We start from the raw sequence: 120,930 nt of genomic DNA on the forward strand, positions 1-120,930 counted from the left end.
AGAGTTACCTAACCCTAAATCAAATTATAATAAAACATGCAAACCATCGCTTCTTTTGTAGTGCAATTCATCATTTAAAAAAATACACAGTATTTGTTTTACTGCCGAGAGCGGTCGCTACAGTCCTGGGAGAATAGTGATGTGGAGCGGGTCGGCGGGTTTATATTACCTGCTTCACGTAGTTTTGAATCAGCTGAAATAAAATAAACACTCGATTTGCTGTTCCGCGTGGATTTTCCGATATAGTTGACTATTTTTTAAAAAAAGGCATATTTGTAATATTGGAAAACCTAAGTGAAGGGTCAAAGCTCACAATGCAATGCAATACACCAGAAATCAAGATGCAAATTGTTAGGCAACACAAAACGTGGGATTTAAAAGCCTGTGGAACATTTGAACAGTACAGATCCAAAACAATATTTGTAGACATCCTCAAAATAGTGTCAGTCTCAAACAATTTGACATCTTGGGTTTGTGGCCAGTGAAATGAAGCAAAGCCAGAAAATAATTAAAAAGGTGCTCAAGATCACTTTTATTACATAGTAAGAATGTACAGCAAGGGCATTTTGAAATGAATTTACAGAACCTCATTTCTTTCATTTTCTTCCTTACAAACATGACAGCCAACAGAATGAAATAGATCTATTTGAAATTTCAAACAATAAGTAAAGATAAATCAGACAGCTATACACTACGTTTCCTTCTGGGAGTGCAGAGAAGGATCCAATCTGAAACAATCAGAATAAAACCACCATCATTATTCATCAATAACCGTTTCAACCAGATTGAAAACCATATCAAAAGGAAAGGAGGGAAATGACTAAAGCAGATCAAAAGTAATGCCTTATTACTTGCGATTGCCTCAGACTGGTGCTTGAAGCAAGTTTACATTTCTGCAGAGAAAAAATACAAATTCAAAAAAGCAACCCTGAGTAAAAGCTTGAAAAAAAATCTACATGCACTATATTTGTAACATGAAGAAAGACAATGTTTCAGATCGTTTCACAGTGCGATGAGACACAAAGTTATCTTAAATATAAAAGCAGATAGAAGACACGAATGACCTGAAACGTTTCTCTTTCAGGTATATGAAGTGTGGGTAAGGCAAAAATCAAAAAACAACCAACTTGTATGCAAGATTGGAGGATCATGCTTTAAAAATGTGCTATGGCTAATTTACAAAGTAATTTCACAGTCAATCCATTCATTGCACAACGTTAGAATACAGTGCTACCCTAATTTTAAAAAAGTTGCAATACATTGTGTTAATATTTTTGTGAAAGGTGTGATTGCTAAAGCGGTCAACTAATTTCCTCATTATTGTTGACACAGCCCAGCAATTCTGAACTTATATAGAACAGTTACATTTTCATTTTCAAACATATTATTGGCTTTGATGAACATCAGTGGTGTATGGTAAAGGCATTGCACATATTCACAAAATCTCAGAACATCAAATAAGTCATGGTTTGAAAATTACATAGAAAACATTTCCCTCTTATTTTCATTACCCCACTCTTCTATACATTCATAATTTGTTTGTTCTGCACTTGATTCAGTTCTTCTTCTTTGAGATTTCATTGTTATTCTGTTGTACTGTATACAATTGCTGGCTGAAGAACGACCAGGGTAGGGAAAGAAAAATCAGGAAACAAATCTATGAGTGCTGGGACATACCATTCACCAAACTGCGCAGTTGCTTCACTACAGTCTCAATCAGTTTCTGCTTATCACGGTCATTTTTTCTGAACTGAGAAAATATATTGTTCTTTTTGCTGGTATCTTTCATTCTGGGAAGAGAAAATTAAAACATATTTAATTGTATACATATTGTACATGAACATTCCCAATTTACATGAAAGCTTATTTGAACAATACTTTATACAACAATAAAGAAAATAGTACATCATCAACCACAACAGAAGGAAACATCTGACATAAGGATATTCAATAGTATGACTTGGAGTGGCAAATCACATTAAAGCATTAAAGGGATGAGCTTTGAGGAACAACCGGATAAGCTGGAGCTTTTTAGCTTTGAAAAGAGACCTTTCAGAAGGGACCTTACACAGATACAAGGTGCTTAACAGAATAGAGAATGTAAACCCACAACAATACTTTCAAACACCTAGGGACAAGAGAGCACATGTTTTGGGGTTGAGCAGAGCAAGTTTGGGGCAGATACAGGAAGTATTTATTTACACAGAGGGCAATCAGCAGCTGGTATGAATTACCATCACAGTAAGGGTGGTGGAGGACTAAAGCCTGGACTCATTTAAGAAGTAGCTAGATTCTGAAACGGAAAGATGATAGGGTGGTTTTCTGGGAGGATAAAACCAAACGAGTCAAAGGGCTTTCTTCATCCAAATCTTGTTTGTGACAACTTAGTTGTGACAGATTGGTTTCTAGAGTTTTTAGTTACACGCAAGCTGCTGTGCAAAGGTAAAGAGTAAAACTGAAGAACATTTCCACAGGTTCCAGCAGCTCTCTCCCCATATCTCAGCATTTTTAATATACAACTGAGGGAACTGACTGCCAGCAAGTCATTCCACAGTGGGGACAGGAAAGCTGAGCCCAAACCTGTCCCAACCACACTTCTTAAATCAGGAGTAGGAATAAAGCTGATTTTTTCTCCTTCCCTAATCCAGGGCCCCTTGCGACCAATGCAGCATCACTGCTACTTCTACCTTGACTAAGATAAGCTAACTCAGCAAAATCGAGCATTTGAACCTTTGACCCTTTCCTCTGTAGGACTTAATGCTATACAAGGCAGTGCCTTTCTCCAATCAGCCATTGGTGGATCAAACAGGCACATCATGAAATCAACCATCAAAATTGAAAGTGCAATTCCCAATAGAACCACAAAAATGTAATTTACAACACTGAATGAGTGCCAGTACCTCGAATATGCAAACTACTTACCCTCTGTTGACTCTGTATTGCAACAATTCAGCAAAAAGAATGATAATGATGAGAAAAAGGCAAAGGCGTTCAAAACAATTAGAAAGGACAATTACAAGTAGTATGAAAAGATGATGATCTACATGTATTAACAATGTACAGAAATGCTTTATAAGAAGATGTCCTCCCAATGTCAAAGGCACTATATAGATGCAACTTCTTGTTGTTAAATGAACATTAGAAATTCTGGTTTAAATGAGCAGTTTTTAAAAAAATTTGAGTTTCTAATTATGATATTCAAGTTCAAGAATTTGTAAGCTACAGCTTCAAAATGTGTATACATATTTGAATTATATTAGTTTTTGATCTAAAGCAGAAAATAAACAACTGAACAAGAATAGATACAAAAAAAAATAAACTGGAAAGCAAGAAGCACAATAGACTAAACCAAAAGTGTTTTTTTCTTCCAGAATGCAACTCACTTCAAAATATTGAAGCTGAAACCTTGTACAGTCACATATTAAGTTTTAAGGTTCTAAAATGTGCACATAAAAAACAATGAAGAACTGCTTACTTCTCAAGAAGTGTCAGAGCTGTGCTGGGATTCACTCTCAGATACTTTGACGTAGCTTGCCCATAATCAGCTAGATATGTAGACCAGTCCCATACCATAAACAGGTCAAGCAGCTGAAAAATAAAAATATGTAATTATATATCTTCTCTCTTTAGGAAGAATGATCTAGTGAAATTTTGTCATTTCTTTTGAATGCTATCTGGAGGAAGAAGACGGCAGAAGAATGGATTATGTTTAATGCAATATACTTAATTTTAAAAGGGCAGATTTTGAATAAGACAGTATTTAAATTTATATTTTGAAACAAAATCCGATGGAAACTGTTAAATTATGTACTTTAATACCCGACGCTACTTTGAAAGTGAAAAATAGATTTGGACTAGACAGGTGTAAACAGTCAGATTCAAATGCTGACTGCTTTCCTGTTTAGCCCAAGTATGTTGGATAGGAATCTGACAGTTCAGTGGAAAATAATGATATGGAAAGAAATTCAATTCAGATCAGTGGTTGGAAATAAAATTTTGTCTCCTTCTACAACAGAGTTATATATGAAATTCATCAAATTAAAATGGTCTTGAAATTCAGTTTCCATTTGAAAGAACTAGTTGGAACATGTGTGTACGTGTGTGTGTGAACACATGTGCACAAACATCCAATTGCCAGCGAAATAGACCACAAATAATTTCATTCAGCTACAAATTTAAAAGTCTAGAGGCCTAGCTGGCTATCCACGTTAACTTTCTTGATATTCTTACTGGGCCAGTAAATGTTCAGACGATGTAAATAGAAAAACAAAATCAATATTTTTCTGAAAATTTATTTTTATGATTCATGAATATGCACTTTGAGCGTTTAAAAGAAAACAATTGGTACTGTGCAAGTCTAATAGCAAGTTGCTCATCTTACTTACCCTGACACAGAGGACGATACTAAACGACAACATTGGTCCCTGAAAATTAGTTTAATCTCTCCGTTTTCAATAAACGTCAGCATCAATCACATCAATGATCCAGATGAGACAACCAGATAGAAAATAATCTACCTTGCTACAGACACAAAAAGAGCAGGCTGCACTATTTTGCTCAAAACAAGATTAAATTTACAGAACTCTATGTTGATTTTGACATCAACTCAATGGGAAAAAGCCATGTGCAACAAAGAGCAGAAACCCCGATTAGCCCAGTCAGCAGCACAAAGGAATCTTTAAAGCTGAAGCGCACATACAGATTCCATCAAGAGGAGAAAACAATCCTCCTGCTCTATGATAAATAAAGATACGGGGAAACCTAATAACCATGCCTCAATCTAGAGAAACTTTGCTATCCAAAAAAGATGTAGGAATGGTTCCTCACCCTTTCAAACTTTGGGAAGCTACAAGCATTAAAGTATATTCCGTCTTAAAGCCACTTACGCAGATTCTAGTCAGAGGAATTTGAGATGATAATAATAATTCTTGCATTTGGTATAGCATTTTTTATGTCAGGATGTTCCAAAGCACTCTAAAATAATTACAGTGGTGTGACTGTGTGTTTTGAGAGTGAACACAGCAGCCAATTGCACACAACACTGGCACAAATACGCCATGAAGTGAATGAACAATTTTATTTTGGGGGATTGTTTGCAAGGACAGTGGTAAAAATTCTTGTTTTGAATAGTGTCATGAGATCTTTAACAACCACCTAAACAGGCAGATGGGACCTCGGTTTAACGTCTCATCCAAAGGACGATTTGACATCAAAGTCCACAAAAGTTCAAAGAAAACTTCCTGCCCTGGAGACGGATTGCATCAGCTATAAGTCTAGTGATAAAATGTCAGTTTATAATTGTTAGTCAGGGTGCAAGAGAAAATTGTCTTAACTTCTGGATATCTTTGCCACAATTGTCATGTCATGCATTTATTTTATGGATGACTCCTGGAAACTCAATGACAGCAATGCATCCAAATCGACACATCTCATCAAAACAGCAAATTGCATTTATATAGCTCTTTTCACATTGGGATGACATCCCAAGGTACTGGATAGTGAAGAGTTTGCATCAGAGTTGGGGGTTGGAATCAAGAAGAGTGGGGCCAAGGAGAATGGTGGTGGGAGAGGGATCTTGAAGATGCTTGTCTCAGTGGAGACATAGAGATACATAAGAGTTTAAATGGGACTGAGAACTTAAATTCAGAACACTTTTGGATACACTGACAGTAGAAGAGGACACTGGTTTGGAGTTGCAAGGTGCAATTTCAGGACAGACAGCAGGAAGTATTTCTTTATACAGAGGGTAATTAACTGGAACAGGTGATCAGGAAAAGTGGGTGAGGCCAGGAGACTGGACTAAAAAAACACCTGATGATGTGAGGGCGGTAGAGTTGGCTTTTTTGGAAGAATGAGATGAAATGGACCGTAGGATCTCCTTCATCCAAACCATTCTTCTTGTGAAAGGAGACAAATTCTGGGAGACAGGGGACATTTTGACAAATCAAAAGATGCAATTCTAAACATTATATGACCTGTGAGGATGCATTTGGAGTAATGAGTGAAGTTCGGGCCTAATTCTGAAAATGCTGATGCATTGGACAGGCTTTAGAAAGAGGAAAATTTGGGTAATTCTGGGGCCTTGTGATCTAAATTATGAGTTACAAGTTTAATTGAGAAAATCTAAACCTTTCTTATGGTATGATGATACTCACAAGCAGCTTTTCTTTTTATTGAACTGGGTTCAGAACAAGATGTCACAGATTCCTTTCAATAAACAACTGCATCATAAGCCAATTAAATGTAACCAAGTTACTAAATCAAGAATCCAAACTAATCTGAAATGCGATCAACCATTGGAGCAAGAACCAAAGTAAGAAGCTATTTCAATTCCTAATTTAACATCTGTGTTCTCTTTCTTACCCCATCTCCATCATCACATATTAAATGATGCTATCCTCTCCATAGTTAACATTATGTTTAATGGGCTATGGCAATCCTGTAATCACAACTAGCAGCTGTTTGATCATATCTTGTCAAAGAAATACTTTTTGCAATGTATTGTGATGCTTTCTGTTCAGTGCCATGCCAAAAATCAGATTGAAATTCCAAAACTAGCTTGCAAAACAATTTCAGTTGCAACATCAGTGGCTCATTCAAAACAATCATCTTTTAAACATTCTGTTATTAACATTTCATCATATTCCCAAAATTTACAATTTATTGAGTCACTTAAGGTAAAATAATTTATAAATATAAATACTGTTCAGTTGCTGATAACTGCAGCAACTGAACAAACTGTACTGTAGTAATTGACGTGAACTCTAATATGTGAGAAATTCCTATTCTTGAATTGATGACAATTTAAATTAAGGTGATCTGGATAAACTAATGCACATCTCTTAAAACAGTCTGGGGGGTAAATCAGCAAAATAGTATTTTAATGACTAGCGATTTTAACATAATGGATTATGGGCAATAAAAATAATTGTGTTAGAAATAGTTGTCTATCAATTTGGCAAAGGTTCCAGGAACTTTGTGTTCAGTGTGGTGAAGACACCAACATTTGTTTCATGCTTCCTCTACCAAACTTGTTTTGAGGACTAAATAACAAATAAAATTTGCGTAAAAATGACTAGATTTCATTGGGGAGGCTGGGCATTTTCTAAATTTCCATTCACCATTAAAAATTATTTTCAGATGTTATGTAAAATGTGCTGATTTTGAAAACTTGTTATTTAGTCCTCAAAACAAGTTGACAAAAACAAAAAGTCAAACAACTTCACGTTTTTCAAAATAATGCACAATTCATTTTAGACAGACAGACAGACAGATCGTTTAAAGTTCAAGTTACAAGGTGGAAATTGTAAACAATTCAGGTAAAAATCCTCAACACAAAAGTAGGAAACACAACATTCAAAATGCTGGCAATGATACTTTCAATACTTGTTTTCTTCATTAGACCACTGGGTGGAGCACTTTATAGATTACTGTATGGAGGAGCAAAACCATTCGCTCATTTGGCTTTCAACAAGGAACATTACCCTGAGCACTGATGCCATAATTTGCAGAGAACTCTATTGGTTATAGTCCTCCTGCACAACTACAAGAATCTTATAGAGCCAAGTATTCTTGAGAATTGGAATGGCCTAACAAATGTTAATGTTGAACACTTGAATCGGAATGAAAAATGTAGCCACAACACTTTACTTTCTTTCCCCCTCCAATCCAAGGGTTACATTTTTCAAACTTAAACGTGTCTTGGCTGCTTATGGAATACTGTGGTGCATATTGTTGGGGAATTAGCTAAATGGTACATTAGTCCTATTTCACTAGAACCAGTAAGTAGTTAAGAAACACAGATAGAGAGAGGCACTTGTTCAAAGAGCAAACCCCAATAGTCAGCACTCCCACTTGGGTGGTATTCTGTGTATTGCCACAAACAAACAAAACCTATATTAATGAAAACTACCAGTTAAGATGGACAGAACAAAAATTACAATGCGAGAATAAACTGACAGACTGGCCTCATGTGATCGACCTCAAATGTCTAATTAATCTGATTATTGCCAAATATATGGAGGAATCCCATAAGACTCTGAAGAGAAAACCAAAAACGGAAGAAAAATTATTGTCTGTAGCTCTTATTCCTGATGATTTGTTTAGGATGTAACCAGTCTTCAGGATGGTTTTCTGACTTGTTAAGAATAACTGCAAACTGGGGAAGTAATAGTTCATCATCCCTCAGAAAGAAATGTAATGGGGGCTTTATATGGTGAAGACTTTCAAAGCCAGAAAACTGTTAGTCAAAATCTTTCATGAAAAATGCCTGCAAAGAATTATGTTTGCCTGAATGATCATGGTCAAAGACCCACTCTTACAGTCTTATTAACAGAACAAACTCAGTTTACTGCATCTACTAAAGAATGTCTTTCTTCCCATGCAAAATGGGTTAAATGCGTCATTTTGGAAACATCATGAACTTTTCAGACAGGTCACAATTTATCGTTTATCTCCTAGTTTAGCGTTCACACTGCAGTCTCCAAAAATTTAATAAGATCTATAATTACCCTCACTTTTCAAGCATCCCACAAGAAATCCATTTTCATTCAATTCATTTGCACTGCAATACTCAGTGAATCATTTATCTTAAGTGATTTTTTTGCAATATCTAACATCTATGCATTGAAGAATGGACTCACATTCATTTCTACATTGTTTTAAAGGAGAGATTTAAACCTTACTGTATGAGCCACGAAAGCTGTACTTGTTGATTAAATGTACACTATATTTTAAAATACTGTACATGAGTATAATTACTCAGATAGTGAGACTTGCATATCGATCAACAAAATAATTGAAAAGGAGATGGAACATGCATTTGCAACACAATTCTATTTTCTGGATTTCTTTCCTAGTATATGTTTGTATCTTCTACAGGACAAAGCACTTTTTCTATAATTCTGACATGACGGTCATTATATTAGATTTTATTAGATGAATGAAAGTATTGCTAAGCTCTAGCCCCATTGAAACTAATACTCCAGCAGACATTACATTTAGCCACTCAAATCAAACTTTATTCTGGGATTTCTAGGTGAGTTATGCTACAGTTTGACAATTGCCATTTCAAACTGACCAACTCTGTAAGCATGTTTGCAGCTTCAGAAGCAATTAAGCCCGAGATCACCTCAGGAATGCAAATTTGCAAATTTAATTTGGTTTCCATTCACTTAAATATAACTGGAGCACGTATGAAACAACGAGAAGCAGTTGCATTTTTATAGTGGACCCTGCCTTAAACCACTTCACAGGGAATTACTGTCAAGTGTGGTGACATGTTTTGTAGGCAAACATGGCAGCCATTTGAGTCAGCTTCACCTCACAAACAGCCTTAAGGTGAAAGATCAATTAATCTCAAGAATTGTTTGCCAGGACAATGGGAGAAACTCCTTTCTCTTTTTAAACAGTATCACTGGATTTTGATCATCCACTTTAAACAGGACCTTCGTTTAATATTTCATTCAAAATATGGCACCTTTGACTCTCCAACACTGTCCCTGTATTGCACTAGAATATTAAACTGTGAGCTGAAGTCCCAATAAACTGAACCTTCTGAGCCAGAGGTGAGAGAGTGATTTCCAAAACTCCAAGGCCACTCAAAGGGTCATCTTTACAGGTTAAAAGTTATTGAATAGATGGCTAAGATACTAGCTTTTTCTGTAAAATAAATGAATCAAAATTGCCTGCCATTTCCCCACCACGAGAAGATATTATTCTATCCAAAGTATACATCAAGCTATCCATCATAATAAATGAATAATAGACCCACATCATTTCCATTATTGCTAGAATTGCTTTGTGGTGCCAGCCTGGCTCCATTGACATTATTCTCGTCAGAAACTTGTTGGTTCATGCCCCATGTCAGGACTTTGTGCTCAGTCTCGGCTGACACTCCGTGCAATGCTGGAAGAGTTCTGTATTGTCAGATGTCCCCTTCTTCAGATGTAATGTTAACCAAGGTTCTATCTGCCTTTTCAATTCAAAAAGAGAACAGAGTTTCCCCTGGTGTCCTGACCAACAAAATCCAAAATAAAATTGGTCAGACTTCATGGCTGTTTGTATGACATTACAATACATAAATTGTCTGCTGTGTTTGCCTACAAATATTTACTATATATCAGACCAATTCAAATTTGCTTTCTAGTTCAGGCCAACTCTGAGGGCCATAGGTGGAAGTTTTATATCTCAACCATGAAAAAATAAATGTTTGCCTGATGAACACATTAGGTACTTGACAATTCAAGTCTGCAGCAGTTTAAATTTTGTAACAAACACGAATATGCAAATACGCATCGAAGTGGCAACACAAATTCTGAGACCATAAAACAGTCATCATGGTGGCCATATATAAAGGTGTGAAGATAACAATTGAATTATTAGCCCATTTCAAACTATTTTGGATTTCTAACAGTCAAGGCTAAACTACTGGATTGAAACAGTGGAGATGTCTACCAGGCACAGTTGATTAACCCCTAATCATCCAGCTGCTCTTGGACCCAATTGTAAGTGTAATTACTTTTTGTCAGGTACAATTTGCCTGATAAACATGTCAGAACACTTGCTGCTTAGTCTATTTCAACAGATAACTGCTGTCCATCCACAGCCTGCAGGCACAATTAACAAAGAAGAGGGCTGTTATAAAACACATAGAAGCTAATGCACTAAAGGAGACCTAAAAAGAAATCTCTACCTGACCTCTGGATAACCTAAGCAGGAGATTAGCCCATTTCCAAACAAGCAGCCTGTCACACACAGCTTGGCCAATTGCTCCCATTGCCACCGTGCATAAAGTTCTTACACAGGCTAATGAGGGCAGACTGTTGCGCTATTACTGCATTGCTATTATTTCTACACCCTGGCTTAAGCCAAGTATTGCAAATGCTATTCATCAATACAAGCAATGTCAATAGAAAGGGCTTAAAAGTTGAGGGAATACAAAGGTTAAAAGTTCAAAACAGATTTTAATTAGAGAACTGTAATACCAACATTTCACATTTAAGAAATTGGATGCATGCTTTACTAATATTTATACTTTGAACATCAGACGGTTGGTATAATTATTTGCAATTTCCTCCTGTTTTGATGTAGAACATTTTCAAATTGTTTCTGTGAATCACCCGAGGGCTACTCTTATTTTCCATATAAAAATGCAAATAGCATCATTTTCACACTTGGCCTTCCAATTAAGGCGAATTAAGCTCCTTCTTTTATCAGGTGCTGACTGGTTCTCAGACATATTTACTCATCCCCGTTAGTACCCAGCCCCTCTCATTCCCTACTGAGAGTGGCTATCAAGGAAATGAATGTATACAAACTCTTAAGACTGTTAAGACACACACAACAAAGCTAACACTTCCTGAAAAGACAGCAATTTATTAGCAGCTCAATAGCCAAACTACAAAAATTACCTATACTTCACAGGTTTGCGTCACATACCAAAAATCCAACAAAATCCTTGACTTTTTGTTAAACCTGAATTCGCTTTGATCAGAGGTGCAAACAGCCTCTCTGAGGGATATGAAAGCCACCTGCTGTGGCTGGCAGGGCAGTTGCTAATTGGTAAATTCTTCAGAACTTGTCTAACAGATCCCAGGTTTTTACAGGAAAGTAAAAACAAAAGCATTGACGGTAGCACAATGAAAGCCAGCTTATGGGCACTATGCATCAAAGGCAAAAAAAACTGGTTGAGACCTGTAAAACCAAACAATCATGCATTTAAAAATTATTTCCTTCTTCTCAGAATTAACATTTGACGACCAAAAGTTAGACTTGTCCAATTTTATTTCCAAACTAAAATTATCATTGCTAAATACGAAGGGAATGTTGCCTTTGTTTCTGAAGAATGACCTCTCACACACAAGGTGAGTAAAATGAAACTCCTCGAAGTTGACAGCTGGAACTGAAGCATTGGTTATTTTCCTGGGGAAGAAGCGAGTGATTTGGGTTCACACTAATCCTGCTGAACCCTTATCCCCCCCCCCTCCGCCCACAGGGCAAGTACCTTCCCAAAACTAGACCCTCAGGCTAAAACATTGTGGGAAGCTTAGTCTCGTTATATGCATAACTAAGCCCAACGACACGTATGCCATTACAATTCTCAGACACAGCCACTTAACCTGAGTTTAAGTATAAAAAAAATGAACATTGTAGGAGCTGAATCTCCAAGTAAATCATCGGCTGGTAAATTTGAACCAATATTCTTTTAACTGTTAAATCTCCTTATAACACATGTAATTCTGGGTTTACACTAATGCCACCTGCTGTACAATGAGAGATGCTTAAGTGGCAGAACTTAAACTTCATCGCTTATTGTGCAACCCAGCTTCTTAAACTGAAAATTAATGTTTTGTGGTTTTGTTTAAGTGCATACAAGATCAGCGTCATAATTTGTTTCAGCACATGGAAAAATTTACACTTTTTTTACCCAATAATGTCAGCAGAGGTTAGCTGCTGTACCTGAACATCAGCGTATTTGCCCCAATTTATTTCAGTTGTTTCAGGTCAGGAAAACAAGCATCAACGTTTCTGCACATGCAAAGAACATAGTGTATCTAACAGGATGAAGTAATTTCCATAAATATGTAAATAAAAAGCTGTTTATGTTTGTTCAATAATTGGGAGCAGAACAGCCTCTGGTGTTGGCAGAACTTGTTCAGTGTCTGATACTTCAATTCAGGTAACCTATTCTGTTTTAGATCCATTCATTTTGAATTAGCCAAAGGACCCATAGTGAAGATCCAGTAGAGACAAAACAAGCAAACCATATAAGCACCTGAGAGCACCCTTCTATGTAAACAGCAGCCAAATGTGCAAGAGTACAGTTTTAACATTACCTTTATATTATGAGTTTACCTTCAGAGGTAAGCTGTCTCTACAGGCAACTCATAAAGAAAGACAACCGATTTCTCAGCATTGAATGCAGAACCTGTTTTGTTACCTTTGCAAAGAGGAGATCTTGCTGCATAATGAAAAGGGCTGGCACAACAGTGATCAGACCTAATAATGATCTACACATGCACAAACGTTTGATGTCATTGTGGAAGCAACATGACAATGTCAAATGTTCACAAACATGAGCAAAACCATTAAGAAATTTATTTTCAGAATTTCTACTACCCATTGTCCTACAAGTCTCCTCCAAAACTGTGGAGGTGATGTAAAAGTGGTGGAGATTGAAAACGCAGCAGTTCCTTCAGTTTGGCACCACAATTTGAGCCTCTTTAAATCACAATATAAAAGTGACATATAATGCCTTCACAATATGGTAACATGTTTAAATAGGGCCTTACATTTACATTAAGTTCCTCACAATCAGAATCCACAGTATCAAAAGGACATAAAACGTGACATTTAACTAAATTTGTTCATAAAATTACTGAGCAAATTTTCCATTGAATGTTTCTCAACAACTTGCCAGTAAATCAACCCATCTGCAAAGGACAATCTTGAGAAAGGCAACATAATCTGCACACAAGGGTATTAATTAACTTGGCTCCTTAGTGGCTGTGGATTTTGCATGAAGTAGCATAAACCCTCTATAGGGAGAAGTTGAATGGATTTGATGCAATTCTTCCCAGCTGGGTAAGTGAATTTCTATCAAATCTGTTCCCTTTTGCTGACAAGAGTGTTAGTGTTTTGACTGGATAATGAGCAAACGATCAAAGAAAACAACCTAAAAATGCAAAACATTATGCATATATGGTTTTATAAACCACATTAGCATTGAAGCACACAGATAGCTGCTTGGTTCCTTTCTTTTTATGGTAGAAGAGAAGAATTCTGAGTAGTTAATAAATTTCCTTTGTTATAACCTTTTTAAATAGGTCGACCTGGGGGACAGGGCAGCACCCCTCAATTGCATTCATCCTCGATTTAAAATCCTTTAACGCCATCATTGGAGCAACCTAATCTAAAGGTCTGAACAAAAACACCATCTAGAGTTCAGAATGTTGATAGACCATATCCAAGCTCAGAGAGATAAATCCTCTTTTTAATGCTAATCTTGTTATTTATCAGTATAGTACATAAACATGAATTGTATTTGAAACAGATGAAAATACTGGTGAAACTTTGCTGCACTTCACATAACAAATTTGATTTAAAAATTATACAAGACCACAATAAAACTGTTATAACTTAAGATAGTTCTGCAGCAGCCCAATATTCTGATTCAGCACGAATGATATGGCCAATTTCAGCACATGTATTCACAATTTGAGTTTTTAATACTTTGATTGATGTTTTCACTTCAATTTTATAGCACAGTAAAAAGTGGAAGTAGAACACAATATACTTAATCTACATAGAAATATAGACATAGTCAACTATATGCAGAGTGATATTATCAAAATGTGGGTGAGAAAAGCAACCCAACATTCACAGGAGAATTTAAATCACAAGAAATTTCTTCCCCCAGTCCCCTTACCCCAGATTGATGATTAAATAACAGTAATACATGGATTTGATAATTACACCTCATCACATCAAGACATCTAAAAACTTTTCACTGTAAACTGATTTGATTGTGTACTTTGTGGGTGAACGAGCAGCCAATTTGCGCACAGCCATGGAGTGCATGACATTTTATTTGGGGATTGTTGTCAATGTCACAGGGAGAAACGTATTCTTTTTTTTGAATAGTGCCATTGGATCTTTAACAGGGAACTCAGTTTAATTAATGGCACCTAAGACAATGCTGCACACACACACACCACTGCAATACAGTGTAGGCATAAAATATACAACATAAACACGACATGGGGCTTGAACCCCCAAACTTCTGACTCAGAGCCAAGAATGCTACCAACTGAGCCAGGCTGACAAATTATGGTTTTCTACATGTCCAATTTTATAGACTACTTCCACCCCACCCCTTAAAATACAATGCAAAATAATTTATAACCAATTATTTAAATATGTTCCATCTTATTCTATTCCCCCACCCCAGAAAACCTAGTCAGGCATTCTGCAGTTACAAGCTACAAAACTCAGTAATTAACAAAACAAGTAGCTTGATGGTATTAAAAACAACAAGCATGCCATTTCTACTGACTGGTCTTTGAAATCCAACCTCTTCCCTGTCCAACCCCGTTAAGAAAGGCAATTTGGCTAATCCAGAACAAAGCAGAAAGTGTTGAAAGAGTCACGCCAAAGGACATTGTTAAGTAAAGTTTTAAAATGCATCACTCCACAGACTCTTGTTCCAGTTCCTTACTCTTTTCTTCCTTCCTAAATAAATCTTGCCTACTGTTTCAGTCCTCAAGTGCTATGATCCACTCTTCAAGTACCAGTTGTAGCACAATACTTCATTTACAGCCAGAAACTGAAACTGAAATACCCCTTCCCCCTAAAACAACCATAAGAGATACAGGGATTGTTGAGGTACCATAATTTGGGAGCGATGTTAATCCAGGTTCCATTTGCCTGTTCAGGTGCATGTTAAATATCCTATGACAAGATTCAAAAACAGAGTTTCTTGCAGTGTCCTGACCAACAATTCTCAACTTAAAATTGCTCACTCACTTCATGGCTATCTGTGGTACTTTGCTGTGCACAAATTGTTAGTCAAATAAAAGCCTGTGAAAAACACTTTGAGATGATTCACATTCTACACATTATTTCAAATGCAAGGACTACTACAACTCTGTGGAAATTATCAAATACATCTCCTTGTCAATATTCCAGCTACACTGAAATAGTTTGAGATTTTTGTATTATTGGCAAGTTTCTCAAATCCCATGTTGGATCTGACCACCTAGATCAATGCTGAACACGGAGTTGGAGGTGCTGTCCTTCGTAGGAGATGCTGAACTGAGATCCCATCAGCCTGTTCAGGTGGACATTCAAAGACACACGGCACCATTCAAAAAGAGAGTTTCTCCCAATATTCTAGCCATTAATCTCCCAGATAAAATTGGACATTAACCTCATGGTTCTGTGTAGTATATTGCTGCGTGCAAATTGACTGCCACGTTTGACTACAGACACACAGTCAATCCTGTGAAATACTGTGAGGCAAGTTTACAGAAATAAAAAAATAAGTTACTCAGATATCAGTATTTACTTATTCGTATGAATTTTGTTTCCAGTAAGTTCATTTCCAAAAATGTGCTCCAAGGTTTGGGCCCTTTGATAGAATTTGAACCCTCAGATATAATAACCACCAGGAAATTTATTCCATGTATCAATTATTTTTCATAATAAATACAGTAAAATGGAACACAAAAAAATATTTTTATTTCATTTAGGTTTTTTTGCTAGCACTGGGTAAACAGATAAGAGGCTCTAGTCATTTTCATGCAGTTGGTACACCATGCACACTGAAGGTTTGCAATAATTGTGATCAAATGCAAGGACTACACGATAATGTAAGTTCACTGGATACAAAATTAGTACATACTGGGTAGATTTAATTGAATAGAGTTTTCCCTCAGTTTAAAAGTTATTTTGTTTCTCTTATGTTTTAGTTCCCTTGAGCCACAAGTTTCTCTGAATGAGGAATGTTGTCAATAAACAAGCTGCTGGGAGGATTATAAGCACAGCTCAAGTTGACTCCCATTCCCATTTTGTTCCCTCACTGCGGATGTTGATTATCTCAGTGCAAGTGCAATCTTTTAACAGTTCAGATAATACACAAAATTATTTAAAGGAAAACATTGTCAAACATTTTTACAAGAGCTTCTAGATCACAATCGATCCTGAATTTCCCTCTACCTCTTTTATGGACACAAGTGAGAATCTGAAGGCAACTGAAGGTAAAGTAGCTAATCTAAGACTTGCTCATTTACTACTCTTGCCTGCAAATACTTCACATCCTCTTTCAAATGGAGTGTCTGTTGCAAGGAACCGTTCAAAACCATCTTCCAGTGAAATTAGGATCAGCCCCTCTCACCACCACTAAAAACATTATGCAGTCAGGTCTTCATTTCTAATGCCCCTCACTCCAATTGTTTTTAAAACGTGTCTTAAGTCAATTTTGTTGCTCATTTCCCCATTCTTTCACTTGAAAACTAAAATCAGAATGAAGATTTAAAAACTGTTACTAAGACTGACACTTTGCATTTTGTTTCCATGACATTATACATTGCAAAATGTTTACACAACAAATAAAGCTCTGTAGGAGGAACTGATTAGTATCACTTGAAAGATTTGCCTACACTCTCTGAAACAAATACTATAGCTACCTGCAAAAGTTTCAGTGTGTTGGCAAAATTAGAAATTTTCTCATGTATATGATATATATATATACACACATACAGACATTTTAATTTTAACAGTAGGCAATTTTGCATGAAAGATGCTTCTCTGTTTAAAATGCCAACAGTACAATTTTGAATGCAGTCTAAATCTTTACACAACATCTAAATATTCTTTAGTTACAATTTGAATTGAAATAATATTTCTTCAAGATGCAGATTTCAATAGTTTGGCTTCTTAGGATGTTATGTTATTTCATTAGTTTTTTTTCAAGCATTAACAGCATACATGTTCCCATAACCTATCTTAAATAATTCTGCCCATCCACAGCCTTGAAGTAAGGAAAAAGGGAACTGTTAGAGACAACTAACTTCCATTAGTGATCAAGTGATTGGCAGTGGGATCATGACCTCTCGAGCTCGGGTCATCTACTTTTCTCAAAAGGGCAATCCTGCTGATCTATCTTTTAGCCCCAGTCTCTCATCCAATCCCAAGCCTTTTGCCTTTTAGCTTTGATTTGGTTCAGGCTTTCCTTGGTATCAGTCTCTACCTGTCATCAACTCTTCTTTAAAGCGGTGCTAGTATCAGGAGTCTAACCCTAGGGCACAGTCAGGGTGGGCAGGTAAAACCTGACCACTGGATCCACTTCCTTATCTTTCATAACCTCGAAGGCATGGAAAAGTATCAAATTCGAACTGGAGAACAGTACATGAAACAGCCAGATGACCCAACAGAGAAGTTCCTGATAAAAGGCACCGTTTCCTGCACAGTCTGTTTGAAAAGAAATGTCATCTATCACATTAAAAAATAAATGCATCATAGGATTGCATGACAGGGAAATTGGCACATGGTACTTCTAGTGCAGGTGGGTGCTGATTTACACAAGTGCCTGTGTCCTTCTGCATTCCCAACATTTTGTCACTCACAAGGCAGTGAAGTTGAAAGATGTTTCAAGCTGCCTGATTAATGGAAAAATCCACGATCCCCTTTGAGAACACTGCTCCAAAGCTGTTGCACAACAAACAAAAGAGCAAGGTTTAATCTAAAGCATCCCATGTTCACATATTGATGGATGGAGAATTGGGGAAAGGACTGAAAATAAAAGTAAGATCTTGGTTATCTGATCAAACCTGAAGCTATTAGCATGGTATTTGTTTCCTTTCTCAGATTTTATTCTGATTCAAGATAGCGATCGTTACCCAGCAGTCACAGTAATGTATTCACTTTCATTTCACTAGAATACAGTACTTCAACTGAAAATATGCCCACTGTGAAAATTATAAATCACAAATAAAATACCAGGTGTACTGATATGCCAGTTCAGTTTAACTAAGCTTTATGGTTAGCATATAAGTTTCTTAAATACACAGGTCAACATTTAATAAAATTATCAAGTAGTTTTATTTAAGTTTAATTGGTGAATACTTAGTGTTAGTTTTCTCGAATAAGCTAACTTATTTACAAGAAAAATGGTAATACAAAATTAAATCTGTCAGTCTTTTCAGGGGAAGTTCAGCTGCGAAATTCCAACTTTTAGATTTAAATTTTATGGAGATATTTGAACTCTCCTGAAGGAAGATCAAGGAAATATTAAAATATTAAGAAAAACATCTAGATTTAAAATTTTCAACTGAGTTGTAAGAGCATACTGTTCCGTCCTAACAATCTTACCCATTCAAGTAACACTAACAGCCATTTAAAAAGATTAGCTAGAAGGAACACTTTAAACAGGAAGCATTTTCTCCTGTCTTCCCTGCCAGAGTTAACATCAAAATGGACATCACTGGCTTATTCTTGGAAAATGTATAAGCTTAATGTCAATTAGCATCTCTATACTTCACACTTCAATCAAAATGATTTTTAAATTAACATTTAAAAAATCTTAACACGCTCACCTATTTACTTTTCAAATTCAGCAAAGTTACACAACCCTCTTCAACTGCTAATTTTTTTTTTGCATTTTTTCCTCTTTCATGTTCTTCTGTAGAAAGTGTTGACTGTTGCTGGAGTAAAGTTCCACAGGCACTGGCAGCCATCAGGTACCTCACCCAGAGGCTATTCCTCATTTTTGTGAGCCACGAAAGCAAGTGTCAACAGGCTATTTGACCATGGGCTGTATCAATGCTGATGCCCAAACCTGTCTTCACATGTACACTTTCCAAGAGTTGTCACTGGATAGCGATCAACAGTAGGATCTCTTGCTGAATGTCTACTACCAAATTCAGGTGCACTGAGGCCAGTTATTCTACCCCATTGCTACCCTGCCTGAGAACATCTAACTCAGCTCAAACTTGAAATGAAACCTAAACTATTCAGGTCTGTATAGCTCAGTGCCACATGTGATAGCCCCTTTTCCAACTGCAAATGATAAAAAGGTAAGAACCACTTCAAACTCGGTTTTCCAAAATGACGATGGTACATGAATAAGAATGTCTTTGTATGTCCCCATCCAATCAAAATTAGATTCACATATTATCTACTCTAAAAATATATATCTAGTTACTAATAAGTAGATCACTAATAATTACTAATAATTACAGCTACTAATAATCAATAATCAAATACCAGTTAATTGAGAATGCACTTGATTGGTGTTCAAAACGAACAGACATAATTTGATACAATGAGTATCAAAATACACATTAAACATCAGAAGAAGAAAATGGAGCTGCACATCAGAATTCACTGAAGAATCTTGTGGGCAATACACAAATAGTAGGTCCCACTTTTGTCATGGCGCAGAGTATTATAATCCAGCAAAGATGATTAGGACATAGCAGTTTCTTGAAAATAAAATAACGTAAGCCAATTAGCACGCAGTTTCAAGGGCTGGCCTTTTACCACTGACTTCATTCAGCATCACTCATCAAGAGAAAATAATCTTAAAGCCTTACTTGTCTGAGATCGATGAATGCTAACTGCAAGGTGTCCCCTTGAAATCCTGGCACGGGTTCAGAGCTTGCAAACACTGAGGGCAAGATGATGAGCAAAAATAATTAGTGAGTCAGAAGCTTAAAGTATTTTATTTAACATTTTTAGGCAAATAAATCTGAACGTTAAATTATTATAAAGAAAGGTCACATATATTCAGTTTGTTTGTATACATTTAACCTCAATTCAATTGCAATTGTAATACACCAATGTTACCCAATGGTAGTCAGTTTACACCACAGGATAATAATAATCCTTGCATTTGATATAGCACTTTTCACCTCTTTTAGAAGTCTCAAAGTGCTTCACAGAATATACTGTAAAGTGTATTGACTGTATATTTGCAGGCGAAACACAGCAGCCACTTGCTCACAGCAATGTCCCACAAACAGTCATGGATTGAGTTACCAAATTATCATTGGGTTTTTTTCTTGAGAGACTATTAACAACCGGGTTCCTACCTACTGCTAGGTAAACACAGGCATGTGGAGTAAGGAAACATGCCCAACATTTCGCCCTGCCGGGAATCGAACCCAGGTCTCTCGCTTGTGAGGTGAGTGCTCTAACCACTGAACTACATGTTAGTGTTCATGTGTGAAAAGTTATGTGCTGCAAACAAGGCTAGACAATTTTTTCACTTTAATTTCTTGGCCCTAAGGGTGAATGATTACAAAAGTATTTTGAGAAAATACTGATTCCATGGCTGTCAACATATTTTCAAACATCTGCTTTGTTACAGCATCTGTTCAATAAAAATCCTACCTCTAGCCAAACAGCAATTAAAGACAGACAGTAGGGTGGGAACTAGCTTAACATGCAGACAACAGGTGGAATGCTCCAAGCATCACAATCTGTACTTAACTGGAATGTCTGTACTTGCAATGCAAGACGTTTCTAATAATGGAATTTATAAATATGAGTGTTCAAGAGGGTTTTAAAATAATGAAAAGGAAATGGACAGTTTGGAAGTATTAGAATCAGACATTGTATGGCAAGCTTTTCTGTTAGAATTGCAAATCAGTTCATCTCGTTGGTAAAGTTTTTGATTCTCACATAAAAACACTATGGCATTGATAAAAATCATTTTAATTTGAGTAATTAATGCCCATCTGGCAAATACACATCCAATACTCAAGACAATTAAAGAGTTGATAGTAGGTACATTTGCAATGATAATTGGAAATTAAATTGCTTAAATCAGTCACCCTCTTAAGTTGAAAAATGCAAGTAAGCAAAAGAATATTATTTAAGAACTATATTTATGAAACTATGTCAGCAATCAAAACAGAATAAATCAATGTAGATGAAGACGGTTGGTATTTGGGAGGGAACAAATTTGGCTGAAGTCCCCAGTCCTTTCCTCTCCAGTAGCGGATTGGTGTTTTTCTGATAATTGGAGTTGACACATCACAATCAGGAAATTATTGGGTAGTCTCATAAGGGCGGTGAGACTTACCTTGTATTCTGCTAATTTGCTAATTACCACTCCCACCCCCCTCCCACACACGAGCAGTAATGTATTATCCTAACCCTACTCTTGACTGATTTAGGCAATATAATTTCTGCCCTGAAACAACGATCAACAAGGGCAACGCACACAAAGGCTGGTATATTCCAAAGCATTTAATATTGTGTGTTATTAAATTATATTTAATATTGTGTGTTATTATTAATATTAAGGATCGATTTCAAGATCCTCACCCTTGTATTTAAGTCCCTGCACTCCTCTGCACCTCCTTAGCTCTCTGACCTCCTCTCTCCTCAAAACAGTACCCGTTGCCTTCGTTCCTCCGGGTCTGGCCTCCTCCTCATCCCGAGTCCTTCACTCCACCCTTGGCTGCCGTGCCTTCAGCCACTATGCCCCGAGGCTTTGGAACAGCCTTCCTCACTCCCTTCGTCTCGCTCCCTCTCTTCCCATTTTCAGGTCTCTGCTGAAGACCTTTCTTTTCGACCGCGCCTTTGGTCACCTTCCCTCCCCTCCCCCTGGCTTGGTCCCGGGATCCGTTACTGTGAAGCGCTCTGAGACACCGTTCGGCATGGAGGGCGTTATATAAATCCAAGTTATTTTTGTGTTGGACTTATTGAGCTAAAGCAAGCTTAGACAAAACAATGGAATAGATGCCACAAAGGTGGCGGAAAAAATTAGACAAGTGCACCAAGCCAGAGCACACATCTTATTTGTTTGTTAATTTCTTCACTTCAGAGAAAAGGAAGATCTGAATTTCAGAAAATCTCTGCAGCAATCATGCTCAATTTTTAATTCACTATCCAGAGGTGTTTACAATGCCTAGATTCTCTTTCTTAGATCTTCATTGAAAGAACTGGTAAATTTTACACAATTACAAATATTGAAGTGTGACTATTTATAGCAAAGACAGTTGTTACAGTTGAAACTAACACATATACATGCCACCTAGGATGGAATGGAATGTGCATTATTTCCCTGCAGGGATGCAGCCTGCTTACCTATTTCTGGAAAATATTGGGATGGCAAATAAGATTTTGGGGGTCCACTGGAGTTTAACCAACTACAACCTCATAGCTTGCTATTGTGAATGCTGTCTGGTGTGCTTCCGCTGCTCATATAGCTAGGACCATGCTACCTGTTAGGGCTTTGGCTTGCAGCCCCCAGGGACTATCTGCCCCAGAAGTCTTGCTGACAAGCCAGGCTGGCGGGTCTGTCATCAGCAGTGCCTTGGAATACTGCAGACCTGCCTGACTCACAAACAAGACTACTGAGTGTAACACAGAGGGTTGACATAATTCTGACATTCTGTTGCCAAACAGGTCACCTTGGAGCCAGTCAGACTGCAATAGAGGGATAATAAAGAAGGAAAAAAGGAAAGCAATGACCCAAAGTGATTTTTTGAGTTGATCTTTACCAGTCTCACCTTTCTGAATAGAATGAACATAAATCATACTTGAGCAGATTTGCATTTTAGGGAGGGAATAAAATAATTTTGTTGAAATCTCTACACTGATAAAGCAACACTATTCACAAAACAGCACAATTAAATTTAGTTTATATATAAACAATGGAACTTTTAAAAGATACCATTGGTGTAAATTAAACTCTTAGCACATTTATCAATTACAGTAGGAAGCTACCTGCCATTTGTGAGTTATTTGCACACAAAAGTGCTAATGGAAATGTCACTGATATGACCATTAATCCTGAAAATGTCATATATAATGTTGGAGAAGAGCGATACACTCAAAACATTAAATCACAGGCAATACAGTGATGTCTGGAATGTGCATCTTACAGAAACAATGAAGGAACCATAAAGCATACAGGCAACTAGTAGAACACTTTTTTTTCAATTTAAGTAAATTTATATAAAAGTATTACAAATTAATTTGAAAGAAATGACATCGGATGTTAAAACAGTACATTCTCAAATATCTACATTTGCTTCAAGTCATTCCTAAATGTATAAAATGTTACAGTACTTTTTTAAAGAAATAATGTGGAAAATTTCCATTTATTCTAAGTACTTCAATGCAGCTTTTGCTAACATCTAGGCAAAGTACAATTATGCTTTTTCACTGAAAAAAATCATATGGAGGTATTACTTTAGTCAAAAAGCTTATTTGCATTGTGCATACAGTAAAATCCACACTGTTAGCCATGTACAATCCTTTTCACAAATCTACAGCAATTAATTTAAACACAAATTTGTCCCATATTGAGACATCTCAAAGACGGGATAAAGCGCTATATCAAATGCAAGGATTATTACATACAGCTGAAAATTTTCAAACTCTGAGGACCAGTCCGCTCATTGGTCACTTAAATACTTTCACAGCACAACACTTTGACTCACGTCAAATTATATTCAAACTTTACTTTTTTTTAAAATGCATTTACAAACGAACACTGATAAATCAATGACGAAATAACACCTTTTCCCCCCTATATAACACCAAAGCACAAAGGTGAAGTTTTGTTGATTGCACAAAAGAAAGTAGCAGTGCAAACTAAGTACAGGTTAATGCCATCCTTGGGGCATATTGCTAAAACTTAAATATAGGTTTATGCAGGTGAAGGGTTAGAAATGGCATGTCCGATTTTGAGGGAATTTTACTTTTAGCTACTCCTGTTGATTTAGCACGAGAATTATACTGTATGCATAATAAATGTTTTTTCCTGAAAAATAAACACAATAAAATATTAGGAAAAGATAAACTAAAAGGGTTTTTACTCTTTACCAGCTATTTCTATAATGGGAATGAATATATACCATTTCTTAAGTAAATATTTTTTCTATCCAGATCATACATTTGTATAATGTTAATGAAACTGTAACAAAGGCTCCTCAAACCATGCTTGAACTTTCTATACAAAGACTGTAGTTCAAAATGCTAATTGTGCTAAAAAGATATTTTTATTCTCAATTCTCCCACCTTTTAATAAAATCTAAATCTATTAAAGAATCAATAATATACTCCAAATCTTGAAAAACTTCAAAGCTGTTGTACAGAAGAGAGGAAAAAGCTCACTGTCTGACAGGTAATCCTTCACTCATCTCCATTTCCTTCATTTTGTCTTTCTCTGTTATATGAAAAAGACTATGATCATTGCTTTACTTTCTTTCTCCTACCTAAGCACTGATATAACATTCAACACGTTCTTTCTTCCGTAGTTTTTGAATGACGATTGACCACACTATCTCTTATCAACTCTCAATTAATTCTGTACCAGGACCGCAAATTTTGTAAATTGTTACTTCCCTCAGCCTTCTCTTCCTCTTACAACCTACATGTTTCAAAAATAATAAACTTAGGGAATCACTTTGTTTACATTTATTTGATAATCTCTCCAACTCTTGCTGATGTTCCTGCACCATAAGCTAACTTCTGGCCTATGTGGTTTTGTATCAATTAGGCTACCAATGCACTGATAATCAAAGAAAGATTGTAGTTAATTTTATTTTATGGCTGGATCAAGGATAGAAGCAAAGGTTATACTTTTTTATAAGAACCAAACTGACACAATCCTGACTTGGGTCCTGGTACGACACCTTGTGGTCCCAGAAGGAATCCCATCTAGTATTAATACAAACCTTAAGAATCTAATTCTAATGGTAGGTCTTTGATTAGTTTCAGGGATGATTTTCTGACTGGCAATTTAAGGAATTGAGTTTGTACATCCTTGTACAAATGGTTTCCAGCAAGTATAACCGTCATCTCAAGGAGGTTATTTTACTCCAAGATCTTTCTGATTTTGATGGCTCTCCCATCCAATATAAAGAAAGGAGGCATACAACCTGCTTACGGTCATCTGACAATGGGATTTTAACCTTACAACGAGGATATGCATGAGTGACTGGGAGGGGTAGAATGACTCTCCCTCCAATTTTCTCTAGTCTCATTATACCCATCTCTCCCATGAACTGTGGCACTGTCTTGTGACAAGAGGGCAAATCAGATTGGCATCCTCTACTACTACCCTTATAGGAACATAGTATGTCAGAGAACATGAAATATTGATAAACATCGAAACAATAATTTTTTTTAATGAATTTTCAAAATAACCATACAGATATTCTAGTTATGAATTGAAATACTGAAGCATCCATTCTCATAAATGATTTTGTAATTTGGGTATTTCATTTTAATATATCTGTCAATGATTTTATCCTCACTCAGAATTTCAAATCCTTCAAATACAGGAAACACCAGCTGTTGTCTGCGAATGCAGCAATCATATTTACTTTCAGTAAAACTATGGAAAAAAATCCCATTAGCTAGGTCACTACCCTGCCCCATCGTAGTAAAGCTCTATCATTACATGTGCTCACCCCTGCTATTGAGATCACTTAAGCCTGCAAGCATTTGACTCTCGTAACTGAGATTTACCACATCTGGCATTAGCATGAACTCTGTATGACCAATTTAATGAGGTTAAAATCTGTAATTGAACTCCATTAGGCTAAATAAGTTCTGCTTACATTCACACTGAATGACATCCAGGTTGAACTGCTGAATGGCTCCCATGCTTATCTGCTTCACCTCTGCATCCAAAAGCATTTGCATCAGGGATGTAGATAGGTGCTTGCAGGCTGACATGCAGGCTGTCTGGGCTACCTTTCCCTGGAAAAAAGAGCAGCACTGTATTACATCTGCCAGAGATCAGAGAGCAGCGACACACATTACATATAAAATAATTGGTTTAAAATAACAAGTTTATTTAACCCTTTCAGGACTGAATATTTTTCAACCAAAGCATGCTGATTCTTTTCAACAAATGGTATTAAGAAATGGTGTTCTGAACAAATGTCAACATTTAACGTATCAAAAGATTTGTTATGATGCAACTTGTCCTCAAAGGGTTTAAAAACTTAAAACAAGCACTGAAATGCGACTTTCTATTGATGGGATACATTTAGGAAAAACACAACATACTGATCATACAAATAATTTATTTTGATGTAAATGTGAAAATGCATGGATAAAACAAAAATGTGCATGAAAAAAACATTTTCCAGCAAATGCATTGCCTTTTTAAGGGCATCCCAACATTTGAGATACACTAAATCATAAGCAGAATATAACTTTTACCACTGGATAATGTAATGATAAAATTACAGTATAGACTTATTGGACACATTTTAACTAGCTTGCTCCTGCTCTGTACAATCTGCTCAATTCAGCAGCTGTTGCTGGGATGTGCATTATGTGCTGGATTCTAAAGTTTGCAAAAAAGTTTGTAGTTTTAAAATTGAATATCTATTTTGCTTCATGACCAAAATTCCATGTTCAAATTTAACAATACTTTCAAAGTAACAATTGTGTAAATTATAAAATTCAAAATAAATTAAGGGTTATAATCATGCAATACATTGTCACACCACAATACTATGTCATCATTAGATGATAGGGAGATAAAACAAGATATAATCCAGATAAAGCAGGGCTGGAAGAATCCATTGTCCCAAGCCATGTAAGATGCAACTATCTAATTTATATACCCAGATATTCATGCTAGACTGACATTCCATTAATCCAGTAACAACTTCCATTTATGCATTAGAAGATTAAGTATAGATAATGCCAGAATTGAGATATTAAGAAAAAATGGTTCAAATTAGATTGAATCAGTCTCAGTTTCAATGAATTAATTTGTACAACTTTTTTGTAAAAAAAAGGCCGATACGCCACCACATTTTAATCTCAACCAGTCCAAAAATTTATCGACAAATTCTTCCAGCCTCTTAAAGGCATGAATTATGCCTTTGTTTCATGAAAACGTAGCCCTGAACAATGCATTTTGAATGAAACTCCCGATATCCTGCAACATGCATCATTTCACTTCAAATACACTTCCATTCACTATCCCAACCAGTTGAAAATGAAGGTGATTAGTGCTTTCAAAGCATCTTTGTTTCTATATTAACTATTATGACAGCTACCTTGATGAGTACAAGACTAACGCATATTTTAATATTGTCAAACCATGCTGGTCAAACAAATACCCTAAGCAATCAGTCAAAGTTAAATACGCACAGCAACTACATTAGAGTTATATTTTGTATGACTCTTTCAGGCAAGCATTTCACCTTGGGTGCTGTCTGATCTTCACACACATTTTCTGTTTAAATTATGTCCAGCACTAACATATATAGAATTAGTAAAAATGAGGTGACTTCAAAACCCCAGATAGAGCAACTGTAAAACAATTTGCAGTTTGCAAAATGTATTTTTTTCCACATCGTTACATGCCAGCTAAAGGTGTGGGACCTGTAACCTGTTCAATTCTTTGTCAGTAGCACCAAATGCAAACATGCAACGCATTTTGGCGATCTTAAGTTTCACTCCATTAATTTAAAGTCTCAGCAGTCCGAGAAGTTTCAGCAAAACATTTTGGAAGATAGCCCCCATATATTCTTAAGTTACTTAAACTTTCAAATATTTGGCTCTTAAATTTTCAGACCCGACAATTTGAATTAATGCACAACTGGGAAATTAACAAATTACAATCCTCTGTATTAAGTTTGTTTTATATAGTCAAGGGTCAATCCAGGCGATTGGATTTAATTTTGAGTTTTGTTTCTCCTCCCATCTATTCAGCATTTTTTTAAAAAAAACATGCTTTAGAATTCTATTCTAGAAAACATATCAGTTTGTTAACACTCACACAAATGGACGCACAGAAGACAACAGCCAGGAAAATGGCAGAAATGACAGAAGCAATAAATCATTATCACACATTCCAGTTTATCAAAACAACCAGGCTTGTTGCCCAGTCCTGAATAAAACATTCAGAATACGCTTTTTTAAAAAAAATGAACAGCTCCCAACAGCCGTAATCAAGTCACTTACGTTGTTTCTGACATGAAACAACTACACAGACTTGGAAAGTCCCAGGTTTAAACAATAGTTTGTACTGAGCTTGTGGGGCACATTAATTGGCACATAAAAGAAGGTTCCTGCTCACAATAGCTATTTGGTAATCACATAAACAATAAAAGATTATTTACTGATTAAAATAATTTGATTAACAAAAAGTGCAATCAGGGCCACAAAAATAATATTGCTATCCTAGGCGAGTTATTTATTTCTCAACCTTAAGTTCATATTAATTTTACTAAGTACAATGCTTAACTACATATCAGTTTTAATTTGTAAAGCAAGGCTGACTGCAGAATGTACATGGAAATGAAACCAAATTTTACATTCAATATCCATTATATTTTAATACACTGGATTAGTACAGTGGCTATGTTCAATATTTCAGATATTAATTCTGACAATTACTGGTGTAGTAGAGGCTGGTTGATTTTTTTAAATCCAGTCACGTTCTCAACAAGAAAATATTTAACTAGGAACTGCAGGCTCTTCCAAAACATTCCTTCTTATCTCTGCATTTCCCCATGGCATCATTTCACCCATCACTACTTTCTCTAAATGCAGATCTCAAGAGCCAACTGCTAATTGAACTTCTCTAATTATTTAAGCTATTCATGGTTAAAACAATGATAAAAGCTTTGCATTCTTGTCCATAAATATGAAACTGAAAAAGTGCATCCTGCAACATGACTCCCCCCCCCACCCCCATCTAAACCAAATGTTCGTTTGTGCATTTGTTAGATTCAGCACTACTGTGTGGCAAGGAAGCAATGAAAACATTTAACATTCATTATTGATTTCAAAAATATTCATATTCATTAGTTATAAATGACACCATCATTCTCATGACACATCTTAGATTTTTATCAGCACACCAACAACTATTATTTCACAATTACTGTGATTCTTTTCAATGTGTATACAAACTTCATGCTTAGCTATTTTATGCTGATCACACAGTCAATGTTCAGTCGAAATGCAACCTAACTTTTAAAAAAACATTAAAACCTATAACCTAGTTTACAAAGTATTCTGTGATATGATTGTGTATTTTTTAAAGTACTCTGACATGTTTTGATGTAAAAAGGAGTTATACCAAATACCAAGGATTATTATTAATTTATTATTATTTTTATTATTGTAGGGATTAATTAAAATAGATGAAACCATGTTGAAAGGATGATTTCTATCACACTCTCGGAACCTTAAGTTTAAGACAGCCACATAAACCATACTTCTTGGAATCATTTGTTCACAGATTGTCATTTCATCTAACTGTACAGTGCGTTTCGCCCACAAAATACAATCAATTCACTTTACAGTATAACCTGTGAAGCACTTTGAGAAGTCTTGAAGACGTGATAAAGCGCTATAATACGAGGATTATTATCATTACAAAGAAAAAAACTGTCATTTTTAATTCAATCCGGAGACCAGATGCATACCAATAATTTATATTTGGCATCTAACTATTGAAATTCAGAAAATATATGCATGGCTATAAATTACTACTAGCTGAAATTGTAATATTCACTTGGACAAATATATTCCACTTGTTATGCTGTAGTATATAAAGGAATAAAAAGCTGCTAGCCAATTGTTCCTTCTTAGATTTAAACCTCATTCATCAAACCACCCCTAGTACAGTAATAATCCTTCAAACCAAACAATGTGCTGGGTGTGAATGCACACACACACACTTTCTTTCTATAAGGGAGGTAAAAAAAGCCTAAATATTTTACAATAAATATTTTAACTTGTAATCTTTTGACAATTGAAACCAAAAGAAACCAGAAACCCAATGATATGCTTTAATTGAAGACATTACAAAACTGAAACAGCAGCAGAAAACTCAATTTAAAAGATGAACAAACAATGAACACAAGACAATGAAAGTAAGGATGCCTAGGAGACACTGAACACAATATTAATCAAATTGAAAGACATTCAGTTCTACTCCCTAAGCAATATCAATATGAATGGGAAAAGGAAGCTAAAAATCAATAGCCACAATTCATTTAATTACAGAGTAATAGGTTTGAGATACTTAATGGAAATGTCATTTTAATTTAATGGAACACGTACAGCATTTTAGTGCAACATACTGCTCCATCAAATCAGCTCCATGTCCTATTTATTCTGCCTATATAATGTAATAACTGTATAAGCAGATTAATAGGCTGTCAACCAAAATTCTAACATTCAATTTATAAAATGCAAGCATATTCAAAATTATTATAATGAATACCAAATATGAGCAACATTTCGGTCTTCAAATATGAATAGGAATTTCTTTATCCAGAAACTATCATGCTGTAGTGTTTAAGATCTTCATTATTAAAGTGTTTTTGACAGAATACACTGAACAGTCAAGAGGATGGGAAGGAGCTATACAAACATAATTTGTTGTTGTTGATTTTAAATGACTGTAACATCATCTCAAAAAGAAACCAAGTCCTCAGTTACATTTGTTTTTAAATACACCTGAAATATGTTGATAAATAATGAAACTACATTTCCTTTTAAAATCAAGGCCTTAACAATGTGAACCAGTACATTGGTCCATTTAGCCCACAGCTTGATCAATCCTGTTATGAATGATTTGAGAGCAAAGTAAATTGGAGATTTAAGATAGTGGAGCACAAGGAACATAGTACAGGATGCCAGATTAGTTGGGATGTGGCTGGGAGAAGAAAGAGAGATTAGAAAAAATAATTGATTGTATCTACAAAATAAATCTTGTGTTACATTGAATTTCGTACAATTATATTTACAGATCAACGTAACCACTGCTTGACGTATTGATTTCTATACTGAAAACCTGGTGCATGAATATTTCTCAAGATGGGAAACAAAAACAAAACTGAAAATTTGCGCACATCTCCAATGATCTCTCTACACTGAACAGGTCATGATTCATAACACACCCACATATCAAGACCAGAAGGGATCTATGAAGAGACAGCATAAACAGGAAAGGAGACACTGCAAAGGGACTTGAAGGCAAGGACAAAGTGTTAGTATCAATCTGCTGGGGTACTGGTAACCAATGAAGCTCAACAAGGTTAAGAATGTGTTGAGGTCCCAAGTGTGGGAGAGAACATGGGAAGAGAGCTTTGGATAAGTTGGGGCTCAGCAAATAGACTGGTGAGGAGAGCATTGGATATGATAAAGCATGAATGAGGATTTCAGTAGCAGAGGAGTGAGGTGAGTGTTTAAATAGAAAATGTCACAAGTTAGAAAAAGGAAGTCTTAGCAATGGACTAGATGTGGAGAGTTTGAATTGCACCCGGGGATCAAGCAGAACCACATGATTGTGCATTGACTTATGGATCAAACAGCTCAGCATCTTAGCAAACAGTCCAGGAGGATGATGGGCGTCAAAACCAGGGATACAAAGGCATTCGCAAGAACCAAACAGACAGCTTCAGTCTTACATTTCACTGAAAGAAGTTAAAACTCATCCAGGACTTGATTTTTTTTTTTGACTGGCTATCAGTCAGAACAACAACTGATCTGGAATTTAATAGTAAGATTTTTATTTACTTATTATTGTAATGCAGATTATTCCCTAAAAAAGTCGAGGTCACCAATATATCTAAAGCAGTATCTTAAATGAGGTTAATTTTCAGTCTTGGTCCAACAATAGAAAATATTACACCACAGAACAGTATCTCGGTTATGTGGGCATAATGGACTCTTTATTTCGTGTCAATATGGTCAGTTGCTAAGCAGAGGGCAAGTATTTTCCCAATAAAAAAGAGAACAGATAATAGAACCCAAAGATTTTAGATGAAAATCATCAGTCCTATTTGGTTCAAAGAATCATTTCACTTACTTTACAAATACTAGGAAGTTCCTTCCTCCCCTAATATGCTCTTGCCTTCTCTCACTGAAGAACATGAACAGGAAAGAAACAGCACTGAATTGCAGTCAAGCTGTGAAAGGAGTCCCTGAGACACAAGGGACCGCAGTCTGTTGAGGGCCACAGGTGAAGGGGAGATGTAATGCAAATGACCCATAGGCCATATGGTGAATATCAGTGTTTTAATATCTATTATAAAACAGCCAAGCTAGCATCTGTTCATTAAAAAAAAACTGTCTGCAAGAAGATTGTACTTGCAACTACACATTTCCAACAATATCAGTTGCATTTCCTAAATCATAAAATTTTAATTCAAATCCATTCATGTTTTAAATCATGATAAGCTGACATTTCAATCATTATAAACAGACAGTCAACATCTACTTTTATTGTGTTTGTAAAACTGAGTGTCAGTCACAGGCAACGAAAAATTGGAATGATGCAATTGATCAAATTGATTTAACTACAGCATGTCATCTATGATCGATAACCATCCTAAGATTCAACATAACCAAGGGCAAGGAACTTTGTTGATTAAGACATAATTCAACTAGTTTTTAATACTCAAACAGATCTAAATTTTAATTTCTTCAAAGATCTCAATTTAAGAGCAAGATTTTAACTTTGAAGTAATTACAGTAGCGGTGCATGAAGCTTTAAAGACAGATACAAATGAGACCAGTCGGTTAGTTAATTCCCAAATAATGTGCATTACAAATGACTGGTATTTCAGATACAGTAAGCTGAATGAAATGTCCACCTCATCACTGAAGCTTTTAACCAGTCTTTTTATCCAAGCATACACTGCTACTCCCTGCTTTTTTTAAATAAACATTTATCAAATCAAACAGAATCTTTTCCAAGGGATGCATTAAATCACTGAGAATATAAATGACTGTGCTATACTAACATATACAATGATTGATACCTGGCAATGATTTATAAAGCATTAATCCAATCAAAGCATTCAGCTGAGGTCATACAAAGCTAGAGCAAAGCACACACATCTTATAATCATCATCTGAAGCCCCAAAGATTAGATTTACTGCCCTTAAGTCACTCCAAGATAAAATACAATATATATGGGAAAGCTGTAAGGGCTGATCCTTCAAAATGATCAGTTGACAGTCAGAACCTGTGTGTGTAGAATGGTCGGGTAACTGCTAATAATCATAATAACCATTAATATGGTTGCTCCCAAGTCTGTAGTGAAAAATACATCCTAATCTTACTGAAAGAGGACTGAAGAATAATTAAATGCTCCATCTTATGCCACAAAGGCATCATTACAAGCAAGTAAAGTTGGTTTTATCTGAAAATACATAGACAAGAGATCTGTTTGAAATTGTACTGATCAAATTTGAAATCTGTAGATAATCAAGAATTTCCATTAGCCATCATTGATTTTCCTGTCAATGAGGTGATGTTTATCACATTTCTATTAAATACTTGTTTTGCTCAGTCTGTGTCAGAAGCAACAAAGACAACTGTGGTCATTTTTGACTTGTAATGATGTTCAAGCTAAGGCGGATTGTAATTTTACTGAAAAAGTTTACTGGGAAATGACTTTAAGTCAATTACTGTGAATGTCTATGGACACACCATACATTATTAAGGTATAAAACCTACAGAGGTACTATAATCTAGTTTAAATAGACATTAATATTCAATGAAACAAACCATCGTCCCGTCAGCCATTATAAACCTTATCTTGCAAATCCCCTTTTCTCATTACATGCTGCTCTTCTCCAAAGAAACCAGTTCAGTTTGTCACCCCCACAACTCCAAGACCAAGTCTGGGAATGACTGTTAACATTTTCTCAAACACACATGGTTCATATTTGCCATGAGCAGAGATCTATACAAATTGGAATAACTTTTTCAACTTAATTAAATGTTCTTGAGTTGTAACCTTGCTTTGGGCAACATAATGGGAGTTGGTCCTTGGACGCCTCCTAATCCCAGTGTACATCAACTCATCCTGGATTTGCAAAGTAAGTAGTTACATTTGCAGTTGAAGAGTTTGGATGGAAAGAATTATGAACTCTTTCTCTTTGTATAGGATACAATTTTCCAAAGACAATGCAGAAAGAGACAGATTTCAATTGAATCTACTGTATTATCATCTCCTTATACTGTATATTTAATGGGTTATGCACAACACAACAATGTTTAATGTACCCTAATGCAAGATAATGCATGCAGGACACACAATTAAGACGTAGATATATGGGATACAATTTGCAAAGACAAAGCAGAAAGCAACAGAGATATCAACTGAATCTACTCTACTATCATTTCCTTATACTGTATATTCAATGGCTTTCTGTTCAAAACCCATTATGATCATCTTCCCATAACTAGCCGTAACTTCCTCACTATAACTTTTCAAAAGTGAACAAAATGAACATCCTTGCCTTTCATCAACAAATTTATATTTGAATTATGTTGGTTGATTGCCTCTGCAATCACTGAAAGGCAAGCTGTTTCAGTCTGAAACAGCATCTTTGTGACAAAACACAACTGCAAAAATTAAATTGAAAGCATTTAACTCCTTAAATTCCTAACATTTTTTCAAGAGGTGACTAAAAAGAATAAAACACTAATTCAATAAAATAGTTTTTTTTAAAAAAAACAGTTGCCACAAAGGTGCTTTCAGCTCCAAGAAATTCCAAAGGCTTTGACGTATGAGACTTTCTATGGCATATCCCCAGTGTTGGATACTTCATCTGCACTGGCTGTCTAAAAAGTGGCTTTCATCATTCGTTTTCGTGCCAGTCAACATGATTTATGAGCTGCATTCAGTCACAGAACACAGAATGAGAAATACGACTGCAGTCTACTAATTTGTTTTGCATTGAGCCACTTAAGAGTCAAAGACCTGCTGTCAGACTGAGACCGGCAACACAATTAACCAGCCAGTGACAGATTCATCCATCCTCCCCTACCAAGCTGTGCCAATCAAAGACAGCATGAGGCGACATTTGGTGGAATCTATAACAAAGCCTATTCTCTGGCCAACCTATGTGAGTTTTTGAGTGACAGTTGTTGGACCTAACTTGTGGTTAAGAGTCACCCTCTACCCTCTAGTGTCTTGCTACCAACTGTGCATTGAGAGTTTCCCTGTCACTCACACAAACAAAGAAGCTCCAGTAATGTCCATCCCCCCAAGACAGAGCACCAGCTTGTCAAACGCGACAAATAAATCTTCAATTGCATTACTCTGCAATTAGAACACGAGACTCAGGTTAAATAGTCTTCAATTTAAAGTTTTCACCAGCATTTTAGTTAGGATTGGACTGATCGTAAAATGGCTGCTTTTCAATTCATTACCTACACAAGTTGAGATCAATGAACATGATATCATTATACTTAACATATACAAAAGGCAATTCCAGCTGTGACAGAACAGATCTCAAACCAAATCTCAATTACATACATTAATATAGCCCAAGAATAAGTGTTTCTTTTTTAAAGTTCATCTTAGTGGCATTTTCATATTGAGACTGTCAAATCACCTGTGAAAAACAATTAAACTGTTTCTAAGTTACTTATGTTTACTTCAGCTACAAATACACTGATCTGAAGACAAAAGCTGCAAAAGTATATTAACTTCAGTCCTGGGACATTTCTTATCGGGGGTGGGGGGGGGGGGGGGGTGGGGGCGGAATTGAAGATGGAAATGAGATCCTATAAAAAACATTATTTTATATACGTAATATTACACACGTCAATAAAATATATACCCCCTCATTAACACAGAAAAATCTCATGACTTTCAGCTGAGAATTGTATTGTTTTCTGCACTACATAGAGTGGAGTCAATACAGAGCCAAGCTTCTTCTGTAAACATGCCCAAAGAACATAAACGTAAAAGACATAAAACTAAGGACAAAAGAAAACAAACTTAAAAACTGAAATAATACTAGAAAGACAGAGCAAATCTATCAGCCTCTGTATGGTAATTCAATGCTCAACTTGCTGCACATTTTCAGTATTTTGTTTTCTGACACAAAACTACCTACTTTGACAATCCACAGTATTATTAGTTGGACACAAACTGCAGTATCGTTTAATAGCCATCAAAGAACTCTTATAGATTGTGTCAATTTGACTCAATTTAAAAGGGCATTGATTCAGAGTCCCACTCCTAAAAGCTATCTTAGGGGTTGAATCAATACAACAACTGCAGAATATTAGGGATTTAAGGTAACTAATTTTCAAAGAATCTTTAAACTTATAAAATTAAGTTTTAAAAAAGTTCTTGGGTGGTCCAAGCTTTTTAATCTCAAGCATTTTGTCTATTCCAAAAACACATAGGATGTGGTTTTAAAGTTGGTGCATGCTGCAACTGTTGTCTTGAATGAAGTATCCCAATTTTACATTTTTTTAAAAATGAAACAAACCATACTGTGTAATAATTGTATACATTGTTTTAAAAAATGAAAATTGATGGTACTCATTTGTTCTTTGATGCAATATTACTAAAGAACAATATGCAGAAGGATCTTTTTAGATGCTTATTCCAACTTGAGTGCCGAGCTAATACTGTTATACATAAACAGTGATAATGTCAAGAGATTTATTCTACAGAGTCCTAACATTGAATGACACTGTACGGCAAACTTTTCCCTGCTCTAGTCTATCAAAGTCATTTACAGCTAGCTGTTCAATGACCAAGGGGAAAAAAAACAGGGATGGGGCTGTTTTTAGAGCCGTTAATCTTTTAAATTTATTTGAAGGCTACTTGACTTGAGCAATAAGCCTGCAGCCAGTTCTTAGCCTGTGCATGCTTTCTTCTGCTACTCACCGACATTGCTGCGTGGTGATTGACGTTATTCTGAGAAGGAACCCGGCAAGGAAATCAAAACAAAAAATCAAATGTAAACAGGTGTGGAAAGAAGTGTGAACACCAATAATTAAAGGAAATAAAGTATTCTGTAAAAGCAAAGCATGCCATTATTTAAGTTCAGTTGCTAAATGGACATCTTCACAGTACATAGGTCACAGTGTGCAATATAAATCCATTTTATTAACAAACGTTTTGTACTACTCAAACCCAGTCTTCTTTAGGATTGTGTGCACAATCTGGTCAGTTAAAAAGTAAAAAGAAGCAAAACTGGTCAAAAGTACTGGCCTCCAACTTAGCCAAAGACTCAACTGCCAGAAATCTGAGGAAATAAGTTTAAAGGATTATTATTACACAATCAAGATTGAATACACACGAGGTATTATAGATTTCTGTGATTGGGAAAGAACTTAAAATCTCAAAGCCAGATCAAATATGTCTTACCCTAATATTTCTGTTTTTTCTGGGCATTTTTAAAGTTTGATTAAATGCCACCTTTGTAGTTATTCAAAATACTCTGCTAGCAAAGTCAGTTTGCTTGTTTAAACTATTTTACCAAGAAATACCATTCAAGCAAATCAGTCACAAAGGAACTGATGTTTAAAATGTTACTTAAACTAACAGCAGTTAAAATTATGATAGACCACCGTAAGACTTTGAAGACAATTTAACAGGGTAGCAGAGGTAAATGCAAATGGTTTGGGGCTTTATGACCAAGATACTTATCACAATTGAAAGAAGCTTACAAATTACATTCACAGCATTATTTAAGATTACCAATTCTCATATACAAATACTCACAGGTAAATGTGTAAAAACTTGAAAGGTACTTCTGAGAAAATTTATAAGATCCATTAAATAGCCACTGGCACGACCGTTGGGTTCAGTCATAGTCCATTCATAGTCAGCTAGCTGTATGAATTCGTCAATCTTATGGTTAAGCTTCGTGTATATTTCTCCTTCTGCTGCATGTCTAGCATCCTGCACAAAAATCATTTAAATTAGTTACACCACGATTTATACACATTTCAAAATGAACAATTTCAAGAGAAGGATTTAATTTTTTTCAGTTCATTTTTAAATTGGATGAGAAGAACATGGGACATTTCAAAACTTATTGAGGAATCTTGTTTTCATAGCATCTTATAAAGGCTAGATTACATTTCGGGTATACTTTAGCAATATCAAAAGCTTTGAGGCATAACATTTACTGTGTATAAGGTGTTAGAACTTGAGTGTTTACAAAACCCTGGTAAACAAGGAAGTAGAAAATGGCACCAGTCAATTCAAGATAAATTTGAATCTTCTGATATTCAAATAGCTTTGCATTTGTTCGGAACATAAATTAGATTGTTGAACATTCCATGCATTTATAAATTAAACAATCAATTCTCATCAAAGGAGGACTACTAAGCTTGGTGAGCACCAAAAATATATGAAATATTAAAACATTTTTAGAATAGAATATTTTATTGCCAAACTTGAAATCCATAAGCCTGAGACCCAAGTACATATCTTAAAATCAAAACAGTAGCAACTAAGTAGCAAATTTCCAACACATACTTTGAATGTGGACAGCCCATAAAGCCGTGTGGTGTGCACAGTCTCTGGGGAAACATTGGTGATGTTTGTTATAAAATCCTCAAGGTATTTACAGGCTTGCTCCAGGTGTGTTGTGTTTATGATGATCTGCACAAGCTGCAAAACACAAAATGCAACTGTTGAGACCCTGCTTACACTTTTCACATTTTATTTTCTAACTTACCGCCTCTGTAATTCAATGCTGTTCATGGCAAGTAACTTCCATTGAACTAGAGAATTCATCATAACATGGCTCCTAAGAGTCATACTGTTGTCAGTATCAATAACTGTACTGTCCCCAGTTATTGTGCAAAGACTAAATCCCGCAGGATACATGCAACAGTAAAAGTTCATAATCATTTAGCCTACAAAATACAGTCACTACACTTTACAATAAATCCTCTTTAGCAATTTGAGATGTCCTTCACTGTGAAAGTTTTTTTCCCCCCATGGTTAAGAGTATCCAAACCAAACCGAGAGTTCCATGTGAAGGGTACTATAAATGTAAGGATTATAGATTTTAACAATGTGCATTACCCAGAAATGGGAAGTATTTTATAAGTTCATTTCATTCCTTCATTTTATGCAGCAAGTATTTTGTTATGCATGGAGAATGTAGAAATCAAATTTTCCAAATTTGGTATGAAGTAATTTCATGTTTACAACCATCCTTTATCCAGGCAGAAGGTGCATACAGATGTCAGGTACTGCTTACAGCAATAACTTTTGAACATTATTCTGGTGGAATGTCCATTTGCTAATTTACAGTGAAGTTAGACAGATATTAAAATCGCACTCAGCCAAGTATGAAAGCTCTGCTTTTATGCTGAATTTGTAGTTTTGTTCAGACTGCGTATATTCAGGACCTGCCAGATTAGATTAGTTTTGTATTCATATTCAGTTCCTAGTGTAAAAGGTTCTTTAAAAACATTTTTTGTAGCATTATTTCTGAAAATGTCACTTATGTAGAAAGGATAATCAATATCATCTGGTAGCTTGCTGAAACATAAGTGGTTTATGTTGGATGGTGAGGTTATGGGTTACATAATCTTGACAAGCTGATTTTATGTCAAGAAAAACGAAAAAGCTTTTTTCATTTAAACTATAAACTAATTATGTATTTTTCAGAAAACATTTTATTTTCTGCCACTTTTACCAAATCAGTTTCAGATGGAAGGAAAACAAATTCATAACACAGGTCTGGTGTGTGCGTGTGTGTGGGGGGGCAGGAGTAAAGAACAGACCAACTAGGTAACACTAGTTCAGCAGCACGTGAAAGCAGTTTGAATGATTAGTCAAAGGAAATGATATGCTGAGGAAAGTAGCAAATTGATAGTCAAACTTCGATCATCACAGAATCCATTAATTGGACTGTTTATTAAAAAAAGGAGTTGGATTGGACAGAGTAAAAGAGCAGCATGCTAAATACCAGGGCATTGTAAAAGTGGTTTCTCTTTAAGAAACTGAAATTTTCTGAGAAATTAGTTTGAGATCCCTGCAGTTTTTGAAATTCTTGTTTTCTGTTTCAAATTCCACAATAAGTTCTAAATATAAACCCATTATTAGACTTGTTAAACTCACTTTGTTGTGAAACTGCCTCCAACGTGATCGGATCACCACTAGCTTTGTTATTACAAAACCTCCTAGTTAATGGCAACAGACGTGTAAATATTTGCTCAAGCATTACCATACATTTTGAAAGAAAACAAGTTGGCTTGTAGAAACACTTTAGGGGTGAGAATTTGTAGAAACACTTTAGGGATGTATTCAAAAATTCTTAGCCAGTGCTGGAACGGATCCATGACTAGACTAGCAGAAGTATGCATCATAAACAATAGCAAAGAATTTGATTTGAATGGAGTAAACCAAAGACTAACCTCTTAGAGATAGCTTGATTGTTTAACTAGATTTTGTATAACTTCTTGGTATTTCAACATGATATAGATTCAGCCATGGAGTATGGAACTGAATGAGGCCATTATAAACCATTTAGCACCTAACCTACTATTAGAATGAGTAAAGACTTCAGATCTTTGACATTTTACAGATTACACTTCTGTCCATCAGGGTCAACACAGAGCTTCCTTGTAGGTTATTTGTCTTCTCTTCCTATATGGTCTGGATAATCTGGGATAAAATTGCTCCCAATGCATAGCAAAATTTTTCACTTTTTCAGTTCAACTCTTGCGGCAAACAGCATTTTATGAAATAAAATCCAATGTTAAAATATACCTCTGTCAAACCTATGTGTGGCTTCTTGATGAGGTTTTGTAAACACCCACTCAGAGTTCGAGTCAACAGTAGGTTAGTAGATTTTCTGAGCATATCGTCTATTTCTGTTGAGCTGTAAATGAGAAATATTTAACAACGCCATACATAGGGTGTACTCAAACTTCTTTGATCCTTTCAGATCATGCCCTTTCCAATAGCATGCACAGTGTTAAAATTATGCAGACAAGAAAGCAAATGGGTCTTTTAAACAGTTAATTGAGTGAGGGATTTTTTTTTAAAATGGAGAAAAGGGAATTATTTTAAGGGATTTTAAAAAAAAATTCAAAAGTTACATCAGTAAGGATCATAAAGTGCAGTAGCTGATGCAGTAAATAAATAAGTTACAATTAGTTTGTGAGCCCGATGGAGTTCGCTTTATTGTACTTTTATGATAGTTATATTAAAATACATTAACCACGTTTTGGACTACCTGCTTAATTAGTCCACATCTGTGAATGCTATTTATTCTCCTATTATTTTTACAATTTAAAAAATAACCTACAAAGTGATATGGATACATTGGAATGCGTGGCAAATAAGTTAAATATCAAATGTGAAGTTTTTGTTTGAAATATTGAGCAACCTATAGCTGGTTTCCTTGTTTCATTTTTTTTTAGTAGCAAATAGCTAATTAAGGTAATGGAATCGAAGCGCCCCAAAATCCCAAATAATTTAGCATAATTTGGAAGTGTGGAGCTGAAACAAGAAGATTACCATGATCTGCAAGAATTGTGGAACAGATCCACCTCCTCAACCCAGTTAATTTGGTTTACACTCAGGTTGCAGCTGTACAGAATTAAGTGCACCTTGTAGATTATCCAAATTTGTTTAATCCACTGTACTGTGCAGAAAGAAGCCCATCTCCTGAGATTTAAATGTATCAATGGCCCCAAAATCATTTGAATCAAATTTAGGTTAAAACCATGATTTGAATCTCTGGTGGATTGGCTTCTCTCCTCCACAGAAATAGCCAAATTCCAAGTTAAATTTAATTTTTTTTATTTGACATGAAACATTTTAGTGAAATTAAACCAGATTGAACTCAGTTTGATAACAACAACAAGATTAATAATAATAATCCTTGCATTTGATATAGCGCTTTTCACGTCGGGAGGACGTCCCAAAGCGCTTCACAGAACACACTGTAAAGTGAATTGACTGTATATTTGTGGGCGAACGCGGCAGCCAATTGCGCACAACAATGTCCCATAAACAGTCGTAGATTGAAAATGACCAATTTATTATTGGTTTTGGTTTTGGAGGGATTATTATTAGTCGTGTGGAGTAAGGAAACTTGCCCAAGGTTTCGCCCTGTCTGGGATTGAACTCAGGTCTCTCACTTGCAAAGTGAGTGCTCTAACCACTGAGCTACAGGACTCCATTTATAGAACGCCTTTCACGTCGGGAGAACGTCCCAAGGCGCTGAACAGTTGGGTCAGGAATAAGTCAAAAATTCATACAACAAATACATTGGCTATGTGAAACAGACTAGCAGGACGAACAGGTACTACAATATAATTTAATTGCTTTGAAAAAGAGTATTATAATTTGAAAACATGAAACTATTTTTTTTAAAAAAGGCTGAGCCATTTTACTTTTAAATCAATGAAAATCCATATTGGGGAAAACGTTAAAATATTAGTCATGCCTCCATAATTCAGCAATTCTTCAAGAATCTTCAAGGCTATTCAGGTGATTAAGGAACATAAAATTAAAAAGCAAATTAGCTATCGAAATTGAAAACTGGCTTGGTAATAATAGATGTAAAAAAAAAAAAGTTCTTGCTAAGGCAGTAAGTAGAGGATTTTCACAAGAATCTCCTATGTTACTTGGTTTGCATGAAGGGTATACAGAAAGGTTATTCTAATTACATTACAGGCAAACCCAAAATCGGAAAGGAACACAATAATGGGATTGAATATTATATATGATACAAACAAATGAATGACAGTATAGAGTCCTATGAAAGGGGTTGGAAGAATAATCCTTAGAATACAGATTTACAAGTGTGGGTTGCAAAATTGGATTAAGATTATTTCAATTCTCCAGGGATTGGGAGAAATTTCACAAAGCATTATCTTCTTGGATGTTTATTTGTTGATGCCTCCTTCAGGATACCGAGGGCTGAGCAAAACCTGAATAGGCCAAGTGTAAATGATTTATTGAGGAAATGAGCTTGATGGACTGAATGGTCAGTTTTCTTTACATAAATCATGTAAATGCAAGTTTAGTGCCAAGACTAGCAGACTTTAGAATCAAGTTAAAGAATACAACTACAGGAAAATTAAAAAAGAAAACATGAAATTAAACTTGTAGAAGGCTAAAAACAACCATTACCATAACTTTAACATATTTTGTATGCACTTTGCATTGTGAAAAACATACAGAATTTGTTATTTGGCAGGTTTAGAAATATAATTGTACTGGAGAGCAGGAGTTAAAATAAATCAAGGCAATCAGCATCCATAACCATAATAATACTGATGCTGACAGTTCATATTAGGCACAACTCCAGATTCTTAAAAACTGAAGGATTACATTGGTTAATACCCTTGGCTTTCCCCATCTGTTCCTTCAGTTTTACATAATCTACAAACCAAGTACCTAACAGCTGCAACAAACTTAAAATTCACAAACAGATTTTAGCTTCCAATTTCCCAAATCATGCAGTATGAAATTTGCATCCAAGTGCATTGGGGGTGGGGGGTGGGGGTGGGTGTGGAGGGGCAGAAAAATCTTATCCTCACCTGCGATGCAGTGACTCTGAAAATTTAAGGCTTGCATAAATGAATTCCTTGAACTCTTTATAGATCTCTGGTACCGATTGAGACACTGGGAATCTCTTTGGAAAAGGTCTCTGTCAAAAAGAGCCAAAATAATTGATTAGAATTCCTTTTCTTCACAAGCAAAATAAATTAAAGTTTTCGCAGCAATAAACTCAGTATTTTTACCTTACAGCCATGAGTATATTTCAAATAGCTTACACAACATCAAAATATTTTGTATGCACTTTGCAAAAATGCATCATGAAAAACCTGCAGAATATTTTTTTATTTGACAGGTTTAGAAGATTTTATTGTAATGCAGGAGTTAAAACAAATCAAGTCAATCAGCAAACATAACCTTAATAAAACTAACTCTGATGGTTTATGTTAGGTGAGTCCCACATAGCCAGAGTTTTGGTCTTAGATTTGATTATTACTTAAACTCAGTAAATCAGAGTTTTAATACTAAGTTAGGCTAGTATACGTGGAACAGATCTCAAGTTGTCTTATTAAACAGTCCAAGTATGCAGATGGACAAGAGATTGTACATACAAGACACAGTAATGCCCTAATAGAGTATCAGTTCAGAGTATTCCTTGTATATATAAACTTACATGGGTAAATCAGAATAAATGTTACGTAACTTAAAATATACACAACAACTTGGATTTATATAGCGCCCTCCATGCCAGACGGCGTCTCAGAGCGCTTCACAATAACGGATCCCGGGGCCGAGCCAGGGGGAGGGGGAGGAAGGTGACCAAAGGCACAGTCGAAGAGAAAGGTCTTCAGCAGAGACCTGAAAATAGGAAGAGAGGAGGCGAGACGAAGGGAGTGAGGAAGGGAGTTCCAGAGCTACGGGGCATAGTGGCTGAAAGCATGGACTAGGGGTTCATATTCCTTAGGCACCAACAGATAACTAGTTTATAAAACCAAATGTAAAATAACCATTGCCACAAATTGAAACTTTAATAGTTAATTAGCTAGCTAGAAACAAAGTTGAAAAAAATGCTGTAAATTTAAAGACAATAGGCCTAAAACTGACCTTTTCAAGCTCAGAATCATGAAATGGGAATCGGCTGATTACCATTCTGTATTCCTCTTCATTTGCTGCAGGAATGGGGCTGTAATTGTCGGACTCAAAAATCTCCCTATTAAAAGGTAATCAATTCTATTATTATGGAGAACATACACTGGTATTTTCACTAATTAATTTTGCAATTTAACTGAACAGATATTAGTGCAAATATAGAAAAGGTTTTCCTTCAGTCTTTTACCTCTTTCAATAGCAACATCCTGGCAATGGAGACGAGCAAAAAGATCTACAATGTTGAATATTGTACGCATTGGCCACTAATGCAATTTATTAGTGAAAATTAAATCCCACCCTTCAGTTAGGCGCTACCAAGTCAGGATCATAAGTTTAGCATCAATGACCCTTCTCTTTCATCACCCATCAAATAAGTTTGCAAGTCTACTGTATATACATTACCATATACTAAAATCAATCATCTGCAATGTAGAATAAAATAAAACGAGTAAGCCCATAGTTGATGACAAGATACAAAGATCACCGACCTGAAGACTGCAGCCCACTTCTTCAGTAAAGTTTCATTGTACTGATCCCGAATTTCAAGCAATAAGTCAAATAATCTGTTCACAGGAAAACCATAACCCTATAGAAACAAATCAAGAAGATACAGGAATGATTAGAAACAAACGAAAAAGCTTAGATTACGTAAAAATACATAAACTGACACTTTTCCAAAATATCACCTAACTATTTTAATATTGCAGAATTACATTGTCCTTCACCAGAATTAGCTATATTGAAAGAACCTGATCTAATATGAAGTCCTGTAGCTCAGTGGTTAGAGCACTCGCCTCACAAGCAAAAGACCTGGGTTTGATTTCTGGCAGGGTGAAACCTTGGACAAGTTTCCTTACTCTACACGCCTGATAATAATCCCTCAAGAAAAGAAAACAATAATAAATTGGTCACTTCAATCCACGACTGTGGGACACTGCTGTGCGCAATTGTCTGCTGCGTTTCGCCCACAAGTATAGTGTCAATTCACTTTACAGTATATTCTGTGAAGCGTTTCGAGACGTCTAGAAGACATGAAAAACGCTATATCAAATGCAAGAATTATTATTATTATTATGTGAATGCTGACATTCATCCATCTAAGTAACTACGATTTTAAATAGCAGACAACTATATACTATAAAAGATAGAGATGCCAGAAGCAAACGTTGAACAAATTTGTTATGATCAAAAAGTTGGCCCAATTCAAATAATTTGATGTAAATTTCCAGAGAAGCATTGAAAACATATATCACGTTTCACCAAACTGTGTGGAAGGAGCTAGCCTTGTGTTTTCCAACGTTCATATACACAGTATTAAACAGAAGTTAGTTAAGGAACAATTAAAAGATTAAAGATTTCTACAATCTTTCTACAAAAAGTCCTGTAGCTCAGTGGTTAGAGCACTCGTCTCACAAGCGAGAGACCTGGGTTCGATTCCCGGAAGGGTGAAATGTTGGGCAAGTTTCCTTACTCCACATGCCTCTGTTGACCTAGCAGTAAGTAGGAACCCGGTTGTTAGTCGATTGGCGGATCGCTTTTCGGAGGTAATAATTCCTTCAAAAAAATTAATAAATTGGTCACTTCAATCCACGACTGTTTGTGGGACACTGCTGTGTGCAATTGGCTGCCATATTTTGCCACAAAATATACAGTCTATTCACTTTATCGTATATTTTGTGAAGCTCTTTGAGACGTCTCGAAGATGTGATAAGGCGCTAAACAAATTTCAAGGATTATTATCTTTCTAGACTTTACAGTAAAATCTCACCCACAAAATAATCAATCCACTTTACACTATATCCTGGGAAACACGCACAAAATACAATCAGTCTATCTACTTTACAGTACATCTTGTGAAGTGCTTTGAGACGTCACAACTATGTGATAAGGCGCTATATCAAATAGAAAGATTTTTATTATTATTAATGAGATGTCTTCACCATGTGAAAGGTGCTACATCAAATAAAAAGCTTATTTTTGAAAAGGATTTCTCCAATCTTGGAACACAGGAATCTAATCAACATTGAACAAGAAATTACCATTTACATTGCAGATGATGTACAATTTAGCCTGCCATGAGTCAACCCTATCCATCTGATCATTTGAAATAGTGCATGAAGTTCAGAATTTTAATATAAAAGGTTTAGATTCAAATATATTTTAGCAAATTCTTTGTTGAATAACTAACACCGACCTGCAGAGTGTCAGCATAGACAACAATCAAGTTCTTCAACTCCAAGACGAGGTCAGGATCAGTACAATATGACTGCCAACAAAAGAAAGACATTAACATTTTCTACAGAACACTAATCCCTTGCATTCTCCCACAGAAAACACGTACAATAGAATAATGCATTTCTATATGATACAAAGATTTATTTTCTGCAGGAATGTGATGATATTGAGTGATCAAACCACCGCACTATTAAAGATATAACTACTTTAACCCTTAATAGTGCTGCAGACAAGTTTATGCATTAAGGCGTGGTCTCAATGGGGCCACTAACAAATTTTACTAATTTACACCTCCCACTTTCTTTGGATCAAAAACTAATCTCAATGTGCTGATGATGCAACCATATCAATCTTGCTGTTTTTCATTTGCTGGCGATGATAAAGCTTTAAAAATAGGTTGTTCTCATCTTTCTAATTATTTTTTGTGATACTGCATTCTCAGTTTCTCTTCAGTTTTCATATGGGAAAGATGTGGTACCACTTCTTTTCCACATTATTATTAGAATGTTTATTAATTAGAATACAAACTTTAAACATTAAAGAAAGAACTGGAGTGCCTTCTTACATTGAAATAACTCATGTCAAAATGCTTTGCAATAATTGAAGTCAAGTTTAGTGACAGTTTTTGTAGATATTGCTGAGCTTACTGAATTTCTGTAATAGTACAAAGGGGAGGAATTGATTGTGGGGTAAATATTAATAATTTTCAAAAATACTAATTTTATTCTGTTTTCAGTCCCAAGTATTCATACAAGCCAACTCTATTTTTTCCTAAATTCAACCCACTGCAACATTTAATGAAAATAAAGTCAAAAATAGAATTAACGCAATTTGAATTAACCAAATAACAGCTTTGATGACCAACTCTCTTCTGACATCTATTACACAAAATCAAAGTGTATTTTATAATTCACACACTGCAAAAGAACCCACTTAAATCTGCAGATTCAACTTCATATTCACAATAATTAAAATGCCACAGATTAATGGTCAGCCACAGAACAATTCAACACTCTATGTATATAAACTTTCATCATAAATTTGCTGCGTTTATTATTTTACTTAGTTTGTGGACTACATAATGCCCTACTGTGTTCTAAATATCTTAATTTGGCACATAAGGGTAGCACCACAAGTTTCACTGGTGGGGGTTTATTTTGAAAACAAAGCATTTGGAATGATAATTAGGAACTATTTCCTGGTGGTGCTTTCAATACTGAACTATTCAATCTGATCTAATGAAGAGGTCAGTTGAGACTAATGAGGACAGATTGCAACAATAACAGCAGATTAACTCTGCATATTCTAAACTCCTGGACTAAGAGCATGTTTGGAAGGCTCAGTCAATTGTAAATCACTAAAGGATTATGCAAATAACCCATAAATGTGGCTCAAAGCCTGATTCTGCTGAGAAAAACAAAAGCTTGGCAGGCCCTCTTCCAAATTTAAGTAACTTTTAATTACAAAAAAAAGTCAAAGAAAAGAGATGTAATCATTCATCACTTTGAATGACTCTGACATACACCTACCAGCAAACGTGTTCTTTCCCACCCACTTCTACCACCACTAAAATATTTAAGTGTAATATTGCAATACTTTGACTCACCGAATGTGTTCTTAAGACTGCAATAATTTTTGAAAGTGCCATGTTCCAAAGCTCATCCGTGTATGCTCTCGTCACTAATCCTTGAGTTGCATGTAATATGTGATCTTCCACTACAAGAAATCTAAAGATCAGACAAAAAACTTTAAGAATGTAATGTTCTTAAAATTAAAACATGTTAATGAAAAAATCTCATATGAACAATTATTCAATACTATTTTAAAAAAACATGAATTCTATTTCCACAGTGAAACAGTGAACTGAAAATATTTTAGGTTTCAATAGGGCGCAATAACTTACCCAACGATCTGGTTAAAATACTTTCTATAGCCCTCAACAGTTTCATGCTGTCAAAAAGAAAATTAATGAGAACAAATTAGATAATCGGACAATACCATCACAGGGCAACCCCGATTATAACTACTCAGATTCTACATTGTAAACTAAGTGTGAAAATGGCCGAATTCCATGGCATCGGGTCATTGCTGACACCACTTCCACTCGTCAATGCCAGAAGCCTGATTAACATCACTTCCAGTATAGTACAACAACTTGCACTTATAAAGTGCCCTCCATGCAAGGTAGCGTCTCAGAGCGCTTAATAGTGGCGGAGCCTGACTCCTTAGATAGTAGTAGACCCACACTTAGTTTAAGCAAAACCACACACGACATGGGCACACAGGGTTGTACTGCAGTGCAGATTTCAATCACCACCAAAAATGGTTACGATGGCACCTGATAGTGTAGTGGTTATAGTTTAATCTTACAAACTGGTAGCTCAGTGGTTCAAATCTTGGGTCCATATTGTTTGCCAGTTTCAGCCAGGGCTGCTTGAGTTGACTAAGTGGATCCTGGCTATAACCAGAGCTAGCTCTGGAACTCAATCTCCCAGTGCCTTCGCCTTGCTTCCTCCCTTTCCTCCTTCAAGGCCGGTCTCAAGACCTTTCTCTTTGACCATGCCTTCAGCTCCCCTCTCGACTCTCTACCCCCTCCTCGCTCCCTCCCTTCCCTCCCCTCACCCTGACCATTTCCCCCCTGCTCGGGTCCTGACCCAACTGTCCAGCACCTTGGTACGTCCTCCCGACGTGAAAGGCGCTCTATAAATGAAATCTTGTTATTGTTGTTGTTGGTGTAGGGAGGGGGGGAAAACAGCCAAGATCATGCTCCTGGTCTCCCTTCAGCAAACTTCTGATAATGTGCTTGTGGCATCTGTGTGAAAAAGGTCAGGCTCAGCAGTGATAGCAGCCATGAACAATGCATCACTTAAGACAGGGTACCAGAAAGCAAGTACAGTGCCCGTGAAACTGTACTCCAGCATGAAGTGGTGGGGAACCAGGAGCAGGGGGTATAAGTCAATGGGAGGGAAGAAAATGAATAATTAAGCACAATAATTAAAAAAATAAATTACCATGTTTGACTGTGGTTGCAATACAAGTCTCGCTTGTTTCCTTCGTTGCTTTCTATAATAGTTTTCAAAAGAGTCTCGATCACCCTACAAAAATAAATATTTAAATAATTATGCATTTGAATTCCAAAGGCCCTTTTAATATTAACCCCTTTCTCAGTAAGCTTTTAATTTTGAGGCCTCTTTCTCTTACACATCATGTGAGTGACTATTTAGGCTGAGTGGCCGGTTTCCATGCTGTACATTCATTGCAAATCTTTGTAAACATCACCCACAAAAGATAGAAGCACAAACGTTGAAATCCAGAACTGCCTAACATTTTCAATATCTTTGTTTATGTTGATTCTATTAATATTCGTTTTAAATTTGCATGTCTATCTGGATGGATGCTGATATTACGTGCCTGAAGTAAGAAAATGTTTTTGATTAATAGATGGTTTTCTTCAGTTTTAAAAGTACCAAGTTTTCAACAGAAATTCTGTAAATCTACAAGTTAATCGGCACCTGAAAGGAAAATGTGTTGATGCTTCAGCATATTCTTTCTTTAGAATGTTCAGAAGCCTCCTAATATGTCTGCTTTTATTTCATACAGTGGAGTCCTGTAGCTCAGTGGTTAGAGCACTCGCTTTGCAAGCGAGAGACCTGAGTTCAATTCCAGGCAGGGCGAAACCTTGGGCAAATTTCCTTACTCCACACGCCTAATAATAATCTCTCCAAAAACTGAAAACAATAATAAATTGGTCATATTCAATCTACGACTGTGGAACATTGCTGTGCACAATTGGCTGCCGCATTCGCCCACAAATATAAAGTCAATTCACTTTACAGTGTGTTCTGTGAAGCGCTTTGGGACGTCCTCCCGACGTGAAAAGCGCTATATCAAATGCAAGGATTATTATTATTATACTTGCAGCATTTGCAGTATAAAAGTATGCTCAATTACTGCATGTTGAAGCTTCAATAGCACATTTCTAAATGTTAAATTTCACTACCAATGTACTGATATAACAATTCAGATATAACATCTGGTTTAAATAAAGCCAATCAGGCACGAACAAATTAATATTTAATTGCTGCAGATCAATACTTCAAGAAACAAAATGAACACTGCAAATCACCCCAATAATACATTTTAAAGTTGTGTAAGATGAACTAAATTACTCGTTGTTTAAATCACAAACATCGTCAATGTCACCACTGCCACTTGACCATTTAATAACAAAGTGTGCAGCATTTCATATTGGTAATTAGATTTAAAGTGCAAGACATCACGCTGAAGGAACAATATTAAACTAAATAATGCTCAACTACTCTTATTTTTAAAATAAATCAAATAATTTTGTAACAGGAGCAAAATGTTCTACTTGCATTACAAATAGCACCCTGGGCAAACCCAAATTTATGCTCATTCAGAAACAGGGTGAAATCTATAATAATTGAATAATAAATAATAATCCTTGCATTTGTAGCACCTTATCACGTCTTTAAGACGTCTCAACGCGCTTTACAGAATATACTGTAAAGTGAATTGACTGTATATTTTGTGGGCGAAACACAACAGCCAGCAGTGTCTCAAAATTTGAGTTACCAATTGCTAACGTTAAAGTCAGGAGACTATCACCCATGCCATATCTACTCAATTGGGCTATGAACTGCTTGAGTGAAATGCTGTCGTTTTCAATAAGTGATCCACTCTGGGGGAACCATCTGTCTGTTTGAAACTATTGTTTCGAAATACTATCGACTCATCCTTCCCATGAATGCAATACAATTTCATGCAAGCTGAATAAAGCAGCTTAGCATTATATGTTTTAATTTTACTGAGGAGGTTATTGCCAGGTCAGAGCAGTTTAGCATTCTATTACTTAATTCTTTAAGGACCTGGTATTAATGCTTTGGATATAATAGGCTTTTCCAATAGTAAAATAAGTATAGCGTGGGCCACTTTTTTAGATGGAACACCCACAGTGTTTTTNATGTAAACAGAAAAATCCCAGACAGAGGGACAATTTTCCATTAAGGGAAATATTTGTGCATTTTTTCAACCACATCCACCTACGCTTCATTATAATAGATGTATTGTGTGGTGGTAGCCATACATGCAAAAGATGAAGCTTGATTCATTTTAGAGAGGTATGCATCAGGCTCTTCTGTTGGAAACATGGGTGGTAACATTTCAACCCTTTCACAGAATTCACATCACTGGTGCCTGAAAATCTGACTCACTAAAAATGTATATTGTGAAAGATTGTAGTTATAACCAATAAATTGAGGATGTACCATACACAGGTCAATATGTACAATATTCAATGAACTACTGAAGCAATTAGTGCATCAAATAAACAATGGGAAAACTAATGCAAAAGAATGTTATTTACAATGCATTATAAACATTAAGCCATCAAAAAAATAAGACACGCTAAACCAACCATGGTTGAATGAGATCTTTAAGGTTTCACACTGCACAAAATGGACATACTATGAACATCCATGCTAAAAAGCAACAGTATTTCTGTCATGATGGAATGCTACTGATAAATGATTTTCTTTAGTTTTAAAACAGCAAGTTTTCAAAAAGTAAAAATCCGAAGATCAATTGCTCACTCCAGAACAGGCTATTTATCTTTCTCGTCATTCTTCGCACTTGATCTATGGAGATGCCAAGTTGCGAAAAGGGACATTTCCAAAATAAAGTCAGACCACCCACAACTTTACTCATCTGCACAGACCACATCACCAATGAACAAAATCAACATGCAATTTAATCAACCTATAAAATCATGAACACTAAATACAACAGACTGGAATTTGTTTGAAGTACCTCAATTTACTCCAAAAAAGACAACAATTAAGTGGTTGATGGGCTAAGACATGACAAAAGTGTAATGGTTAAGAATACAACAGTCTCAAATTAGAGATGGGAGTTTAAGAATAACATTACATCAAAATACAACAAAGAGTAGTGAGTGTGCATTTATTTGTAGGGACTTCAGTTTAACATTTCTTCCAAAAAACAGCGCCACCTCTAACACAACGCTACCCAGCACTACATAAGCTCAAAGTTTCGAAATGGGGCTTGAACCTACAACTTTCTGACTCGAAGAAGAATGAAACCAACTGAGTCAAGTGGACCTTTAAATCCCATTTCTCGTCATGAATCACTTGGCATATTTTGACCAATTTTGCAGATTCCACTTGGAGGATAGTTGAAAAATGGGCAATCTTTGATCCTACATCATATGATACCAATAAATCAATAAGTAAACAGAGGTTAAACTGTACTGTAAAATAATTCATAATAATAAAGTAAGTGAACTCTGAATGAGATGCTCGTGAAGCAGTATCTCGGAAATAAGAGAATTGAATCTCTCATACAGGAAGAACACATTTGTCAGTGAATCTCCCATTATAAATAACATGGAACAGCTTGTTCCACACTGGGAAGGATGGGCCGAAGTCATCAAATGAAAGCAATAGATACAAAGCCCATTAAAGAAGGCAAATTTCTAAATAGGCTGTTTAACCATTATTTTAAAAGAACTGACTATGTAATCAGGCCACCACTGTCACCCCTTCTTATCCAGTGTACAGAAAGTCAGCAGTGACCCAATAGTGATAATGTTTGGGGCAGGAAGCTTTGTGCACATTGCTGCTCTTGATCGGACTCTGTTATAAGATGGGTTGCAAAGTTGTTATTTCCCCCCCACTACAACTGCCTTTATAACAGCTTCAACTGCATTCATATTCCACTAGAAGTTACTACTTTCAGGGTAAGAGGAGAGGTTTTAAATTTAAGAAAGTTAAAGGTAATTACCATGAAATGAACATCATGTCTATGAATAAAATGCATCAGAACCATTCTAAAATTAACTTGACTTATGTCAAGTTTTATAAGTTTTCTATCATATTGTCTACTGCATTTTAGCATTCTAGGATGCTCTTATATAGGAATCAAAATTCCACCAAAGTTCTGCTATTCTCTGATGCTACAGTGCTATCAAGTTCTGTTGAAGTGGGGAGCTACTGATGACAGATTGTCTCTAAAGCTTGCAGAATGATTAATGTAGAAGGACTCAGCTGATTCCATTCATGACACCTGATCTTAAGGATTCACCTGGTTGTGAAACAAAGGGCACCAGCTGGAATAGGCGTCTGTCTCAACTCAATGTATCCCTTAATACTGCTTTGGTTCTACAATAACAAAATACTTCATGAGGTTAAAACTAAATTGCCACGTTGAGACAGAAAACTAGTTTGGGCAAAGCTTTTGCAAGCTGTCAGTCAAAATTACTGCACATCAATCACTGTTTTTTTTAACAAAAATTACCTTGGATCTTGCAAATGAACTCCCTTTTTAGAAGGTCACTCAGAGTTTATTTTTTTACTGGTGCAGTAATGTGCAAAGGTTCAGGAAATAGACAAATAAATACTGAAACACTAATATAGAAAAAAAAACTGAATAAACTAACATAATTTGTACTATTGCTTATCTACCTATACAATTTCTTCTATGAGATGACTATCAGGCCAAAGAGGAACAACTTATCAAATTGCTCCTCAGTTCCTTATACTGCAGCAATCAGAAATGTACAAATAATCCAGATACAGCCTGACCAGACCACCAAACAGCTCAAGTATGACTTCTGGAGATTTGAACTGATTTCTGTAATGTAGCCCAGTAGTCCATTTGTCTTGTAATTATTTCCCCATACTATTTAGACAGGTTGAGCAACGGGTTGTTTAACTCTCCCAAATAATTTTCACCCACCCGTTAGCTTAACTACCTTGTGCAGAGTCTTAAAATAAAAGGTCACTGTTCATGTGTGAACCAAGATAGGAGAGAATGATATTTAGCCTCAATATTTAAACATCATAGCCTAGTACAATGCCACTCTCAAAAAATAAATTCAATAAGAACCTTCTGGTAGGAGGCACTGGATTGCCATCAGAACAGCAACCCTGTCACTAAATCAGTTTGGATGAAGGCCCTTTGGTCCATTTGATCTAATTCTTCCAAAATACCCACCCTACCGTCTTCCGATCAAAGTTTTTTTTAAAAAATGAATCCAGTGATCTGGCCTCAATGTAGGTAAGCTAGCTAAATATACAACATGATTTAAGTATAAACTTCTTGTCTATATGCTCTGTGCTGCATCCAGTGGTGCCTTCACCCTCCAGGTCATCAGGTAAACTCCATATGTGAAATTTATTAAAATGTGCAATTCTAAGTAAAATGTGGGGGTTTCACCATTTTGCTTTTGCTTCGAATTGTTCATTTAAATAAATTTCAAACATGCTTGGACTTTAAAAATTGATATTTGGAACTTGCAGAATTATTCACTTATTTTCCTTTTTGACAATGGCTGGAGATCAAATAAATCTCACACATATTAACCATAATTTTTTTTAAATAGCTGAACATCACAGTTAGTGAAGAAACCATTTCATCTTAGTAACCAAATTGTCTTTTGCTTTATTTCAAGTCTTTACACCTCTTGTTTTCTCTCTTTGTTGAAGTATTCGCTGCCATGAATTCTTCTGTAGCTATAAGGTGGAATGATTTGACAGACGAGAACAACTTGATTTCTGAAAAGATATTTTTCAAGAACAGCAAACCAACAATCTCATTTTCAGATTTGAGATTCAACATCCTGTTGAAGCAAACATGCTTCAAGTGAACTGTTTCATTCCCCACCCCTCAACAGCAGACCGTTTTTCTGACATAGGAAGCAAGCATATTACTTTGTTCAAAAATTAATAACCAGTTTTTCAAAGAATTACCAAGAAATTTAGAAGGCACTTACTAAAACAGTATAGATGTGCAAACATCGGTAAACAGGGGAGAAATCCACGAGATCCTGGGCTGTCAGAACCTGTAGAGCACATGCAGGATTACTCTGTGTATCCAAAAATACTCAATCAGCAACTTAAGTTTGAATTGCACTGAAAGGGTCTTGGCAATAAAGCCAACTTTTATTTTGTTTCTTTGCATTTACCTGAAATAAAGTGTTACTAGAACATGTTTACTACTTGGTTTCTAGCGCCTTGGGTGTTCCTCCCAACGTAAAAGGCGCTACATCAATGTAATTTGTTGTTGTAACCAAAGAAGTGGCCGCTCATTGCAATACTGTTATGAGAGTGTTAGCTTTGTACACGAGTAGAGAATCTGGAGTTTGTCACTATGATAATTTGACGCACAAGCTCTGAGTGTTAAAAATTGCAAGAAGAAAAAAAATATGTATTTCAAAAATGGAGTTTAAAACTGAGCTCTTTAAAGAATAAACTACCAGATAAGGATATTTTTATTGATTCTGTAATAAATTAAGTCAAAGCATTATTGATTTTATATTTTCCAGCAAATAAAGTTAGTATCTATCTCTACCCTGTAAAGCTTTTTGCGTGTGGGTCAAATACAGAACTCAAGGAATTTGCTAGTGACACAGGACTGAAAAAAATGTAATATGCAGAATAAAATTACACAGGAAAATATTGAATACATTGCATAATCACATAAATAACTACCAAAAAGATCACAAAAGGATTAATTTGAATTTAAGTAACCTATGTAGACTAAGTATACTACTGAGAACACAGTAGTTAACTTGCACCAGCAAAATCCCACAAACAATGAAATAAAATCATCAATGCACTCTTACTGCAATGCATCCAGGTGAAACGTCAGAACAGCAGATAGGCATCAGTTAAATATCGCATTCAAAGATCAGAACCTCCAACAATGCAACCTACTACTAAACTGGTGTATCATTGTAAATTATAAGATTAAATCCTTGTGAGGTGCTTGAACCCACAACCTTCTGACACAGAGGCAAGAGTGCTACCAACTGAGCCAAACTGATACTCCTTAATTAGATAATTGTTAATCCCTCTGGTTTAAACTATGTAAGAGCAGAAAGGTAATAAAGTAGAGGTTCAAATTTGCAGGGAAAAGGATTGTGTTTGCAGAAATAGTTGCTGGTCAGTTTCAAGAGTTAAATCAATGGTAATACATTAGACTTGGATCTGTGTGTTTGTCAAGGTAGGGCATTAAAACACAAAACTGTTCTAAAAGACAAGGGCATTTCATCCAGCAGCCGGGCCAGCAATCCTCCAGATGAAATGGCTATTTTCTCATGGCTGTTGTAGGACCTTGCTGGTGCAAACACAACTGATAGGTTTGCTTACAAGGCGGTCATTACAGTTGACATTAATTATTCAAGATATTGCTAAATAAGGCACAAAAATGCAAGTTCCTTCTTATTAAAAACCACAAAACTATATAATAAAATCACCTCCTCTTCACTCTCTTCTTCCTCATCCAGTAACTGTTCTGAGGTTGCATCATCTGGCTGATGGGGAATCCTGCCATTGGTAATGTACAGCTTGCTCCCATCACTTATACTGGCTTGTTTCTTCACAGCATTATTGAACATTCTCTGTTGCTGAGACTGTACATCATAAAAATCAGTTAGTAATATAATAAAACACAATTATTTCTTACATAATAACTAGTTACATGCATTTTTAAAAAACAGGTTTCAAAAAGACTTTATAAAGATTTTCATGTGCCTTTCTAAAATGACTGTACTAATGTTTCAAAAGCTCATTTTGCATGACGACCTGCTGCAGCTTAAGATAAGATATATAAATATTACTTATAGCACAAATGTTGTTGATCTGTACTCATATTTCATATCTATGTAATACGGGGGTCTGAAATATTCATGAATTATAATTTTTAAAACCAGACCAGCACGGGGTTGGGAGGGGAGGGGAGAAACAAACCAGAGCCAGACGACATTTACCATCACGGATGATAATTAGAACGGTGACTTCAGCATTGGTACTGGAGGAAGAGTGGTTCCCATGGTATCATTATCCTAGCACGAGTCAACATCTTCAGAAGTGGAGGGGAAGACAGGTGAAGGTCAAAATAAACATTTTTCTGTTTCCTCACCTGCTTCATTGCCATTTCTCCTATTTTATCTGAATGCTTCCGAATGCTTTCTAAGAAATCTTTCAAATCAGACATGGATATTTCCTTGATTTCTTCTCGCAGTCTGGGAATATTTTCGGACATGATCTGACAGAAACGATATTGATAAACCCGAGGAAGATAGATATTTTCCAGTTGTTCCATTGTTTTCAAAGCAGAATAATATCTGAAATTAAAGGAAATTTGTATACAAATTTAGCTGATTTCACTGAGTCACCCTTAATAGACTGTGAAAAAGATTTTCAAAACTTTAGTTCATTGCTCTCAAGTTCAATTATAAAATGATATCAAGGATAAATATCTTAGGTTAGATAATAAAATCACTAAAATTAGACCATAAGACAGTAGGAGCAGGAGTAGGCCATTCGGCCCTTCGAGCCTGCCCTGCCATTTAATAAGATCATGCTGATCTTCTAACCTAATTCCATTTACCCACCCTATCCCCATATCCTTTAATTGAAACTAAACAATCAAAATTAACATATTGGTTATCCATCTCAATGAAAAACAATTCCAAATTAGAGAGTGTAGATACTTTTTCATTTTCAAGAATGGGCATCTTAAATTATCTTCAGAAAATTTTATAATAGTTCATAAATTAATTCTACGCAAGAGAAACAAGCACTTTACATCTGGGCTTACTTGAAGTCCTGTCTTTTCAGAAGAAAGTGCTTGACCAGGGCTAACGAAAACACATGTTAAAGATTCAGAAAACAGATAAACCTAAAGGGGTGATTGTATAGGAACTATAATACGCAACAACCGGGTTGTCCTGTGATGTGTTACCAGCACGGCATGTGGGAACAGCTGGTCTCTCTAATAATCTTGACAGTCCTTATGATATGATGACCATAAGATGAAGCTTCAAGTTCAAATTAAGGACATTTTATCCTGGATGACATGTGATCTGCTGTACTCGTAGGCAGTTTATTCTGTCTAATACCAATACAGCATGGTCCGTTTGTTAGGTTATGCCCTTATCACATTTTGAAAAGAGCAATGCCCAAAGCCAAAGTGCACCACATAATGCAGCTTGAAGTGGATAAATCCATAATAGCATCAAAATCATATAAACCGTTTTATTCAAATTATACTTATCAGTTTAACTAAGCTAGCTCGGTTAGTTCATCTGGAAGTCCTGACTTTGTGATCAACATGCATACATAATCCATCTCAAATCCATTCTGTAACCTCTCTCTAATTATATCTGTCTGCAGAACAAGACCTTGGCCTTTTAACATCTGTTCTCATAAAATATTGAGGCCTTTTTAATTTGCAGGTCAACTACAGGTCATAATTTAAAACCCGTATGTAAATACCCATGTATTTGTTAAACATGACAAACACAAAAGGAATAAAACCTCCATTTGGTGAAAATATAGAACATTTTTTCCAAATATTGATCTTAAAATTGACAAGTAGAAATAATTTTCCGCCTATCTGGGTTGAAAAACATTACTTTCTGAAACAGTTCTCTTAAAGTAGGATTCAGAATTTTGGAGTTTGATTTAGTGCCTGAAGCCATTCAACAGCCACACCAATCATGAATAATTTATATATTTATCATAAATCATTAATCTACACAAGCAACATAATTAAAACTAGTCTTACTTTTTAAAAGACATGTTCAATTGTTACAGTCTCAATTTTTTTCTATTATGTTGTATGTTGTTTATTATAATTAAACCATTTTTCACCAAGGTAAATTGTTTTACATTATAATATTAAGTAAAAATGATAACAGTGTATATGTAGCAACATAGCTTACATTAAGATTTGAAGGCTAGATTTTGGTGAACGTAAAACTCTGATCTAATTTTGCATGATGGTTTGTAGGATAGAAAAAACTAATCAACTAATATTAACTTTACTACGGGCACCAATGTTGATTTTCAAAAAAGATTACATTACATTTACTATCAGGCTAGGTAAATGGCTCTCTCCATAATCAAAACGTTTTCTAATTGTTCAAATCAGTATTGTAACACTAAAACAGAACACTAAAAGGGGCTCCTCAAATATCAGGAGTTAATCATTTTCTATAATCTCATCTCAGTTTACCAAAATTAAAATAGCTTTAATTCCATTCAGTCTCTTACGATCAGGTCATTACAATGATAATAGGGTCAGACCCGACATGAAAATGGCTCAGTGTTGTGTTACTTCTATTGTGTTAAATTTCCAAAGATATTTTTTTCAAGTTGCTCTTATGATTGTTCTTCATCGTTATTTTTAATAAAATGAAACAATGAATAAGTCTGTGTAAACCATAGTGCAACAATTCTACGTCTTAAGGAAAAAAATGTGTGCCAATAATAGTAAAAAAAATCACTTTCTAGCTACATGAAGTAGAGATATCAAAGCTAAGAGATAGCTTTGAAAACGTTCCTCGATTTCAAATTTATCGTTTCCACAAATGACTTTATTGTAATGTGGAGTTGTAAACCAAAAGTGATCTCAAACAACAAAATCATGTTTGAAGCAATGTCCATGTCACATCATGATTTTTAAAATAATTACCGTTATCCATCATCTTAGAAAATTATTACACAATTGTATTGAGATCTAAAATACATTGTGGTCCCATTAAATCATGGATTTAGTCTATTAGCAAGGCACAGCTGTGGCACAAATTTAGTTTAACATGCATTTTACTCATTTATCTAATATGTTAACGACTGCAGAAAACTAATGTAATAAGCGCAAAGAAAATATGATAAGTGCAAGAGAGAACAATAACCATTTAAATTTAAAAATTAATTTACAATACATTATGATTGATCAAACCAATTTTAAAGAAATTATGCTCTTCCAACTGTGCTCATATTCTCTATACTTCTTCCCATACAAATTGGTTTTAAATAATTTACATCCTTCTCGATACCATTTTTTGTTGGGAGGGGTGGAAATTCATATACCCACCGTCAGTAGCGTTCATGCAGATTTAGAAAATAGTATGTTAACTTCATTTATTGCTAGAAATCTTATGTTGAGATTTGGGATAATAGTAAAATTGTCAGTATAATATATTTATACTGTAAGAATAGTATATTCTTAGTATATATAGTATAGTATATATATAGTAATAGTATATATAGTCTGTAAGAATAGTATATTCTTACAGACGTTACCCTCACCTAAGTCCTCAAGTCTACAGTCTGTAGACTATTACACAATCGTCTGCAAAATGAACAGATTCATTTTTTAAAAATATGCCTATTATACATAGATACACATGAAGAAGCCATCGTACCATGAGCAGTGATTTACACCTATATTTTGTTGTCTGTTGTTATATTGGTACACAATGCAACAAATATTTTTGCACCTTACTGTGTGCCCTTATAGGACACAGTACAATTGCAACATTCATGCAGAAGAAATAATCAAACAGCACAGGCCAAGACTCCTTCACATGAAATGCTTAATGACTGCATGACTTACAAGATTAAAAAGTTTAAGGAAGTTAAGAGACATGTTGGGATCAATTCTAAATTTGATCTGGGATGGAAAAATGAGTATAGAAGGGTAAGCGGCAACACATCACAAAAAAAGTCTAGCCAAAGCTAAATAGAATACAGAATATTCCTATCCAATGTCTATTTTTGTAATGTAATTACAGATTTACAACATATTGATTACCAAGCTTTGATAGAAATCAACACTCAAAGTACAAAGGATTTTCCACAGCGTGTTAGTCTGATAGAAGGGGAGGGGAACCTCAAATATGGGTGAAATGGTGAAACTCCTTTAGGACTCTCGAGATATCGCAGAGAATTGGATACAAACCAGTTGCCTGCACATGTCCTAATTTTTTTAAATGATTGATGTGGTGGGGGGGGGGGGGGGGCAGGGGGTGGGGGTGGGGGAGGCAGATCTTTCAGGGAAAGGTAGGCTTGATGCTCACAAGTTGCCCTGAGGAAATGCAAGTGACCACCATTAATACCTTCAAATTAGATCATATTCTGAAAATATAACAGAAATGCTATAAATGCCAGAGGTGTAGAATAATTTGTACATTTTAAGATTATAGATACAGCTCATGACTTACTTTAATTGAATGACTTTGCAAAAGGATTAACAAATTAGTAAACACTGTATAGGAAGAAAATTTACAGCAAAGATTATTTCACACTTACCAGAATGAGCAGTCTGTGATGACATTTCCTTTGATAATATTTAATAGCTAAATGTTCAAGTGGGCTAAGGAGTTCTTAGCATTCCATTGACCACTTGACATTGTGGACCCTATGTCATTATATTCCAGTTCTCTTTGCCAACCATCTGCTCCTGATAAACTTACGTGATTTCATAAAATGTCAGTTTTCACCCTTATATAGTGGTTGCCACAATGTGGTCCTCTAAAAAACTAACCATAACATTTTCAGAACAGTTCAGCCTCTGTCAAACATCATCATTAGAGTCAGTAGTTTCATTTGGTGTTCTTTATTGAGACTAATGTATACTATCTACTTTAATTAACATAGAAGAAGTACTGGAGCAGTATGTTTTCATAATCCTACTAATTTACATCCTACCAATTTTGAGTTTATTTAAACAAGGTTTACTCCATTGGTAAATTAAGATCATATGCAACAGAAGTCACAGCATAACTATTCAATTTCCCCAAGAAAAAAAANCCTTGTTTCAATTGCTTGCATGAAGGCCTCTAACCTTTTCCTTTTCTTTAAAATGTATATTATCAAGTTTTTACAGAAGCAATTATTCCACCTGCAGAATGTACACTCAGAAATTTACACCAATTAGTAGTTTATTTTGTTCAATGCTACTGTTTAAATGAGGACATCAAAATGATTAAAAATTATGGAAAAGGATGATCTGTTGCATTCTAACATTCCACTAAAAANTTGAATTATTTTAGTGCTCAGAAACTATCACATTACCTTTTAGCTTTCATCTGTTCTCTTGCTTTGTTGTACATCTCCAATACTATAAATACAAAGCGTAAGCAGAAAAGCAGAATTAATAATATAATCTAAGTAGTCATCCAAGAAAAGAAAATAATGTCGGGCACAGCTCTTTTTAAAAATACGCTGTGAGTGGTCACATTTTTTCCCAACCTCGATTCAGAAGTATTGAGATCCTAAGACCGCAACATTAAAAACAAAAACGACAAAAAATTGCTTTCAACCCCATAATGTCAGTTTTGAAAATTGGGGATATACTGCAAGGCAATTCAGTGTGTAAATGTATGCAAGAATGGAAGGAAAAGAGAAAAAGCATACCAATACCACACACTCGAACATTATTCCACATACAATGGAAGACTTCAACATTAGTGCAAAGATTGAGAGTGAATTTTCTGAAGACTTCTATTTTCAGACCAAGTAACTGAAACACGATTGTCTTAAGTTGATAATACAGCTCATTAAAATATGGTGTTGATTCAGATTGTTACCTTGTGTATGGCCCCCAAGAGAAACTCCATTTTGTACAAGTAAAATTACCTTACTTTTCCTGCTAGATTTCATCCTGCAGAAATAGCACAAGAATAAAAGCCCTCTAACTACTTTACATTGGCTTTGTAAACTAGTTTGTTTAAAATGTTATTTAAAATTGTATAGGCAAAGTGTTTAACACTTAATAAAAAAATACAAAACTAGAATTTGTATCAGCATTGACTCAATGTATCAAACTTCCAATATATGGCAATTTAATTTTTTCAAATCATTACCCAAGATTCAATTTGGGTTTCAAAATTAATGTAATTCATTTTTTCCCCCTTTGTTAACCGTAACATTTGCTTCAAGTAAATAACAGCATTCTGGTTAGTTTAGGCTCAGCTTCATTAATGAATTCTCTTTGAACAGATCTTGATAGACGAGCTTTTGTCAAAAGGTCCAGACCTTCAGAATCAATGCTCGGCTACAAATTAAATTGTCTTAATGTTTGGTGAATCACAAATTACCTTTTGCATGAAATCCATTTTCAAATTTCACTTATTTTTAAACAAATAAAAAAAATTGTAACCACACAGTACGAGTACTTATAATGCTGACCTCTGCTCTTCACACCTGGTTCCAGACTATTTGGCAGGAATCAAGGGAAGAAAAACAGATGTATGTATGCTTATGACTCTACCAGTTTTGATTTCTACTGGGGGTGGGGGGGGGCTAGAAGTCATGTAAATGGCAGGAAATGGCATTCAAAATGTAACATTTCACCTTCTTCCCATATGGTTACAAATATTTAGTTTGTTTCCAATACAGTGTATTAAAAAGCTGTAATTCATAGCAGTTCTTTTAAGATTATACAATGTGGCTAAATAAAAACTTTATTGGCACTTAATAGGTTCAAATAGAATAATTGATCAGAAAACAAAAATCATCTTTCTGACTGAAAAGAAAAAAAATCGAAAAACTGCAACAACAACTACAACAACTTGGATTTATATAGCGCCCTCCATGCCGGACGGCGTCTCAGAGCGTTTTACAGTAACGGATCCCGGGACCGAGCCAGGGGGAGGGGGAGGAAGGTGACCAAAGGCGCGGTCGAAAAGAAAGGACTTCAGCAGAGACCTGAAAATGGGAAGGGAGGGAGTGAGGCAAAGGGAGTGAGGAAGGGAGTTCCAGAGCCTCGGGGCATAGTGGCTGAAGGCACGGCCGCCGAGGTGGAGCGGAGGACTCAGGGGACGAAGAGGAGGCCAGACCTGGAGGAACGAAGGCAACGGGTACTGTTTTGTGGAGAGAGGAGGTCAGAGAGGTCGAGGGATGCAGAGGAGTGCAGGGACTTGCATACAAGGGTGAGGATCTTGAATTCGATTCTCTCTGGGATAGGCAGCCAGTGCAGTCTGGCAAGGACTGGGGTGATGGGCGACTACTCATAATAGAACTATCATTGTAAAGTAATAACTTTGCTGTCAGATTATGAAAAATAAAGTGCACACATGATTTAGAGCATTATTCCAGTAATCCACTGCAGATTAAATTCCTGTAATCTGGCAATAATTACTTCAGCAAAATGAAAAACAAGGGAGAAACCACTATTAACAGCTTTTACATTAGATGGCCATAGAGCTGTATAAAGGTTACATGTAGTGATTTACTTGGGAAGGAGGGAAATAAACTCATCTCCTAATACCATTCTTTGCTGTGAAAGAGAATAGTGCTAAATCCTAGAAGCCAAGCAGAATGAGGAATAAAAGAGACAGAAATCACGAAGGGGAAATTGTCCAGAATGGAAAAGCATGACATTTTGAAGAGTTTGGAAATTTAAGTTTCTCAAGTGCACAGAGTGAACCATTTCTTAGGGTGAGCAACTTTAAAATGTGCATTTTCCTTCCTTCTTTCCAAAATGTGACCCTCCCATTCTTTATGGTCATGATAAAAGATTTCCGCTCGCCTCCCCCATCCAATTTTGTGTGGTCTTGTAAGACTGTACTGATCCTTCTTAAAATGTATATTCTGCTTTCCCGCCCATTCCCCCCATCATACCTAGAGGGCATGACAACGTATCCACCTGGAGGCTCGATTGGGAAGTACATAAGTGTCAAAATCAGCATGCTAAAAATGGGTGGGATCAGATTTATAATGGACTGAAAATATTGAAATCTAGGTCCTAAACTTAAATATAAAAATCTTCATTAAAATTCATATAGATTTTGCAGTTGCACCTAACAGAGCAGTAATAAAAATAGTTATTATTTACTTTGATTTGATAAAGCACTTATCGAATCAGAACATTGGATGAATATTGTTTAAAATTACTTTTATTTCATCAAGTTCAGAATTTATACCCTAGGGCATCAAATAGTTAGCAGTTTCTCTGAAACAAAAACAATTCGCCCCCCCAAAAAAAATCAATTTCTTCAAAACTATAGACAATGTCTTGTATTAAACTGCTCTAAATTACCTGCTATTGTGTCACTCTTAAATTTAACTTTTGAATACCAATAAATAGTTACCCTTTACCTCTACATACAGGCAAAATATGTTTGCAGCATTATATTTAAAATTATTCCTTGGAATTTCAGTGAAACACATAGAAGCAGTAAATGCCATACACTTCTATAAAACAAACAACAACAACAAAATTACATTTGCATAGCGCCTTTCACGTCAGGAGGACCTCCCAAGGCGCTGGTAATAGCAGTAATAGTATTACAATTAAAAATTAAAAATTAAAATTACTCACCAGGAAGACACAACTGAAGTTTCTCAACTGTAGTAGCAATATTCCTCTGTTGCACCCTACACCGAATCATCTCTTCACTCTGGCTAATCACCTTGGAAACAAAGGTCAGCTATAATACACACCATTTTACAATTGTCTGAACTGTAAATTAGTGACCGATTCATAAACCTTTTCTATTGGAAGCTACATTAACAAGCAGTAGCTCTGAAATGTTGCAGCCTCTGGAATCTGTTGCAGTCCTAGTGTAACATGGGTGACTAGACAACTTCCACAGCAGCAATAGACTGCAGAAGTGCAAATTTGGGGATTAAGAGTACTTATTAAAATTACAAAATGATAACATTCCCATCTTTTGTGAATCCCAACCATACCAACTCATTCTCTCCCTCCGCTTAGCGGGCTCCGGCCTGCTCCTTGTTCCCCGCCCATCCCACCATCGGCAATCAGTTCTTCAGCCTTTCTGCCCCACCATTTGGAACTCCATCCCACAGTCCCTTCACCTCGCTCCCTCCCTTGACTCCTTCAAGGCCCATCTCAAAACCTTCCTCTTCAACCGGGTCTTCGAAGAGAAAGGTCCTACCCCTACCCACCCTGCCCTCCATCCCGCCTGACCCCAACCCCAAGCTCGGCTCCAAAGGGAGAAGGGGAGAGGAAAGAGGACAAGGGGGCAGTATTCACAACAGTCATTTTCTCACCTCCTTCCCAGCTTCTTGAAGCCTCTTGTTAGTGTCAGTTACCTGGACCTAAAATGAGAAATATTTACTTTGTGTCAAACAAATGATCACTGGAAATTAAATATTTAACCTAAAATTACTCTGTTACAAAAAAAAACTACATATAAAGCAGTGGGTTCACAAGTTAAATCAGGAGCAATTATTTTATTTCAGATATAAAAATATTTTCTAATGCTAATGAAGTACAGTTCATTCTCGTGACTGCCAAAGACAGTTGCAAAGTTATCAAACATAAAAAAGTAATAAGTTGCAACAGCGGTTTAAAAGCAGCAGGTGCAGGCAAAGAATGATATCAAACTTTCCCACATATGAAGTAACTCATTAAGTCATCACCACACACAAGCTCATTTTCATTGTTAAACAACTCATTAATTTCCAAACAAAAGCGCTTGGCTTCATCTACACTGGGTTCAATCCCTCATTAACTGAATATTCTCCACTTTTCTACTACATTACTTTCCTTGTCTTTTTAATAGCACAATTCTAATTATTCCATAACCTTGGTGACCTACTCTAAACTTGTACATCAGAGCCCAAGTACAATTAATTCAAAGGCACTTCATAAAATTCTGTGAATCGAGCTCAGCTTATGTACACGCCTTGGATATATTACAATTAATACCATTGTAAATCGTACAAATAGTTTTTCCCCCTCTGCCAATTTTTTTCCCTTTTCTGTCTTCTGAAAGCATTCATTTTCCTTCCACTAAGGTACAGTTTCCCAGGCACCAGTCACCCTCCAGTACTTCACCATTATTCGTGTGTGAGCGTTGACAGCGAGTGTTGGCAGGCTATTGAACCACAGGGGCCACCACAGCTGAGCCTGACCCAGTCTTCACCTGGCATCCACACACGCACACTTTTCCAGCAGGGTTTTTTGGATAGTAATCAATAGATTTCTCCCCAAATGAGGAATGTTGAAGACAATTAGAACACTTCATTTACTGTCCCAGCTGAGGTCAGAAGAGAACAGGATTCAAACCTGGTCATATATGGTGCTTTTATCCACTGCGTGGTCAAAGTGTGATTTAAGTAGTCTTCAGTAAACTACCAGAATTTAATTACAATTTAGAAAAGTTCTAAGGTTAAGATAAGGATAAGGCTGGCTGACACACAGCTTCACTCTCAATTTGTTAGAGTAATTTTCCATTTGTAGTACAAAACACAATGACAAACTCTTTGCTGCCACCTCAGATTTCTTGCGGATAATTTCATTACATCTCTATATAATACAGTACTGGAGGAATACATCAAAGGCCCTTTGTCTTACTATGCAAAAAAAACAGCAACACCAAAACAAAGCATGTCATTCTGTGCCACCTACTAGATAACGTAACAATGCAACTCTATTGCAATTCACACGTACAGATTTTCTTCAGTAAATAAAATCAATCCTTGCATTTGATATAATGCCTTATCAAAATGTCCCAAATGTTTCACAGGATTTACTGTAGTGTAGTGCCTGCATTTTGTAGGTGAATGTGGCAGTCAAGTTGCACACAATGTCCCCCTACATACATGAAGCGAATGACAGTTTTATCTGGAGGATTGTTGGTCCGGAAACTCCCTTCATTTTTCAAATAGTGTCATGGATCTTTATCGTTCCCCTGAACAAATAGTTTTATGCCTTATCCAAATTATAGCACCTCCAACAATATACTGGAATATCAATCCAAGGTATGAGGTCACACAATGACAAACTCGTAGGGCGAGAACCCACAAACTTCTGACTCAAATGCTACCAACTGAGGCAGGCTAACAACTAATATATTTGGTTGGGAAAACAATTAAAGAAAAATAGTTTTCAAGTCCAGCATTGGCCTCCATGAAACAGTTTCTCATTTTTGTTTCTTCTGGCAACTTCCCCAATGATGAGGAAATGCCACAAGAGTTAAATCATTCTCCCTACCTGGACTGGAATGGTTTTGCTTCAACCAAACACCCACCTCTTCTGCCCTCACAATTCTAATTCATAGTGATTTTTAACAATACAAATTCCAATAATGTACTGCTATAGGCTAAAATAATTCAGCTACAGTGGGTTAGGTGCTGTGCACAATTGGCTGCCGCGTTTCACCACAAAACACACAATCGCTACACGCTACAGTTTATCCTGTGAAGTGCTTTGAGACGATTATTAGGTGACCAAAGCACATTGTGTTCATTTTTTGCATTTCCATCTAAGTTTAAAAACGTAACTTTCTTACCTTTAATTTCCCTGCATTTGACCTCACTTTAAGAAGCTCTGTAATCGCATCAACAAAGCCCTGATGGTGAAAGTTGCACATTTTTTCAATCTCACGGTCATGATTCCGAATACGAGCCTCGAGTTTTTCCATAAACCGTTTGTGTGCATTGGGCTGATCATCATATACGGATCTATTGAAACAAATCACAGATTTTTAAAAAAGTGCAGTTGCATGCTTTTCTTAAAATTCTAAAGCAGCTTCTTAAATCCACCTACTGAATATTCTTCTGGCACCTGATTGTTTTTCCCCCCAAAACAAACTCCCTTTCACATATTCAATGTATTAAATCCATTACTTTTCATTTTAAAACATGATAAATTTTTAAAAATGAAAAGTTTAGATTTGCATGTGTACAATAAGAAAACAGAACTAAATTGATATTGGAACTGAAACTAAACTTGTATTACCTTTGATCAAAATGCTGTTATACCTCGATCTGTATAATTAAATGTTTAATATAGCCATTACTGCAGTTTAAAAAAAAGTCAAAAGATTGTTTTCAAAAATCATTCACTAAAAAACGGGTTACTCTGCCAACATGACTTACCAAGATTAAAAGCCAAGACAAGGTTGGCACCAAGTGGACTAAATTGTTACTGCATTCACAAAATGCAAGCACAAGAGTAAGGGATTTAGGAGTCCAAGTACATAACACTGTTAAAAAAAANGCTCAGAGGTGCAAAATCCAACCAAAAAGGTTGAGAAGCTGCTGGAATTTACAATCATGATCTGTAATAATAACTTACATTCAATACAGTGCCTTTCACATCGAAAGGGTACTTCAAAGCACTTCACAACATACACTACCATGACTGTTTTCTGTAGATCTATTTTGTAGAGTGTTGCTGCAGTTGTATGAAGCACTAGTCAGACCATGCAGAGCACAGTTTTGGTAGCCAAAATTTAGGAATTATATTCCAGCCTTTTAAGGAATGCAATGATCATTTTCTAGATTAACAACTGGTGTGAAGGGTCTTAGCTATGATGGGAGCCCAGATAAACAAGATTTATCTTACGTAAATTAAGGGTTAATGAGTGATCTGATTAAGTTTTTAAAAAAACAGAATTCACAAGTTAAATAAGTTTTAAAAAACAGAATTCACAAGTTAGATAAGTAATCTCTGGTAGAGGGATCCAAAACAATTTTAAAATTAGAACTAAGGTGATCATACGTGAAATCAAAGGACAGTGAATATGTGGATTACACTGAGCCATAGTTACAGAACTGATTGAATATTTAAAAAGGAGATGGATACCTGGAAAGTACATGAATATGGAGGAAAGGTAAGCAAATTAGATTTTTTTAAAATCCATTATCGAATAAAACAGTAAAACAGGCTTGAAGAACCAAATGTCATGCTCCTAGAAATATTTACAAACTATTGATTTTTTAAGAAGCTGTGAAATTAGCATTCATCACCAATTTGAGTGCAGATAATTTTAACTGCATAAAAACATCTTATTGCGACTCAGCTATCCCTCAACACAAACTGTAGGATTCATTAGATGGTCAGTGCACCATTGTTTTATAACTACCCAAGACAATCTTCATTACAAATACATTTTACTAGGTAGTTTTTAAATTCACTGCTTCAATTACTACCATAGTTGCTGCAACTAACTTTACAAGAAGAGTTATTAACCATGTGTAAGAAACTTATTTAAGTATCATTTGTGACAAATTACTACTGCATTTTCTGTCTGTAAACATCATCTAGTTTCCAAAACAGGCAGAAAAATATGTTCAGATCCATCTTTATCTAGTTGTATTGACCCATTGCAGCTACACTTGCAACCAAAGCAACAACAAGATTCCATTTAAAGAGCGCCTTTCACGTCGGGAGAACGTCCCAAGGCGCTGTACAGTTGGGTCAGGACCCGAGCAGTGGGGAAATGGTCAGGGTGAGGGGAGGGAAGGGAGGGAGCGAGGAGGGAGTAGAGAGTCGAGAGGGGAGCTGAAGGCTCGGTCAAAGAGAAAGGTCTTGAGACCGGCCTTGAAGGAGGAAAGGGAGGAGGCGGCGAAGGCACTGGGGGATAGAGTTCCAGAGCAAAGGATCCAATATGGAATATAGATTTGTGTGGTCATGGCTAAGGTTGGGGAAAACTTTGGTTTTGAGCTCTGCTATATCTTATATAACGATCCCAGAACCCTCAGGGATCTCAATTTGGCCATCTGCTGGATCCATTGGAATTATATACATAAAGGGAGGGAGAGGGGCTAAACTCCAGACGGGGAAGGGCTAAACCCCAGTCCGGGTGAAGCCCCAACTTGAGCCCCAGGCTTCACCAGGGGTAGTTGTTGCTAGGCCGCGGTGCGGAGGAAGCCGTAAACACCGCAGCCTTACCAAGCCAACCATCACCCCAACTCCGACATGGCTGCACCCAGCCCGGAGCCGTCCAGGAGCAGCAGGAAAAGCAGCCGAATGGTAACACCGCTCGAAGCAACTTCCACCTCACCACCGCCATATTGTTCCCACCACTTGGCTTCATCTGAGTGCGTACGTGCCCATGGGCTCTGTGACGCATGATGGAGTTGGCGCAGTCACCAGGTGTAACTGCAGGACTATGTTACACCTTAAGCGAAACTGGGATACATGTATGATGAGCTTGCTTAGGTCATAGCTCATCATCGATAGGAGAAAATAAATATGCCCATGACATACCCATATGCAAGACCTTTCCTATGAGGTATAAATCATGTCTCCATGTCAATCATTTATTGAGTTCTTAGCAAATACACAGATATTACATCTTTATTAGTATAGATTACCCAAATGGCCTTAATTAATGAGAGAATTTCTTTCTTTTCATGGTTACTTATAATCCTGGCTATATAAAGCAACAACAACAACAACAAGATTCCATTTATTGAGCGCCTTTCACGTCGGGAGGACGTCCCAAGGCGCTGTACAGTTGGGTCAGGACCCGAGCAAGGTGGAAATGGTCAGGGTGAGGGGAGGGAAGGGAGGGAGCGAGGAGGGGGTAGAGAGTCGAGAGGAGAGCTGAAGGCACGGTCAAAGAGAAAGGTCCTGAGACCGGCCTTGAAGGAGGAAAGGGAGGAAGCGGCGAAGGCACTGGGGGATAGAGTTCCAGAGCCTAGGGGCTGAGAGGCTGAAGGCCCGGCCACCGATAGTAGGGCGGTTGGGGCGGGGGATGTGGAGCAGACTGGAGCCAGAGGAACGGAGGGTACGGGCGGGTAGGTAGGGGAGAATGGTTAAGCAGAACTTCATCATCTTCAATATGGTTACACTGCACTGAAACTGTGCACAGGATAAATATATTTAGTAAAATATTCATATTTAGCAAGAAGCTTTAGTCCAGTTTCATGCCAAAATAAAATTGCAATTAGACACCCAGAATTATTCTTGCATCACAAATTCATCATATAAATCAATGCAGTGACTATAAAACAAATCTAACCATAATAATACTGGCTGCACTGTAAACATAGTCATGGTAACTAGTTTCACAGAAGTGCCAAAGTCCTGGTATTTTTTCACCTTGCTGTTAGGGACATGTGTTATGTAAGATTTAGAAAATGGATGGGATGAAGCAATCGATAAATACAGTACCATAGAACAAAGGCTCTACAAGCAGCTTTAAACTTCCGGTTACAACAGTTGTAGGAGGCAAAACAATTTTTTTTAGGACAGTACTAACTGAAACCTTAATTTTTCTGCTCCTTGATATGTTTTGGGTCTCAATGCTGCCTTCACTAGATGAAGAACTCGTCTCTTAACTTAGTAAAGTTAAGACTACGCTTAGACTATTGTGAAGCTGTAGAGTGAGTGACATTATACTTCTATTCCGGGTCAGACTCCACCACTGTCAAGGGCTCCAGGACGCTACCCTCATTAAGGGTGCTATATAAATGCAAGTTGTTGTGATTCCACTCTAGATCTTTATTCCTGCCCTTTACTTTCTACAAATCATGAATTAAAAGAAACCACCTCTTCAGACTGATTCAGTTTCAACTAGTTTGGATTAGCGATGGAATACTACGTGGAGTCCTGTAGCTCAGTGGTTAGAGCACTCGCTTTGCAAGCGAGAGACCTGAGTTCAATTCCAGGCAGAGGACGAAACCTTGGGCAAGTTTCCTTACTCCACACAGAGCCTAATAATAATCCCTCCAAAACCAAAAACAATAATAAATTGGTCATTTTCAATCTACGACTGTTTGTGGGACATTGCTGTGCGCAATTGGCTGCCGCGTTCGCCCACAAATATACAGTCAATTCACTGTACAGTATATGCTGTGAAGCGCTTTGGGACGTCCTCCCAACGTGAAAAGCGCTATATCAAATGCAAGGATTATTATTATTATTAATCCTGCATTCAAAGTTATCATATGGTTGCTCACTATGGAAAAATCAAGATAAAACACTGTGAACCATCACAAGTAGAATGAGCAATAAAAGTCATCAATCCATGTTTTTCAGTTCATCTTTCTTGATTCATTTTCCTGTATGGTCAATTCCTGTGAATTATTCTCACTCCTAGTATCCGGTTTGTATAAGGAAAGGGCTGAGTACAGCTCGTCAGTTAACATTGCTTCCTATAGCTAGGGTCAATACTCCATTGCAGCAACACTCCTGCCGTTTCTGGGCACAACCAAACCTCTGTACAACACTGATACTACTTAATGGACATCCTTTTACATAGAAATTGAAGCAGATAATCAGCAACCACAGATTTGCAAAGACTTCCTACTTCCTGTTTTTTTCCACTATTGGCAAAGAATACTCCTTCCTGGCAGCTGTGCCTGATTATATATTATAAAGACAGTTTAGGGAACAACAAGAGTAACAAGAAAAAGATCTTAATTTCATTCCACTTCAGACAACCTTTAAAAATCTGAACTCATGCAAGGGTTTGAAATGCAAGAGATTGCTCGTGCACATCTTTCACTTGCACAACGGTTTTCAGATTCCATCAAGTCATAGCAAGAAAATTGAGAAATTTTGAAAATAAGTTTAAACCATAACTAATCAGTCAACATTAATGATAGCCACATCAGTCACCTTATTGCCCATTTGTATAGCTTTTTAGAAAGCACTCAAAAGAATGCTACTGTTCACATTTCCCATTTTTTTAAAAATCATGCATTTGATGGGTGGTGATGAGAAAGGTTTAAATGAAGTAATCTGCATTCTTGTGAAAGACATTTTGGATCCCTTTTAATGTGCCTGTAGATTAAATAATAAAACAGGAAAGAAAACTGCCATTTCATTTCTGGAATTTGGTTTAAATATGAATAAGCACAAAATATTGGTCTATAGAAAGGAGGTCAAACATACAAAGAGATGAAAATTGGGAAACCACTGCAGGCAACTTTTCTAATACCCAAACTGTTATTTGATTGCAATTAAATTTTTTATATTCTTCATATTAAGCCTTGCTTGGGGCTCATTAATTTTGCATCTCATACTTGATTTGACCAAATCAAATTTGACCAAAAATCTAAGAAAGCTCCTCATATCTACATTATCCATGAGATCTTAAAGACCTGAATTTTGTCATGGCAATAGTTTAACATTAAATGGCAAAATTCTTTCCACTCTTTGTTGCTCCAAGTCCCCAAATCATCTTTATTGTCTTCTCTGAGGCCTCTCCAAATCATCATTACCGTTTTGAGGGCATGGTCCCTAAAGCTACAATGAATATTCCAAATGCATCATCAATTAATTATATATGGTCAGGATAAAACTATTTCAACATACATCTGCTCACTTGCTCAGTACTGTTAAGAGGTAAATAATAATAAGATACTTTCGGAAGATGCAACAATCCTTGCTTTTGATAGTACTTTACTACTTCAAAGCATCTCAAAGCACTTCTCGGTAATTACTGTTAAACAGCTAATGTATTAGTGGTTACTGTATGTGAAACTCAATGTACATTCTAATTTGTATACATACTTCCTGTTCTGTTTAATTTGCAATGTAGCATCCTGTTCACTTGGTTTATTGCCACACATTGCTTGGTCCCGGTCAACTGACACTCTTTGGTCTCCTTCAACCCCTCCCACCCTCTAACTTCATCAAGTTCCACCCTGGTAAACACATCCATGGTAAACACATACTATTTTTATTTCAAGTGCCTTGCCTTTATTTTCACTGAACTGGATCTGCAAATAATCACAAATGAAAGTGATGTATGATATGCATGCATACATATATATACGGATCGTGTTATTTATTGGGAATTATCAGTTCATGGTGCAAGTTTATTTTGACAGCTGGTATTTGTTGTGAATTACCATGAAACGCAAGTATCATAAACAATAATCCTTGCATTTGATATAGCGCCTTTTCACATCGTCAAGACGTCTCAAAGCGCTTAACAGTATATACTGTATATTTTTGTGGGTGAAACACGGCAACCAATTGCATACAGCAGTGACCCACAAACAATCGTGGATTGAGTCGCCAAATTATTATTATTTTATTTATTTTTTATTATTATAAAAACAGCCCTCAGAATAAAATTGCTCTCATTAGGTGTTTAATGTATAGTAAATTGTAGTAACTGGCTATGCAATGCCCAATGTCAAACTGTACTTTGCAGCACTGCAGCAATCTGCAATACAAGCTACACTGTAATTCACATACGCTACACATCGCATGTAATGTCACACTGAAATACACTTGGCTTGTAACACACAAACAAGGGCTCTGCACACCCCACGTACACAGGCAGCACCTCCAGCCACATGGGCATGTAATGGACTAGCACTCATGACCATCAGCGGCCTTGCTTCCAGCCACTTCGCCCGGAAGCATTGGAAATCCTTCCCTTAATCTCTCCTCCTTACCCCCTCCCTACTTTCAAATCACGCCTAAAGATCTTCGTTTTGATCATGCTTATGGTCACCTCCCTCCTCCCCCAGGCTCGGGGGTCAGACTCTGCCACTGTCAAACACTCCGGGACGCCAACCCTGCGTGAAGGGCGCTATATAAATGTTATATTGTCGTTGAAGCACTGGGCATGGGATGGGGGAGCACTGGGCGTGGGACGGGGGAGCACTGGGCGTGGGACGGGGGAGCACTGGGTGTGTGATGGTGTAATGTGGAGTCCTGTAGCTCAGTGGTTAGTGCACTCGCTTTGCAAGCGAGACACCTGAGTTCAATTCCAGGCAGAGGGCGAAACCTTGGGCAAGTTTCCTTACTCCACACAGAGCCTAATAATAATCCCTCCAAAAACCGAAAACAATAATAAATTGGTCATTTTCAATCTACGACTGTTTGCGGGACATTGCTGTGCGCAATTGGCTGCCGCGTTCGCCCACAAATATACAGTCAATTCACTTTACAGTGTGTTCTGTGAAGCGCTTTGGGACGTCCTCCCGACGTGAAAAACGCTATATCAAATGCAAGGATTATTATTATTATTATTCTAATGCACAGTGGCTGATGGCTGCAATCACGTGAGCACAAGCAGCTGCCCACCAACGTCCTTCAGGCACTGAAATAACAGTAAAACGCGGAGCCCCGCACCTCCACTCAGCTCCCGCCCCTCCCGCAACACCCCCTCAGCTCCCCCCCCACCCCCCCCCCCCCCCCGCACCGCCCCCTCAGCTCCCCCCCTCCCGCAACACCCCCTCAGTTCCCCCCCCCCACCCCGCACCTCCACTCAGCTCCCCCCCACCCCCACTCAGCTCCCCCCCCCCCGCACCGCCCCCCTCAACTCCCCCCCCCACTCCGCCCCCCCACCCCGCACCTCCCCCCCACCCCGCACCTCCCCCACCCCCCGCACCGCCCCCTCAGCCCCCCCCCCCCCGCACCCCCCCCCCCCCCGCAGCTCCCGCCCACAGTCAAGTGTCACTTTCCAAAAACATAAAAGAGTATCGGGCGCCGCTCGGCCCTGTCCGGCCCCAGGAACCAACCACCGCCGCTCACCGCTCGGGAGGGAATGAAACAGTCGGAACACCAACAGACGCGATGGATCGGCCGCTCGGGGAGCACAAGAGGCCGTTACTGACGGGGAGAGAGAGGGAGAGGGCGGGGGGTGGGCTGAGGGCAAAGGCCGGGCTCGGCTGCGCCTTTACCTGAGGGTCGGGCCCACACAGGCCGCGTCGGTGCTTTCGATCTCCTGTAGGATCCTCTCGTGCTCGGTCACCGTGTCCAGGCTCGGCGGGTCTGCCATCTTGTCGCCGGCTCAGGCCCCCGGGGGTGGGGGGGGGGGGGCACGTCAGCGGTGGCGATGGCGGCGGCAGTGACGAGGGCGGCGGCCTGACACCGACCGACTCATTCCGTCCTCCTCCCTCCCTCCCTCCCTCCAGCCCCCCCTCGGCTCTGGGTGAAAGCGGAAACCCCTACAGCGGGGGGTGGGTGGGGTGGGGGGGACCGTCACTCAGCGCTGCCCTTTTGTTAATGACGGTTTTTTTTAAAAAAATGGCGGGTGGGGGTGGGAGGGGAATAAGAAGCTCCGCGGTTCGGTTCCTTCCCACTTTAATTCCTCTCTCACCGCCGTCCGTCGGTCTGTCAGTCAGTCAGTCAGTCACTTCCCTGCGCGGGCAGCGCGTCCCCGACAGCCGCCCAACCAACCCGCCCAACCCGCCCGCCCGCCCGCGCGCTCCCGCAGAGCAAAGCCAATTCGGGGCGATTCCCCGCCCCCACCGCCGGCAAAACAACAGGGGGTCCAAATGAAAAAAAAAATCAGAGCTGCTTCATCTATACTGTACTGTCCCGTTAACCCCCTCAACAGGACCCGACCTCCCCGTTACCATTGCTCCTCCCGCACACACACACACACACACACACCTGTTGTTGTTGGCTCAGAGCCTGATGTCACTCTCGCACACACTGCAGCAGCATTTTCAGTCGTCGCGTTGCACCGCCACTCCCCCACCATGTGCAGCAGGTGGGATAATATCATCATCATCATCATCCTCCTCATCCTCCTCCTTGCTATAAGGTCTTCGAGTACGCCTGGAAGTGATACGCGGCGTATCGCTTACCGTCCAGCGCCACTGACTATATTTTGTGGGCGGAAGGCGGCAGCCAAGTCGCGCGCGGCAGCGTCCCCACCAGCAGTCGTTGGATTGGGTTGAATGGCCAAGTTATTATTATTATTTTTTGAAGGAATTATTACCCCCGGCAAAGCCATCTGCTGATCAACTAACAACCGGGTGCCTACTTACTGCCAGGCAAATGGAGGTGGTGTTGACGAAGGAAAACCTGCCCAACACTTTGCCCTGCTCGGAATTGAACCCGTGCATGGAATTGTCAGTTTGGGGTTTGGATACTCCTAAACACGGTGGTGGGTTTCTGCAGGTGTCAAGACCCCCCCCCCCCACACACACACACAAAGACATTTCAGACATTGGATTGGGCTCCTATTCAGTCTCTAAAATGTACCGTTATTTGTTAAGAGGAGAAAGTGTTTCACAGGATTTTACTGTAAAGGGTAGTGACTATTTTGTAGGTGAACACAGACAATTTGTGCACATCAATGTTCCACAAACAGCCACAAATGGCCATTTAAAAAGGCAATTGGCTTATTGACCAGGACACCAGACAAAACTCTTCAAAATGTGCCAAGAGATTTTTTTAAAAAAACATTGGGACCTTAGTTTTTAATTTTTTTTATTGGTGAGCGAGATTAGACCTGCTCCCACCCCCATTAACTGAATTAGACCGAAACGTTCCACCTTAGAACGAGGGTTATGTCCTCGCAGACAAACCCTAATCCTCAAACCCTTCTGTTTGTCAGGACCTTAGTTTAATGCCTCATCCAAAGGAGGTGAGAGTGCTCCTAAATGAGCCAGGCTAACTATTGAGTGGTAATGTTATTTTTTTGATACGGTTATTATTTCAGTAAATGTTATTGTTATTTCAAGTCTTGTGCAATCTAAGGATATAAACAAGCTGGACTCCCATACCTTATTCACAGTTGCCATGGGGTTGTTGTGTCAAATTTAGGAAAGAAAAAATTGTTTAGCATCAACAAGTTTATGTGTTTACCTTAGGGCTGCTACTGACAGGTATTGTTTTGCTCCAAGGAAAAAGGTGCTCGAGCTACCTCCAGACACAGACTCAAAAGGCGAGATTCTCTGTACCTCAAGAGAAAGATGTAACAAGCAACCAAGTATATCCACTTCCTCCAGCTTGCACAATGGTGACCTAACACTATAATTTAATGTCTTATTTCCCAATGCACCATAACACACATGCAGGTCAAGATAATAATAATCCCTCAAGAAAAAAAAATAATATGTAAATTGGTCACGTCAATCCACGACTGTGGGGCACTGCTGTGCGCAATTGGCTGCTGCATTTCGTCCACAAATATAAAGTCAATTCACTTTACAGTATATTCTGTGAAGCACTTTGAGACATCTAGATGATGTGAAAAGTGCGAGACTAAATCCAAGGATTATTAAAATACTCTCATGTCTACAAATCCTTTCACACCCTGGCACCTTACCTTTCCAACCTGCTTTCTCCCCACTCTACTACCTGCTGCCTCCGCTCGGCTGGCTCTGGGCTCCTGCTCATCCCCTCCGCTCCCCCATCAGCAGCCATGCTTTCAGCTTCAACGCCCCCAAGCTTTGGAAATCTCTTTCTCAATCCCTCCACCTTGCCCCCTCCTTCCCCTCTTTGTAGACTTTCCTCTTCGACCATGCTTACAGTCACCTCCACCTTTCTCCCCCAGCTCTGCATTAGGCTCCTCTATAGTTAAGCACTGCGAGATACTACCCCGAGTGAAGGGCGCTATATAAATGCAAGTTGTTGATGTCAGTCAGCATGCCATTTTGTACATTTTGTTGGCTAAAACAGAATTTCACCAGTATATACTCAGTATATACTGAGATTTGAGAAACATTCATGGGCTACTAAATTAAATCAATACACATTAGTTAATATATAACTAGTGGCTATACTAGTATATTCTGACAGCTTTATAAATTAATTAAGATGAACAATAAATGACCATATACAGACACAAAAATGAGCTTTGGTCTAACATTACAGCTTCAAAAACTGCAATCTCAATTAACATCCATAGAAATGTCACTACCCTGCATGAAGGGCTCTATATAAATGCAAGCTGCTGTTGAAGTGTGATTGTGTTGTGAGCAGTTTTATGTGTAAATGTGTGCAGTACAGTTACTCATCAAGCCAAGTCTGTTTGGTTAATATATATGTTAAATGCCTTAAATGTTGCTGCTGCATACATTCATTCAGATGCTTACATTGGTCGGGGTTTTTTTTTACGTTCACATTATTCAGCTTTTATTAACAAAACTGCCAGCAATCAAAGAACCAGACTGAAAGTGGTCAAACAAATTCTAACAGACCAGTCAATGAGCTTCGAGCATTAACACAAAACATACTCTTGAGAATGAAAAGGCTTCTGTGCACCAGGACACACAGTGATCACCAACTCGGAAAAGCTCTTGAGGCTGGCAACCCCACACGATAGCAGTTAAACTTTTCTACCATTAGTTAGTCAAACACGTTTACATTGAATATCTCTTTAAAAACAATTTACGGTACATTGAGACTGGAATGTTTGTTGCAATCTTGAGAAGAGTATTTAAAATATATAAAGCGTTTTCTGTTTAACTCACAATTGTAAGCCAATTAAGGGATTATGCAACACAACTCTGGTGACTGCTGAAGTTGGACAGTTCTCAAAGCATTGTAAATACAACTGTTGCAGTGTATGGTTCGAGATAGCACTCACAAATACGAAATATAAATATCGTGTCAATTAAAACCACCACCACCACCACCACGTCGTGACCCAATCAGAAGAAAACGTTAGTAATTTATGTAACAGCACACATACCAATCTCTCCAAGTAGGGATTAGACTTACGATAAACTTGAACCAAGAGGCAATTCCAGCGATTCAATCTCAGCAAAAACATTTTCATAAATTTGACTTTCTCGATTTTCCTCCCCAGAAACGGGCAAAGGAACCGACTTGATTGCCTGGGCCATCATCTTAACACTCCCAGATTTTACAAAGGGCAGAACCTTCTTACTCAGCGTTACTGCTCAGCAGCAGAAAGGACAACAACAAAGCCAACTCGAGCGTTCACCCCGTGATCTCAGAGACCTTTAGTGCAAACCTCATCTTTCAACTCAGAAAATGTTGAGATGGATAACACCATTTCCATTTTCGATCAGATTAGGCTTAGATCTGCAGCTACAGGTTTGCCTGTGGGGTGTGGAAAGTGTGACTGACAACATGTCCCGTTTATTTATAGCACTGTGGTTATTTAAAACACAGCTCAAATAGTATTACACTGGACATCTGACTCACTCCTCACACTCCCTAATAATGGCCACAAGTTTGTTGGGAAGAAAAAAAAGCCAATCCTATATTAATCGTTTTATGGAACAGTAAACTGATTAATGAAGTGCATTACCAAATCTCTGATGTCTTGGCAATTATCCACTATAACAGACAATTCCAGAAGTCGATGTATCCCGGCAGTTGCTTTGTTGAACCAGACAATTAACCACAGGTTTCAAAACTTTTGGAGACATCCTGCTAGTTGTCGCTCAAGGAACGCACGCGATTTCACGAACACGTTGCCCGGCAAATTCTTGTGGGCATATTTTGATCGGTATGCCAAAGGAGTGAAAGACTAAAGTCAGCAGTTTAATGCCAAGATGTGAAACGTGTATGCACAATTTACCCCTGATAATTTGTCATAATGCCAGTGTTGATATCAGTTGAGATTAATTTAGCCACTGTGTCCTTCCCCACAAATGTTATGTAATTTATCAGCAGCCTCACTTCCCCAGTCATCACATCCCCTGCATGAAAGTTGAGAGGTCGCATCCTCTTTTGTCTTCGCTAATAATAAAAGGAAGAGATCATGTTTTCATTTACCACGACTAAACCATGGTTTAAGTAGGCCTTGTCAGATTTATTTTTTCCCACAACAAATCTTGTGAGATTCTCCAAAACCAGCCAACTTCAGAAAATACATAGAATGTTAGAATGCAATTGCTAACCCTTGGTGAACTTAGTAGAACATATTAGTATTGATTGCAAAATCTGAAAAGAAACAATTATATTTTAAAATAAATCATCAAATTACTGCTTAAGATATTTTATGTTTTAAAACACTAAAGAATTCATTAGTAATGTTTAATATATTATCGCTTTGTTGTAATGAAACTTTAACATTCATTTGAGAGTAATTTTAATGTGATTAAAGACTTTTTCCAAAAAGATTTAAAAGGGCAATTAATATGTTAACACCAATGGCTCAAATGATGGTGATTATTATTGGGTATGCATTTAATTCATTTTAGCTAGATAGCAATTACCAAATCATAACATTAGATCCGCCCACAAAATACACACTCAATCCACTTTACAATATATTCTGTGAAGCGCTTTGAGAAGTCTCAATGACATAATAAGGCGCCATATCAAATGCAAGGATTATTATTATTATTATTATGATAACATTAGGTTTACCTGGACTTTTTCAGTTGACTGTTTAACCAGCAGTGCCAGGCAATTCCAATACCAATGTGCATTTATTCTGAAATGACAAAGTAGTTATTAAATAAAACTATGACCTACATTTTAGGAACATTTTCACATCATCAATCCAAAATAATCAGTTCAATCCATAAGCTGCATTATTGTAGGGAAGAGGATAGTTTATTAGCTAAGTGAAGAAAATAAAATTATACAACTAACGTACGAATTTGAAATCAATATATGGTTTTATTTAGTGAACTATAATAACTTAATATCCCCTTAAGTGTTCTATCAGTGCTCCCAAAAGCGAAACTCATTAATATTTTTTGAAAAGATTCTATCAGGGCTTCAGTTCATTTGGACTTTCTTTCATGAACAATGATGAATGAAAAGTAGTTTTGATTTAAAAAATGGTGTTTTGTCCTTTGCAATTTTCGACAGCTGCCATGTTTGCTTTGTGTTTATTTGGCCAACCTGATTTATACAAAGTGCATTCCACTGTGGCACATGTCGTGAAACCTCATACAGGAATTATCAGAAGGTAACAGTATTAACAATGGCTATGTAAAGGAAGCACTCTGCATGTCGTGACTGTTCTTTAAAATGACAGAATGCAATTATATCCGTCAGTAGCATTGTTAAGTTATTTTGCTGATAAAGGTTGTAGAATTTTGCTGACCTTTTCCCTAGCCTACACTTATCTGCGGATACACTCAGTCATAAAGTAGAAAACAACTTGAAGGGTATCCGTTAACAGAAGCACGTTAGGTGAACTCTCTCACCTCCACAAGTCCCATTTTCCAACACCAAAATTTGAGCTTTTTGTGTTGCACTTATTGCCAAACATTTTTAAACAAATTATTCCATGCTCCAATGTATGCCATTTGTTCAATGAATACTGTATATAAAAGCAGGACCAAATTGATCCATTGAATTAAAGGGCATCACATAGAGCAGAATATTTCAGAAGTTTTAAACTTTTTGGAAGAATATGAGGCACCACACTATAGGGTTCAAAACTGGACCTGAAAATGAAATCATAGTCTAGTGCCTCTATAGAGGAGATAATGTAGGACTGATTAAATGTAAGTAACATAATGAAAAAATAATTGTTTTTCCTACAATACAACGCTACCTAGAGTTGACTGCATTACACTTCATATTTTAATTAAACATACAGGTTAACACAAAATATAATATATTTTTGCAGGTATCCAAAATGAAGCAACATACTTATTTCTGTAGCAATAGATGCAAAAGTAACAGTGAGAGAAATTATTTCAAAGAATTGTGAATCTGGTTATTCAAATTTAGAATTATGAGTTTCAGGAATACTACATATAGTTCTGTGGAACCTTCCTTTAAAAGATGTAATTTACTTGAAGATGATTCATAGAAGAGCAAGGATGATTTCATGGCTGGTTTGCTTGGGACGTTGCAGTTATTATTTTGGATGTCCTAGCAGGTATCATTGTACTTCGTAAGATTCAGTATTGGCCAATACATATTTGAGAGACCTGAGTATTTCTCTATACAGAATCTCCTTACCCTGAACTTAGTCTTCTTGTTTGTTGCAAAGGTGTGTTGTTTTGGCTCAGAAGGCATTTATTTTATACTCTTGTTTGTTGATGATAACAGCACGGCCCTGTTTAAATAGGCCAAGCAGATTATTAAATTATTTGGAATGTGCATCAGAAATTGTGACTGCATGAAAGAACTTTTTAAAAAGTTTTAACTTTTTTTTAAAAAATACTTGGAAGAGTTACATGGACAAGTGGTCACCATCAGCAGAAAACCAATACAATCTCCGTCTGAAGCAATGTGCTGACTGTCTTAACTTTCTGCTGATTCATCAGAGAGGAAGTCAACTAAGATGAGTGATTCAATGTGGGTGGAACAGGCAATAGTTTAAGATTAAATGGCCCTCAATTGCTGCATTGTTCATAGTGGTTGACGGTGGCTATTTTCCTGTTTTGAGGAAGTTGTAATCTTCTCTCAACCGCTTCAATTGCCAGAAATAATTAGTGAGTGAAATAATAATGTTATTTTCTGCAATAGAACTATATAACCTTTGAAAGCTTACATTGTCCAAATGCAGATTGAATATAATATTAATAATACTTGGATTTGATATAGCACCTTTCACAGGGAGAGCGTCTCAAAACGCTTCACAGGATTTACTCTAAAATAATAATAATAATAATCCTTGCAGTTGATATAGCGCTTTTCACGTCTTCTAGACGTCCCAAAGCGCTTCACAGAATATACTGTAAAGTGAATTGACTGTATATTTGTGGGCGAACGCGGCAGCCAATTGCGCACAGCAGTGTCCCACAAACAGTCGTAGATTGAAAATGACCAATTTATTATTGTTTTTTGTTTTGGAGGGATTATTATCAGGCTCTGTGTGGAGTAAGGAAACTTGCCCAAGGTTTCGCCCTGTCTGGAATTGAACTCAGGTCTCTCGCTTGCAAAGTGAGTGCTCTAACCACTGAGCTACAGGACTCCACCAAATCCAGATCTTCTCGCTTGTGAGGCAAGTGAGACAAACCACTAAGCTACAGGACTCCAGAGTTTTTTCAGCTCTGCATTTTATTATTTTAAACAAAAGACTAGAAAATAAATAGCACTGTTAAAAATAGTTCATAGTGTTTATTTTCCATCTCTATTAGGTTTTTACAGGCAAGCTGGACAGTCAGTTTATGTACAGCAGGGTCTCACAATGTGGTAAATGACCAATTTTGTCTGGGGGATTGTTGGCCAGGACACCAGGAAAAACTGTTCTCTTTTTAAGAAGCAACATAGGATCTTTAATGTTCACCTGAACAGGCAAACTATACCTTGCTTTATCATCTCATCCAAAGGACAGAGTGCAAGAATGGGCGAAGATAACTCTCCCTGCTTCACTGCAAGGAACGGTCTGACCCTTACTTACACAGAGGTATATCTGAGATTCGGCAGTCAGTAAGTGGGGAATTGAAACACAAAGCCAATATTTTTCAGTGTCCGTATTTTGGAGCTTTGGTGCACAGTACGACAGGCAGGAGCACTTTACCAATGTTCATAGGGCATGCAAATGTTGATCACAAAGTCAGGGCCAGATATAAAGGTAGAAATGACTTGAGTCGAAGCTGTTTTTTCCCTATTGAAGAAATTGCCATCTCTGGGTTGAAAATTGCTAAAATCCATAATATTGAATGTGAGAATTATATTGAATCTGATATGAAATATTTATCACATTTGTCATCCCACTGTATATATTAATAAGTTATCATGGCCACAAGAATGCAGTACAAGCTTGCAGGATACAGATCAGCAAGGAGGTCAATGAACTTTAATACTACATTCTTACTGCCCAAAATGAAGCACTTGAAACAATGCAAAGAAAATATTTATTGGTAAGATCTTAGCAAACCTGCTAAGTATTTAATTAAAGGGAACCCACTGACAACCTTCCTCTTTAATTAAATCTCTGCATTCTGATCACATTTGATCATTTGTGAAGAATTTTGTGTTGGATGAGAGCTATATGTCTCCATTTCCTTATTCTCTGCTAAGCTTTGCTTCTGGTTTGATCCAGATATTCTTTCAACTGCAGAGGGCAGTATGTTCCAATTCTGGTTTACCAGTTAATATCTTGGAAAATGAAATGGTTCAATCATTGTCCCCTGCATCAAATTCACCCCAAAGGTGGGATATTTCTTCTTTGTTTTGCTACCTTCAAATGTGTCACCACCTGATAGATCCATAGATTTTTAGTGCATTTATTTAACATTACTAGACAGAGTATGGAAGAATATGGCATTATCAAAGATGCTGTCTTTTGGATAAGACATTAAACCAAAATCTTCAGGTCGATTTTAAAGATCTCATGATCCTATACTTGCCTAACAAACATGTGCTATAACACATTTCCTTATTTCAATTTATACCCATCCATATAGATTTCATTTATCAAGTTCTTTTTCAATGATTTAATCTCTACAGTGCCAGCTGCTTTTTCAGGAAATGTGTCCAATATATTCACCACTTTGTCATGTTGTGAACTGACTGAAGCAGGAAGCGTTCCTAAGTGAATGGTTCCCATTTCTACAGTATTGTGAGCAAAAAAAAAACCACTAGATGAACTCCACCACATGTAAATTGCATATTATATATGTGGTTTGACGTTTATGCCTGCTCTTCATAATGTGGGATGTCACTTTCCCAGCTTAACATTTGTAAACTAAAATGTGGGTGGTTGGACTGCATGTGAATTTATAATATTTCTAGTAATAATATTAATAGTTCCTATCCAATGTATTGCACCAAGCTCACTGTGAAAACTGTTTTAATAATAATAATCCTTGCATTTGATATAGCGCCTTATCACGTCTTCAAGGTGTCACAAAATGCGTCACAGAATATAAATAATAATGATCCTTGCTTTTGACATAGCCCTTTATCACATCTTTGAGACATCTCAAAGTGCATCACAGAACACACTGTAAAGGGAACTGATTGTTTGTTTTGTGGGTGAAATGCAGCAAGCAGTATCCCACAAACAGTCGTGGATTGAATGATCAAATTTTTTTTGAAGAAATTATTATCCCAGGAAAAGCGACCCGTCAATCGACTAACAACTGGGTTCCTACTTACTGCTAGTTAAATAGAGGTGTGTGGAGTAAGGAAATTTGCTTACCATTTCGCCCTGCCCAGGAAATGAACCCAGATCTTCTCGCTTGTGAGGCAAGTGAGACAAACCACTAAGCTACAGGATTCCAGAGTTTTTTCAGCTCTGCATTTTATTATTTTAAACAAAAGACTAGAAAATAACTAGCACTGTTAAAATAGTTCATAGTGTTTATTTTCCATCTCTATTAGGTTTTTGTAAGTTAATGATAACTTTGGACTGACCATGTACTGATGTGCTTGTTGTATAAACACAGGTATGATGGTGCCACTCTGTGCTCACTAAAAGCCTCTGTTTCAACAAATCTTGTGCTATGATCAAAACTGAATGAAAGATGTTTGATTATGAGAACAGTATTGAGTGGGTTCTGTTGTACTTTGTATGGGTTTAGGTCAGAGCTCATTGTGTTCCCTGTCATTTCAAAGATTAGGAAGTTTGATCTGGCTCCTCTTCACAAAGCAACAAAGCCAATCTATTTATTTGCTGTCTGGAATCATTATCAAACCCACAAATTAATTGACACCTTGCAAACATAGAACTCATTATTTTTGTGTTTCTGATAAGTCTCACTTGCTGTGTGAGAATCCTGAATTTCATTGTTTGCCTCCTTCCCTTTTGGTGTTGTTCTGGCTTTTCCACTAGATGGCGTTGTGAGGATTCATGGAAAATGTTAAGGAAAAGGAGTTCAAATAGAAGTAACATTTGAGTATATTTATGCTCAACAAATGCAGGTTTGGGTTGTACTACAGTCAGATGCATTAAAAGTGACACAAAAACAATCCTACCTAAATTATTCATGTTTTACATAAAGATGCGTTTGAAAATTAAAATCACACTTGCAAGAATGCAAAAAATAGTGGCCAACTAAAGGAATAATAATCCTTGCATTTGGCATAGCGCCTTATCGTGTCGAAAGGACGTCTCAAAGCGCTTCATAGGATTTACTGTGAAATTAAGTGGCTGTTGATTTGCAGGCAAACGTGGAAGCACAATTGCACGCAGCGATGTCCCACAAACAGCCATTAAACAAATTTTATTTGGAGTATTTTTGGCTAAGACTGGGAGAACCTCTTTTCTTTTCGAATAGTGCCATGGGATCTTTTAAGTCCACCTGAATAGGCAGACGGCCACCTCAGTTTTACGTCTCATCTGAAGGACGGCATCTCTGACAATGCAAAACCTCCCCCCCAGTGCTTAGACGATGTGAGTTCAAGTCCCAGTGTGAGATTTGAACCCACAATCATCTGACTCAGAGGTGAGAGTGCTACCACTGAGCAAAGCTGACACACAAAACTTCCTTATAAACAAATTATTCAATATAATTTACATTACAATATATTTTACCGTATATCCTGTGAAGGGCTTTGAGTATACCAAATGCAAGGATTATTATTATATTATTATCATTATTCATAGAAAAAGGCTTTTGATATAAAATATGCATCTTACTTATGCAACTTTCAGTTTACAATATTTTGATTCTAGTATGTTCATAAATTTATTAAATGTTAAATGCATAATAGGATGAGTTAGGCTTCAGAATTTTGCAATGTTACTATGAATGATGGTACTGATTTGAGCAACAGGAACTGTGATTCATGCAGGTGAGTTGAGTATATTGTTTGATCTTGGTGGAATGCTTTGCTTTCACGTTGCATTTCATTTCATTCAGTGACTGAGGGGACTCACACAACAGATATCAATGCGTTTTAGTGATAAGTAACATCCTAGTAACGTATCTACCACTCAGAGTTTCATTTTTTCTAAATGAATCAAACAATTTGGCTGCTGCATTAGTTAGTGGATAACACTCAAATATAGTATATCTTCAGAAAGATACACTTATAATACTGAAATAAAACATCACAATTTCTGTTGACTGTTTTGAATTAAACAGTTACTTTTTCCCCTTTTGTGCTGGCGAATTAAATGCTAGGTAAAACAAAACACGTGTTCTCAGAACAATTGTAATGTAGCAATTAAGACAAAACACTCTGTATTTGAAATGGATTGTAAAAGGCCATCAAAAGTAATCATATATTATATTCCAACTACTTGCCTTAATTTAATGCCATGAATTGCCATGAGGAAAATACTTTTATTTCAAATTATATGTGGCACCTGCAGAAGGAAAAGACTACCTCTGAAAGAATACTCAGCTGAGAATCGAAGAATGCAGTCATTTTAATTGCTTAGTTGTACCTAGAAGCACCTAACACAAATATTTGACCATAAAATCATTCAAAGTGCTAATGTTGTCCAGACAATATTTATGGGGCCTTACAGATAGTTATACAATACTTTTCCTGCTTTAGTGAGTTCTCAAACAGCTGTTTGTTGGCAATAGAACTACATTAAGTCAGGAATAGGTTTCACTGGATTAGGGCTTGGTTCCTAGCTAAAATGTTTAACTTTACTCTAATTGAGTTATGGTAATTGAGGGATTTTCTGCTACAATGCATTGATTACCTACATGTCTAATTTTCTTTCAAACCTATGTCAAAAGTAGGCTTTTAAACATAGTAAACGAAAGCCTTCCTAGATTTATATGTGGCTTCTCTATCCCTCTATAGAGTTAATTGTAGAGTAAAGGTACTGTATTCTCTGTTCCCTTTTTCTAAAGAGCCAAAAGGTTAGGAAGTTAATACTTGTTAATGTTTTTCTTCTTAAAATTTGGAATTGTAGTATTTTATGTGGTGTCATAAAATTCTGTAAATGCATTTAATGCATATTCATTCTATTTTAATAACATGCAACAGTGATTTTCAGGAAGTTAGCAATTCTTTTACATTTTCTGCCCATTCATTTTTTGTATTCTCTAAAAATTAAACAACATTTTCCATCAGGTGAAGGCAGTGAATTGAAATGAAACACTTCCCTCGAAGGAGAAAGGGCAAAGTCAATGGTTGAATTGCCCACTCACAGTGGCCAACATATTTTAAAGATTAAGTATAATGAACAGTAAATGTTGACAAAACAAAAGGCTATTCTGCTTGGGTCCCGTCAGCACCTTCTCACCTTAGGCGCTGACCGTATCAACCTTTCCGGTTGGTCACTCAGGCTTACAGAACCTCGGTGTTTTGTTTGACCCTCCATTTAAATGAAATGTTGGCCAAGTTTCCTTACTCCACACGCCTCTGTTTACCTAGCAGTAAATAGGAACCCAGTTGTTAGCTGATCGGCCGATCGCTTTTACAGGGATAATAATTCCTTCAAAAAAAATAATTTGGTCACTCAATCCATGACTGTTTGTGGGACACTACTGTGCGCAATTGCTGTGCACAATTGCCGAGTTGGCAAGAAGGCCGATTCACTTTACAGTATATTCTGTGAAGTGCTTTGAAACGCCTCAAAGATGTGATAAAGCACTATATCAAATTCAAGGATTATTAATATTATTATTATATTCTGCATGAAACCATTTATCCAGGCTCTCACAAAGTCTTTTCCCCTCTATCTCTGTAAAATTATCCACCTCAGCCACTTCCCCACCTCCAAAACCATCATCCATGCCTTGGTAACCACCAGACTTAGCTTGCTTAATATTCTGCCTTTTGACCTCCCCAGCTCCTCCTCCACAAGCTCCAGAGCATCCAGAGCTTTGCTGACTGCATCCTTTGCTCTCCTGGATTCAATGAACCAAGCGCTCCACTGGCTCCCTATTCCACAACTTTAAGATGTTCAGCCTTACCCTCAAATGCCTCCACCGCCTTGCCCCACCTTACCTCTGTGATTTCCTGTGATAAATCCTTACCACTCACACAATTGCATTAACTCTGTCTTGCTTCATGTCTTCTTTCCACTCTGCCCCACCATCAGTGGGCAAGTTTTCAACCACTTTGCCCCCTCCATACATTCCACTCACTCTTCTCTACTTCAAAACACATCTAAAGACCTATTTCCTTGACTGGATCATCAGCCTCTTCGCCCACTGCTTCTCATCTCCCTCCCTGCTTCAGGCTGTCTCTGTAAAACACTTGGAGACTCTCCCTGTATAAAAGGAATTATAGAGGAGCAAAAAGTAAACATACAACGTGTGTACTGCATCCCTAAAATAAAAACATGACCTATATACAGCCCCAAAAGTTTACATTTCTCTGTGCGTCTTGCAAGCTTTTAAATTCAGTGGCACGTTGCACTGTTCAGGTTTCATTCTATAATAACACGTATACATTCCATGTACTTTTACAAAACAACAGTAGGCAGGTTAAAATAGCAAATAGGAGAAGTAAGCAGGTGATTTTCAGTTTGTCTAAATGAGCTAAAAAATATCTAAATTGATCTCTATGTGCCCCATAGCATAATTAATATCAATATTCATTGGCAACAACAATGATTTATTTGCCACAAGACTTGCTGACTGAGTAAGTAACCTGATCAGAGATAATGCAGTTATCAGTAAGAGTGCTATATAGCTATATAGATACACTCTGGAATTTTGGACCCTCAATTTGGAGGCCCAAGTTCAAAAACTGCTTCAATTTACATGCTTACAGGAATTACTGGAAAAGGGGACTTTCCAAGCATGACTGGGTTATTACTTATATGGCGGTAAGTAAATCTAACTGAGCTATAAAAATAGCTCTTCTTTTCTGTTCATACAGCTCATACAGATCTTTTCATACAGCTCTTTTCTGTTCCCGACCAGCTCATCAAAAAGCACTATTGAAGACACCTTTTCTGTTGTCCATAAGCTGGACTAACCTGCCCTCTTAGCTGAGCAGCATTGTGTCAAATTAGGGTTGACTGGTGTTAGGTGATGGGAGAAAATAGGGAAACACATTTATTTAATATTTTTATTGGGTTTACCTGATTACTTACAATATAATCAAAATGCATTCTAATGTTTCATGTTGTAGGGAAAACGAGTCAGAGAGTCAATAGAAATTTTAAAAATATAGATGAACGTTTTTAACACACAAAGAAAAAATGTGCCTTCAAAGAAATGAACAAAATATTGACAATGCAATTTGTAAACTGAAAATTGACAAGCGTCTGATACTAATTGAATGAGATAATTATTCCTGTCCCAGGTAGGAGTTGATGTGTGTTTCATTTTAGCACCTTATCTTGCTGTTTCCCCCTTCTCAATGAACAATCCTTATATGTTGGCATTGAAACAAATATAACAAGAATGATGAGGTGTTAAACATTTACAGCTGAAGCATTTTTTTGGTCGTCCTGTTTCTGTTATCCAGAAGCTCGTCTAATTCATTTGAATTACTAGCACATTGTTGTCATCCATTTCACAGTGTTAATTAACATTCATTGTGCGAAGGAAGGTGCTAGACCTCACATGGTGAAGCTTAATGTATGATGATAATTTTACACTTTGTAACAAAGACTTTAACAAATAATATTGTGAAAGCAAGGATTGAAGAACATTGATTTGTGTCTTAAAATACAATAGGCTCAGGGGATCATACTATTTATCTCAATCTGATATTAAATATTTAATTTAGAGAATTTTTGCTCCTTGCCTGAAAACATTTGACTTTTATCCTTATGCTGTGATGCGTATCTAATGGGTGCCCTCTAGTACCTCATTGGAGTGATCATTATTCATGCGTGAACCAATAATGCACGAGAGCACAGTGAGGGGCATCACAGGCCCTGAGCCCAATCCTGTCTTCATCCAGCATCCACACATGTGCTCCTTCCAATGAGGGCCTCTGGATAGTGATCAGGAACACAAATGTACCACTCCTTTATCCAGGGGTGTTCAGGCCAATTGTAATGCCATAAAAGCTGCTCCAGCACACACCAGGATTCAAACCTGCAAATTTCAAATTTGCATGCCTGAGCACTGACAAGCAGTACTTTTACCCACTGACCATCAGATGAGCATCTCAACTGAGATCTAACTTGTGAGTTTCACAAAAGGATTTATAATTAGTGATCTTATATATTGTTTGTGGTCTGAAATGAAACACATGTAATGAAGTGATAGTAACTCCTTATGGCCTAATCCTGACAGTAGATGGAAGCTTTGATGAGCAGAGTGCACAAAGGCATGTATTAAGATGCTAATCTAATGGCACATATTTGTGCCCTGAAGAAACTGGGAGGAAATGATAAACAGAACTTCCTGCATAAGGCTGCCTATGATAACATGTCTCAGTAACTGCAACAAAAAAATACTTGATTGCTCCAGTGCTTAAAAGGAACTGTTGGTTTCTGCTATTAAAGTAAGTGATACCGGCATCAGTACCTTCTCTGTATATCCTCACATATGTTTTTCTCATGCTTATTAAAATGATAAACTACACATGTAAGGAGTTCAAGGTTCGATCCCAATCATCCTGTAGTTTATTTTGTTCATTAATTCTCTTTGTAAACTTAATTTGATTAAAAAAAGTAATTTGTGAATCTACAATTCTGATTTTTAAAAGTGATTTTTTATCTTGAAAGTAATATAAATATTTTTTCCCAGAGTGATTTGCTAATCACATGAATTACACATTGCAGTTCACTGTTCATCAATCTCAGTGACAAATTTGCTTTGGTTTCAATACTTCACCCACCATTTCAGTGTAATGGAATTGAAAATAATGGGAGAAATGACATCATAGAAGACAGATTTTTAACAGGATGCAGCTGTCCTTATGACTTCATTTCATCCATAGAGTTTTGTCTACAAATGTATTGTCCCCAGGAGACTAAAATAGAATAGTGCGAACATTACAACTACTTGCAAATACATACAGAGGCAATGGAGTCAAACCTGATTAGTAACATAAAACAAACCTGAATCTGCTTCTTCATTATAGATGCAAATTTAATGTAATAACACAGCAGAAAATTAGAATGCAGTAGATGAATTGCTTGTTTATGTTTAATAACTATTAATGAACTTACTCTTTTAAGATAAACCACAGTACATACTGTGATTAATTTTTTAACAGAGTGGCATGGCTATATATAACGTGTTCTAACAATATAAGGGATCTCAGGACAGTTAATAAAAATGTCCACTTTCATATCTGCAATGACATCAGGCATTCATTCCTAGGACAAGGATGCCACTGCAATGCAGAACTGTTCTATCTTAACCTAATGTTTTCCTAGTTTTTCTGACATTCAACATGATTGTGTTGTCATAAACAAATACTGCATGAAGTGTCTAGAGTTACAAGAGATTTTGTGTCAGATTAACATGAACTTTATTTGTTATAGGTACGTAATCATTGTACCTTCAATATATCAATACCTTTCAGAACCCATCTATTGCAAATTCAGTCAAGTGATAGCTGTTTGCTCAGGAGAACTATTATATCAACTTTCCTATATATTCATAGTAGTAACCCCACCCACTTCAAGTTCCCTTTTCAAGTCTCCCCTTAAAATTTACCACTTTGACCGTCTTGCCCTTCCCCCCACTCCTCTCCTCAGCATCCGTCTCCATCCAAGTCACTTCTGTACTAGGTAGGATTGAGGATGTCTTGTAAGTAAAACATTAACATTTTGATCTTCACGTCTGTGTTATGTTTATGGCCTATTGTTTGATTAATGCCATTCTCTCATTTGCAGATGACAGAGCCCATAAATTAAAGGCACAACATTCAGGAGCCCAGTGTTAAATCCGCAAAACTGAAAATAAACGTAGTATAACTTTAGTAATATCTCACAGATAGCAATACAATACATACTTGGCACGTAAAGTGAGATTACAATATCTAACCTTCGTGAAAGAAGATTACAACACTGGCTTTTTAGCTATCTTGATGCCTGTTTTATCTTGCACAACATAATATTTATACAACCTATCAGACAACAACTATGAAACATGATGGTGAAGTCAGATGATCAAAGAAGTGCTCAGGATAAAGAACATGCGGCATCTGCAATGCGTGTAATACCAACTGGCAATAAAGTCTCTCATAAACCAGTTTTCTGAGCCTAACACTAATTCACCACCTCACTATAATCTTATCCAGAACCATAATGTACAGTCTGATACAATATGCAACATGGTATCATATAGCTTCTGCCTTGAATCAAATGAATCTATTTGAATTGTTGAGTTATTCTAGACCTGAAATTTCACAGTGTTAGCCTGGAAGACCATTTTCTCTTTAAAATTAAAAACTGTGGAAAATTCTGCATGTGAATTTCGTCATGAAACCCACGGGCAATACTGGTATTAAAATACGTGTACAATGTTTGCAAAATGTCTGTCATGTAACAATAAAGGTTAGTTAAAGTTTGCCTTCTTTGAAGCATGCTAGCGTTTATACTGCCACAGTGTTTCCTGCCAAAAAGTGAATGGTTTAGTAAGTTGGTGAAATGCAACAGTTTTCTCCCCATGTTTATCATTCACAGGAAAAGAGCAGCACATTGCTCGCCAAGGTAAACCATCTGTTAATGAAGATAATAAGTGACAAAGAATCAATAAATGGATCTAAACAGAATAATGTATCTTTAGTTTGTGTTACTTAAGTACAAAAGTGGCAAAGCAGCAGCATATTTGTCCACCTCAATATCAGGAATTGCCAGCAAATGTATGAATTCCATGCACCATAGAGAATGGGTGTGATTATCAATATAACCAGGTATGATGGAGAATTTAATTTGAAAATAGGCTGCATCTTAATTATAAGTTCTATCTCCCAAACCACTCCCATGTGCAAGTTAATTTTTTTTAAAAAAAAACCATTTCCTTTTCCTTTCTCCAGATAGAGTTTATTCTTTCAAATGTGATAGCTGATGCTAATACCATAATAGTTATAATCCTTGCTTTTGATATACAGTGCATTCAAACTCAACAAAAACAACAACAACTTGCATTTATATAGTGCCCTCTATGCCGAACGGAGTCTAAGAGCGTATTACAGTATCGGATCCCGGGACCGAGCCAGGGGGAGGGGGAGGAAGGTGACCAAAGGTGCCGTCGAAAAGAAAGGTCTTTAGCAGAGACCTGAAAATGGGAAGGGAGGGAGTGAGACGAAGGGAGTGAGGAAGGCAGTTCCAGAGCCTCGGGGCATAGTGGCTGAAGGCACGGCCGCCGAGGGTGGAGCGGAGGACTCGGGGGACAAGGAGGAGGCCAGACCCGGAGGAACGAAGGCAACGGGCACTGTTTTGAGGAGAGAAGTCAGAGAGGTAGGGGAGTGCAGAGGAGTGCAGGGACTTGAATACGAGGGTGAGGATCTTGAAGTCGATCCTCTCTGGGATAGGCAGCCAGTGTAGTCTAGCAAGGACTGGAGTGATCGGGGAGCGGAGTTTCGTGCGGGCAACTCTTCATTGGGCATTGAATCCAACTGTGATAAACAGATGGAAATTTTCCTTCATCCTCTGATGGCTTAACAAAATAAATTTTAAGAGTCTGCAACATTATTTAACTTCCGACAAGATATTGGAAGTATGAAAAATACTTATGTTTAGGCTACATCTTATTGTATATTTTATCTACATTTTATGTATGTATTAATAGATAAAGCCCCTTGATATTCACACCAACATAATACCTGGGCAACTAGCATAGAAGAGACTATTGCTCTTCAGACACTTGAGAAAACATGATTATAGAAACAAAACAAAAAAATTTCTTATCTATTGATGTCTGTACTATGAACCTCTGAAAGGAAGATTATTAATGAATTGCCAATTTTCAGAAACTAACTCAATGTGTCAATATAAGTGTGAAACACAGGTACAAGTATTTTAAATGAAGAAACCTTATGAAAAACCATTGGGTTATATTCTGTTCTGGCCTCTCCCTGTTAAATATCGGTTGTTGATAAGTTGAGCGAATGTATTCCTGTGCACTTACATCTGTCCAGAAGTGTACAGGGACAAATATGCTAAACTTAGTAAACGGAGCTGAGAACTCAAGAGAACAAGTTGAAACAAAGATGTTTCTGTTGAATAACATAAAGGGGAACATTAGTAGCAGACTATCTGTGTCAGTACGTTTCTTTTTACTTTGTAACTGCACAATACTTTAATTGGAGGAACTTGCTGCAGGTTGGGATACGACTGGATTTTGTCATAAACAACAATAATAATCCTTGCATTTGATAAAGCGTCTTATCATGTTGTCAAAACATCTTAAAATGCTTTGCAGGATTTACTGCATACTTTGTAGAAGAAGTCAGCAGACAATTTCACACAGCATTGTCCCATAAACAGCCATGAATTGCATGAACAATTTTATCTGGAGGATTGCTATACAAATGTAATTTGTTACTGTTGTTGACAAACTGGACACTGGGAGAAACTCCTTTCTCATTTCAAGTAGTGCCATGGATCTTAACAATTTTTAACATCCATCTAAATTGGCAAACCAGCCCTCGGTTTAATATCTCATTCGAAGACCCGCAGTTCTCCTAATGATGCATTCCCCCAGCATTGTATTGGAGTGTTTGCTTAGACTGTAAGCTCAAAGTCCCAATGTGGTGCTTGAACCCTCTGACGCAACCTTCTGACTCATAGGTGAGAGTGATGCCAACTAAGCCAGACTGACATCCACTGTCCTTATTTTCTCATCGTGACTGACTGGTCAAAATGTTATTCCTAAATATTGTTTGAGGATATTGGGAACACTGAATCAAGGACCTAATACAGCAGGTTTACAATTCCTACTGAAAGGCTTCAAGTATCTCACTCTGCATGAATTGAGTACTCACATTTCCACCCCACTCACAGCAGCAAGTAAATCTGAATTGTATTGCATTTTGCTGCCAAGATCATGTGCTGCTAATTTAGTACTTGAGACTGCTGATAATGTTAGCATGGCACTCAATGGATATTCAGTTCTGTGTCCTTTTTTGTGAAACAGACTGTGACTTGATAAGACCAATCATTCACAATGAGAAAATAAAGATAGTGGACAAATATGGCTTTAAAATATGGGAGCAGACAGATAAACAGAAAGCAGGTAAACTTGCCAATTGTTGTAGACAAAGTACAAAACAATGTTTCCAAGAAATGTACAAGTGAAAGTTGAACAACTTCCAGTTCAGATGAACATTGTTTTCACAAGTGTCCAAATGTTTATCAAACTTTGAATTGGAAAACTTTTACATTGTAATGCTCTTTTGCAGATAAACAGAACATTTTGATTATTGTATTTGTTGGTCCACAAGTCACTCTTTTAATATTTCATTCTGGTTGTGCATCTCATCTTTATAGTCAGGCGCAAAACAAATATAGACAAGATATAGAAAACATTATTTTTACTGCTTTTGATTAATATTATTTTATAATTCTTTGAGTGAAAATGTTTAATTAAAATGATTGGATATGTAATATGATCAGTGCTTTCATTTTCTTCTGAAGCTAATATATTATAAGATTAGATCATTATGTAACACAATTTTTTAATCTACTTTTCACAGAAACTTAAAAAAATCAACATTGCCTTTTTAATTTTTAATCTTTCAGAAAGTTGAAGGACACCAGGTGCAGCATTTAGTGTGTGTTCTGAAAGAATTACTGCCATATAAACTACCGAAGAGGTATAAAAGTGCATGAAGTAGTTACACAGTGTAGACCTCTTTACTGTGGGTGGAGATTGCTCATAATAGCTCCATTATACACAGCAAGGTGAAATAATGACTGCAGTAATCTCCTATTCAAGATACAACATTATTATAGCAATGATATCATGACAATCTCTACACCTAATAACTAACAGTGAGTTCTGAAACTGTTTGTTCGTTGTGATCTTAATCTTTTGTCAGATGCTAATATTGCTGAGGTGTAGAGAGTGGGAGTAGCCAAGTACACAATGAAGAATAAGGAAGGAAGCAGAACAAAAACTCTTTGTGCCTATAGTGCACTTAAAAAAGGTTTCGCAGTGAATGCACAGTTAGTGGATATGGTGGTCTATTTTACAAGTGCTAGTAATTTTAATGTCGACTCAATGTCAGATACAAAACAGCATTCAGCAATTGTTTTGATGGGTTTAACCCTTCTAACACTTCAGGAGGGTTTATGATTTACTAATCTCGGTTTTGTCAGGGAGCCAGTAAATGTATGATTTTGGCAGCCTATTGCTGGATTGATGCATTAAAATTATACGTAAAAAGGTCAGCCTGGCTACATGCATGATGTGGTTGTGCCAATCATCAATATCTGGGCTTTCAATTGGCTGTGAAATAGCCTTTAAAATCAGTGTGCAGACAGAGAAAAGTTAGTTGTTTTAAAGTAGGTTTCAGTTCCAAAATGGAGGACGAGAAGCAGGAGGAGGAACAAGATGTGTGGAAGGCTTGTAGCTTTATTTTAAAGGCACATGAAATATAAATCAAGTAGTAAGAAAGAAGCTTTTTGTTTAAAAAAGACAGAAAAAATAGGAGAAAAAACCCACAGATCATCTATAGTTTTAAAATATTTAAGATTGAATTATTTTTATTAAATGAATTAATTAATGATTCATTAAAATTGTGCTTTGTATTCATGTTTACTTTCATATTTAAGGATAATGTTACCTCACTCTGTTTAATCGAACCACAGGCCAATAGAGGCCCAAAAACGGTTTTAAAAAATGTATTTTGATCAGCCAAGAGGAAACCGACAATGCTCCAAGTTGCTGCTGATGACAGACCAGACACCCTGGCTTGTTCGCAGGACTTGGAGGAATGGACCAGTCACTGGGAGTAGGGATTCTTTCCACTCAGCTCCTGTTAACTCTGTAAGCCAAATTCTAACTGGTAGGATGGGCCAAGCTAGACAAGCAGCAAGAAGCTTGCTCTCACCAACCAGGGCCTGATGCTTTCTGAAATGAGGAAAGCAGAGGATGTCACTCTGGTGAAAATATACAGTTAATTCCAGACACAGGGAAATTTACATGCAAGTATCCAATCTCAGTCCGGTTAGATACTGTTAAGCATGGATTTCCGCATATGTCAGAAACCTCAAATTACCGTTTGAAATTACCATTCCCGCTCAGCCTTTTCTCTGATGAGAACAAGTTCAAATCTGTGGAGTCAACTTACTTTCAGGCTGTTGTAGGATGTGATGTTAGCGAAGCAGAAAGAAATAACAAAAAAGTCATAAATTGTATTTTCCCTGGATCACTGCAATGTGAGAATAAGCAATTGTTGACTAAATAGATACAATCTAATCAAAGACTCAAATACAAGCAACAACCTACAATGTGCATCACATACGGTAATTAACATGCTTCTTTTGATATATAAGTAGTTCTATTAAAGTGCATAGGGGGAAAATGATTCATTGAATCAAGCCACCGCAGCTACAACCTTCATTAGAGTCATTCAATCAAATCTGTGTTCAGAATTGACGTTTTATTTTTTTTTGCCAATTTCTTTTTCCTCCTCTCTTAAAGAAGTTGACTTTTCTTTTTACCTCCTGAGGTAAATTTCTACAACCATCATTCATCTCTGGTTACCCCACCCATTATGAGCACGTGCTACAAAATTATGCAACACTGAGTGAATAGAACACAATAAAGGGTGTTTCTTAAGTTTCTCTAATGAAGGATACAGCAGCTGCCCAGGAAGCATGGATTTTATTTCCTAAGAAAATCCATACGAAACCATTAAAAGGAATAACAATTGAGAGTAGCATGAGCAAGTACTTAAATATATCACTTGCAGGGAGCTGATATTAATAATTCTTGCATTTGATATAGACCCTTACCACATCTTCGAAACGTATCAAAGCATAGAATATACTGAAAAGTGAATTTTGTGGGCGAATTGATGGGCAACCAAACAACCATCTCTCCACATCTGCTGACCAGCTCGGCCTGACTAAAAGCTTATCGTTGTGCTCCTTCTACAAATACCAAAATCCACTATGTCAAAGGAAATCAAGTTCATTTTAGAAACATATGAGTTATTTAATCCTGGTCATTGTGTCATTAAAAGATTCACTGAAATTATAGCAGAGAGGAGCAACACATCATAATATGTACAATTTCTTCAAAGCACATTTCGTAAATCAACAGATTGAAATGCTTTTACAGGCTATTAGCTTTTTTTTCCATCTGTGCATAGATGAAAGCGTTTTTGCAATTTGTTCAACACAAAACGGCAAAGGGAAGCGCCAAATTGTTTTACAAAATGATTCTTTCCTTCCAGTAAGAATGCTGTTTCTGTTCCAAAGGACCAACTATAATATTTCCACACATTCCATTTAAGAATCGCTGTCCTCATATTTAGGTTCTAACAGAGGGAGTTCCCTAACATTTTCATCTTTGTTTTTTCAGTCTTCAGTATTGCAGAGAGGAAACAAAACAAATTAGATGGCATTGTTCAGATCCTGAACTTCTTCTGATAACAATATTTGTGGAAACATACACATAAGAATAGCTTCCTGAGTGAAAAAAGATTAAATGCATTTTGGAAGTTGACTTTTTTTTTGCTAAGCACTTGGTACATACTCTGTCAAATTCAGCAGATGTAGTTTAAGGTTAACAACCTGGTTAATCAGTTTAGCTCAGAATTTTCTGTATCCTGTTTTTTTTTCCAGATTAAGCTGCATTTAAAGCTTTAAAACAAAACAGGAAAAAATAAAATGAGTTATTATTTTGTTACCGATATACTCAGTTTAGAATTATCTGAAAGCAGGGTATTGTTACTCAAAGCAAACACTGCATGTTATAATCAAATCGTTATTTGACATTAAGTCTTTCTTTGTTTATTCCATGAATAGATTGTTGTAGAATACACCCTCTTTAAAATGATTCATACTGTTTCTTGCGCAACCTAAATAGTTTGAAAAATTGCAGATGTTGGAATTCTGCAATAAAAACGGAAATGCTGAAAATCTAAAGGGGGTCAATCAACATTGAAAGAGGTAGGTTATTTTTTGAACAAAAACAACAGGACTGAACACTCCTGATGAAGAATCAGCCTTGCCTATATGTTGATGTATCTTTCTATTACTCTTGCCTGACCTTCTGTGAAATTTCAGCATTTTCTAGTTTTATAACACCAATCCTGCATTGTTACCACTTTTTTAAAAAATACCTGAATCATATCTCAAAAACAGGATGGAATGTGGATGCTTCAGACCACGTGTTTTGAGTAAATGACGTTTACAATAAGGCAGTGAAAGAATAAGTGCTTTAAGATTTGCACAGGAAATACCACAGAGAAGTTCAGATTTCAGGACGTCAGCACAGGAATTGAGTTTATTCCCCCTTAACCTGAGAAAAGATAAATACTTCTAACAGTTTCAAACTGATCAATTAAATTAATAGCAATATGCAAACCGGTGCCGTGAAACATTCTCTGTTTAAAATTCAAGAATAACATTTCTGGGGTTAATGGACAAATTCGTAACTTTTCTCTCTTTATTTTCTCCCCTCTTCCTTTTTTTTACTGAAGTAAAGATGGATGTCTGAAAGCGCTTCACAGAAGTCACTGTGAAATGGAGTGACTGTGTATTTGCTGGTAAACAGAGAAGCATAATTCTGAAGGACAACGCCTCTGACAAAGCAACATCCCCCATCACTACATTAGAGTTCAATTAATTAATTAGAGTTCAATTCCAGGCAGAGGGCCAAACCTTGGGCAAGTTTCCTTACTCCACACAGAGCCTAATAATAATCCTCCAAAACAAAACAATAATAAATTGGTCATTTTCAATCTACGACTGTTTGTGGGACATTGCTGTGCGCAATTGGCTGCCGCGTTCGCCCACAAATATACAGTCAATTCACTTTACAGTGTGTTCTGTGAAGCGCTTTGGGACGTCCTCCCGACGTGAAAAGCGCTATATCAAATACAAGGATTATTATTATTATTATTATTATTATAGAGTGTCAGCTTCCACTATGTAAGTTCAAGTCCTCACGTGGGATTCAAAACCACAACCGTCTGACTCAGAGGCGAGAATTCTACCACTGAGCCAAATAATCATTAAAAAATAAATTATTCTGTATAAACCTTTAACAATGAGTCCTAAAAATATGGGTTAACAAAAGAACATAAGCTCAACTCTACAGGACATCGTCAAACGTTCATTTTAATTTGTGGACCTATAGAATTTTCCCTTAGAAAGTACCGTATCCAACCAAACTTGTCTTTGCCTAACATGCAACAACAACAAGATAACATTTGTATAGCGCCTTTCACATCAGGAGAACGTCCCAAAGCGCTGGACAGTGTACAGCATTTCAGACCCGAGCTGGGGTCAGGGGGGAGAAGGGAGGGGAGGGGAAGGGGGGTGACCAATCGCATGGTCAAAGAGGAGGGTTTTGAGACGGAACTTGAAGAAGGCTAAGGAGGGGGCGAGGCGGAGTGATTGGGGGATGGAGTTCCAGAGGTTGGGGTCAGAGTGGCTGAAGGCTCTCCTGCCAATGATAGAGTGGGTGGGTCAGGGGATGTGGAGCAGGCCGGAGCCGGCTGAGCGGTGGGAGTGGGCGGGTTGGTAGGGGGTTAGGAGGTCACAGAGATAGGGTGGGGCAAGGCCATGGAGGGCTTTGTAGGTGAGGACCAGGATCTTGAACTGGATCCTCTGAAGGATAGGGAGCCAATGGAGTCGGGCGAGAATGGGAGAGATGGGGTCACAGAGTTTGGTGCAGGAGAGGACATGGGCTGCAGAGTTCTGGATTATCTGCAGCTTGTAGAGGGAGGAGTTGGGAAGGCCAACAAGCAGGGCATTTTCATAGTTGAGCCTGGAGGTGATGAAGGCATGAACAAGAGTTTCAGCGGCCTGAGGGGTGAGGTAGTGGCGGAGTCGGGCGATGTTACGGAGGTGAGGAAAGGCAGAGCAGGTCATGGCTTGGATGTGGGGAAGAAAAGACAGTTGAGGGTCGAACAAGACACCTAGGTTCCTGACTGGCTTGGTGAGTTGTAGTGTTCAGCCATGGAGGTTGATACTGCCAGAGCCTGAGGTGCTGAGGCGCTGGCACGAGCCAATCAGGAGGGCCTCAGTCTTGTTCAAATTCAACTGTAGGAAGTTTACCCTCATCCAGGACTTGATGTCTAACAGGCGGTCTGTCAGGACAGCAGTGGTCCTGGAGTTGAGGGTGGAAGCAGAAAGATAGAGTTGGGTGTCATCCACATACATATGGAGGTTGACCCCATGTCTGCGGATGATGTCACCAAGTGGGAGCATGTAGATATTAAAGAGAAGAAGCCCAAGGACAGATCCCTGGGAGACACCAGACATGACAGTGTGGGGGTTGGCACACCCTCCAGCAGACATTGCAATGAACTGGAAGCTATGACTGATTTTTCCTTTTAACATGGAAGTTCTGAGGCCAATTCTAGTTCATATTAGTACCTCAGTATTAGACCAGTTGCTTCAGCGTTGACCGGGAGTTGTACCAATTGGACTTTGTTCCAACTCTGCAATTATACAGTTTCTGCCCACCCCCCACAATTTGGGTACTATTTGTCTGCACAGATTAAAGACCCACACTGCAGCTGCATTGATCAAATAATTTCAAGTCTGCTTTCCAAACTACTCTAAACTTAAAAATCAATGAATAAAGGTAAGTGAGGAAGGATGAAAACAATCTGAAAGAATTAACACAATGTGGTAAAAATAAATGGATTATCTTGTGTCATATTTTCAGTCAATGTGTCAGATACTTGGAGAATTACAGCTTTGATTGTTTGAGCTACAATATAGCATATTTTGTTAAATAACGTACATTTTTACAAAGAGAATTAAAGCTTGCTTTATCACATGAAAATGTAAGTGGTTAATGATTTTCTTGGGGCAAGCATCATACTCAAGCCTTTATAGAGATCAATAGTATTGACCTTTCAATTCTGTTGCCATTAATCATAACTGGTTTGTTTGCATTGCTTTGGAGTCACACAATTGATCCACTCGGAACAAGTTCAATAGGGATCTGACTTCAGTGCTAGTGTATTTTACTGAAGGCCAGATAAGTATGTCTGTTCAGAATTGTGGTAATTATTTTTTAAAAAAAGTCTGAAGAGCTCAGAGTTGATGTGAGCTCAGTGTAGCTTGATAAGACTTTGGTCACCGTTGGTGACTGTGATAAACAGAGAGAAATTGATCCAGTAATATCAGGCTCAAATCTTGTCTCCTGACCTATGATTTCACTACCACTTATATATACTACAGTTAGCACTTAACGTCTGTGCTGGAGACTAAAAGACTTTCTTGTTCACAGTGCTGAACAATGGGAATGTTCTATTCTCCAGCAAAGATATCCATAACCTTTATTAGTATACAAAACATCACTTATTTTTATTTGACGCAATTCCATTAGGTTGGAATTGATTTTGTTGTTCTCAGTACATGTGGAAACAGTTATGACAAAACTACTGTAATAACATTGCACATTGCTGATGCTCCAAAGATGCTTGAAAAGAGCTACAAACATACATGTTAATGCTGCTCTAACTTTGAAATCACTGGGAAGACAGAACTAAGCAGTGGACTGTTATACCATCTTCAATTATGTGCAGAATGTTGGACAAAACATATTTGAAGCACTCTCTTTCAGACAGGGCCAGGAAAGTTGCTTCTACTGTTGTATCCACAATTATAAATGTCTGCTCTGTGAAACTAGTCCATGCATTCGATACAATGTCTGTAACATCAAAACAAATCACTTCACATGTAATTCACATGCTGTCAAATGTAGTTTACACAGCAAGATTCCGCAAATGATCATGAATAATTTACCTGGAGGATTGCTGAACACAAATAGAAGCCTTCTTCTCTTTTCATATAGTGTCATGGGATCTTTAACAACCACCTGAACATGTATACTGGTCCTTGGTTTAATGTTTCACCCAAAGGGCAGCATTCCCAATAATGCAGAGCTCACCCAGAACTGCATTGAAGTGTCAGTCTGAGCTGTGAGGCTCAATGTGGTGAAAGGCTCAATGTGGGACTTAACCCCACAACCTTCTGAGGCAGAAGCAAGAGTACTACCAACAGCTCAAGTTGACAGTAGCCAACTTTATCTTTAAATACGGTTGGGTTTTTCTATCCATCTTTTTCGAATTGTTTATTGCTAATACCAGCCTCCAATTTTTAGAAGTTGCTAGTTAATCCACTAATTGGAATTAAATAAATAGCCAGAACTATACACAGAATAAAGTTTGCACTGTTATCACCTGTGTGTAGGTTATTCATATAGAAAATTGCATATGAAACAAAACCTTTGCACTGTACACAGTCAGGAGACGATAAAGTGCAAATTCTGTCAGGCAAAAATACAGAAGCTGCATTGTGCTGTTACAAATTATGTACCACAGCAAAATTCCTGGCCACATTCTTTGTTACCCAACCTATTGCTAACAAGATTTGGTAGGTGATTGGAGAAATGATAGCTCTTAACCTCCACTCTTTCTCTTATCGCAAAGGATGCAAGGTTCCAGAAATGGATTAATCATTTGCAACTGTGATCTCCTATAAATTCTAAGTTTTGTTTTTGGCATTCATGGATTCCCCCAATTTAAAAGTCCAGTATTTCTTCTCAATACTGTTGTTAGTGTGTCCAGCTACTCATACTTTGTCAGTCAGGAGTAGTACTATTCAATATGCCAGTCCAAAATCTGCTCTTCATTTTCAATATTGTTGGTATAAATGTTACTGGGAACCAAGTCGAACCAGGTTCTGCTTCCAGTATTAGTATCTTTAAACATGATTTATTCTGATAACGAGCATCCTCGAGACAGGTATTAACCTATTTTGTCCATGGATTAATTCATGCATGTGGCAACTGTCAATCTCTAGCAGTAAAATAATACTTGCACAACCTGCTTTACTTGTTTAGCACAACTGCGGGTGCCATGCAGAATGTGAAGCCCTAAATCAATTTTTTTGCGGTTTACTATATGCCTTTATTTCTAGAAGTATGGACATTTTAAGATAGACTGTGTTTTATAGAGCACCAGATAATTACTAGATAGATTGCTGCATATTATTGCCTCAATTCCATTACGTGAATTCAAATGAAGAGATCCCACCCTAAATCTCACAGATTGCATTAACAATGATTCGTTTATTACTGGTTATGAATTAAAAGATTTCAAACAATTAAAAGATTTGTTCCTAAAAGTAAGAAAATATGTTCCACTTTATATTCAAATCTAAACATTTAGTTGTCATTTCATACATTTTGCATACAATACTGGAATGCAGGATAGCTTGTTTTAATTACTGTAAATATATCAGTATTAAATGCCTGTAGATGGAGGAAAATTATTGAGCAACATTGCAGTTTTATTAATTAGTAATCTCTAAAATAACCTGCAGAGTATTTGTAAATATGAGACCATCAGCTGGAAAATAAGAAAGTCACAATTCCAATTGATTTTCAATGAAATTGACACCTTGGATCCTCCATTGATATACAGTGGAACATTTTTGGATTCTGTGTTAAACAAAAAATACATCTGTCTCTTAATGATATACTTTACTTTTCAAAGGCACCACCACACAAATGGAAAAGCATAAAGGAAGTGGGAGGGAAACTAATGCAACTCCCAGAAACTCCACACCTTCCAAACATTGACTTCACTATTAGAACCAAATTTTCTTTTAATATAAATGATACATGTTAAAAAGCTCAATTTGTGTTAAAAAGTTTAAATTCCTGACTAATTTTACATTTACCAAAAGATTTGAGCTAAATATCAATTTGTGAAATCTACCCCTTGAATGGATTTTTTTAAAAAAGTACTTTTCTCCTATGTTTATCTATTAAAATATCAACTTGAATGAACAAAGTGGAAATCAAAGTATCTTCCGCTATTATTTAAGTATCTTTGTAATATTTTATCTTACATTAGTACTTGAAAACACTTTAGCCTGCCAAATATCTTGAATCGGGATAAGCTAGTAATTACTGAACAAATAGCCGAGAACAGAAATAGCTGGCAACAGTTTTGGAGTGATTAATTTGAATAGTTTTAATGACCATTGTTAATGTGTTATAATAATTGAACAACCGAGGAATGCAACTGCATTGGCTGTTGACCCTGAGTAACCTGGCATCATTATGTAGCTTTAGTTTGATAAATTAGTGAAAGGGATTGTTTGCCTTGATACTGTATCTTTTACTGTTTTCAATGTACTGTCAATGACTCTAATGTTATATGTGGCAAACAGAGAAACCACTGAATAAGTACAGTAGAGCCAGTCTCCTAAAACCTTTTACATATAATGCAGGGGAGTAAATGGACTATTATCAGTTCACTATCTATTGAGTGACAACATCATGTCAAATGAGGCAGTGAACAATTATTTGGAAAAAGATGGCAAATGTTGGCTAAATTGGTAGCATGGGACACAGGGAGTCAAATATTTAATTTTGCATTAAATCTACATCCAGGATTAGAGAGAGAATTTCCTGTCATTTGTTGGAGTAAAGTCTGGATCTGTTTTTTATGCTTCAGTGGCCACCTTTAGCTTATGCCCAGAATTCTGAGTTGCTCTCTGACATCACAAATGTATTAGCAAACACTTGAAAATTAAATTGGCCAAATCACATATTGTGTACTTTTCTGTTTTTCTGCATTTGTGAAGGATGACCGCTTTTATTGCCAAGGTTACAGCAAAAAGCAGGGAGGTCACAGGTGTACATGTTCTGTTCTCCTGATTTTACTCTGCTTTTCCCAATCACTTTGGCAATTTCTAATTTGTTAGTGTGCTTCTGAAGTTTGACAAAAAAAACTATAATTAAGAATGTCTGCTTCAGTGAAAATCACCACCTTTCACTTTTTGAGCTTCTGAGTTAAAATCCAACCCAAGGCTTGGCAGTAAACATTATCCTTTGCTGATCGCTGTTAGGATAATGAGTAGAAGAAATTTCTGGCAGTCTCAGTCTCAGTCTAGTTATAGTGGATGTGAGTCAACAGGATGAAACTAATGCCAACTCTGCCAGAACTTAATACATGAAAATATTTTCGTTAAAGGTATTATAAATCATGGTCTTTGATAACTGATTAGAATGGAGCATTAATAGCTTGAGACAACCTCTTATCCAGCAACTAGCTACATTGGCAATTAAACATTTGATCACTAAGCTATTCATCTCCTACGGCCCTTCCATTAAAAGCTGAACTGTAATTTTAAACAACTGATCACTGGCATGATAATATAAAGTATGAAGAGGAAGCAATTTATCAACAGTTTATTTACTGAGTATCAACTTTTTTGTGGTAAAATAAGAATTTCTTGTGACCTGGCTAGCTGTAAAGAGATTGATTTGACTATTGTATTACATCCTTTAGACAAGAGAGGCTGAACTAGCACTCCTTCTCGTCATGAAATATTAATACTCGGCCTATGTAAGTCAAGATTTATACTTGAATGAAGTTGCTTTCAAAGTAGAAATATTTGATTGCTGCCAGTCAGTGCTGCACCATCTTTTGTTCTGGGTCTTTTACAAGTCTGTGCATAAAATCTGTCTGCAGAATAGTGCATTGTCTCATGTTTAAAATATTATAATTATTTCCTCCAGCTACTTTCTTTCTTCCAAATGTCTTATTCATTTTAGATGCCTACATTGTTAATATAGGCTTCCAGACAGAAGATCCAAGTTTGAAGTGCAGGATCAACTGATCATTTTTTATGTAGTTGTTCCCCTGTCTCTTCAATGTCAAGTCATAGTGAAAGAAAATTAGCCAAAAGGAAAGCACTTTGTATAACACTCAAACATGCCTTCCAGTGAATGAATTGTGAAGCAGATTTTCCAGTGCCTGTGGAGATAGAACCATAGAACTATAAACATGTACAACACAATAGAAGGCCACTTGGCCCGTTTGTTTCACGTTTGTGTTTGCTCCTCCAAGAAGCCATTCATCCTAATCTTGTGTTTGTGATTATCTACATTTCAATCAAAGACATTACATAAATAGACAAACATTAATATATTTTTCTTGGTATTTTTAAATAATCTTACGTGCTACCACTTTAAGTATTATTATTATAAGGTAGTTGAAATTGAATTAATCTTGATTTCAACCCTCAGCTCAGGTTTAACAGTACAGCGCCTTGGGTTAACCCTCAGCTCAGGGTTAACAGTCCAGCGCCTTGGGATGTCCTTCCAATGTGAAAAACACTATATAAATGTAATTTTGTTATTCTTATTGCATACCTGATATATTTGTCCTTTGGGCAGCAAAAAAGGGCACACAAATCCTGGCAGTTCAACCTTTATTTCATTTTTATTATTTTACCTTTAATTTTATTTGCTAATGGAACCTACTCTGCACATTTTCAGCCACTTTTTCTTTTTTTTAAAAAACTTTAAAACACTACACTGATTATTACGAAATTATTCAAATATGATAGTACCTTGATGAGCTTTTGTGGGCCAAATAGCCTCTTTTATTCTTGATGTTTCTTCTGTAATCGTAACTACTGACACACATTGATCCACATAATAGGGCTGTTGAGAAAATACACAAAAGTTTGCATTGGTCTAATTTGCATATTTCAGAAGAACTTAGAATTTGGATTTAGAATGCAAGTTAGGTGATTTGATCAGTTTGAGGACATTATTACTATGCTCCTGGGCTGAGTGTGAGGGATAGTAATTCTGGTCTAAAATCATGATTAACTATAAATCCACAGGCTACTTACAAACATAAATACAATGGGTTTATTTGCACAGACTAAAAAGATCAACTCATTCTCCAGCAACTAGTTTATCACCTAATTTCCAATTCTATAGCACCTAATTTGCAAACTCCCCAGGTGATAGCAAAGATTATATTATTTGCTAACTAGGCAATAGACCTGGAAACTAACAGTGTGTTGAAATTAAGCCATTAATAAGGTGACAGACGTGGATGCTTGAAAATGATGTTTTGGGCAGAATGGTTGCTGGATGAGGGATGTTTTTTGTTAAGAAGCTCAGAAATAAGTTATCTGTTTGCCGTCTGATTTGACCCAAATTAAGCAATAGAATTTTTGATTTAATCTATACTAATGTTCAAAAAAGTTTGATATTACTCAATAGTTTTTGGTTAGTTAATGTAGTGTGATTAGGCGAAGTAACTCTATTTAAAATAGAATCATAATCCATAGAAATCTATAGAACAGAATGAGGCCAGAATATGTCCTTGATTTTCGATTACCCCTGTCTTCGGTAGTGAACCACTTTATGATAACTCCTTGTGACATGTCTGCTAAACTCGGAAATTTCTCATCCGGTGAATTGTAAACACTAATATTTTGGAATTAATAAAAAGTTCTGTTGTTTTCACAATCCTACATTGAAGTTGCAGCTTTGTTCATATTGTAAAGACACATCCAATTTGCAATACATTTCTCCATGTTATTGATGTAGGATTATTCATCCTAATCTTCACTGAGAATAAAGATCTCAGCTGCATTGAAAGTGAATTTGAATGATCTTGGCAACTGAAGATGAATACCAAACATAATGTCTCATTTGTAGTCCATAATAACAATGCCAGAACAATCATCTTGATACAAACTAAATGTGGATTTGTGGTGAGCAATAAAGTTTAAATGAGAATGTTCTGTAAAGGAAGCTTTATCTTTACTATGTCTCTCATACCCTCCATTTGTTTTCACACACTTGACACTACTGGATCTCAATGGGGAACAATTCTATGAGAAGCAATATAATTCATTTGCATATGCCAATTAAGAGTCTTAAATCATACTGTTTACCAGTACCATCTGAAACTTTAGCCAGCTCTCGATTACCACACCATTTGTGGCTCTCAATTGACATGTAGAACTGAGTAAAATCCCAAACTGTACCTTGCTTCAGAGACACCGCCTCATGATATTTAGTGGTAATACAGGCTGAATGCATTCACTTTTCCACAACAGCTGTCTGCAGTGGCTGTACTACAGTTATTTTAGTAAGTATCATTGTTCACCCATGAGCCTGACAAAATACAGAAGCTGTGAAAGGCACAGCTGGGGATAAAAGTCCTCCCTATTGATGGGATATTCTTTAAAAGGTATTCCCCACACTAGGAAGGTGAAAGAGGTTAAATAAATTGGATGATAGAATCAAAAGGAGCATCCAACAAACTGTACCAGTACAATTGTTGCTACTAGGGCTACAATGATGTGTCATTGCTTAAGTAGATGAAATAATATGGAAACAAGTGATAGTTGCTGTAGCTAAAATGTAATTCTTCAATGTCTTTGAAGAACTCAATGAGATCAGGTAATTGACTAGTGAAGCACAAAACTTTACCTTCAATTAAATAATCAACAGCCTCCAAACATTAAACATAGTCATTCTTACATGCTTCTATTCCAGCTATCAAGTCAATATTTGATCAACTGTTGTCACAGAAACCACTTCCTCTGCACTCCTGGACTGGCAGGTAGGGGCCACTTTCTATATCATTAATTCAATTAGTCTGGCTTAATTTGCAAATAATGGAACTCCTTCACTAAAGTAGATTCCAAAGGCAGCTAAGGAAAAGTGAGGCTTCAATTCATTGTGCACTTAACATCACTATTTGTCCTGCAATTAGACTTCATTCACTAGGTGATGTGATGATCCAACCGTGTTCTCCTGTCACTTTAAAAAATTACAGAATTTTCTGCCTGAACTCCCCCTTCTGATAACTACAAACAAAGCTGAATTAGAAAAGCATGTAATAAAATGAAAAAAGAACAAAATCTTGGCTGGATGCTTCTCTGTCTATGTACATTGGGTGAGTGCTAGTTTTCCTTCAATTACCTAACAACATTATCATTATTGATTTACAGCTCTGACATTTAATTGACACTTTAGCACCTCAAGAAGGGACCTCTCAGCTTTTAAAATATATTATGAATCATTACTTTAATGAAAACTTCCATCCTTATTAATTATAAATCTTTAATTCAAATTCCACATACGACATCTGTAATATGCTGTAAATAGAGATTCAATTAAAACACTTTGCTCACAATTATTACTTAATCTTCCATATTTTTATTCTTTGTACTGTTTTGTATTCTGCTCCTTATTTGACACAGGTTATCAGTTTGAATGTTAAATCTATTCCTGTTCAAAACACTCATGAGATGTTGTTGCCTTTGAACTCTGTATTGGGTCACCAGCCAATAATGTTTTGCAAATTGAAATTGTGGCTTCAGTTTCTGTAGCACTATAAACCAAAGCAGCATTGTCAGTGAAGAAGTAGTGTGCAGCAAAAGAACCACTGAAGTCCTCAAAATAAATTCCTCCCTGTGGAAGCATTGATGTGCTTCAGCATCATTCACATGCATTGAGCTTCGCACCCACTGAGAAAATTGTGGGAGAAACAACAACAACATAATTACACTTGTATAGTGCCTTTCAAGTCAGGAGGATATCCCAAGTGGCTGGACAATCAGTGTTTCGGACCCAAGCTAGGGGTCAGAATCGGGGAGGGTGGAGGAAAGGGGGGAAAGAGGGTAATCAAAGGCCTGGTTGAAGAGGAGGGTCTTGAGATGGGTCGCAAGAGAGGGTGTGGGGCAGAGGGACTATGAGGTGGAGTTCTGTGGGGTGGAGTTCCAGAGGGTGGGGGCAGAGTGGCGGAAAGCCTGCCTGCCAATGGTGGGGTGGGCGAGACGGGAGACGCGAAGCAGGCCGGAGCCAGCTGAATGGACGGTGCATGCAGATTGGTAGGGGGTTAGGAGATCATAGAGGTAGGGAGGAGCAAAGCCATGGAAGGCTTTGAAGGTGAGGACCAAGATTTTGAACTGTATCCTCTGTGTGATGGGAAGCCAATGGAGTAGGGCAAGGACGGGGGTGATAGAGTCACAAAGCCTGGTGCGGGAAAGGACTCGAGCTGCAGAGTTCCGGATGATCTGTAGCCTATGGAGGGAGGAGCTTGGGAGGCTGACAAGCAGGAGTTTGCATTTTTAAGCCTAGATGTTGTGAATGCCTGTATGAGAGTCTCAGCGGTCTGTGGTGTGAGATAGTGGTGGAACCGGGCGATGTTCCAGAGGTGTGGGAAGGCAGAGCGGGTCATGGCACGGATGTAGGGTAGAAAGGATAGTTGAGGGTCAAACTTGGTTCCGGACTGGTTCAGTGAGGTCTGCGGATGATGCTCCTCTTGGGAGCATCTATATGTGGAGATGAAGTGGAGACAGTGTGAGAGGTAGGATCTGAACCATTCAAGGGCAGAACCATAAAGGTTGAGGTGAGAGGAGAGGTGGTGGATGAGGATGGAGTGGTTAACAGTATCGAAGGCAGGAGAGGGGTCAAAGTGGATGAGAAGGCAGAAGGAGCCCTGGTCGCAGATGGACAAAATATCATTTGTCACTTTGACCAAAGCTATTTCTGTGCTGTGGGTGGCACTGACACCCAATTGGAGGGGTTCGTGAAGCTAGTGGCGGGAGAGGAAGGAGCGAAGCTGGGAAGTAACAACTCATTCCAGGATCTTGGAACCGAAAGGGAGATTGGAGATGGGGTGATAATTTGGGAGCAGGGATGGGTCCAGGGAGGGGTTTTTAAGGATAGGAGTGATGACTGCCATTTTTAAAGGGATGGGAACAGTGCCAGTGTACAGGGAGAGGTTTATGATGTCTGTGAATAGAGGGGCAAAGAGGTGGAGCTGGGAGGTAAGGAGAGGGTAGGGATGGGGTTGAGGGAGCAGGTAGTCAGTTTCATAATAATAATAATAATAATAATCCTTCCATTCGATATAGCGTTTTTCACATCTTCTAGATGTCTCAAACCGCTTCACAGAATATATGTAGTATATTTATTGTATATATAGTGAATTGACTGTATATTTGTGGGCGAAATGCAGCAGCCAATTGCGCACAGCAGTGTCCCACAAACAGTCGTGGATTGAAGTGACCAATTTTATTTTGTTTTTTCTTGAGGGATTATTATCAGGCATGTGAAGTAAGGAAACTTGCCCAAGGTTTCACCCTTCCGGGAATCGAACCCAGGTCGCTTGCTTGCGAGGCAAGTGCTCTGACCAATGAGCTACAGGACTCCATGTGGGTCATATTGGTGCTGAGAGAGGAGGGGGAGATGGGTTTGAAGGTGTGGAGACAGGGATGGGTAGGGGCCGGGGTCTGAGGGGGAGATGGGGAAGAGGTAGTAGACAAATAGGCAAAGGTAGTTGAGTTGATCAATTTTAAGAACAATTTTAAGAAGGAATGCAAAAACAGCCTGAATGCAAACAGCAGCTTTTGACTCTCCCTGCTGTGAAAACCATGTTGCACTATAAACCATGCTGGTTAGATAGATAGAGGGTGAGACTCTGAACATGCAGAAACATTTTCTGAAGTAATTATATACTATAACTATACTATTAAACTCACCTTCATTGGTTTGTAAATTTGGGTAGCTATACAGACTCATATAAACAGATATCTTGTATAGTATTTCTATTACATCAAGTTATTCCACTTGTTTGATATTCTCAAAAGGATGCTGGTTTCACTTGTCCAGAAGAACATTGTCATGACCAGAAATTCCCATTCATGATGTCTGTCTTGGAGCAGAACTTTTTGTTGCCACAGAACTTTATGTCATTATTGCAGGTAGGATTCTGTGCAGAAAATCAGCTGTCAATCTGCCTCTGATCAACAATTTGAAGCAAAGACAGAAACACAAGAAAAAATATAAATATTTTTCTTTTATAGCATTTTGGGATGATGTGACAATTTATCTGAATGTTTACTTTTAAGAAGGAATCTGATCAATTAATTTTACTTTTATTTATTTTGAATATTTACATTAAAAGTTTTCTTTAAAGATAAATTTGTTTCAGTGAATAAAAGTTGATTCATACCAACAGCTGTAAATCACATGAATTAATGATTTAAACGATGTGCAGACTATCAAAGACCACTGAACCGAATGACTGGAAATACTAGTACATAAAATAAAGGATTACTCACACACTGTTGAACTGGAATCGGTGGAGGTCTTCCAATCATTAACATTTTGCTTACCAAAAAGCTCTTCTCTGTTTGCCTTTCTGCTAAATGATAACCTTTTTCAAGTCAAATTTCTCATAAGGGTCAAAGACAAGAGCAAAGTTGTGTTGTAAAGGTCATATAGATGCTGAAACAACAGTAAATAGCCTACATGCAAACAAAGGAAAAAAACAAGTTTACAGAGAAATTTAAAATTGCTTCACTTGAAGTTCCAATCCAAACTCACTTGTTACATAGAATTGCATTGATTATACAGGCCATTCAGACCAACTAGTCCATGCTGTTTTTTTACACTGCATATAAACCTTCACCCCTACTTATGCCCTCTTCCTATTCCCTTCCATACCCTTCTATTCCCTTCTCCTCATGTAACTGTCCAGTTTTATCTTAAATGCATTAATGTTTTCTGTTTCAACCACAGCATCTGGCGTTGAGACCTACATTTTCTTGTAATCGTCAATGTAAAGAAGTTCCTCCTAAATTCTTCATTAGATCACCCAGTGAATCTTTTATATTCCCCCCTCTTTGTTTGTTTTGTGATAACCAGAATCAGCCAAGAACATATCTAAATCAAAACTCAATTACAACATAAATCACAACATTTTTACAACAAAACCAACAGTTCTTTTTGATGTGGTATCCATCACCTCCATCCAGAATGGATAACTTTAGAGCATTGCCAATAAATATGTATAAGGCCTTCTGCTCTTGAACACCATCAGTATTTACCACAAATGGATATCATATAAGTCAATTTGCGGTCAGAAATATTGTACTTTGAACTGAGAAAGCTGCACCGTGAAATGGGAGTCATGTACACATTCATCTAGACTTAATACTAAATAAGAACATGTAAATTCCAAAATTTTCAGTAGATGCTGCCTCTCAATGCAGAAGTGTCCAGTCAATTATAGAATGAATTTAATTTTCCTGTATTCTAAAAAACTTTTTACAAAAAACATGAATGTTTCATTAAAGATTTTTAAAAACGCAATATTGTCTCTTTTAAAACAAAATTAAAAGGTAAAATCAAATATATTTTAATAACATTCATCATCATGTTTACAAACACTTGCAGCACATTTACATTTTTTCCTCACTGAGTAGTGGATACATTTATCCATAATTGTATCCAAATATTTTGTTTTCTCCACCACTGATAATAAATATCTTCTCAAGGTACACATTAGTCTGCTTCACTGGCTTGTATTTATTTATCTACATTAAATTCATCTGCCATCTCGTGGCCCAGATCTTTTCATCTTTATATTACACACATACGCTTGTAGCTTAGAGCCAGCAAATTTTATAATATTGCAGAATGTCCTAGTCACTTATGAACAGTGCAATATCGCAATCTCATCATCATTGTATGTCTAGAAAACAATACTGTTTTATGGTTACCCGCACATAACATTGTATTCAAAAAATTGTTCTTAAACTTTTTTCCCCAACAGTAAAATAGGATTGTATTGTGAAGAAGTGGGCCTATTGTGCTTACAAAAGTATAAATTAGTGAAATTATAGATGATAAAAAACATTTAGGTTTGATTTGAAGTAACTATCGTGAAAGGTTTTGATTGCGGTGGCTCGTGAACACTGGTGTTTTTACAGTATCATGTTTCCAGGGTAATGTTTAAACAAACAGTACATTTCCAGTTTCTGTACACATTATTGTTACAGTTAATCCTAGTAATGGGGTTCAATAATTTACCTCTAATCAGTAATCTAACATTTCATATTAGATAACATTTGTAATTCTATTAATTTTTAACTAATAGATATATACTTACTTCAATTTGCTGTAATCTCCAAACATATTTGTATAACTATAATTGTAAATGTTAATAAAACACAGCAATCTAAAATTCTTTTTTGGAAACGATGGACCATCATGTTCCTCCAATGAGATAACTCTCTTATTCTGGGAATACAATCAGATCAACTGAGTGGTTCATAGGACAACAATTGTTCAAGGTCAATGACAGTGCGGGTGATGACAAAGATCGATAAATAATACTCTCGGCCCCATCAACTCGGTTTAATAATGCATCTTTCCTACACTGTGTATATGTTGCGAATTGTTGGTACCACCAACTATCAATTACTTAGTGTTTAGCATTGCACAACAACCACTAAAGCCATTGGCGATTGGTCTCAGTTTTGAGCCCCGTCAGCCCCCACCCTCTCCCATACACACGCACAAACCACTGTTGTTGCCATTTTCATATTCAAAGTCAACCAAACACAGGTCTCCGAAATTTATTTTGGTGTAATAATTCCTTAAAAATAATAATAATAATTTGGTCACTTCAATCCACAACTGTTTGTGGGACACTGCTGTGCACAATTGGCTGCCATGTTTCACCCACAAATTATAGTCAATTCACTTTACAGTACAAGCGCTTTGAGACGTCTCAAAGTCATGATAAGGAGCTATATCAAATGCAAAGATTATTATTATTAACAGGAAATCTCTTGTAGGTTAATTTGATTCTTCACAAATTTGACAATTCTGGCTAAACAAAAGAATAGAACTGCAATTTAAATCCTGGTTTTCAATATCAGTAATATTTTCGTAATATCTATTTTATAAACTTGTAGATAGAAACTGAGGTATTCCAAACTGTGAACCACATGTGTCACTCTATGTGGACAACCTGAAATGATAACAGTATTTCCATTTTTTTCCACAAAAAGCAAAAATTTATTTTAAAAAATCTACTTTAACACTATTGGTCTATTGTACACGAATATCAAATGTAATAATGAAATGAACATGTATAAAGCTACACGTGTGTTTTACAACTTAAATTTCTTTCGTCATACCATCTAGTTTATTTTATACAATCCTAATGAATTATGTTAAGTGGGCACAGACACAAGGAATAATCGAATGCTGAACATATTTCTATGTGTTAGCAGAGGAAGTAACGGATCTAAAGCCGCACGTTAAGCAGATATGTATATTCACATTCCTATCTCGTGAAGAAATTGTGGTACACTCTGAGTTGAATTATTTTATACTTACCATCTAAAAGGATTTTGGGTGGAAACACTCTAGAAAGTATTATAAACTAGCAGCTGTCCGAGATTATAAAACAGCGCACACATCATTTATAGTTATATCTTCACATTTATCTTACAAGATTGGTTTGTATTAAGGTTTTTTTTTACCAATCGAGTCCTGGTTCCAAACAAATACTACGTATTCGTTGCCTTTGATTGAATTCGGGTAGTAAATGTAGATATGTGTTATCATTATTATTATTGTTGTTGTGCATTTAATTCCCAAAACAAATTCACGGAGGCCTGGGTTTTAATTAATCTTTATTTTAACTCTTAATAACGTTTCTGATATTTCTCCTTTTTTTAAATAAGAATAGAGGAACCCCAGTAGCCATAATTAGATTGTTTCACAAATTGTATGTCGGGCAACTACATTCAAATTAATTTAAAAACAATTACCTTTTAAGAAACGCTACCAAGTTATTTCCTTTGTTACTGTAGTACATCCTGAAGTTTCTTTCGGGGGAATGAGAAGACGCAGTGTTAGAATTATCAATAATTCACACAAAATAAAACAAAAGTCACGGTTGGTTAAACTCTCTAAATTCATAGCCTGTGGGTCTTTTAGCCCGTCATTGGAACACAATCTGCACACATATGTTGACCCACTTCAGGTTTAAGTGGAACGGCTTCTTACAAATAAAAGCAGTTTAAAATGTTGGCATCTTTGAACCCCATAACTGAGAACAGCTACTGCAAGATCCGACCACCACAACACGTGGAATTATTATAGCGGAGGAGGAACAAACTGCTGTATCTCAGATTGGACTTGTTTTTCGGCTAATGTCTGTGATATGTATCTTAATTTTCGCTCTCGACCCTCACTAGTTTTCTTTGCTGCCTTTTAAACGAGGCTCAGTCTTGCTGATCCGCTGAGCTTGCACTGCGAGTTGCAGACGGGACGTATTTCTGACAAGTAAAAGCATGACTCACAAAATAAAATGTAGTCATTCAATCAACTCAGAACAACCCATCACCCCCGTACGGTTTTTTTTTTTTTTTTTTGGGGTGGGTGGGGGGGGGGGGATTGTTTCAAGGCCAACTGCAACTAGTCTTCTTGTAATCGCATATTAGGAAACGTTAACCTTTCCTGTTGCCGCTGACGGTCAACTCTGTTGGAACAAGACAAACACCAAAATGGGTTGTTGACACGATATAATACATCAGCACTGATACAAAGAACAATCACTTCAAATTCAGATCTTAACGATTCGCCTCTGCTTTTCGGTAACTTGCTATTATTAGTGCTAATACAAATAGTGTTGTGTGGAATCGTGTCTGCAGTGACCAGTCGTCAGCATTCCCTTTTAAAATGAAATCCACAGCAAAAAAAAACATAACCTAATTGGTCTTTCTCTGTCCATCAGTATTTGAGGGACGAGCGTTGGTACCACAGTGGTAAGTCGTATTGACGTGAACAAGTTACTGAGCACGATTGTGTGCATCAGCCAAATTAATATTATTAAAATCCATGGAATTTAAGTGATTAATAAGTGATTGAAGTGTACCTAAAACTTGATGCAGGGGTTTTAAGACACCAGCCTTCCACTTCTGAGAAATGTTACCGCTAACAATTAAATAATAATTCTTGCATTTGATATTAGCGGCTACAAGGTCGAGAATGTCTCAAAACGCTTCACAGAGATTCACTAAAAATGAGTGGCTTTATTTGCATAC

The 120,930-nt window shown here is 37.0% G+C and overlaps 1 protein-coding gene across 5 annotated transcripts; it reads right to left on the minus strand.

Annotated features, from left to right (window-relative positions):
- Nucleotides 1-504: 504 nt before the first annotated feature.
- Nucleotides 505-82,190, minus strand: LOC103180617 (exocyst complex component 6). Of its 5 annotated transcripts, none has more exons than XM_007896571.2 (23): nt 81,102-82,189; nt 69,235-69,406; nt 66,989-67,036; nt 66,294-66,384; nt 63,044-63,089; nt 58,101-58,305; nt 57,436-57,591; nt 55,951-56,019; nt 50,150-50,233; nt 49,042-49,088; nt 48,745-48,865; nt 47,098-47,169; nt 45,392-45,489; nt 44,859-44,964; nt 43,796-43,905; nt 41,010-41,121; nt 38,760-38,894; nt 37,998-38,177; nt 37,158-37,187; nt 26,085-26,226; nt 20,094-20,167; nt 3,476-3,588; nt 505-1,790 (listed from the first exon to the last, which is right to left on the minus strand). In XM_007896571.2, the coding sequence occupies exons 1-23, from the start codon at nt 81,227-81,229 to the stop codon at nt 1,658-1,660; spliced, it is 2,472 nt and encodes an 823-aa protein (XP_007894762.2). In that variant the 5' UTR covers nt 81,230-82,189; the 3' UTR covers nt 505-1,657. The 5 variants fall into 5 exon arrangements, with proteins under 5 accessions (XP_007894762.2, XP_042192623.1, XP_007894770.2 ...); XM_042336689.1 differs by lacking the exon at nt 81,102-82,189 and adding an exon at nt 77,324-77,557; XM_007896579.2 differs by lacking the exon at nt 37,158-37,187.
- Nucleotides 82,191-120,930: the final 38,740 nt, after the last annotated feature.

This window comes from Callorhinchus milii, unplaced genomic scaffold, assembly GCF_018977255.1.
Source record: "Callorhinchus milii isolate IMCB2004 unplaced genomic scaffold, IMCB_Cmil_1.0 Scaffold7, whole genome shotgun sequence".
Taxonomy (NCBI): domain Eukaryota; kingdom Metazoa; phylum Chordata; class Chondrichthyes; order Chimaeriformes; family Callorhinchidae; genus Callorhinchus; species Callorhinchus milii.

Coding starts and splice junctions, on each gene's coding strand:
- LOC103180617 (XM_007896571.2), bottom strand. CDS start 81,229: ATGATGGCCCAGGCAATCAAGTCGGTTCCTTTGCCCGTTTCTGGGGAG. Junction 38,178..38,759: donor ATGGGCTGTCCACATTCAAA/GTATGTGTTGGA, acceptor ATTTTTGTGCAG/GATGCTAGACATGCAGCAGA. Junction 20,168..26,084: donor GGATGTCATTCAGTGTGAAT/GTAAGCAGAACT, acceptor TCTTGCCCTCAG/TGTTTGCAAGCTCTGAACCC.